The 144,179-nt window shown below is 41.1% G+C and overlaps 2 protein-coding genes and 1 pseudogene across 7 annotated transcripts; all 3 read left to right on the top strand.

Moving 5' to 3' along the window:
* Positions 1-12,377: 12,377 nt before the first annotated feature.
* On the top strand, positions 12,378-42,874 carry TMEM41B (transmembrane protein 41B). 3 transcript variants are annotated; one of them, XR_013959045.1, is made up of 8 exons: positions 12,378-12,773; positions 28,592-28,709; positions 31,230-31,358; positions 35,822-35,915; positions 36,580-36,684; positions 39,280-39,418; positions 41,257-41,486; positions 42,044-42,874. XR_013959045.1 is itself a non-coding variant. In XM_080641981.1 (7 exons), exons 1-7 carry the CDS (start codon positions 12,653-12,655, stop codon positions 41,424-41,426), a joined length of 876 nt encoding a protein of 291 aa, XP_080498107.1. In that variant the 5' UTR covers positions 12,378-12,652; the 3' UTR covers positions 41,427-42,874. The 3 variants fall into 3 exon arrangements, 1 of the variants encoding a protein (XP_080498107.1); XR_013959046.1 differs by having other exon boundaries at positions 41,257-41,941; XM_080641981.1 differs by having other exon boundaries at positions 41,257-42,874.
* Positions 42,875-43,594: 720 nt separating this feature from the next.
* On the top strand, positions 43,595-44,520 carry LOC308234366 (GTP-binding nuclear protein Ran-like; annotated as a pseudogene). Its single transcript has one exon. The product of its transcript is annotated as a GTP-binding nuclear protein Ran-like (transcript).
* A 15,066-nt stretch (positions 44,521-59,586) lies between these two features.
* DENND5A (DENN domain containing 5A) lies at positions 59,587-143,355 on the top strand. 3 transcript variants are annotated; one of them, XM_080687132.1, is made up of 23 exons: positions 59,587-59,830; positions 86,086-86,157; positions 87,315-87,424; positions 88,650-89,307; positions 94,224-94,411; positions 101,584-101,901; positions 104,573-104,788; positions 105,962-106,196; positions 109,765-109,915; positions 114,822-114,915; positions 118,210-118,341; positions 121,907-122,059; positions 131,000-131,084; positions 132,558-132,642; positions 133,108-133,236; positions 135,219-135,340; positions 136,959-137,104; positions 137,886-138,004; positions 138,366-138,547; positions 139,105-139,187; positions 139,684-139,807; positions 140,402-140,570; positions 142,350-143,355. In XM_080687132.1, exons 1-23 carry the CDS (start codon positions 59,722-59,724, stop codon positions 142,531-142,533), a joined length of 3,864 nt encoding a protein of 1,287 aa, XP_080543258.1. In that variant the 5' UTR covers positions 59,587-59,721; the 3' UTR covers positions 142,534-143,355. The 3 variants fall into 3 exon arrangements, with proteins under 3 accessions (XP_080543258.1, XP_080543260.1, XP_080543259.1); XM_080687134.1 differs by having other exon boundaries at positions 140,402-140,536; positions 142,350-143,341; XM_080687133.1 differs by lacking the exon at positions 86,086-86,157.
* Positions 143,356-144,179: the final 824 nt, after the last annotated feature.

Genomic DNA, 144,179 nt, shown 5'->3' with positions numbered 1-144,179 from the left:
ATTGAGTGATTTCTTTTCCGTTGCTTGCTTTTGAAATCATAGAAAAAAAAAATCTAGACTTAAGATATTTTAAAAGAAAAAATTGTCTTTTCTTGGCAATTCTTGAAGAGCTTTTTTTTTTTTTTACCCCCCCCCCCCCCCACTCCCCGGGAACTCTGGAGAGCTTCTTTAAAAAATATATATATATCGATTTCAGAGAAGAAGGGAGAGAAAGAAATATTAACTGGAGATCACAACCCAGGCATGTGCGTGACCAGGAATCGAACCATGACCTCCTGGTTTATAGGTTGCTGCTCCACCACTGAACTATGCTGGCCAGGCCTTGAGGAGTTTCTTTAGAAAGAGAGACATAGAAGCATCCAACAGACCGTTGAGCAGGGGCAGGAAGAGTGGGGGTGGGGGGGTGTAAGAGATCAACCAAAGGACTTCTATGCCTGTATATAAGCATAACCAAAGGACACAGACATTAGGGGGATGGGGACATGTGCTGGGGGGGGGGGTGGTGGAGTGGGTGGGGAGAGGTCAATGGGGGAAAAAGGAGACATATTTAATACTTTCAACAATAAAGAATTTAAAAATAAATAAATAAAAGGCAAGATATAACTAAAAAAAAAAAGAAAGAAAAGAAAACCTTTCTTGGAAACCATTCTGGGTTTAGAAGCTTTTACAATCAGAAATTCTGAGCTCTTTCAATTGCCTATAACAGAAACTCAACTCAGACAATCTTAGGTGAAAAAGAAAAAGCTATTGTTTCACTCCTCTAAAGCCTGACAACGGTGGACTTGGCTTCAGGGATACAAATCCATCAGGAACTGTGATTGGATTTGAGAAATTCTATCATGTTCATGCTGCTGCTTAAATGGAGGAGCTGCATGCTCAGAACTTATGGAGTGCCCCTGTTTGGCCATATGCATGTCAAAGCATTAAAAGCTAGTCTTCCAAGACAGAGGATACCAAAACAGTGCCCAGAGAAACATAGATGAGAGAAGATTAGGGGACTATCAGGATCACGATTCCTAATGGTTTTCCAGATCCTGTTTCCTTTCCCTTTGTATCCTGGCTACCTGTGAGGTATTTAAATGAGATGATGAAGGTAGAGGCCACAGGATGGGATTAGTGCCTTTCAAAGAAAAGGAAGAGATACCAGAACTCTCTTTCTATTATAGGAGGACATAGCAAGAAGGTAGCTATCTGCAAGCCAGGAAGAGATTTCTCACCAGGAACTGAATCAGCAGGCATCTTGATCTTGAACTTCCCAGCCTCCCAAATTATAAGAAACAAATATCTGTTACTGAAGCCATGTAGTCTGTGGGTATTTTGTTACAGCAACCAGAGCTAAGACAATGACTGAGATAATTAAGAAAATTAGTGATAACCTTTGCTGTGTACTTTTCACAAGATATAAGGAAAACATCTCCCCTATACTGAAACTTCTCACTCAAAGGTCACCGATTTCTAATAGCCAAACCCAGTGACTTTTACTCAGTTTTCATTTGTTTTTACCATGGTTATTGACCTTGCCTTCTTGAATCTCTGTGATCCCCCCTCCATGGGTTATCCTTTTATACTTCTCTTGACAGTTCTTTTTCAGTATCCTTCTCCATTTGCCCTACACAGGTGACCTCTAATATTCTGTTCTTGGCCATCTCCTCATCTTCCTCTACGCTCTTTGCTGAATAAGTCTATCTGCTACCACAATTTTCTTTCTCGCACATAGGCTGATGACTTCCTTATTTATTATTCATAGCCATAAAGTTTGCTGAGCTTTAGGTCCTACTTTATACTCTCCTGATATTTAACCCCCTAGATAGTCTGCAAACACTGCAAAATGTCCCAAACTGAATTTTTCCTAATCGTCTCAAATTTTCTAACCTCAACCACCAATACCTCCCACATTAAACCTCTCTTGCAAGCCATACTCTCTGTAGTCGTTACCCACTCTCTAGCCTTCCTTTCCTAATCGTCTCCTGCGTCCTAGGCTCCTTTCTGGTACATTAGCCTTGCCCACATTCCTACATTAGCCTTGCTCCCATTCTTTTTTTATAAATCCTGCCTTATCCCAATATTCACCCTCCTTCCAGCCTTGCCAAATAGTTTCCCCCCGGCAATGTTCAAGGTGCTGGGATACTGTAATCCCCAAGGCAAACATGATGCTTAGGTCTTATCTAGTGAGACAGACAATAATAAAATAAATAATATAATTTCAGATGATGTGATGTGAGAAAAATAAGACTAAGTAAGTGTCATGAAACGGAGGATGGGAGGAGGGCAATATTCAATAGGATAGTCAGGAAGGACTGGCCTTTGGCTGAAACCTGAATGATGAGGAAGCAGCCACTCAAAGATTTGGGTAAAGAGGTTCTCAAACCAAGAGGCTAGCAGGTACAAGGGCCCAAGGACTTATTTGGCAACGTTTAATGCTTTGGACACTGATAATATAGTCCTCTCTTCATGGCCCCCACCTTCACTAAGAGAACCCAGCAGTAAGTACAGTGCAAGATTGAAAGATTTTGCTTAACTTCTGGAAGATAAAGGACCTGGTATGGAAATAAGCAGAAGTCAAGAAGAAAATAAAAGTGAATTGGAACCTAAAAGTGTACCAGGCCTACTAAGAAGTTTTTCTATCATAAAAGTGAATTCTAGGAAAGTTGATTTAGTTTTGTTGACTCAATAAAGTTATTAACTAGCAAGGATTCCACCCTGAGTCATATTTCTATGCTTAGTGCATTACTTTATTTATAACTAAATGCTTTCTGAAGTAAAATTGGAAACAACCAATTTGCTCTCTGAATTTATGCTTCTCAGTGCAGATCCTGTAGTAGACTTTCTTACATTTGTGGTGAACTGCTTTTAACCATGCATCTAGGCAATAAAAATAGTTTTCATGTGATTATGTCTTTGGAAGTCTGGCACAAAATGTTATTTCACTTAGTGAGTGTGGTGTGACAGCTGTAAATTGCCACATTCCAGCTTAATGCTTCAATATTGTATTTTCAGTGTGACTGAATTACTGCCTTTTCTGGCTTTAACTACCTTTTCCACAGAAAAGCTGGCACTCAGGCAAATCTCCTGTGACATCGTCACAAAGAGATGCTGACAGATCTCTGTCTCTCAGAGGTTCTAACTTGGCAGAGTTCCATCCAGACATGCTGGGCACGAACATGGGTATTTGTGGCCTATGGGAGGGTCCCCTCATTCTATCTTGCAAGCAGCAAAGAGGCATAGAGAGCCCCTTGGGATGGGAATTCTGCCTTGGCCAGCAGGCTATGTATGGTGGGAAGGCATTGGGCCAGTTTAATAGGGCAGGGAGTTCTTATGCAAGGAAGCCAGATGTCGTGTAGCAGGCTGGAGAATCAAATTTCTCCCCTCATTATATGGTTGGGTCATTGAGGAAGTGCTGCATAAATAATTGGCAGTGTTCAGGCACTCTGTGTGATACTTGTGATATATAGATGAATGCCTAACTCAAGGAACTTACCCTAACTTCTTTGGGAAATAACTGCTAACCATTTTTTTTTTTTTTTAGCCCTCCTACCCCCAACCCTGAGACTTTTAACAACTAATTCATTGAATTTTCAACTAGTTTTTATCAAGTATTTCTATGCCAGGCACTGTGGGTTGCTTAAGATATACAGAAATAAACAAGACAGAAAATTGTTTTAGGATTAATATTGTACACATAAAAATGTTATAATGGTTATTTTGGGGGAGTAGAATTCGATGCAGATATGGGAACACTCAATTCATACCCTTTTTATCTTTACTGTTTGAATACTTTGTAACAATTTTTTGGCAGTATTGTTTTTTTGTAACTCAACAAGAACCTTCTGAGCAATTGTTTGTGTCAGGCTGTCTTCTGAGCTTTGAGAAAACGGCAGTGAATGGAGCAGGAAAAGCCCCCTGTCCTCATGGAGCTTCCATTCCTATTGAGGAGGCAACACAGAATCCAAACAAATATTCCACACAATATAATGATGATTGATGACATATTCTATGGCGGAAAAAATAAAAAAAATAGAAGTGTTCATTTAAAAAAGTTAGGATATTCTGATTTGTCCAGATAATCTTGACTCTGTAGAGACCAGGGTTCTTCACTGGCCTGGGCAAAGAGCAGCACAGAGAGAAATGGGCCAGAGGGCCAAGCCTCAAAGCTTTGAACTATTTGGATTCTTGTCCAGCACTCTTTCTATCCAGCACAAATGAAAAGGCAGTCTGAGCCGCCTGTGTTCTTTTGGCACGAGAGTGATGTCAATCCAGAGAGTGACCTGGCTCGTTGCTTTTGACCAGAGCCCAGGCCTTTCCCCTCTTAGTGTGTGGGTACAGAATTCACTGCTTGTCAGTATTTGAAGGTGCTGACCCTGCCTATCCCACATACATAGCCAGCTTCTTCTTTCCAGCTTCACCAGCTGGTTTCCAGGGACCTGATCACACTGGCTTCCGCCAGCCTTTGTCTGACAGTTGCCTGAACACTGGGACTTAAAAATTAGTTCTGAAATGCCTGAGTCCAGTCATCACATTCCAATCTATTTTTAGAACGACATCCTCCTTCTTTGGCTCCCTGAGAACCTGTTCTTCTTTTTCTGTTTTCTTTCTCTCTCTCTCTCTCTCTCTCTCTCTCTCTCTCTCTCTCCCCCTCTCTACTTCCTTCCTTCTTTCCTTCCTTCCTTCCTTCCTCAATATATTTTTATTGATTTCAGAGAGGAAGGGAGAGGGAGAGAGAGATAGAAACATCAATGATGAGAGAGAATCATTGATCAGCTGCCTCCTGCACGCCCCCCATTGGGGATCAAGCCCGCAACCCGGGCATGTGCCCTTGACTGGAATCAAACCCAGGACCCTTCAGTCGTCAGGCTGATGCTCTATCCACTGAGCCAAACCTGTTAGGACTTCTTTTCTGTTTCTAAAGTGTTTCCATTCTTAGTTCAGGCATTGGTCTCACCTGGGAACGCAAAACTTGTATATACACGAATATGACAAATATTAAAAATTCTTTTTGGGCCTAGCCAGTGTAGCTCAGTGGTTGAGCATGGACCTGTGAAACAAGAGGTCACAATTCGGTTCCTGGTCAGGGCACATGCCAGGTTTTGGGCTTGATCCCTAGCAGAGGGCATGCAGGAGGCAGCCAATCGATGTTGATGTTTCCCTCTCATCAATGTTTCTATCTCTTCCTCTCCTTTCCTCTCTCTAAAATCAATAAAAACATATCTTTTTAAAAAATATTTTTTGTTGTTGTTTTATTAATCCTCACCCGATGATATTTTTTCATTGATTTTTAGAGAGTGGAAGGGAGAAAGGGAGGGAGGAAGAGAGAAAGAGACAGAAAGAGAAACATTGATGTGAGAGAGACATACCGATTGGTTACCTGCCAAACACACCTGGATCTGGGCTGGGGATTGAATCTGCAACCCAGATACGTGCCCTTGCCTGGGAGTCAAACCCAAGATCCTTCAGTTCCAGGCTGATGCTCTAACCATCGGCCAGGGCTGGTTTTTATTCCAATCAGGAAGGTAACACAAGCTTATCGCAGGAACATTAGAAAGTGCAGCACAAATAATTTACATTTTAATATATTATTTTCCTTTTCATCTCTTCTCATGTTCACAAGTTTGTTGTTACTGGTTAAACATATTACTCATGCACAGAAGACAAAATTCAAAAAGTAAAATCTCATTGTTCCCCTGCCATCTAGTTCCTCTCCCTGAAGCAAATTGTTCATAGTATTCTCTTATGCTTCTTTTTTAAAAAAAATATATTTTATTGATATTTTACAGAGTGGAAGGGAGAGGGATAGAGAGCTAGAAACATCGATGAGAGAGAAACATCAATCAGCTGCCTCCTGCACACCTCCCACTGGGGATGTGCCCGCAACCAAGGTACATGCCCTTGACCGGAATCGAACCTGGGACCCTTCAGTCCTCAGGCCGGTTTCGGCTCTTATGCTTCTTTTTATTTCTATAAAATCTATAGTAATGTCCTACTTTCTTTTCTGATTTTAGTAATTTGATTTTTCTCACTTTATATCTTAGTCAATCTAACCAAAAATTTGTCAATTTTGTTGATTATTATAATGAACTGGTTTCTTGTTTTGTTGATTTTCTCTATATTTTTCTATTCTCTATTGGGTTTGTCTCTACTCTATTATTCTCTCCCTATTGCTAGCTATGTGTTTAGTTTGCTCTTCTTTTTATAGTTCCTTAAGGTGTAAAGTTAGGTTATTGATTTACTTTGTAATGACACATGTTCTAATCTTCCTCAAACACATGTAAGATCTGCCCCCCACCCCCAAAGAACTTCATCTCTCACATGTTCTGATCTTTCTCAATCACCCAATCTCACCTTTGAAATCTAAGACCCCATTCCTTCCCTTTCTTTTGTCCAAAATAACATATACCCCATTTTACCTCACTGTCTTGAAATATTCATGCATGTGTGAATTCCCATGCAGATGTATTAAAATTTTTATTTTCTCCTGTTAATCTGTCTCTGTTAATTTGATTATTGTCCACTTGGTACTTAGGTGCTTCCATATCTTGGCTAGAAGAATTTAGAAGGTGGGAGAAAAAGCATGATTTTTTTTTAGCCTCCACACTTAAAAAAACACACGTTATTTCACCCTGACCAGGTAGCTCAGTTGGTTAGAGCATCATCCTGAAAGTCCAAGGTTTCAGATCTGATCCCTGGTCAGGGCATATACAAGAATCAACCAAATAGCCTGGCTGGAGTGGCTCAGTGGTTGAGCGTTGACCTATGAATCAGGAGTTCATGGTTCAATTCCTGGTCAGGGCACATGCCCAGGTTGTGGGCCCCCTCCCCAGTAAGGGATGTGCAGGAGGCAGCTGATTAACGATTCTCTCTCATCGTTGATGTTTCTATTTCTCTCCCTCTCCTTTCTGAAATCAACAAAAATATATTTAAAAAAACAAAACAAAACATTCTCTCTAGGAGTGGAAGAAGAATCTGACTTTAAAAAATTGTTAAAAAAATTTTCCTGTAACATTTGTTGAATAATATTTTTCTTTTCTGATTTAAAATGCAACATTTTTGCCCTGGCCAGTGTGGCTCAGTTGGTTGGAAGTTGTCCCGTGCTGGTTGGAGGTTGCTGGTTCGATTCCTGGTCAGGGCACATGCCTTGGGTTGTGGGCTTGATTTCCTTAAGGGGGTGTGCAGAAGGCAGCCAATCCATGTTTAGGTCTCACATCAATGTTTCTTTCTTCTTCTCTCTCCCTCTCCTTTACTCTCTTCCTAAAAATCAATTTTTAAAATCTTTTAAAGAAATGGAATTGCCTTATGACCCAGCGATACTTCAGGGTATACATTAATTGAAAACACTAATTGGAAAGAATATATGCACCCCTATGTTTATTTATAATAGCCAAGATAAGGCAGCAACCTAAGTGCCAAGTGGACAATAGACAAGTGGATAAAAAAGTGGCGGTACATATATTCAAAGGAATATTACTCAGCCATAAAAAAGAATGAAATCATACCTTTGCAATGGTATGAATAAACCTAGAGCAAGCATATCAAACTCAAAGGCCAACACAGGCCAAATAAACAAGGTTTAAATTTATGTGGGCCGCAAAAAAAACAAAAGCTTTAATTTTTCATAGAAATGTAGGTTTATTTTGAAAAGCATGGTATAAAAAAAAAAGAACAAGAGCAATGATAAAATTAATGTTTTCTTCCTGACAGTTGGCATCTCTTCTGTGCTGCTATCTTTCCTACTTTGGGGGAAATCTTGTTTGCAGTGATTACTTTCAAAACTGACCCAAGGTGAATGTCAGTAGCTCTGGATCTGACAGGAGACTTATTTCCTTTCATAATCCTATCTAATAAAATAGTAATATGCAAATTAACCACCACTCCGCTACACCAACAATCCATGCCCACCAGCTAATCAGGGGAGAGTATGCAAATTAACCCAACCAAGATGGCTGCGGCCATGGAGCAAGTAGGAGGCTTGGGTTTCCTCGGCAATGGAGGAAGCCAAGCTTTCCACACACCCTGGCGGGCCCAGCCTCCACTCAAAGCTACAAAGTTTCAATTATAGACGATAAATAAATCCCAGATCCCAGGGCCTCCGCTTGGGTCTCTGGGGGGCGTGGCCAGCCTGCAAACTACCACAGGCCCCTCGCCCAGGCCACCCCACAGCCCAAGGGAACCCCCACCATGATCCAGGACACCCTTCAGGGCAAACCAGCCGGCTTCCACCTGTGTACCAGGGCTCTACCCTATCTAATAAAAGAGTAATATGCAAATTGACTCCAACACACAAGATGGCTGCCCCCATGTGGTCAAAGATCCTGCCCCCATGTGGACACAAGATGGCCACCACAAGATGGCCAGCAGGGGAGGGCAGTTGGGAGGAACCAGGCCTGCAAAGGAGGGCAGTTGTGGGCGATCAGGCCAGTAGGGGAGGGCAGTTGGGAGGGACCAGGCCTGCAAGGGAGGGCAGTTGGGGGTGATCAAGCCTGCAGGGGAGGGCAGTTGGGGGGGACCAGGCCTGCAGAGGAGGGAAGTTGGGGGCAACCGGGCCTGCAGGGAAGGGCAGTTGGGGGGGACCCAGGCCTGCAGGGCAGAGCAATTGGGGGGGGGGAACCAGGCCTGCAGAGGAGGGCAGTTGGGGGGGACCAGGCCTGCAGGGGAGGGCAGTTAGGGGCAATCAGGCTGGCAGGGGAGCAGTTAGGCATTAATCAGGCTGTCAGGGGAGTGGTTAGGGGGTGATCAGGCTGGCAAGCATAAGTGGTTAGGGGCAATCAGGAAGGCAGGCAGGTGAGCAGTTGGGAGCCAACAGTCCTGGATTGTGAGAGGGATGTCCAACTGCCCATTTAGGCCCGATCCCACCGGCAGTTGGACATCCCTCGAGTGGTCCCAGATTGGAGAGGGTGCAGGCTGGGCTGAGGTACACACCCCCCCTTCGTGTACAAATTTTGTGCACCAGGCCTCTAGTTGTAAATAACTGCTCACACCGTTATATTGGCAGGGCCACAAAAATATTCGTTGTGGGCCGCATGTGGCCCGTGTTTGACATGCTTGACCTAGAGGATATTATGCTAAGTGAAATAAGTCAGACAGAGAAAGGCAAATACTATATGATTTCACTTAAATGTGAAATCTAAAGAACAATATAAATGAACAAACAAAATGGAAACAGACTAGGAGTATAGAGAACAGACTGATGGTTGCCAGAGAGGAGCGTGTATGGGGGACTGGTGTAAAAGTGAAGAATTACGAAGTACAAATTAGGCCCAAACCGGTTTGGCTCAGTGGATAGAGCACTGGCCCTTGGACTGAAGGGTTCTGAGTTTGATTCCGGTCAAGGGCACATACGTTGGTTGCATTGGCCCTGGTTGGGGTGCATGCAGGAGGCAACCAATTAATGTGTCTCTCTCACATCAATGTTTCTCTCTATTTCTCTGTCTCTCCCTCTCCCTTCTGCTCTCTCTAAAAATCAATGGGAAAAATATCCTCAGGTGAGGATTAACAACAACAAAAAAGAAAGTACAAATTAGTAGTTACAAAATAGTCATAGGGATATAAAGTACAGTATAGGGAATATAACCAATAATATTGTAATAATTATATATAGTACCTGGTGAGTACTGGAAATATCAGGGGGAATACTTTGTAAAGTATGTAATTGTCTAACCATTATCTGTACATCTGAAACTAATACAAAATAATATTGAATGTAAACTGTCATTGAAAAGTAAAATAAACAAACAAACAAATAAATTAGCTCTGAGAAGGCACTCAGAAAAAAAGTTCTTCAGTGGCTTTGGATGTTGGAGGGCTTAGTTCAAACTTCTAGCACTTTGTCATAAGGTCCTTGGTTTTATCTCTTTCATCTCATTTATTTCCATTCTTCTCCTTACTTGCAGCTTTTTCAAAAATAAGCAGTAGCTTGCTTTCTTTCACTCCCTCCCTCCTTCCCTTTCCTTCCTTCCTTCCTCCCTCTCTCTCCTCCTCCCTCCCTCCTTTCCTCCCTTCCTTCCTTCCTTTTGTTAATTCCCACTCAATTCTGCCCAGGCTGGGAAGCTCAGTTAGTTAGAACATAATCTCACCAAGATTGCAGGTTCCATCCCTTGTCAGGGCTCACATAAGAATCAACTGCCTGCCCTGACCGGTTTGGCTCAGTGGATGGAGCGTCGGCCTACAGACTGAAGGGTCCCAGGTTTGATTCCGGTCAAGGGCATGTACCTTGGTTGTGGGCACATCCTCAGTACAGGGTGTGCAGGAGGCAGCTGATCGATGTTTCTAACTCTCTATCCCTCTCCCTTCCTCTCTGTAAAAAATCAATAAAATATATTAAAAAAAAAAAAAAAAAGAAAGAATCAACCGCCCTGGCCTGTTTGGCTCAGTGGATAGAATGTCGGCCTGTGGACTGAAGGGTTCCAGGTTCGATTCCGGTCAAGGGCACATGCCTGGGTTGCGGGCTCAATCTCCAGTAGGGGGAGTGCAGGAGGCAGCCGATCAATGGTTCTCTCTCATCATTGATGTTTTTATCTCTCTCTTCCTCTCTGAAGTCAATAAAGATATATTTTTAAAAATCAACCAATGAATGCATAAGTAAGTGGAATAACAAATTGATGTTTCTCTTTCTCTCCCTCTCTCTTTCTTTCTAAAATCAATTTTTAAAAAAGATCTTGAAAAAAAATTTCCACTCATCCTGTAAATCAATTTAAAAATAATTCTTGCTAGACCTTCACTGCAGCCCCATTCTAATTTAAACATGCCTCTTTCTGTTATTGCAATCCATGCACCTATTAGTGTTATCACACTGTATAAATGAGATTGTTCATCCGTTTTTGGCTATTTAGTTTTTTCTCCTGGGAATTGATGATTTATATTTTGTCCACTTTTCTGTCGAGTTGTGATTTTCTTATTGATTTGTAGAAATTCCTATTTATGTGACCAATATTTTTTCTCAGTCTAGTCTTAGTTTTAGAGTTTGTAGAGTGTTGGGTTTTTTTTGGTGTTTTTCTCATACTTAATTTTTTGTGTGTAGTAAAGTATATCTAGAAGACCTCTACACTGGTATAAATTTACTTGCTTAAATATGTCTCCTAATATTTTTGTTTTTTATAATTAGCTCTTGGAGTTTTTTGGATAAGCATTTTTGAGATTATTAGTTTCTTCATCAATATCATTTTCTATGGCTGAAAATTTATTCAACAAATTTATCAAATGCCCACTTAGCTGTTGGGGAATACAAGATGAAAAAAAGACAAGGCCACTACCTTAATAAAGCCTACATCCTAGAGGTGCAGGCAAACAATAAACAAGCATACAACTAATCCAAGTAATTATTGCTTTTAAAAACAACTATGAAGGAAATAAAATGGATATCTACCTCTTAGAGTGGTCACTGAAGGCCTTAATGTTAGTGGGCAGAGGATGTGCCCATAAAACAGTTCCATTAAATGGATTTCCCATAATTTACATAACACTTGAATTTATTTTTATTTTAGAAGAGAGGAAGGAAGAGAGAGTTTGAAACATCAATTTGTTGTTCCACTCATCCATGCATTCATTAGTTGATTTTTGTATGTGCCCTGACTGGGCATGGAACTCGCACAATTGGCGTATCTGGACGATGCTCTAACCAACTGAACACCCGGCTAGGGCCTGAACCATTTTTCTTTACTGTTGTGTTTTTAGATTGCCTTCACATTTACCATTATACTAATAAATAATTAGAAACAACTCTGTATATTTCCAAGGAATAGTTTCCTATAAATGTAATTACTGGATAGGAACAGTACTTTTATACACACTGTCAAATTGCTTTCAAGAAGGAATTCCAATACACTCTTCAGTGAGTAAACCGAATACTGCAGGGAAAGGTAGGAATGGAAAAAGTAACTTAAAAAATGGCACGTTTGGGCTCAGCAAAAGGAAAAGCTAAATGTAATGAAGTAGACCTGGGTTTACAAGCGAGGGGCGGCAGGATGATGACAAAGGACAGCACTCCCTTGGGAACAGGAAAACTCGGATTCTAAACCCATTTCTGCCACCCAGTGACCTTCACAGGTTATAGCTCCTCCCTCAGCCTTAGTTTTCTGAAACTCGGTAGAATCGCCCCAGGTTTTATGTTCTCCAACATCTTCATACCAAGCATTCTCTCTAGCCCCTCCGAATTCCAGACAATAGCATTGGAATAGGTGGAGATGGGAGTGGGCTGAACCAGCCCCCCACTGCAAACCACAAACTAGTCATTCGCGGGCACTTCCGGCGGCCGGGACAAAGGGTTTGAAGCCGCATGAACTGCACTTCCGGATAACTAAAGCTGCGCACTGGAAGTCTGGTTCCGCGAGTCACTCCGGGTGACTCCGGTGCCGCCACTGCGCATGCTCCCCCCAGTCACGAGGCGGGGCGGGGCGGGGCGGTGAATGGGGAGGGCCGGGACCCTGACTGGTCTCGCGGTCACTGGGCGGGCGCGCAAGCGCCGCGGGGCGGAGCCTAGTGCGAGTGGGCGCTGCAGGTCTCCTCGGAGCGTCACTGTGCCGGCCGACTGAGGTCGACTCAGGTTAGGTGGTCGCCCCGGAACTGGCTGTGGCTGTGGTCCTGGGTGTTACAAGAACCTGACGCGGAGTTGTTGTTAAGGAGGCACGGCATCACCCCCCTCCCTCCACCTTGGCTGCAATAAGCCATGGCGAAAGGCAGAATTGCCGAAAGATCGCAAACGGGGTCACTCCAGTCGACCCCGGCGGGGGACCGGGCTGCGGGGGCGAAGGGTTCCACAGCGCCGGGCAGCAGAGACCACTTGAAGGGTGAGTGGATCCAGGGACCAGAGCTGGGCCTGGATCAGAGGCTGGAGGGTGCCGGTAGGGGCTCCGGCGGGGAAAGGACCCCAGCTGGGTTCCGGGGATTTGCTGGGGGTATGTGGCCTGTTATCTCCCAGTCGAGAGAAGGCAGAATGGGGGACCTGGGTTTGGGCCGCTGCCCGGCACAAGGCGGGACACCTAGTAGGTGAGCCGTAAATAGTGTTTTAGTTAAACTCGGTTAAAAGAAGGAACGGCACTGGCTTGTTGACGCTAGGGAGATTGTAAGGTTGATAATACTGAAGCTAGACAGCTGTAAGGAACTTCGGCATTCGTTGCTTTATTTTTGTAGATGAGGACACGGAGGCCCTGAGTGGCTGTATGACTTGCACAAAGTGACAAAGCCAGATTAGTAATGTAGTCGTTAAGAGCAAGGATTTACCTACGTCCAGGTGTGACTTCCAGGTGGCAGGAACACTTGGGTTTGAGTCCCTGCTTTACTACTTAACTTATGACTTTGGACTTGTTATCTTTCAAAGCTTAGTGTCTAAACTGTACAGTGGGGATGATGATAAAATTAATAGTATCTCTTTAGATTGGTACGTGGATTAAACGAAGTAATTCATCTAAAGGATTTAGTGTAATACTTGGCTTGTATGAAGTAAGGGCTAAATGTTAGCGATTACTGTTGTAGCTATAAGAGCTCTCTCAAGCTTTCCCCCCCCTCCCCCCACTACACCATTCTGGCATTTCTTGAGGCTTTAAATGTTATTTTAAGAAAAAGAAAAAAAAAACATACCTAGAAATTAAATATTTTGATTCCACCTTGGCATAAGGTTTTTCATTGCTTTTTGGCAACTAACACGATCAAGTTCTTTAGATGCTTTTAAAGCCCATTACCTTGAAGAGATCCTATCAAATGGCCATTATGTTGTCTGCAGCTTACTCACACTATTGTGTTCCACAACCGGTGATGGGTAAGAAGAGGGACTGTAAGAGTGTCTACCAACACTGTAACTATAGTCAATAATAAAATATTGAACACTTAAGGTTTATAAATATGAAGATAATATGTTTAACATTCAGCTGAAATACTTTTTGAATCAAATTTAAAATGTATTAAATGAAAAGAGTGTCTAGCAGAAAATGATATTTTATTTTCGAATAATTTAAAATGTCTCCAGTGTACTTTGGCTTTTTAAGCTCTATGCATAGACAGTAGAGCCAAATAACTTTAGTAAATCAAAAATGAATTGCTCTCAATGTATAAATCCACTCAAGTGAAATAAATGTTATTTTGAAGATGCTGCTAGCGAGAGTGACAATAATCCAGGGTTTTCCTGAAAAGTGTTTTCCAGGTAGGGCATCCCAAAAGATTGTCATTAGCTTTGTGATAGCAGTCAGTTGACTTACTCCTTTTTTTAAAAAACCTAATTCTGTTCAGAAAATAAAACCTTGAAATCTCCAAAGTGCTTTTAAATTGTTTACCTTATTTTATCATTTGAACAACACAGTTATTTTTTATGATGCTGTCAAATGACTTATGTAGACTACACATCTATAGGAAGAAAGAGGGAAGAGAAGTGAAAGCATGCCTTCATGGACTAGTTGGGTTTGGATAAATAGGTTTTGGATAAGAGAAGGGAATGGGATTGAAGGTAAATGTGAACCCTTTATGTGTGTCAATAAAGAGAGTAACTTATCAGGGGTGAATAATTTTTGTAATTAGTAGGAAATAAAGTTGGCCATGGCATGTTCAAAATTATGTAATAATATGAAGGACTTTAAAGGGCTAGGCAAACCCAGCCGGCGTGGGTCAGTGGTTTAGCCATCGACCTATGAACCGGAAAATCACGGTTCGATTCTCTCTTATCGATGTTTCTTTCTCTCACTCTCCCTTTCTAACAATCAATAAAAACATATTTTAAAAAAATGATTCCTAGTTTTTTCTTTTTCTTGTCTTCCTTTGTCTCTATTTGTCTGTCTCTAGTTAGTGTTAGGGATTCTCTGGACCTTTCGTGGGTAGGAAATTTAACATAAGAGGTTTTGATTTACTTGCTGGTGGTAATCAGCTTGTGATTTGATGTCATTCGAAATACTTCGCCACCGATTTTTCAGGTTATAAAAAAGGAATTTTTGTTCACTGCAGATGGTAACTTGACATTCAAAAAAGAAAAGGTTTTAGAGAACAGATAAAATTGTTAGTAACTCTTAATTGAAAAATATATACTAATGACACTAAATAAATTTGCATTTTTATTAATTGACATATCTACCTAACTTTGACAAATAGTTGTCATTGTGGGTATGTTTGCAGTATTTCACATAGTATATGCAGTGTTTGGTACATTTGGTGTGTGCCTTGCTATGACTCTGGTCTCTAATCTAACATCTGAGCCTTACAGACTAAGGACTACTGGTAAGACTTGAGGAAGGCAATGACACTGAAGTCTAATTATTGCTTGATGAAGAAGGGTGAGAAACAGGCGGTAGAACCACTTAAAAACTCTTGACCTAATCTGTGTGCAAGGGTGCTTGGAACATGGTATTTTCTTTTCTTTTGTGTTATTTGCCCTCGATGATCTGTTTACTAACAAGTCATAGAAGTTCCCCATTTTTACTTAAGAGAATTCCTAAAATTGTGTTTTTTCCACATGTGAATTATTACCCTTTTGAACAGTGTAAAATCAATTTGATAGTAAAGATGAGCCATTAAAAAAAAAAAAAAAGAAAATAGAGTGCTTTACAGGTAGTAGGGGATATTTTCTTTGAATTTCTTTTTTGTTATATAGATTTTATATATATATATTTACTGATTTCAGAGAGGAAGGGAAAGGGAGAGAGATGGAAACATCAATGATGAGAAAGAATTATTGATTGGCTGCCCCACACTGGGGATTGAGCCCGCAATCCAGGCATGTCCAGAATCAAACCCAGGACCCTTCAGTCCGCAGGTCAGCACTCTATCCACTGAGCCAAATCAGCTAGGGCCAGTTATATATATTTTGTGTGTACCAGATCATGATATAAAATACATTGCTTATTGTGGAATGCAGGCAAAAATGTTTGAGAAACACTGTCTTGAAGTTGGTTTTATTGCTTTTAGAAGATAATATTGCTAGAACTTGGACAATAAATCCTTCTGAGATGCTTATTCTAGAACCTGCCATGCTAATTGGTTTCAACAAATACTCTTTTGAGGATCTGCTATGAGCAAGGTACTAGCTAAGAGGAAAAAGAAAGCTTTGGTTGCTGATATCTGGGAACTAAAGTTAGATTAAAATTGGCAACTGGACATTAACCAATGTATTATTAGCCTGATTTGTTGATGCCAGTCTCAATCCAAATATTACGTATCAGGATTCTTTTGCTTATAATTAATATAAAACACAATTTAAACCCTTGCTAAAAGGAAGTTTATTGGTTCATAGAACTAAAAAGTTGAGAGATTAAGTGGGATTCACTGGCTTCCGTCTATACCCAGTGGCTCAATGGTAACATCAGGATTAGATTTCTTTCATGTCGTGGTCTGCTTACTTGATGTCAGCTTTACTTTAATGTTGATTCCTCTTGAAGGTAGCTAAATGCTATCTTGTTAATTTTGAGAATCATTTTCTTAACATTACCAGTAAAAGTCTGGTTATTCACTTTGATTAGACTGTCAATCAAATGCACTGTTATCAGAAGGTAAGAATAACCTGATTGGGTCAGCCTGTTCCTACACCTAGAAAAAAGAATAGGAATGAAGAAAGTGAACTTGTAACATTGATTTTGGGTTAGAGTACATATAAGGAAAGGATAAGGATTCCAATCAAAGGTGCTGCTTCAGATGATACACTATCAAGTCCAGGCTGTGTTTTCATGAAAGGAATAGAAGTGAGGAATCCAACAGAAGGTAGAAAATGGAGTGAGTAAGCTCAAGAAAGAATACAAGCAATCAAAGAATGACATATTGGAGTTTAAAATGTCTGTGGTAGAGCAGTCTTAGGTGATATGAGAACTTAGTGTACCCCTGGAAGTGGTTGGCTAAAGTTGAATAAAAATGAAGGTCTAAAAATTTTGAGGCTGGGTGGATCATACAAATGGATGATGAATCCTTTAGGATTATGAAGAAGTTTGCTATAAGCTTGGTCTCAGTCTTCAGTGAATGGGGGGAAGTGTCTGAAAGGCACATCTAACCAGATGATAGTGAGTGAGGGTGTGTGGGTTGAATGGTAGCAGAGTTGTAGGGCATAAGCCCTAAGAGAATGAGCTTTTATGCAAAATAGGTAGTGCTGTTTTTTCTGCTACTTACAAACATACTTTCTGTGATTTTTAATGGTTATTTTTTTTGGTAATTTATAGTTATTTTAACTGTTTAAATTTATGCTTGATGATATTACCACTTTTATTAATAATTTAAAAATTTGAAAGTCCTTGAAATAAAATTTACTTCTAACAGTACTACAGTAGATTCTTGTGACCTTAAAAACTTGTTAGAGTCCCTGTAAAGTTATGTTCTCAGGAGAGATGTATCTTTGCTTCTTTCATGATGGGATCAAGTAGGTCTAACAGAAACAGAATATTGAGAACAAGTGGACTAGATGACCATTAAGAGTCATTCCTAAGATCTTAGAGACATAGGAAGATTTTGATTTTCAAAAGCTTTTGATATGTAAGTAATAAGAGAAATAGGAAGTTAGTACAGGGGCATTAAGGTTAAATTAGGCTTTTTCAGGATGTATATATACATATTAGAAGTAGAGAAAAGGTACTTGTAAGAGGGAAGAATTAAAGATACTGAGTGAATGGGGAAATAATTCTGAGAGCAAAATCTGAAAGGAAGTATGCTGGCATTTAATGCAAAGGTAAGGGGAACGGGACAAGGGAAGATAATTTTGTGAGGAGATCTTGAGTTAGAGATTGGGAGCTCACTAAAGTGTGGAGGCAGTGTCATTGGTTGGTAGTAGTGGAAGGTAAAATTAAACACTTGAAGAGATTTGAAATAGCCCTCTTGGAGAGTGCTGTAAAAGAATTATTGTTTCCCAGTGATAATTGAAGATAGAAAGACATGTGAACTTGTTCTAGGCCAAGGGAGCACAGTGATCTGACTTTTTCTAACTGTACCTTTGGCCTGGGAGGGGGTTAGAAAGCAGATAATGGGATGATTCTGATTGGGAATTGGTATGATGGAAGAGTTAGAGGTTAAATGAATGTACAAAGTACTGGTGTGGGTAGCTCTAAATGCTTAATGACACATGTGTCTAATGCAAGAAGAAGGCACATTATAAATATAGGGTGTCCCCAAAAAATGTATACATACTTTAATAGCTGATAACTCACTCAATTTTCACAGTTTAACTGATTTTAAATAATGGGTGAAGCCAGACTAAACTTTGAACAAAGAAAATTTATCCTAACTTGCCACTAGACTTTTTTTTAATGGGGATACATAAAAGATAAAGTTTACGGTATAAAATCAGTAACAGTCGACGAATTAAGAGCACACAAATACTGAATGAAATTATTCTTGATGTTTGCGATTCCATTGCTTCGAGTTATCAGCAGTGCCTGGACAAGAACGGGCATTGATTTAAAAAAAAAAAAAAAAAAAAAAAGACATTGATTTTAAAATTTTATTCATTTGAAAACACGCATTGATAAAAAAAATTATTCACGTCTGTAGAATCTTTTAAAATTTGAAAATGAACTGTGTATTAATAAACACTGACTTTATAATCATTCAAAGTGCATATACATTTTGGGGGGACACCCTGTATATATGCTACACATTTAGGTGTAGAGTTATCCTTAGAACTAAATGAGTTACATGCTAGTATCTGGGCTTATTAGGATTATACTCAAGAAGGATTTTTGAATCATAATAGCCAGCTTTCTCTATTAACCAGTTTGTGTGAAAGAGGGCTTCAGAATGGAATGTCACTTAGTTTTATTGCATTCTTATCAGTGTTTGTGTGTGTATTACTGTTGAACACAATGTTTACAAAAGTTTGCCTAATTTTAGAAAGTGAAGAAAATGAACTTGGAGGTTAATTTGTTCAAGTGTCTATATATTTTATCATCCAACTGTAAGACAGGTAGCAATCAGAGATGTATACTCAAAGAACTCTCAGGGTAGTTAGTGTTCTGTAGTCCAGTTAAATGTTGTCTGACACCTTTCTCCCCTCTAACCCTTTACTTAGGACTGGTGAGTTCATAATGGGAAGAAAAATATTACAGTTTAATTTTAGGACTAGCATGTTAAATGTCTTATTTAATTAAAAAAATATGTTTTTATTGATTTCAGAGCGGAAGGAGAGGGAGAGAGAGAGAGAGACATCAGTGATGAGAGAGAATCATTGCTTGGCTGCCTCCTGCACACCCCCTACTGGGGATGGAGCCAGCAACCTGGGCATGTGTCTTGACTGGGAATCAAATCAGTGACTCTTGGTTCCTGGGTCAACACTCAACCGCTGAGCCACACCCGGTTGGGCTAATTTTTAATTTAAAGAGAACTGTGTTACCTGTTGAAGTCTTCAAAATATGTTTAGACATGGCTGGGTGGCTCAGTTGGTTGGAATGTTTGGCCCATATACCAAAAGGTTGCAGGTTCCATACCCAGTCAGGGCACATACCTAGGTTGCGGGTTCTATCCCTGGTCAAGGTGCATACGGGAGGCAACTGATCAATGAAGGCTGTATATTCTTTTTTTTTTTTTAAATACATTTTTATTGATTTCAGAGAAGAAGGGAGAGAGAGATAGAAACATCAGTGATGAGAATCATTGATCGGCTGCCTCCTGCACGCCCCCTACTGGGGATCGAGCCCGCAACCCAGGCATGTGCCCTTTACCAGAATTGAACCCGGGACGTTCAGTCCGCAGGCCAACAGTCTATCCACTGATCCAAACAGGCTAGGGCAAGGCTGTATATTCTTTTCTCATCTTTGAGTCTTCAACTAAATTTCCACCTGTTCTTTGAATCTTGCTTCCATCACTCTAGCACAGTAATCTTGCTTTTCTATAAACTTCAAAGTCCCTTTTAACATTCCTTGGAGGTCTAGCTAAGAGCAGCATCAGATTCTTAAGAGTTGAGCAAAATATTTGGTACATAATTGATGTTCAGCAGATAGTACTAAGCAACTGTACATTTGAGTGCACACCTTGCGTAGTAGAAACCCTAAGAGAAGTTCCAAGAAAGGGGAGAAAATCAACCATTTATTCTTAGAAGTTATTCTGTGTACACAAATATCTACAGGATGAAAAAACAAAAAATCAAGTTATTGGTGGTTTTGAAGAGTTTAAAAGATACCCTTAATATTAAATTATTTGTATCAATATTTTTTGTACTCTGGACCTGATTCTAGCAAGGAAGTAAGTGGTAAGTAAGGACAAATTAATTCCAGATAGATTTAAAAGTAGCAGACCTTGAAGAAGTAATAGGCCTCCAGAAAAATCATACAGACTATACACTTACATTAACCTGGTATTTGTTGTTGTTGTTATTGTTTTTAGTGAGAGAAGAAGGGAGGAAGGGAGAGAAAGAAACATCAGTGTGAGGGAGAATGATGGATTAGTTGTCTCCTACCCACCCCAACCGGGTATTGAACCTGCAACCTAGATATGTGCCCTGATCTGGAATCGAACCTGCAACCTTTTTGGTGTAGGGGACAATGTTCCACCAACTGAGCCACCTGGCCAGGGCAATGTGTCTTTGCTTTGATGTCAACCTATCGAAAACTATGTCAAAATACTCAATATTTATATACTAGAGGCCTGGTGCACGGATTCGTGCACTGATGGGGGGCATGGCCTGCGGGGATCGGCCCGCTGTGGGAGCACCACTCATCCTGGTCAGCTGAGCAGCTGTGGACCCGCCCTCTGAGCGGCTGTGGGCCCGCCCTCTGAGCGGCTGTGGACCCACCCTCTGGAGCGGCTGTGGATCCGCCCTCTGTGCAGCTGCTCCCGCTGTGGGAGCACTGCTCATCCCGGTCGGTGGAATGGCCCTTCCACTGTGGGAGTGCACTGACCACCAGGGGGCAGCTCCTGCGTTGAGCGTCTGCCCCCTGGTGGTCAGTGTGCATCATAGCAATTGGTCAACCAGTTGTTCTGGTCATTCCGCCGTTCGGTCGCTGGGCTTTTATATATATAGATTAGAGGCCCGGTGCATGAAATTCGTGCATGGGAGGGGGGTGTCCCTCAGCCCAGCCTGCACCCTCTCCAATCTGGGACCCCTCAAGGGATGTCCACCAGGATCGGGCCTAAACGGGCAGTTGGACATCCCTCTCACAATCCAGGACTGCTGGCTCCCAACCCCTCGCCTGCCTGCCTGCTTGCCCATAACCGCTCTGCCTGCCAGCCTGATCACCCCCTAACCACCTCCCTGCTAGCCTGATTGATGCCTAACTGCTCCCCTGCTGGCCCAATTGCCCCTAATTGCCCTCCCCTGCCAGCCTGGTCACCCCTAACTGTTCTCCCCTGCAGGCCTGGTCGCCCCCAGCTGCCCTCCCCTGCTGGCCTGGTCGCCCCAAACTGCCCTCCCTTGCCAGCCTGATCACCCCTAACTGCCCTCCCCTGCAGGCCTGGTTGCCCCCAACTGCCCTCCTCTGCAGGCCTTGTCCCTCCCAACTGCCCTTCCCTGCAGGCCTGGTGCTCCCCAACTGCCCTCCCCTGCAGGCCTTATCCCTCCCAATTGCCTTCCCCTGCAGGCCTGGTCCTCCTAACTGCCCTCCCTCGCCAGCCTGATCACCCCTAACTGCCCTCCCCTGCAGGCCTGGTTCCCCCCCCCCAACTGCCCTCCCTGCAGGCCTGGGTTCCCCCCAACTGTCCTCCCCTGAAGGCCTGGTCCCTCCCAACTGCTCTCCCCTGCTGGCCTGATTGCCCACAACTGCCCTCCCCTGCCAGCCATCTTGTGGCGGCCATCTTGTGTGTTGGAGTGATGGTCAATTTGCATATTATCTCTTTATTATATAGGATTATCCTTATTCCTTTTCTAGTAGAATACATCTTTATTTAATAAAGTAGGAAAATAATCATTTTAGCCTTGTGAGAACAGTTTGTGTTTAAATAGGGATTTTTGGTTGAATTGGCTTTAGTGTGCACTGGATATTTTTGTAACTTTTGGATGATTCTTTTTTTTCAGGGTGAGTAGATATGATTTATTAAGAATCTTCAAGATATGCATTGAATTAGATATCAGAATTTGGGCAAAAATGTAGTGAGCAATTTGGCATTTGTTGTCATAAAATTCTACAAAGATCTTTTCATACTAATATTTGACCCACCTCAGATGTTTACAGTCTCTGTTTAATTCTCTGTTCTGCAAAAGAGCATGTATACAAATACGTAAATAGGTTAATGAATTAGAGCAAGCATGTCAAACTCAAAGGCTAACATGGGCCAAATAAACAAGGTTTAAGTTTATGTGGGTCGCAAAAAAAAAACTTCAATTTTCATAGAAACAGGTTTATTTCATAAGAGACATGCTGAATACAAAGGGCTGAAATAAATGAGTAATCATTAACGTAAAATAATAGAATATTTTAATAAAAATATTTTTTCTTGAACATTAACTTACCAAACACTGAATAACTGCACATATTAATAAGTGTAATGCAAATAAGTCTATTTTTTGTTGTTGTCCAAAAGCGAAATATTTCCTGTTGCGCACAACGAACAAAGTCAGTACAAGACTAATGACGTGGCAACCTGCTGCTAAAATATTCACTGCTTGTATTAGTAGATAGAAGTGGTGCGCCTGTGTGTAAGGCGCGTAAGGGAAATGAATGCAACACGATTATAGTAATCAGTCATTAGCGAAAGTCGTAGTTCATTATTAATAACTAGAGGCCCGGTACATGAAAATTCATGCACTGGAGGGGGGGTACCTCAGCCCACCTGCCCCCTCTCACAGTCCGGGAGCCCTCAGAGGCGGGAGGCGACCCGGCGATCAGGGGAAGGCGATGCCCCATCACACCTCTGCTGCTGCCGCCACTGCTGGCAGTGCAAGCCTCAGCCGGCCCTGGTTACCTGAGCCTCAGGTGGTCCTGGGCGGCTGAGCAGCCACCATTCGAGGCTTGCCTGCGCCTCAGGCCAGCCCTGGGCAAATGGCCACTGGCATCTGAGGCTTGCCTGCACCTCAGGCCAGCCCTGGGCAGCTGGGGGGCTGAGGGGACTAGAGGACTCCGGAGGCAGGCGTGTGGAGGTTAATGCATTAACCTTGCTGCACGCCTGCCACCCCAGCGGGGCTGAGGGGACTGGGCGCCGCCATCTTGTGCCTGTGGGCGCCACCATCTTTGAGGGCGAGGCAGTCAGTTAGCATATTCCCTCCTTATTGGCTGTGGGTGCCTCAATCTTTGAGGGTGGGACAGTCAATTAGCATATTCCCTCCTTATTGGTTGTGGGCGTCTCCATCTTTGCAACAGCATGAGGGTAAATTAGCATATTCCCTCTTTATTAGATAGAATTATGTATAACAGGATATTGTAAAAATTAAGCTGTGAAATTTTTATTAAAACATTTCTTACACACCGTTATATTGGCTGGGCCGCAAAAATATTCATTGTTGCCGAAACCTGTTTGGCTCAATGGATAGAGCATCGGCCTGTGGACTGAAGGGTCCCAGGTTCGATTCCGGTCAGGGGCATCCCCAGGCATGTCCCCAGTGGGGGGTGTGAAGGAGGCAGCTGATCGATGTTTCTCTCTCATCGATGTTTCTAGCTCTCTATCCCTCTCCCTTCCTCTCTGTAAAAAATCAATAAAATATATTTAAAAATGAAAAAAATATTCATTGTAGGCCACATGCGGCCTGCGGGCCATACATTTGACATGCTTGAACTAGAGTATTAAGAGGCAGCCATGCCGAAACCGGTTTGGCTCAGTGGATAGAACGTCGGCCTGTGGACTGAAAGGTCCCGGGTTCGATTCCGGTCAGGGGCATGTACCTTGGTTGCGGGCACATCCCCAGTGGGAGGTGTGCAGGAGGCAGCTGATCGATGTTTCTCTCTCATCGATGTTTCTAGCTCTCTATCTCTCTCCCTTCCTCTCTGTGAAATATCAATAAAATATATTTAAAAAAAAAAAAAGAGGCAGCCATGCCGTTGCCCTGACTGGTTGGCTCAGTTGATAGTTCTCCTGTACACCAAAAGATTGCAGTTTCAGTTCCCAGTCAGGGCACATACCTAGGTTGTGGATTTGATCCCCGGTTGGGGTGTGTGCAGGAGGCAACCGATGGAAATTTCTCTCTAACATTAATGTTTTTTTCTCTCTCTCTCTCTCTCTCCCTCCCTCCTGCCCCTCACTCTTCTCCTCCTCTTTTCCTCTCACCTCTCTCCCTCTCTTCCTCCCTCCCTCTCTTCCTCCCTCTCTCTAAAATCAATAAACACACATACACACACACACACACAAAAGCATATCCTCTGGTGAGGATTTTTTTTTAAAAAGGCAGGTATGCTTGGTTTCTTTTTCATTGAAGGTGTCTTTTGTATTATTTTATGGTCCCACTAGTGGCCCAGTGCACAGATTCGTGCACATTGAAAGGAAATTAATTAGAAGAAATATTTAATATTGCTATTCGCTCTTTCTCTATAAAAGAAGTGTCAGCCCAATTCACGATTGACAATGACAGATCGAAACACGTGTACGATTGGCACCATTGAGAGCTTTATATGTACCACACATGTGCAAGTCAACTTAGCCTTTTATCAATAACTAGAGGCCTGATGCACAAAATTTGTGCAAGGGGCTCAGCCCTCACAGCCTTGGCGGCTTGCCTTCGCCGCGGCTTTGTCCGGAAGGATGTTTGGCTGTTCGGTCTAATTAGCATATTATGTTTTTATTATAATTGCTAATTATACCAGACGTCCTTCCAGATGACCTTCCGGACGAAGCGAGGGAAGCCTGGGTCCCAGGTGCCAGAGGAAAGCCGGTGCCAGCAGCCGGGGAAAGGAAGGCCTACTCTTGCACGAATTTCATGCACCGGGCCTCTAGTATATATAGAATAAACTTGCTTAATTAGACCTGCTTTCTGATGTAGCTAAACTTTTTCCAGCCCAGTGAAGCACCCCAACTTCTCTTTCAGGTAATTGTGAGCAACACAACAGTAAATATCAACATGAAGCAGATTATTATTGTAGATCACACAAGGAAAACAAAGGGTAAAATATTTAACTGCAGCAGTGTTTGACTATATTCTGCACAGTGAGAAACCTGAAGTCATTTTCAAAGTCCACCATTTCTTCTTTCCAGTCGGGTCAAGTTTCTAAACTTTCTAAATCTCTGTTTTCCAGCTAATGAAAAGAAAATAGGTTTCCACCAAGTCTCCTATCTACCTACTCAAGGACTTCTGTGAGGATCAAATGAGATGAGGCATGGGAAAATACTTCACAGACATTTGGTTTAAGTGTGAAATTTTGCACCTGGCTATAAAGCAAGTCATGTTCCTGGGCTGAAGAAACTCCAAGGAGGCTAGTCATCGCTAGGGAGAGGAAGCCAGGCGTTGCTACGTGATGTCATTAGCCGGGCGGACACTTAGAATATTAGCCTTTTATATGTATAGAATTTTTTTCCTGCAGTGCATTTTAGAAGTATGATATGAGCAGATAAATTTCTATTTGTGTCTTGGTTTTTGAAGTAAAATTCTTTTTGTGATTAAGATGAAACATAACAAAGTTAAAATGGTGGGTGCTAGTTGAGAAGTTAGACTGATTTGTGATATGTATACATTATAGAAAATTGAAAAAATATTTTTTAACCTTAGTGTTCACATACTAGAACTCTCAATAAACCTTATATTGTCTTTTAGAAAACCTACTTTAATGAAAAGGTAAGAATAATTTACATTTAGTATATTAATGCATTAACCTAAGCAATTGGTGTTTCAGCAGAGATTATGAATTAACTGTAAATTGATAGTAAAATGCCTTGGAGATATACTTAACATTATTTGGTTGCTTAGTATTTTTTTTTTAAATATATTTTATTGATTTTTTACAGAGAGGAAGGGAGAGGGATAGAGTTGGAAACATCGATGAGAGAGAACATCGATCAGCTGCCTCCTGCACACTCCTCCTACTGTGAGCCAAACCAGTTAGGGCAGTATTTTTTTTTTTTTTTAATAGTGTAACCTCCTTTGGGCCTCTATTCACTTACCTTTAAAATAGGTAGGGTGAATCAGATTGTTGCTTCTGTGCATGCAGATCTCCTGGGTATCTTATTAAAATACAGATTCTGATTTAGTAGGTCTGGGGTTTTGGCCTGAGAATCTGCAATTTCAACATGCTCATTGATGAAGCTGATTCTTGTAGTTCACAGAACATGCTTTGAGTAGGAAGGGGCTTGATGGTTTCTATTGCTTTATGTTCAACATAGAATTTAGCAAAACCTTGCTAATTCAGTTGTAACATAAAACTCATAATGAGACAGAAGTTAACATGAAAATTAAAGCTTTTGGGTTGAAAAGGAACGGTAATCATTTAAACCAGCACAAATAAAAAGGGAAGTTGGCCCTAGTTGGTTTGGCTCAGTGGATAGAGCGTTGGCCTGTGAACCAAAGGGTCCCAGGTTCGATTCTGGTCAAGGCATGTATATTGGTTGCAGGCTCCTCCCTGGCCTGAGCCCTGGTCAGAGCAGGAGGCAACCAATCGATGTGTTTCTCTCACATCGATATCTCTCTCTCTCTTTCCCTCTCTCTTTCACTCTCTAAAAAGCAATAGAAAAATATTCTCGGGTGAGGATGTAAGTAAGTAAGTAAGTAAGTAAGTAAATAAATAAATAAATAAATAAATAAATAAGGAAGTTGTTCTAAGAATATAAGAGACAATCTCACTGGTATCGATGAGCAAGAAATAATCTAGCCAGGCTTCAAGTGAAGTGGAAAGTTAAAAATCCAGTAGCTGATCTACATCTCCCATTTTTGCTCTTTGGATTTCTGTTCCAATCTCCCCTTTTATGTTTTCTGGTACATGTCTTTGGCTTGCCATGTTATTGACTGTGGCCTATATTGTTTGACTTTTCAGCCTCAAGACCTTGACAGCAGTATCAATTTTTCCTAGTTTAGATGCTTAGGAATGAATTGTTTCTACCTGGATCAGGTATCCAACCTTGAGTGAGTTAGCCTTCTATGTTTGGGATTACATGGTAAGAATAGGGCCAATGAGATTAGCCTCTTTGGAGAGGGGGGATGGACATGGGAAAGGTGCTAGTTGCCAGAGAAGGGGAGTCTTACTAGAGCAGGCAATGACAGTTGCCTGATACACCTTTGTAAATGTTCATGAAGAATGATTTGCTAAATTGAATAGAGTAAAAGCATACTTCATAAAAGCATGAATAAGAGTTATATAGACAGTGGTTGGGTGGGGTATAGTGGTAGATTCATTCTCAGAGAACCGAAACTAATAAATCCTAATTATAGTATACATATATTTTTTAAATCTCATGAGTGTTATCAGTGTATACCTGGGATAATGTATCTGCCTCTTCACCAGTGAGTACTATTAAGGTGTACTATTGACTGCTTCCAGGGAAAAAGAGCCTGCTAATTCTTCTGCTTACTGTTTCCTGGATCTCATTTCATACTTCTATCTTGCATAAAATTTTAAAGGCAACATTAAGATTAACTTGTGAGGGAATGCAAACTAATTGTCCCATTCTTGGAATCGCAGACGGAGCCACCCAGATACATTTGATGTTCAACTATATTCTGAAGCCCTTGGTGTAAAGAGAAACATTAACCAGTTGCATTAGCACAGCGATTTTCATTTGGTGTGCCATGGCAGTGCTGCAAGAATTTTTAAAATATGCAATACCTGACTATTTAGTCAGGGACACTGACCTATTTTCCCTTAGATTGTTAAATTAAAAAATGACAACAGTCAACATAATAGCTGTCCGGTGTGAATGAGTCAAAATTACACTTATTTTTTTTGTCAGTGCCACAGAATTTTAGTAATTCATTGATGTGTGCCTAGAGATTAAAAAAGTTGAAAATCACTGCATTAGCAAAATCTCTAGGTTTTTATGACAGTTGAAGTAATTGCCAGAGTACCTCATTTTTCCTAAGAGGCTACTATTCTGTCTATGCTGTCACCTCCCAATATCTATATATGTAAAAGGCTAACATGCAAAGTGTCCCCTCTGGTGTTCGCCTGGGAGACCAGGAGTTCACTTGCTCGCTGACCATGTGCTGACCACCAGGGGGCGTCGCAGATGAAGGAAGGCCCTGGCAGGCAGCCAGAAGGCCCTGATCGGCCCTGTTCGCCGGCCAGGCCTGGGAACCCTACCCATTCATGAATTTTGTGCAACGGGCCTCTCGTAGATAATAAAATTGAAAGTCAGTGATAGCACTTAGAGCAATACCCATTTTCCCCCTTTGGTTTATCAACAAACCAATGCTACAAATTCTGGTGTGTTTTTTTGTTTGTTTGTTTTTTCATGCTTCTAAAATGGATATAGGCCAGACCTAGCGGGAGTGGCTCAGTTGGTTGGTCATCGTCCCTTGCACCAAAAGATTGCCAATCCGATTCCTGGCCAGGGCACATGCCCGTGTTGTGGGCTGACAATTGATGTTTCTCTCTATCCCTCCCTCCACCTTCCTATCTCTAAAATCAATAAAAACATATTTTTAAAATAAATAAATAAAAATAAAATAGAATGGATATAGGCAGAAAAGTACTATGCCTGGTTAATAAATGTCAAATATAACTATACCTAAAATTTAATGTTACAGTGTTTTGGGCAAAAGTGTGAATAGATTTTTGGGAGGAAAGCCTTTAAGGAAATTATTTGCTGGCTTGGAATACTGTCTTCCTTTATATTTATTGTAATTATAACATCTTTTTTTTATTTGTTTCAGAAAAAGCCTGTGCAGAAGCTGGGTCGGCAAGAATGTCACTTCTTATATTGGTGTCCATTTTCTTATCTGCGGCTTTTGTTATGTTTTTGGTATATAAAAATTTTCCTCAGCTTAGTGAGTAAGTATACTGAAAGAAACTAAAAATATCTAGACATCTGTAGATTAAAAGTTAAACTAATTTTAAACAATAGAACTGTCATGGTGATTGTATATCAGCTCTCATGGCTTGTAGCAAGTTCATATTGATATTGACACTGTTATTTAAATACTTCTTGCCCTGGCTGGTATGAGTTGGTTGAGCGTTGTCCCATGTACCAAAAGGTTGCCCGTTCGATTCTCGGTCAGGGCACATGCCCTGGTTGTGGGCTTGATCTTTAGTAGGGGGCATGTAGGAAGCAGTGGATGGATATTTCTCTCTCATTGATGTTTCTCTCTCTAAAATCAATAAAAACATATTTTAAAAAAATTACTTCTGCCCTAGCTAGTTTGGCTCAATGGATAGAGCGTTGGCCTGCAGACTGAAGGGTTCTAGGTTCGATTCCGGCCAAGGGCACATGCCTGGGTTGCGGGCTCGATCCCCAGTAGGGGGCGTACAGGAGGCAGCCAATCAATGATTCTCTCTCATCATTGATGTTTCTATCTCTCCCTTCCTCTCTAAAAAAAAAAAAAAAAAAAAAAATCAATAAAATATATTCTTTTAAAAAAATTACTTTTTTCAAAATATACCTCTTGATTTTCCATGAAAGGTTTTTCTAGCACTGCTCCTCTAATTAAGGCCTAATGTTTTTAATGATCTTGTATATATATGTATGTGCTTACCTCCTTCTCCTCTTCTCCCTTCACTTGCATACATATATACATATGAAATTAAATTAAAGTTTTGTGAAACAAGTGGTGGTTTCTGATATTTTCTAAACTATTTGGTTTATTGCATTTTACTTTTTAATGATAGTAGTGATCAAGTAAATTTATTTTACAGTCTACTAATATAATAGATATTGACCTGTATTTTGAAAAATAGTGATGATCTTCTCTGCTTTCCCCTTTTTATCCATCCCTGTTTTCTCCCTTCTTACTTTTCTTTATAACCAATTTTTGTCTTCTGTTCACTCGTTTCCTCATCCATTACTTCTGTGTCTCCTAGCACTTTTTCTTTTCCCTGTTTTATGGAAATAATATGGTCTCAGTATGTACTTTCACAGTGAAATGGACCTTGCAAAAGACTACTGAAATGTAGTTAGACTTCAACCAGGGCCAGCCTGGTGTGGTAAAAGGTAACTGAAATGTGATTTCAAAGTTACCAGGATCCTCTAAATTCCTTTCACTAACAATTACTTATGTTTGAAAATTTATAGTGAAACATATATATTTTAATACTTTGATTTCTTGAAATGCCTTTGGGAAGATAGCGTGTATTATGTTAATAGTATGATTGAATTTTAGATTCTTTCCGGTTTTGATCAGAGAGTAGGAAATAGAGAACTGATTGAAAGAGGGAAATAATGTAGAGAATAGATTAAGGTTGTCTTTGTTTTCACTCTGCTTTAAGAATAACATCACATGTATATAATAATGTGTTATTATAAACCTGTTGTTCTGCTTATTTCTATGTTTCTGTTATATGTGTGTATAAGCATACATGTGGCAGTTGTTAAATTTATAGTGAGAAAACCCATTTTAGTTTACCTGCTATTTTTCCTTTTTTGTTTTTATTGATTTCAGAGAGAGGAAGGGAGAGGTAGAGAGGGATAGAAACATCAATGATGAGAGAGAATCATTGACCGGATGTTTCCTGCACACCCCCTACTGGGGATGAGCCTGCAACCTGGTCATGTGCCCTGACCGGGAATCAAACTGAACCGTGACCGCTGGTTCATGGGTCGACGCTCAACCACTGGGCCATATCAGCCGGGCATTTACCTGCTATTTTTTAGGACTTCAGCAGTATTCTGTCATTGTTCTGCAAGGTCAGTTACATTTTATCATGTAAACAAATGGGCACAATATACATTAAATGCAAAAGTGATTATTTGAGGTCAGTTCCAAACAAGAAACCAAACATAAAGTAAAATTAATAGAAAGGGGGAAAATGTTAAAGTTTTTTGAAACTTATTTTCTAATTATAGTTGACATACAATGTTATGTTAGTTTCAGGTGTATAGCATAGAAAATGTTTTAAGTTTTCTGAATTCTGAGCTGAAATATTCCAGAAAAGATATAAATTATAAAATTTAATTAAATGTTTACTTAATTTCAGTTGTAATTGATTATTGACTTTAGCTTATCATGAGGATTACCCAAAATGATGTTAAATGTGTTTTAAATATTGCTAACATCAGTGGTTCATTTCTTAATTCAAAATTTATACCAAAGTTGGAACAAATGCTTTAAAAAACCCATTTAGTTTGTGTCACCTTGAACTTTCATATATAGAGTACATGTCTCATATTAATTATATTAAAGCATTAAAAAATGTATGGGCTTTCAAAGTTAAAATTTATGAATTTATGCTTAATATATTATAGATCAAGGCATCATTTTGGATAAAACTTCATGTTTTGAAGTTGACTGACTGTAATGTTAATTATCTTGGCAAATTTCTCCTTTAAAATTTTTCACTTTAATTTTATTTTTTCAGAGAAGAAAGAGTGAATATGAAGGTTCCCAGAGATATGGATGATGCCAAGGCTCTAGGGAAAGTTTTATCCAAATATAAGGACACCTTTTATGTACAAGTACTTGTAGCTTATTTTGCTACATATATTTTGTATCCTTTTAACTGAAAAATGTTTTCTAGTTTTGTTCAAGAGAACGGTTTTTTAAAAGATCTGCTGCTCAGTTATACATAACTATTCTTCCTTCAAAAATTATTAATGGGACTACATCAAAATAAAAAGCTTCTACATAGCAAAAGAAACCATCAGAATGCAATATAACAATATTAAATAGATTATTTAATCTATTAATATTATTAATTATTAATAATAATGCCATATAACAATATTAAATAGATTATTGAAAAATTAAAATGCAAAAATTTCTCACTTTAATCCTATCTCTTCAACTCTTATTATTTTTGGATATTATGTTTTATTGTATTCTGCTTATTTCACTTACTATAAACATTTTTCTTACCTCTGTATTATTTGAGATAATTATTTTATATGATTACTTTATTTGTTGTCTTAATTTAATTTAAATAATAATTTTGAATTAGTAGTCACCATACCATAATTTTAAAACATTCTTAGATGTTATGTTATGAATCATTTTGTGTGTGATATTTTTTCTTCCATTTAATGGTTTTCTTTGTCAAAAAAAATTCTAAAAGGATAATTATTCAGAGGATATGGATTTTTAAAATAGTACTTAGTATTTATTTCTTTGTTTTATAGAAATATATGTTGTATTTTTAACTGGTCAGGAAAATAACTTTATTCTTTCTAAATATTTTCAAGTTGCTTATGCTACTGGTGATTAATCTTCTTTTTATTAAATCTTTATTGTTGAAAGTATTACATATATCCCCTTTTCCCCCCTCATGAACCCCTTATAGCCCACCCTGCCCCCTCCCCCAGGCCTTCAACACCTTATTGTCTGTGTCCATGGGTTATGCATATATGCATACAAGTTCTTTGGTTGATCTCTTCCCACCCACCTACCCTTCCCCACCTTCCCTCTGAGATTCTGCAATTTGTTCTATGCTTCTGTGTCTCTGGATCTTTTTTGTTCATCAGTTTATTTTGTTCATTAGATTCCACATATGAGTGAGATCGTGTGATACTTGTCTTTCTCTGACTGGCTTATTTTGCTAAGCATAATACTCTCCAGCATGTCATCCATGCTGTCTCAAAGGGTAAGAGATCCTTCTTTTTTTACTGCTGCATGAAATGGTGTAGATGTACCACAGCTTTCTTATCCATGCATCTACTGAGGGGCACTTGGGCTGTTTCCAAATCTTAGCTATTGTGAATGGTGCTGCTATGACATAGGGGTGCATATATTCTTTCTGATTGGTGTTTCGGGTTTCTTAGGATAAATTCCTAGAAAGTGTCTATTTGGATCCTTTGCTTATTTTTAAATTGGATTGTTTATCTAACTTTTGTTGAGTTGTATGAGTTCCTTATATATTTTGGATATTAACCCTTTATCAGATGTGTCATTGCTAAATATGTTCTCCCATACGGTGGGCTCCCTTTTCATTTTGTTGATGGTTTCTTTTGCTATGTAGAAGCTTTTTATTTTGATGTAGTCCCATTTGTTTATTTTCTCCTTAATTTCCTTTGCTCTCGGAGATGCACCCATAAACATACTGCAATGAGTGAGGTCTGAGATTTTGCTGCCTATGGTTTCTTCTAGGATTTTATGGTTTCATGGCTTACATTTACATCTTTTATCCATTTTGAGTTTATTCTTGTCTATGGTGTAAATTGGTGGTCTAGTTTCTTTTTTTGCATGTATCTGTCCAATTTTCCCAACACCATTTATTGAAGAGATTGTCTTGAGTCTGTTGTATGTTCTTGCCTCCTTTGTCAAATATTAATTGAGCGTAATGGCTTGGGTCGATTTCTGGGGTCACTGTTCTGTTCCATTGATCTATATACCTGTTCTTGTGCCAGTACCAGGCTCTTTTGATTACAGTGGCGTTGTAGTATAACTTGATATCTTTTATTGTGATTCCTCCAACTTTGTTCTTCTTTCTCAAGATTGCTGCAGCTATTTGGGGTCTTTTTTGGTTCCATATAAATTTTTGGAGTATTTGTTCTAGATCTGTGAAATATGCTGTTGGTATTTTAATAGGGATTGCATTGAATCTATAGATTGCTTTGGGTAGTATGGACATTTTAATGATGTTAATTCTACCAATCCATGAACACTATATATTCTTCCACTTGTTTATATCTTCCTCTATCTTTTTTTTCAATATCCTATAGTTTTCGAGTACAAGTCTTTTACCTCCTTGGTTAAGTTTATTCCTAAGTATCTTAATATTTTGTTGTAGCAGTAAATGGGATTGTTTGTTTAGTTTCTCTTTCTGAGAATTCATTATTGGTGTATAAAATTGCCACTGATTTCTGAATGTTAATTTTGTATCCTGCTACATTGCCGAGTCCCTTTATTAAATCTAGTAGTTTTTTGATGGAGTCTTTAGGATTTGCTATGTACAATATCATGTCATTTGCGAATAATAATATATGTTAGATATTATATTATACATATAAAATATATAATGTCTAAGTAACAAATACATCTACAAAAGCTTTTGCTGCTAAGGCAAACATTGCTTACTTACTGTGCTTTGTGTAGGCCCTTTGTCATTATCTTCCCTATTTATCAGTGTAAGAGAAAAGAAATATCAGTCTAAACAGAGCTAGAAAGTTAAGCTCAAATCAGATTCCCATGCAGAGAGAATAGCTTTATTAATACTACAAAGTAAAGGACAGGGACATATTAAACCACTCTAAGAGATACAATAGGCAAAACTTAAAAAGCGGTTAATTCTACAAATGACTGGTTTCTTCAACAAATACATTGTAAGAAGGAAAAATGGAAGCTATATTTAAGTGATATAGTAAGCAATATCATGTTTCGAGCATTTTTTTATTTTGATTTAATCAAACTAGCTATAAAAGAAAAAAAATTCTGAGGCCTTTGAGAAATTTGAATGCAGACTAAATAGATAATCAGGATAGTAAGGAATTATAGTAAGAAATCTCTTGAAGTCGATGGCAACGGTATTATAGTTAAGTTAAAAAGAAAAGGAATCCTTATCCTTTTAAAGTATTAAAGTGGTTGCACATGAATTGATATGTCTGGGATTTTCTTCAAAATAATCCAGTGTAAGGGAAAAAGACAAAATAAGATTGGTTGAGTGTTAATTGTTGAATCTGTGCATAGGTATATAGGACATCATCATACTAATTTCTCTACTTTCATATGTTGGAAACTTTTCCATCAGGTTCTAAAGAACCCTGTAATAAATAAATTAATAAAATTTATTTTTAATGAAGGCATCCAGTAGATAGAAAATTTGAGACTATGTTTCATTAGCAAGATTGAATCAGAGATAGAGAATTCAGAGTTATCAACATAAATGGCCTTAACTTGAAACCATGCAAATTGCTGAATTTATCAAAGGAAAGGGAGAGAAGAGTATGGCCAACAGAAAGGTAGAAAACTCTTAAGAGTTGAGGGTGAGAAGAAGAAAAAAGCTAGAGATGGAATGATCTGTAATGTAGAAGAAAAGTACTTTTTTTAAAAAAATGAGAAAGGATGCTTAATCCTATGCAGGAATTGCTAAAAAAATGACTTGAGAAAAGTCATTAATTTTGGCCAGTAGGAAGTTTCAATAGAGTGGTGGATGGGTTAAGCCAGGTTGTAAGGGAAGAGGAGAGAATGTCTTGCAAGGAAGAAAGATGAGAGGCAGTAGTTGGTTGGTCAAAGAAAGCCTAGATTTTCTTTATAGGCATCTGAGTGGTTTTAAACAGGACAGCTCCTGTGGAAGAACAAGAGGTTTAAGAAACAAATGAGGAGGGAGAAGATTTAAATGAGAACATGAGTAAAGTGGAAACTAGAGAAAGAAGGAGAAGGAGACTATGGATGAAGACAGAAATTTTCAAGTTAGGAAGGAGAGATGTTGAGGGAGTTCACTCAGTCTGACTGACCTTGTAAGTAATAATGTTAGGGCTTAAAAAGGGGTCCAAGCCAAAACTGGCAACTAAAGGAAAAAACAAAATTGTTTTTAAAATAGGATTTGTGACTTTTATTATATTTTGTAACCCTTATTTTTTTTCTAGATTAATGAATTTAGGCAAACGTGTATAAGTTAAATTACAAATAAGGAATTATTATACCTTATATGTATCCACAGAAATCAGGTTTCCTGAAAATATTTGGGAGTAAGTGCATTGCATTAGAGAAGCATATTTAAAAGATTACTGGAGACCTCTTTTGTTCTTTTTTGTTTCCCTCCTCTTTTTTTTGTTTGTTTTTTGCCATTGCCTGATTCCTGGCTTGTATTAGTGAACTTGGAGATAAAGGCATTACAACTGAGAAGTCATATTTTTTAAATTTTTGGATATAATTTTACTTTATTTTTAATACTGAAATATGAATGTAATCTTATTAACATGATTACTTATGTATTGATTTTTTTTTTCAAAAATGTTGGATATGTCTTTTAAAAAATCTACTTAATTATGTTTTAATCCTTAACTTAAAAGTTAACAGCTTGCAAACATTTGCTATTCCAGGTTCTATATTTCTCAGTATACTCTCAGGGTTTCTTTATCCCTTTCCACTGGCCTTATTTCTTGTTTGTTTGGTAAGTATATTAAATCAAATTGGAAGACTATAAAAAACAGTTTTAAATAGAATGAAGAGAGCAGTAGTAGGATGGCATTACTTGTCTCACTTACTTATGTAAGCATAAACTCATTAGTTTTAAAAGGAATTTAAGGTTAATCTGTTAAGTCCCTCCATAAGGAGGTGTTATATAAATTAGGTTAGATTAAGTTAGTTAGGTTCTTTTTTTCCTGGAACAGAGTTATCGTAGACTTGATTGCATTTATAGGCTCTTTTTTAACCTTTTCTTCTTCTATTGTATTTTGTAATTCAAATAGTCCAAGAGTATTGATTGGCACAATGAGTTAAGTCCCAGAGCTGGGGATGGTGTTTTCAAGCAAAGCAATTGAAAGAAAAAAATTGGCTCTTGAAGTTTTATTCTTAGGCTAAAGGGTAACATTAACTATTTCGATATAGTCACTAAATTTAATCATAAGTGTCAATTAGTTTTAGCTGATCTTATTTTAGTTATAATTTGGTCTAAGAAAGGACTAGATCAAATGGGTTCTTGCTCTCTGCACAAGAGATGACATTCAGAGTATCCTTCCCAGCCCCAAAAGAAGTAAACTAGTTCAGCCTTTTCTTAGGTGAATATATCCATGTGAATAACTACAAAATGCTTATGGCTTCTTATTGTTTTCTAGTGTTCTGGACTTGGTGCCTCATTCTGCTATATGCTCTCGTATTTAGTTGGGAGACCAGTTGTATACAAATATCTAACAGAGAAAGCAGTAAAATGGTCACAGCAGGTAAACATGTGTCTTTAAATTATTTAATGTAATTCTTTGGCTAATTGGGAGGTCAATATATAGTCTTTACATAAATTAACTCAGACTCAAGGCTTTAATAAAAATGATCTTTTGGCCAAAATAAAATCAAGTGGTAAGCAAAAGATAAATGTTAATAATTTCAAAAACAAAGTTTTTGCACCCATAACAATAATGTTAATTCTTCATTTCTAGTATGTTCAATTAGAACAGAGAAGTCAAAATGTCAATGTAAAGGCAACCACATATTTAGATGCTTCACCTGTTTTGTGTTGATGTAGTTATGCTGTCAGTGAAAAACTTGTAATGAAAAACTCCTTTAATGCATTTCACCTGTGAGAACAACTGTTATCTTTTTATATATATACTAGAGGCCCGGTGCACAGATTCGTGCCCCGGGTGTGTTCCCTTGGCCTAGCCTGTGCCCTCTCACAATCCGGGATCTGTTGGGGGATGTCGGACTGCTGGTTTCAGCCTGATCCCCGCAGGCCAGGCCAAGGAACCCCACTTGTGCAAGAATCTGTGCACCGGGCCTCTAATATGCATATAAGATCTTTGGTTAATCTCTTCCCGCCCTCCCTCCTCTCCTCTTCCCTCTGAGAGTCATCAGTCTGTTCTATGTTTCCATGCCTGTGCATTGAGCATCTGCCCCTGGTGGCCAGTGTGCATCATAGCTACCAGTCAAACAGTCAAGCGGTCGAACAGTTGCTTAGGCTTTTATATATATAGATATACTTAATTGACTTCAGAGAGGAAGCAAGAGGGAGAGAGAGAAAGAAATACCAATATTGAGAGAGAGTCATTGATCGACTGCCTCCTGCATGCCCCTCACGGGATTAAGCCTGCAACCCAGGCATGCGCCCTGACAACTGTGACCTCCAGGTTCATAGGTCAGTGCTCATCCACTGAGCTGCACTGGTCTGGCACAACTGTTATCTTTAGTCAGGGTCTCTGCAAAGACTAGCAATATAATATAAGCAATACTATACAGAAAAATATAACATAGTATTGCTAAGAAAATTCTATTTTTATAAAGAAGCAAAAGAGTCACCTAACTCTCAGAGGAATTTTGTAGATTATCTTTGCCTTATCCCTTTGTTTTACTGATTAGCATATTAACAGAAATAAGCATTTGACCTGGAATCAAACATTTATTTACTTGTAAAGTAAGGTGCAGAATCTTAGATCTCTAGACTTTTAGTCTAGTGCTCTTCTCACTTTACCACATATGTACTGAATATTAAAATTAATTTACATGTAGTCCTAGCTGGGTTGGCTCAGTTGGTTAGAACATCATACCGATATACACCAAAGTTGTGGGTTTGATCCCCCATTAGGGCACATTTAAGAAGCAACCAATGAAGCCCCTAGTCAGTTTGGCACAGGGTATAGAGTGTCAGCCTGCAGATTGAAGGGTCCTGGATTTGATTCCAGTCAAGGGCACATGCTTGGGTTGCAGGCTTGATCCCCAGTAGGGGGCGTGTAGGAGGCAGCTGATCAGTGATTCTCATTGATGTTTCTGTCTCTCTCCCTCTCTCCTCTGAAATCAATAAAGATATATTAAAAAAGAAAAGAAGCAACCAATGAGTGCATAAATAAGTAGAACAACAAATCGATATCTCTCTCGCTCTCAAAATAAATAAAATAAATAAATAAAATTATTTTACATATATTTTTGGAATACCTGTTTATTTTCCATAAGTAAGCTTGTTATTCAAAGGAAGTATTAACTAATGTAATCATTGCTTATATTTAATTGGTTAAATATTTCCATATACTTAAATCGCATTTATTTTTAAAATATTTTTATTGATTTCAGAGAGGAAGGAGAGGGAGATAGAGATAGAAACATCAATGATGAGAGGGAATCATCGATTGGCTGCCTCTTGCATGCCCCCCACTGGGGATCGAGCCCACAACCCGAGCATGTGCCCCTGACTGGAATTGCCTGATTCCTGGCTTGTATTAGTGAACTTGGAGATAAAGGCATTACAACTGAGAAGTCATATTTTTTAAATTGAACCCAGGACCCTCCAGTCTGCAGGCCAACGCTCTATCCACTGAGCCAAACCAGCCAGGGCTTTAATCTCATTTATTAATAATGAGTTTGTTCATGTGATATATGCTATAATAACATAAAATAAAGATCTGAAATTTTTAAAAATTGGAGGCTGGGTATGCTGATGTGTTATACTAGCCCTTTACATTATAAGGAGTTAAAGGCATTGAAAAGTTGATTACTTGGTGTGTTTCTTGTATCTAGTCATAAGTTTAATTTTGCCATTTTGGGTTTAAAATGTCATTGTTGGGCCATCATTATCTAGGTTGGCATAGAACCATCTTTATTAACATTAAGCTTTAAGCACATTTAAGAAACCTCTCATCCCAAGTTAATTTAGCTCTGGTAGTGAGCATTTGATAAGTAGTTCATTGTCATTTTCAGGCTCCCTTTTGATTATTGCTCTTGGATAAACTCTGAACTATCAAGGATGAGAATTTGAAATAAGGTATTTTATATTAAGCACATGTTTTCTAGATTGACTTTATCTTGATCCCCATTTTTTTCTTTCTTGACAGGTTGAACGTCATAGAGAACATCTCATTAACTACATTATATTTTTGAGAATAACACCATTTCTGCCTAATTGGTTTATTAATATTACATCTCCTGTGATAAATGTGCCATTGAAAGTTTTTTTTATTGGCACTTTTCTAGGTAAGGTCTCTGGTTCACTCTGTGTTAGAACTCATTGTGTACATATCTAGCAGTGTCCAGCTGGGCTGGATTTCATGCTCTTTGCAGACATGCCAGGACAGTGGCACAGTGCTCAGAAATGTTTGTTGGATTATCTTAAGTATTTTTGTGTTGCTTCTTTTGAAGAGGAGCATTTTCTATTGGATATTTTTTTAATCATGCAGGATTAAGGAAGATTTTTAAACTCCATTTTCTCCTTCAGTGGAGAGAAAAAAATCAAAGTGCCTTTTTAAAATAATTTTCTCCTTTGTCCTCTAATCAGGCACTGAAATATTGAACTTTCAGTAAAGAATTGATCCTATTTTTTTTATTGAAATCAATATTTATTATGGGCATTACCAATAGTATGTGGGAAGCAAGGATTAACAAATGTATTGCTTTCAAGGAGCTGCACTTAATTTTGAAATTCATCAGTGGACATAAAGATTCATTTGTATATTTTATGAATTCTGATGGTTCTTTAGGAAGAGTATTCTGCTTTTCTTTCAAATTTAAGTTGAATTGTTTCGCTACCAACAAAAGGAGCAGATTTCTCATGGAATGAGTATCCATTTAAGTTAATACTTGTGAGAATAGATCTTTTTGAAAAGAATAATCAAAATCAATTTTTATTGCTACTTCAAAAATTTATTGTCAAACTTAAAAAAATATCATAGGGTTAATTAGGGATTTTGTAAATTAATGTTAACATTTATGGAATCAAAAGAGAATTTTTGTCTATATCTCCTTATTTTACAGATTAAATACCTAGAGATTTAGCTAATTTCAGCTTTCACTGAATTAATTTTTTTGGTTCTGCTTTTTTATTTATTATATTTTTTATTTTCTTAATTGAATTTTAGAGAGAGAGAAAAGGAGAGGGAGGGAGAGAGAGAGAAACATCAATGTGAGAAAGAAACATGAATCGGTTGCCTCCTGTATGGCCCCTACTGGGTATTGAGCCCACAACCCAGGCACGTGCCCTGATCTAAAATTGAACCAGCAACCTATCAATGCATGGGATGACCAGCTGAGCCACACTGGCCAGGGCAATCGGTTCTGGTTTTTCATGAAATATGATCATTTTGTGTATGCTCTTGTATAAATTCTTTTTACTTGTATTTTGAGTCTCATTTCATTTCTGAGTATTCTGCCATTTTATTTTTATTTTAGTTGTATTCTGTCAAGGGTGAATGACAGTTTACTCAGTCTTATTTTTTTTTTATTATATTTTATTGATATTTTACAGAGAGGAAGGGAGAGGGATAGAGAGCTAGAAACATCGATGAGAGAGAAACATCCATCAGCTGCCTCCTGCACACCTCCCACTGGGGATGTGCCCGCAACCAAGGTACATGCCCTTGACCGGAATCGAACCCGGGACCCTTCAGTCTGCAGGCCGACGCTCTATCCACTGAGCCAAACCGGTTTCGGCAACTCAGTCTTATTTTTGAATATTTAGATTATTTCTAGATTTTTATTATTATAATGCTTTGATGAACATCCTTGAGATTAGACCTTTGCTCATATTTATTATTTAGAAAGTTAAAATTGCTGGATCAGAGCACATTCTTTTTTTAAGTTTGTTCATAAATGTAGAATTTTTTCTGGAAATTTTTCTTGGGTTCATAAATTTATTTTCTTAAAAAATGATTATGAAAATTTTAATCCTTTATATGGAAATAAGGGACTGCAAATTAAAAATTTCCAAAATGGAGATTGCTATATTCTTAAAAGATAATTTATATATGCAGAAAATTGTAATGTTAAAAGACAAACAGTTGATGGTTTTTATTTGTTTTGTTTGTTTGTTTTTATAGGTGTTGCACCTCCCTCTTTTATAGCCATTAAGGCAGGAACAACACTGTACCAGCTTACAACAGCAGGGGAAGCTGTTTCCTGGAACTCAGTATTTGTCCTAATGATTTTGGCTCTTCTTTCTATACTGCCAGCCATCTTCCAAAAAAAACTAAAGCAGAAATTTGAGTGAAAAATCATCTGGGTTTTAGTTTTCCTATCATCATCACCATTATCATCTCAGGACTGGCAGGTTTATGTTTTCAAATCACTTCTTCAGTAATTGAAACAAGGAATTTGTAAAATAAAATTCCCTATTAAACAGTTAAAATAATGCATTTAAGTGGCAAAGGAGAGTAGAAAGAATTGAAATTGATATACCATGAAAAGTGCTATCAGTAGTTATAATAGCATCTTCTAAATTACCTTATTCTAAGAGTAGCTATAACTAATTAAAAACAGCATTGGTAGGAAATTTTTGACCGAATTGGTTAATTTAATTTATTCATGAACTGGCTATAAATACTTATTCTTGGCTTGATATTTTAATATTTTTCTTATCCCTTACTAATAAAGTAGATATACAAAAGCAAAAATTTTACATTTTTAAAAATAGTATTGTAATTCTGGCTAATGTCAACCTTCTTTCAGAGCATAAACTTAAAGCCAGTATTTAAAAGAGATTTACATCTTCCTCTTACCTTTGAGGTAATGGATTTGTTTAGAAGTTGAATCTTAGTGTACTACTGAATTGGGAAAGGATATCAAGTTATATCTATTTAGTGAATTTTGTTTTTTTTTCTGTTCCAGATTATCATGGATTCATTTGAAATGTAAAATTCTGACCAGTATATTTTCATCTTTTTCTAGCTTTCACAATATTTCCATTGTGCATATACAAAATGGTGATTACATGATAATTGTATCATATTGGTGTTGGTAATTTATATTCAGATAATATTTTGTTACACAGTTCCCTCTTACTATCTCAAAAGGGGATCAAAAAAGTAAACATTTAACATGCAGTTTTTAGATGTTATATTAATTATATTACTTTATATTTTGAAACAGTGACAGCATAACACTTACGTGGTTAAATATAGTTTATTTGTTCCAATGACTATAAAATTTACCTAATTTATTTATTAATCTGGTCATTAAATTCTGTATTATGTAATTATCCTTTTTTATGCATGATATACTTATAAGAATGCCTTGTTTCATTTCTATTAATGCCTTTTTTGTTTGGGGCTACTTTTGGTTAATGCAGTTTCCCAATTTAGTGTTTGTACTTTTTATAACTCAAAGTGTAATTAACTTATCACATGGTAACTACTATATTTAAATGAAACAGCTTTTTGCTGCTTGCTTAATGGTAATACACTTGATTCTAGGACATAACTGATCTAAAGTAAAGTACTCTGTCAGTTTTACCTTCAGTTAAGACTGTCATGTTGAAAAGTACTTTAACTGTGGGAGAAATCCTTGTATGTTTTTATTGTGAGAGGTATGATCATCCTCAAAGCCTGTTTCTACTACATAATGTGGACTGATTTATTATTTTTTCTATCACAGTATTAACAAATGGATTTATTGTAAATACAAAGAAAATATATTGATTAATATACTATTCTTATGTCACCTGGCCTTTGTGTGAAATTATTTATTGTTAAATCTAGCAAGGTTTTCTTCCTTTCTTATTGACCAGAGACTGAGTGATAAGCTTTTGTTATTTTTACATGTAATTTTAAAACATAATATTTTGAACAAAGGTCATTAAATATTACTGTATAAAATGTAATTGAATAAATTTTTATCAGACTTTTTAGAAGAGGTCTCACTATTTACTCCGTTGTGTATATATTGTACTTACTCTATTCTCAGAGTATTTTCCCTGTCCTTATCATTGATTCTTTCCCTTTGCTGATGTTTTTTTTCTGTTAGAAAACTGTAACTGTCACTCAAAGTGGGGTATTTTTTCTCTCAAGAGAATAGCCAACCTTCCTAGATTCATCATCATTGACTGCCAAGAAAGAATCCTGTAGCAGGCTATACTCTAAATGCAGTTGGTGCCCATATTCACAGATTCACATACTTGGCCTGATGCCAGATATAGATTTAAGTTTCAGCCACATTTTGAAGACAGTTATATATAATAACCACAGAGATTAAGTATGTGTAGTGAGGAGGCCTACAAGCTAACTATGAAATTGATATACTAAGTGAGAACTGTACCCCTCTTAATTAATAGCCCCTCTCTGGAATTCTATTACCTTGAGTATAATATTTTTAAGACACCTAATAAATGCAAACTAAAATGTAATAAAAATAAATTATACAGTAAAGATTAAATGTAGTATTTGGTATTTTTTTCATGCTTAGTATTTGTATTAAAACACCTTTCATCAGATAAAAATATATTCTCTTGAAATTCTGATGTGCATTTTCAAGAACAAAGAAAAATTTAAAAGCCTTAAATTTTGCTCTCAGTCAGATGGCCCGGGAGACGATTCTGACTGATATCACGATGGCTGCCCAAGGAGAACCCCAAGTTCAGTTCAAACTTGTATTGGTTGGTGACGATGGGACTGAGAAAACAACCTTCGTGAAACGTCACCTGATGGGTGAATTTGAGAAGTATGTAGCCACCCTGTGCAAGGGGGTGCACCCCCTCATGTTCCACACCAACCGAGGGCCCATCAAGTTCAATGTATGGGACACTTCCGGGCAGGAGTTCGGGGGCTGCGAGACGGCTACTACATCCAAGCCCAGTGTGCCATTATAATGTTTGATGTAACTTCAAGAGTTACTTACAAGAATGTGCCAAACTGGCATAGAGATCTGGTGCGTGTGTGTGAGAACATCCCCATCGTCTTGTGTGGCAACAAAGTGGACATCAAGGACAGCAAAGTGAAGGCAAAATCAATTGTCTTCCACCAAAAAAAGAACCTTCAGTACTACGACATTTCTGCCCAAAGTAACTACAACTTTGAAAAGCCCACCCTCTGGCTTGCTAGAAAATTAATTGAAGACCCTAACTTGGAGTTCATGGCCATGCCTGCTCTTGCCCCTACAGAGGTTGTGATGGGCCCAGCGCTGGCAGCACAGTATGAGCATGATCTAGAGGTTGCTCAGACCACCGCGCTCCCAGACGAGGATGACAACCTGTGAGGGAAGCTGGAGCCCAGCGTCGGGCGACTGTCCTGTGATGTCAGTGGTGCCACGTGTTTGCCACTTTATTATGTAGTTAATCGGAATCTGTGCTTGATCCTTGGGATGCTGAAAGGTGAACGGACTTCGGAGTGAATGTGGCAGTTAAAAATAACATCATTTTTTGGACCTGCATATTTAGCTGTTTTGGAATGCAGGTGTTTCCTTATTGAGTTTCAACTATAAGAAAGCTGCAGTTGCATTACAATACTCAGTGGTGAAACCTTGTTTGTTACTGTCATTCCCATTCCTTTTCGTTTAGAATCAGAATAAAGTTGTATTTAAAATTAAAAAAAAAACAAATTTTTTTATAGTTGACTTTAAAAAAATAGTTTATTTGTTTATTTTTAAAATATATTTTTATTGATTTCAGAGAGGAAGGGAGAGGGAGAGAGAGATAGAAACCTCAATGATGAGAGAGAGCCATTGATCGACTTCCTCCTACATGTGCCTTTAACTGGAATCGAACCTGGGACCCTTCAGTCTGCAGGCCAATGCTCTATCCACTGAGCCAAACCGGCTAGGGCTATAGTTGACTTTTGAGAACCTTAGAGAAATTTAATGTTCTCTTTGGCTTTTAGAAAATGGGCAGAATAAATACAAAGGGCTGAAGCTTTTCTGGTGTGTAAATGATAATTCATTGATTGTCAATTAGATATGTAAAAGGTGCTAATGCAGTAAAGAAAAGACATTTCATTTATGAACACTGACTATATATATATATATATATATATATATATATATATAGCCTATATAATAAAAGGCTAATATGCAAATTTTCCCCTTGGGTGTTCAACCGCTCGTTATGACGTGCTAACTACCAGGGGGTGGCAAGGAATGAAGGCAGGCCCCGACCGGCCCTGATTGCCGACCCGGTCTAGAGACCCTACCCATGGCAAATTTTTGTGCACCAGGCCTCTAGTATGTATATCCTTTCTAATAAAGAGGGAATATGCAAATTGACCATCACACCATCACAAAGATGGTGGCACCCATAGTCACAAGATGGTGCCCAGTCCCCTCAGCCCCACTGGAGTCCCCCAGTCCTTTCAGCCCCACTGGGGGGGGGTGTGTGGCAGGTGCATGATGTGGCCTGACCTGCCCTCAGCCACCCAGGGCGGGCCTGAGGTGCTGGCAAGCCTCGGGTGGAGGCTGCCCAGCTGATGCCCGAGGTGCAGGCAAGCCTTAGATGGCGGCTGCCCAAGGCCAGCTGAGGCTTGCGCTACCGGCAGTGGCAGCAGCAGAGGAGTGATGGGGGCATTGCCTTCCCCTGATTGCCAGGTCACCCCTGAGGGCTCCTGGACTGTGAGAGGTCGCAGGCCAGGCTGAGGGATTCCCCCTCCAGTGCATGAATTTTCATGCACCAGGCCTCTAGTATATATATAATGTATAACTAGAGCCAGATCTTATATTTAGAAAATACATCAAAAATAGAGTTTATACTCAGACTATTGGGATAGTTAAACATCAGAAAAATGTATCAGTGTCATTTACCACATTAAGAGGAGAAAATATTATCTTGATACAGGAAAACTTTTTTATAAAGTTTAATACCCATATATAACAAAAATTGCAGCAAGTCAGTAATAAGAATAATTTATTTTGATACATTGTTTACCAAAACACTACATTAAATGTTATTTTTAATGGAAAACTTTAGATGCACTCTCTTTAAGATGGGGAAGTAAATAAAGAATCCCATTATCATTGCTGCAATTGGATATGGTACTGAAGGCTTTGGCCAAATGCTTTAAGGAAAGAGAAGTATTAGGTGTAAAGATTGGGAGGGAAAGATAAAACTTTTATTTGAGTTTATATAATCAATTTTATTAAATTTAATTTTTTAAAGCACCTAACAGAATAAACAAATTTAAACTAAAATGAGCCCAGCTGGTGTAGCTCCGTTGGTTGAGCATCCTCCCATGCACCAAGTGATTGCTGGTTCAATTCCAGTCAGGGCACATGCCCGGGTTGCGGCTGGATCCCCAGTAGGGGAGGAGCAGGAGGCAGCAGATTGATGTTTCTCTTTCATCGATGTTTCTAGCTATCTCTCCCTCCCCCTCCTGAAATCTATAAAAACATATTAAAAGAAAAAAAACACCTAAAGTGAGGCATTGGTAGGATTGCTGGGCCCAACAAATGTGGCAGCAGTTAATAGGACCTACCATCTTTTTTTTTTTTTAATATATATTTTATTGATTTTTTACAGAGAGGAAGGGAGAGGGATAGAGAGCTAGAAACATCGATGGGAGAAAAACATCGATCAGCTGCCTCTTGCACACCTCCTACTGAGGATGTGCCCACAACCAAGGTACATGCCCTTGACCGGAATTGAACCTGGGACCTTTCAGTCCGCAGGCCAACACTCTATCCACTGAGCCAAACCGGTCAGGACTAGGATCTACCATCTTAAAATATAATTTTACACCACAAGATGGCCCCCTCATGAGAAATTTTTGGACAGCTGCTAAAGGATGAAAAGTTCTCAATATTGTTAGATTTACTTACTCTTCTACCTCTCTTACCTAACCATTAGCTCTTTGAAGTCAAGCCCTATGCTGATGGGAGGGAAGGTTGATGAAGTCCCTACTGACACCCTGTATTGCTTGAAGAAAGGAGCACTGAAGAAATTAGAAGTCCCCAGGAGGTGGGAGGCAGGTAGTGAGAGCATGGATGAGGTGCAGAGGGATGAGAGGGGTGCTCAGACGAGCAACTTCAGGGAGGAGAAGTTGGACAAAAGGCTGGGTCCGAGCAGATTAGAGCTCAAAGTTTTCAACTTCCTGCACTGAAAAAGAAGTGCTCTTGATAAAGCTCTGAACGTGAAGTCTGAAATCTGAGTTGGAAGAGTCATGACCTGGGTCATTGTCAAAGAAACGATTTCAGGCTTGTTTGTTTCAAGTCAAGAAAGGGTTTAAGGTGTTCTCCCTCCAGGAAGCACACCTGAGCCTGTCCCCTTCCGTGCTTTTCCCCCAAGGGCATTACCTTTACTTTTCTCTCTCCTCTAAGTTCCAAGGGCCCCTTCTTTTTGTCTCTGTAACTTGTTCCCTGAGCTCACGTCTTCCGTCCAAGGGCTTCTTTTTATTTATTTATTTATTTATTTATTTATTTATTGCCTTTGTAACTTTCTAAATAAACTTCCTCTTATTAAAAAAAAGGGGGGTTGTAAAATGAAAAAGAATCCCAAGTCAAATTTATAGAAAAGATTCCTTTATTAAATTTTGGTCGAGAATATGTTTGTATATTTTCAGAAAACAACTCTAAGACCATGTGGATTCCTGCAACAGAGAGGAATTGACAGGACTGCTCCAGCCATGAAGACAGAAGAGAAACAGTCCAGAGATGGAAGACGCTGACGACGCCTTGCCATACTAACAGTCAGTAGCTGTGCATCGCTGCAGGTTGCCCAGGACCAAACCAGACAGGGTTGGACCTGCATTACCACCATTTGTCCACCATCCAGAACTGAAATATCATTGCTGACATGTACACATAAGGAACTGTTTGACATTGAAACGGGGACTCAAAAGAACTGTTGGCCCAGAAAGAAACACTACAGACTGATTCATTTGCATCTCAGCATAACCATTATTGCTTGTCTCATTTTTGGTTCTTATAAGTGTATTTCTAGTATCACATGATCTCACTCATCTAGGGGAAATATGAACAACATAAACTGATGAATAAAAACAGACCCGGAGACAGGGAAGCATCGATCAGACTGTCAAACCTCAGAGGGAAGGTAGGGGAGGGTGGGGGTAAGGGGGAGAGATCAACCAAAGGACTTGTATGCATGCATATAAGCCTAACCAGTGGTCATGGACAACAGGGGGGTGGGGGCATGCGTGGGGAGGGGTTTGGGATGGAAATGGTGGGATGAGGACAAATATGTGATACCTTAATCAAAGAAATTAATAAAAAAGGGGGGGTTGAATAAATATATACTTACAAGTGATGCGTTTTTAAAATAAATATATTTTTATTGATTTCAGAGAGGAGGGGAGAGGGAAAGAGAGAGAGAAATATCAATGATGAGAGAGAATCATTGATTGGCTGCCTCCACGCCTCACACTGGGGCATGTGCCCTGACCAAGATCAAACTGTGACCTCCCAGTTCATAGGATGACGCTGAACCACTGAGCCATGCTGGCCAGATATGTGTCATTTTTTTTTTAATTGACCAGATTTTTTAGCTTAGTTTCATCATTATTAAGAATACTAGAAGCCTGGTACACAAAATTTGTGCACGGTGTGTGTATGGGGGGGTGGTCCCCTCAGCCCAGCCTGCACCCTCTCCAAATCCAGGACCCCTTGGGGGATGTCCAACTGCTGGTTTAGGCCTGATCCCCAGGATTGGGCCTAAACCAGCAGTCAGACATCCCTCTCACAATCCTGGACCACTGGCTCCTAATCGCTCACCTGCCTGCCGGCCTGGTCGCCTCTAACTGTCCCTGCCTGCCGGCCGGGTCACCCCTCACTGCCTCTGCATGCTGGCCTGATTGCCTCTAACTGCCCCCCTGCCAGCCTGGTTGCCCCCAACAGCCCCCTCCTTGCTGGCCTGGTCTCTCCTAACTGCCCCCCCCCTGCCGGCCTGGTCACCGCTTACTGCCCCCCCCCCCCGCTGGCCTGGTTGCCCCTCACTGCCCCCCTGCCAGCCTAATAGCCCCCATCCCCCCCTCTGCCAGCCTAGTCACCCCTAACTGCCCCCCCCCCGACATCCTGGTTGCTCCCAACTGCCCCCGCCCCCGCTGGCCTAGTCGCCCCTCACTTCCCTCCCTGCCGGCCTGGTTGCCCCCAACTGCATCCCCCCCACCAGCCTGGTCGCCTCTTACTGGCCCCCCTGCTAGCCTGGTCGCCCCCAACTGCCCCCACTGCTGGCCTGGTCACCCCTCACACACACACACACACCCCTCCCCCACTGGCCTAGTTGCCCCACATAGCCTGCTGTTCAGTCATTTGGTCGTCCCTCACTAACCCCCCTGCTAGCTGGGTCGTAGGCAGCTATCTTGTGAGGGCATGAGGGTTAATTTGCATATTACCTCTTTATTATATAGGATTATGGTAGAAGTACATTCCATTAGAACGTGTGACATTTTGGAGTTAGTTTCAAGCAACTGTATTCTAGATATTTTAAGCAGAAAAAAGAACTTCACATATGGAATGTTATTTTTTTTAATACATTTTTATTGAGAGAGAGACAGACAGACAGACAGACAGACAGACATATGCCCTGACTGGAATCAAACTGGCAACCTCTCAGTTCAAGTGGTTCATGGGATGACAGCCACAAGGCTGGAGATGGACCATTGGGATCTCTACAACTCTCCCTGCCCACAAACACTGACAAAAGATGTTTCTCCTTTTCATTCAAATTTCTTGTAAGTGCATCTAATTTGTGGGGCCTATTTAGCATGCAGAACTCCAGGGTTTTTTTTAGAGTTCATAGCTTTCCAGCCTCTGCAATAAAAAAAGGAATAATCATGGCCAGCTGCATAATTTGCAAAATAAAAATACAGCCTTTGTTCAAAAAGCAGGGAAAAAATGCCGTTAAAGGAAAACTAAAATATAAAGATTTTTCCTTTCCTCCAGGGTCTTCTTGACTTGTCGTGGTGTCTTTATTTTCTATTTAATATTGTTCTAAGAAAAAAGAATTTAAAATGTAAATTACTGGCTTGAATTTTCCATTTGTATTTATATGGTGCAGTGCTGATTTAAAATGCAAATGTAAGAGCACTTAACTGTCTGTGGAGTTGCCACCGGTGAGATGATGAGACCTGGGTTCTTGCCTTCTTGAAGGAAAGATTTCAATCAAGAGACAAAGTGCAGCAAAGCAAGCAAGAGTTTATTGGCCGCAGCAAAACACACTGAGGCCAGTGAAACAAAGAAGGGCTTGGCACAGAAGAAGCAACGGGAGAACCTGGGCTGGGCTGCTTTGATTCACTGGAAAGTCGGAGAAAAGAGGGCCTTGGAGACAGGTTCAGGGAGTCAGGCCAGGACAAGCTGCAGCTGCCCATAACTCCCTGGTTGCAAGGTCTCTTGGGGTCTTTTAGAGGGAAGAAGAGGGGAAGGGAATGGCGCAGGTATGCTCACCTCGGGTATTTCTCCGGCAGGTGGGAATCTTAGGGGAGGTCTCAGGGGAGGGTTTCAATAGAACGTTCATCAGCTTTCCAGGTGTGCTCTTTCAGGGTCATGGTCGCCAATGATTGGTCAGTGCCAGGGCAGGCACTGGTGACCTTCTGTACCTGGCCCATCGTATTTGCTATGCTCATGTCTGTCTAACTGCCTATAACAGAATCACTGAAGTTACACGTTTCTACTTTGAAACTCAAACACGCATATGAATTTCATCCTTAAATGAATAGTGGAAATGCTGCAAAAAGTAACTCGGCTGTTTTTCGTTTACTTCTACCAACATTTTCTACCTTTGACTTACAGATGAGTAAGGCAGGACTGAAAGGAAAGGAACTAGGTGTTGCTTTTCCCTCTATGTCATCATTTCTAGCAAGTGATTGGTTACTATAAGGAAGTCACATAAATAAGAATGAGAGAGGATTCCTTGGTCATTTGCATTTCTTAGAATGCCATTGCCTTTCTTCTTAGTGGGAAGCAAGTTCTGATTTGAATGGAGAGCATACCCTGTCAGGATAGTCAGCAGCCCTGCTTATGCAGTTATAGACATAAAATTTTTGCCTTGTTCTGGCTTTGAAGCTCGCTGAACTAGCAGGCATCACAGGTCCACAGGAATTCTGTGCTCCTGTAGTACTGCAAACACCGTATGGGAATGAGGCGCAAGGAACAGCAGATGTGCATATTGCTCATACAGCATCTGCTCGTGTGCATGCTCCTTTGCCTCATCAGATTTCACTTACAAAACACAAATTCAAAGATAAAATTATTAAGAATTTTAAGCTTGCCGAAACCGGTTTGGCTCAGTGGATAGAGCGTCGGCCTGCGGACTGAAGGGTCCCGGTTTCGATTCCGGTCAAGGGCATGTACCTTGGTTGCGGGCACGTCCCCAGTGGGAGGTGTGCAGGAGGCAGCTGATCGATGTCTCTCTCTCATCGATGTTTCTAGCTCTCTGTCCCTCTCCCTTCCTCTCTGTAAAATATCAATAAAATATATTAAAAAAAAAATTTTAGGCCTGACCGGTGTGGCTCAGTTGTTGAGCGTTGACCCATGAACCAGGAAGTCACAGTTTGATTCCTGGTCAAGGCACATGGCTGGATTGCGGGCTTGATCCCCAGAAGGGGATGTGCACAAGGCAGCCGGTCAGTGATTCTCTCATCATTGGTGTATCTGTCTCTCTATTCCTCTCACTTCCTCTCTCTGGAATCAATTTTAAAAGAAGAGGGGGAGGGGGAAGAATTTTAAGACAGCAACAGCAGAGCATTAAGCCAAGTGTGTGGCCCTTCTGAATATTAAGCCCCGTGCCTAGGTGGAACACCCAGGAAACTAGCCCTTAGCATAATAGATGGAGGTAGAAATGGAGTTGACTGCCAATTACTATGTCCAGAATAGACACTTGTGAACAGATGAGTGAGGCTGGAAGGTGAGGTGAGAAGAAGGAAGCAGGGGGGCAGGAAGAAACCGTGAGTGTGTGTGTGTGTATGAAACAGAGAGAGAGGGAGAGGGTGCACACAGCTGGTGTTAACTTCCTAATTCTGTGAGGCCCAGTTATACTTCTGTGTCTTGCACCCTGTTAGGCAATGCAGAGAAAATACAGCTCCACTGTTAGCTCATATTGTGGTTTTGGGTGAACTATGTCCCCCTTTCTTAAGATACTTTACTGCCATCTGTTGGAAAACTGTCATAATAACTATGTAAATTAATAATGACTACAATAAGTGATGTGTCTGGGACAATGATCAATTTGTATAAATGTGAGTGGCAGCCCATCTGTTACCCTCAGGGTCCCCTGGGGGCCAGAGGCACAAATGATAACTCACAAGCTGAGCTTAGCAAAGTTAGTGGGCAACAGACAGGAGCTGAGATGGCAGGCCACGGGGTGACCTGGCCACACCTCTGAATCCCAGCCTCAGAGCCATTTAGTTGAGAATCAAAACCAGTAGTTCTTGGCTTTATGTTGTCCTGCTCTTGGCAGCCATGAAGATTGTTGTGGTGGGGGCTTATGGCCAGCTCTAACATCTGACAAAGCCTAGTGGGTGGGCCTGATGTTTTTATCCAGGAGAAGCCTACTAGTATATAGGCTAAAAATTAAAGTTGTGTCGTTTTTTTTTGTTTTTTGCTTTTGTCTGGAGTTACATTAATTCTTTGCAGTTCACAAATCTTGTGCTAATTAAATGGTCTGAACATCAAATTAATGTATCTTTTATGAATAAAAAATAGGTAAACTGGCCCTGGTCAGGTAGCTCAGTTGGTTAGAGCAGTGGTTGGCAAACTGCGGCTCGCGAGCCACATGCGGCTCTTTGGCCCCTTGAGTGTGGCTCTTCCACAAAATACCACGTGCAGGCGCGCACGTAAAGTGCGATTGAAACTTCGTGGCCCATGCGCAGAAGTTGGTTTTCGGCTCTCAAAAGAAATTTCAATTGTTGTACTGTTGATATTTGGCTCTGTTGACTAATGAGTTTGCTGACCACTGGGTTAGAGCATCATCCAGATATGCCAAGGTTTCGGGTTCAATCCCTGGTCAGGACACATACAAAAAGCAACCAATGAATGAACGCATAAATAAGTAGAACAACAAATCAATGTTTCTCTCTCTCTCAAAAAAAGTGGGAAAACAATTTGTTTCAGAGGTTTCTTTCTAATTAAAGGGTCCTTGGGGATTGAAAACAATAAAAGAACTCTCAAAGATGCCACTATTGGAAACCCTACTCATGACCAGAACCTTCTGTGTAGACGTGGGTAAGCCCAAGATGGGAACGTGAGGGACCTGCCTGAGGTCACATCATTTGAGTAAACTGCAGAGCTAGGATTCTACTCAGGTTTCCTGGTTCCCAAGCCGGGCTTCTTCTCAGTCACCACGAGTTGGCATCCACTTCTTTCTTCTTCCTCCTCCTCTTCTTCCTAAAATGTCATGAACCTTTATTCAGACTGAGAGAAAAAACCTAAACCATTTCATGAACATTTCCCAAAATTAATAAGTTATTAGTAATTCTTTTTTTAAAATATATTTTATTGATTTTTTACAGAGAGGAAGGGAGAGGGATAGAGAGTTAGAAACATTGATGGGAGAGAAACATCGATCAGCTGCGGCCTGCACACCTCCTACTGGGGATGTGCCCGCAACCAAGGTACATGCCCTTGACCGGAATCGAACCCTGGGACCCCTCAGTCCACAGGCCGACGCTCTATCCACTGAGCCAAACCAGTCAGGGCAGTAATTCTTTTGCAGCCTCTACACTTTCTAGTGACCCAATAACATCTCTTTTTTTGTCACAGAGTATATTAAACATGGCTCTTAAAAGTAGAGCAGCCAAAACCGGTTTGGCTCAGTGGATAGAGCGTCGGCCTGCGGACTGAAAGGTCCCAGGTTCGATTCCGGTCAAGGGCATGTAACTTGGTTGCGGGCACATCCCCAGTAGGAGGTGTGCAGGAGGCAGCTGATCGATGTTTCTCTCTCATCGATGTTTCTGACTATCTATCCCTCTTCCTTCCTCTCTGTAAAAAAATCAATAAAATATATTTAAAAAAAAAAAAGCAGAGCAACTTCTTATGTATGAATAAAGACAAAGTGTTTCCCAATACAATCTAGGACATAATGCTCTGAACTTTAGAAATTCAGTTTATTTTTATTATAGTTAATTCTTAATGTGTTGTTAAAAGTCTTATTGTGCTGCCGAAACCGGTTTGGCTCAGTGGATAGAGCGTCGGCCTGCGGACTGAAGGGTCCCGGGTTCGATTCCGGTCAAGGGCAGGTACCTTGGTTGCGGGCACATCCCCAGTGGGAGGTGTGCAGGAGGCAGCTGATTGATGTTTCTCTCTCATCGATGTTTCTAGCTCTCTATCCCTCTCCCTTCCTCTCTGTAAAATATCAATAAAAATATATTTTAAAAAAAAGTCTTATTGTGCTGTTTTAATTTTTTTCAAATTTATTATAAATTTAATCATTCCAATAATTAAATACTGATTTTTCTGTCATAATTCTTGTATGTCTTTTCTATGTCATTCTAAAGGCAGATTGATAATAATTTAGAATATTTATAGTATGACTGTATGTTTTTGTTTACAGTCAGCTGGAAAAGAACTAAAATATTCAATGATTAATTATTTTTATCTTTTCCTACTTTTAAAAAATTAAGGTACCATTTACATATAGTAAAATTCACTCTTTTTTAGTGCATGATTCTGTGAGTTTTGACAAACATAAACAATTGTGTAACCACCACCACAATCAAGATATATAACAATTCCTTCACCGCCCCCCCCCCAAAAAAAAAATCTTTAAGAGCTCAGCCACAGTTAAATATGTCTTCCTTTTGGAATCTGGTCCAAGGGCTTTTCACTCCTCCTTTCTGGACCATCTGGCCTTTCCCAGGAAGCTCTTGGCCCTCAAGTTGATGGGAACAGTGAACCCACTGTGTTCACATTCTAAGGGAGAGGGCTGGATGCAATATATATAAGGCCATACACCTAGACTCTCAAAAGGCTCTAGCCTAGGGTGGTAGAGGGGAAGAGGGAACAGAGGGGTCCACCAGTGAGTCACTCCTGGGTTTGTCAAGAGCCCTAGATACCCCTCTGCTTATCTGCTCTAGCCATCCTGCCCCTCTCAACCTCCTCAGATGCACACACACTACACATGCAATTATTTACACCTGCAAATACACAAACGTACATCTAAAATATATAAGCACATATACACTGAGTGGCCAGATTATTATGATCTCTGAACGCATAATAATCTGGCCACTTAGTGTGTATCCTATATAATAAAAGGCTAATATGCAAATTGTCCCCTTGACCAGGAGTTCGACCAGCAGGCAGGCCAGCCAACCGCCCATGTCCCCTCCCACTGGCCAGGCTGGCCGGACCCCACCCATACACAAATTCATGCACTGGGCCTCTAATATATATATATATATATATATATGTATATATATACATATATATATATATATACACACACACACACACATATACACACACATACACACACACACACACACACACACACACACACTGAGTGGCCAGATTATTACGCATTCAGAGATCATAATAATCTGGCCACTCAGTGTATATACTTGATCACCCCCATACACAAATGCTCACTCACATATAAAGAAGTTCCAACAGACATGTACATAGATATACACATGCATGTGCTCATGACCTGTTTTGGGGAAAGTTACACCACTTGTGGACATTATCTGCAATTTGTTCCTCCTGTTGCTCAACTTTATACTTCCCCATGCCACAGAACATCAGATGCTGCTTGATGTGGAGTCTTCTTTGGGGCTTCTTGTTGTAATGGGTAATGGTGGCTGAAGGGTGATGATTTTTTAACTGATTTAGGCAGCTTGGGTCATTGAAGAGACATGAAGAGTTCAATGCTGGTTATGAGCAAGGTGTTGGGAGCTGGTGGGACAGCAGAACAAGAAAAAGCAAAGCATGTGTGACTCCTTTTGTAGAGGTGGATCACTGTGCAGAGAGAGCTGGCTGACAGAGATGGCTGTGGGTGTGTCACTCTATAGCTAGTTGTATTTGTGTTTCTAGTTTTAAGAAAGCCTGTATTGTAAAGTTTAAGTTTTTCTGTATGATCAGTGCGGTTCATTTGAGTGTGCACATGGCAAACTCTTCATTGAGCATTGGTGAGGAGCTCACATAGCTAATAAGAGTGGGCGTAGGGATTTAAACACTAAATCTTAAGAGCATCCAACTTTGTTCCCCTCCCTCCCCCACCCTCGACTCTGGAAGAAGCAATCATTCTGCCAAACATATTTCCTACTGGGAAGGAGATCGCTTTACAGTTGAGTATTTTGGGCCTCTGAGCATTTACATTTTCCAGGGCAAATTAATACAGTCAGACTTTTGTTTCTAATTTGTGTTTTGCAAGTTGAGTTGAGAGGTCTCCCAGCATCTGATCACCCAAGACACATTGGATGAAAAGTATGGACTTTCAATCTGAGGACATTTAAGCCTTTCCCAAGCCTCTTCTGAGATCATTTGAAGATGTGGGTCAGATTTTGTCTCTCCTCGGCTTAAATTCCTTTAATTTACCACCCCCCTGACTTGCACATTTTACATAGCAAATTCCTTAGCTTGTCCTCCTCTGTCCCTCTCCTCTTTCCCTGCTTTCATCCCCTTTGAATTCTTCATCTCCCATGAAATGAATTACTTCCTGTTGCTTGAATGTAATATTTTATTTTAAAACATATTTTTATTGATCAGAGAGGAAGAGAGAGAAACATCAATAATGAAAAGAATCATTGATCAGCTGCCTCCTGGATTGAGCCCACAACCCGGGCATGTGCCCTGACAGGGAATCGAACTGTGACCTCCTGGTTCATAGGTCGATGCTCAACCACTCAGCACACTGGTCGGGCTAAATGTAATATTTTAATCTGTCACTCCCTGTTGTTGTACATGCTTACTGAAGCATCTTCTTTTCCTCCCCTTTTTACCTCAGACATTCCTTTTGATCCTTTGGACCTCAAATCAGATTATACCTCCTTCTACAAGCCTTCCTGCCCATCTCCCAATCTGGAGAGATGTCCTTCTTTTGTGCAATGTAACTATTTAGCGCTCTGAACCTCTTCTACTGTCTCAGTGTCCTCAGAATACTAGATAGGGTGGGGCATCACCCTAAATGGGTGTATAGAGCAGACTTTTTTGGACACCTTTGAAAATCCAATATGGATTCACTGTCGGTCATGATAGTTTGTCAAGTGCAAGTCAAGACTGATGTAAAGGGGTGTAACTGGATGCCCTTAGGAGTGGCCCCCAACACCCAAAACCACCAAGTCTGGACACTTGGATAAGGACTCCATCTGGACAAGGATATAAGTGGGACTCCCATCCCTGGAGGACTTTAAGAACTCAGAGCTCCTACTACTTAATGCTTGAAGTTGGCTGTATCATGAGTCACACTCTGATCCCTGCTAGACTTCCACTCCACTGGACTCTTGCCGCCACAGTAGCTGCCTGACTTGAGACAAAGGCCGTCTCTCCACCTGCAGAGGCCAACAGTGACTGGGACTTCCTGTTGGACACTGGCTCTGCTCCCATATATCTCATAAGCTCCCCACTCTTTTTTTTTTTAAATAAATATATTTTATTGATATTCTACAGAGAGGAAGGGAGAGGGACAGAGAGCCAGAAACATCGATGAGAGAGAAACATCGATCAGCTGCCCCCTGCACACCCCCCACTGGGGATGTGCCCGCAACCAAGGCACATGCCCCTGACCGGAACCGAACCCAGGACCCTTCAGTCCGCAGGCCAACGCTCCATCCACTGAGCCAAACCGGTTTCGGCAGCTCCCCACTCTTGCATAACCTGCATGTGACTCTATTGTGTATTGGGGAGATCTCCCCTAATAAACCTGGCGTTGTGGAAAGATAAAAAAGGAGCACGAGTGACTCCTTTTCGGGGAATGCTCCCTTGCTCCTGACCATGGGCTTTGTGAAGCTACCTTCTCCTTCCCACGTTTCTCCCACATGTTTAGGCAGGTTCCATACAGGGAGAGGCCCGTGCTATGGTTCCAAGAGACGTAGGCTGTGACCTGCAGGCCATCCTCTCTAAGGGAACCGATGCTTGAGATAAGTCCCCAGGAGAGAGCACAGGGACAGGCCTTGGGGAAGCTAACTGCCTTCCAGGGCCCTTCGTAGCAGCCTGCCAGAGCAAATCGTGAGCATACCTCTTGCAGGAATAGTAATAATTTACAATACATATGGACTATTTATAATACAGGGACGATTCTGACCATTTTACCTGTATGCACATTTATCTTATGTAATAGTCACAAAAACCATGACTGCTCAAGGTTGAATAGTAAATGACAACGTCAGCGTTCAAATCTGAGCTGTCTTGTTTCTAGAGCCCATGTTAGCAACCCTCGACTATATTACCTCCCTGGCTTCTGATCTCCAGTTTCCTGCCTACCTCCTGTGGGAAACCAAATCACAGGGTCCCAAGACAAGGAAGGACTTCCTCACCCACCCGCACTCCCACTTCTCTCAGGAGGGCCGGCTCAGGGATGGTCTGAGAATTCTCAGAAGCAGATGAGGAGCGCCCAAGTGGCAGGGGCCTCTGGAGGCTCAAGGGGAGAAAAGGTACACATGGTTCGTGGGAAAAGGCCTGGCTGGGGTGGGGGGGTGAGAGGGCTGGAAGCTGACTAGGAACCCAGGATTCTAGTCCAGACTTTGTCTCTCAGACGATATAACCTTAGAATAAGTTCTTACTTCTCTCTGGGTTTCCCAGTTTATAGGACGGGCTGATCCACCTCCGCCGAAAGAGGGGGCATCCTCAGCTGTACCGGGCAAAGGGCCGGGCATGGACGCCAGGGAGCGGGCGCAGGGAGAAGGCTCTAGGTCCAGGGTCTCGGCCGAGAGCCTAGAGATGGGATGAGGTGGGCTTCCGAACTCAGCCCTGCTACCTTATCCCTGTGACAGGGCCAGGGGTAAGCAGATCTCCGGATCTGGAGCGTCCAGTTTGCGGCGAAGGGGGAGTCGGGCTGGAGCAGGGGATGAGGGGCTCTGAACCCTGAGGGGTCCCGAGGGCCTCTCCGCCCCTTGCTATAGTAAGAGGAGGTGGGAGCGGAGCCTGGGCTTGGGCCTGGGTCCCCGCTCTGCGGGACGCGCCCACTCATCCCGCACCTTTTCAAGCTTCTCAAAGGAGTTACAGCCCCGAGGGAGTGGAGGTTGCCGGCGACACGGTACTGGCCGACCGCGTTGCGGCGACGGCGGTGGAAACTGCAGCCCGCGGGGTCCGAAGAGCATCACGTCATCCTCTCCGCCTGGAGCCCGCCCCTCCCCGACGGCGCCTGCGCAGCGCGCGGGAGGGGTCCGCTGGGCGGGCTCTGGGGCTCCGCCGAGCTCTCCGCCCTCCTCTTGGCTCGCTCGGTCCGCGGCGTTCTCGGTCGGCGGTAGCGGCGGAGGCGCGGCGGGGAAGGCATTCAGGATGCGGCGCGGGGCGGCCCGGTGCCCCCCTGCCCCGTCACGGCAGCCTCAGCGGCCGCGGGGACCGGGCCAGGGCCGGGGGCGGCGGCCCGAGCCGCGGTAGCGGCGGCGGCGGCGGCGGGAGGGGCGGCCTGAGGCCGGGCAGGCGCTCGGGTGCGGGGGCTTCGCGCTCCGCACGGCCTGGCCTGGCTCGGCCCCGGCGCCATGAGCGGCGGCGGCGGCGGAGGGGGCTCGGCGCCCAGTCGCTTCGCCGACTACTTTGTCATCTGCGGGCTGGACACCGAGACCGGGCTGGAGCCGGACGAGCTGTCGGGTGAGTGCGCCCGCTGAGCCCTGGGCCGCTTCCCCGCGTCCGCTGCGGCCGGGACCCTCTCCCCCCGCCACCCCCCCTGGGGACCCCCGCTCGCCCCTGCTTTGTCCCGGGAGCCGGGCGAGGATCGGTTGGAAGGACCCTGGGCAGGCGCCGGCGAAGGGGAGTCGGGCTGGAGGAGGGGATGAGGGGCTCTGAACCCTGAGGGGGTCCCGACGGCCTCTCCGCCCCTAGCGTTGGGCACCGTCGCCCGTGACCAGGCAGAGGGCAGGGTGTGTGTTCTCAATCTGGTGAAGGTTGAGTGACTTAGTACAAAATAAATGGAAGCCCGGACACCCGTTAGGGAGGCAAGAAGGCATCGGTGAGAAAGTACTAGTAAGTTCCACCCAGACTTAAAAAAAAAAAAAAAAAGAAAAACTTTTTGAGTTTATCGGGCCTCGTCCCAGGAAGCCTGTGGTAACAGTTCCTCAAAACTGTTCTAACCCAGCCTTGGGCCGGGTCCCTGGGTGGATAGGATGTAATAAAGTACACGTGAGCCACACCAAGAGGAGTGAGAACTCTCTTATTTCCAGAAAGGGCTTGTACCCTGGGCCATGCATTCTTTTATGGAAAGTAATTTATGTCCTATATGAGGCCAGCGTCATTTGTGAATACAAGGGCAGCAACCTCGTTGGAGAGCCTGGGTTGCATAGTGATGCTTCTGAAGTCATCTTTCAAAGGGGAAGTGGTGGGGAAGCGAAGGGCCAGTGTCCCGTCAGGTTGGACTTCAGTTGGTGTCAGAATGGTAAAATCCCCATGAATTCCACTGCACCCCTCATTGGAGCCTTTGGATTACAACAGTTGTGAAAAGTTTTTGTCTGGAGTGTCCAGTTTGCAGGTGTCATGTAGATACTCTTTCTAGTCTTCGGTCATGATGTATGCACTGTAAAGTTTCTCTCCTGAAAGTTATTACCTTGTTGACTAAATTTACTTGGCTTCAGAGAAGATACACAGGTCTGTCTTTGTCGCCAGAAAAATTCCAGTGTTATGAAAAAAAAAAATTAGGTGCATACTTCAAATGATGAAAATGGACTGTCTTCTTAAAAACATGATAAATTGATGACCTTTAAAAGGTCAGAACAAATATACTGTTTTCTTAAAATTAATAGCAAGTGGAGAAAAAAAACAACCATGAAGCAGTAATACAGTTAATAGTAGGCCATTTGTTGGGGAAGCTTTATCGTTTCAAGTTCACTTTTTTTGTCTTCAAAACTCATAGTGCAGAAGTTAATTTTTCCTGTTTCGTATTTATTATATTTATGACTTTGTGGTGCAGTTGTTGGAATTCGGTTCATGTAATGGGAGCTGGAAGGGACCTCAAAGGGGAAAATGAAGCTTAGGAAGGACTGCAGGGCCAATGTCCTGTTAGTTAATTGCCTGACTTTTGGTCCAGTGCTCCTCTCCTGACACTAAACTACATCTCATTGCCTGGTTGGGTCTTTAGAAAACAGTAACATGTTGAGAAAGACTAAAAATAACATAGTTCTCCCCAGTAAAAGAAACTTTAAGGTGGTGGAATAAACCAGTGTTATATGGTGTGCTTTTGAGTGTCCATTAAATTGTATAGACATGTGAAAAAGGTAAAGGAAATAATAAATTATATGAACTGTCTCTGTGATTATCTCCAAGTTAGATAATTCATCAATGAAAAAGAGAATGTAAATAAAAAGCATCTTACCAAGTACATCCTCAAAAATGTGAATTCTCTTTAAGTAAATATCTGTTAATTTTCTGGCTTTTCAGTGAGCTAAAATTATATTCCTGTGAAAGCTTATTGGGAGGGTAAAAAAAGGGGGATGAGTTGTATAAAATGTGTAAAGAAGAGTATTTTTTCTGTTTTAAAATATGGTTGCAGTAGTGGAATGTCAAGATCATTTATTAAGTAGGTGGCCTTTGTTAGAATAGGCACTGATTGAAGAATTTCTTTTCTTCATTTCATTTCTGGTGGGTTGGGGGGGGGGGGACATTGAAATCTGGACTACCCAGGGGGGGATCTTTGAACAAAACAAAACAGAATACAAATAACTCTATGCAAGTCAGTCTTGAGACCTACAGGGTGCATTTTCTCTGCTGAGCCTGCCTTATAGCTCCCAAATCGGTGATGTCATAGTAAGTAAATGACAGGAAATTGTGAACTGCATTCAGGTGCTCTAGGGAGTTACTGAGGAGTAAGTCTATGATTTTTCCAGCAAATTAAGTTATATGTGTCAGATAGCCACTATATTTCTTTCCTTTTAAATATAAATATATTTTTATTGATTTCAGAGAGGAAGGGAGAGGGAGAGAGAGATAGAAACATCAATAATGAGAGAGAATCATTGATCCGCAGCCTCCTGCACGCCCCCCATTGGGGATTGAGCCCGCAACCTGGGCATGTGCCCTTGACCGGAATCAAACCCCGGGACCCTTCAGTCCCCAGGCCGACCCTTTATCCACTAAGCCAAACTGGCTAGGGCAGCCAATATATTCTTAAAAAGTGAATCCAGAAAAAGCAAATCAAAGATGCTCAGTGTTTCTTCTGGTTTTGTGGAGGATTAAGATTCATTGTCTGGTTGCAAGCATACAGTTTGCTATGTTGAATATAGACCCAGATCATTGGTTTTTGTAGTAGATGCTCCCTGTCACCTCCTGCTCTTTCTTGCATACTTAAGCATTTAGGCAAGCTATGTAGTTTATTTGTTGTGCAAGGAACTGAGGAAGGTGTGAAAATGATTTTGTTTTCTTTTCTGGTTAATTGAAGAAGTTCTTTGGGTTGGAAGGATAGGAAGGTACTCTACGAATGAAGCACAAGAATAGTCAATTTTAGGAGATTGTATTTGCTTTTTAGCTTTTTGAGCTTGTCAGGTAGATAAGCAAATCTGGAAGAATTGCTTTTGATTTACATTTTCCATTATTGTTGGCCCATCCTAAGTGGGGAGGCAGGTGGTGGTAGAGTCCAGTACCTCTTTCTACCCCTTTGATGGCTGCGTTTCCTGGACATCTGTATTTTCCCTTTTTCTTCTGGTCACCACCAGGTGACTACAGGAGAAGACTTACCATGAGGTGGGATTCCTTTTTATTTCCTTATCTCTGCCTGAACCTTCAAATTCTAGAATGTTTATGACCTATTTTTTATCTTGGATTAAGTTCCTCTGAACTGACCTGCACCCAGCATTGCGATGTAGCTTAGGTTGGGTCATGCATCCACTACTCCAGTTTTCCCAGGTTCTGAGTACAGGGCCTTGCCAAGAATTGAAGAGAAGGGGTTGGAGACAGATAGATGGGAGAGTAGCCATTGTCCTGTATGAGTCTACTTAGAACACTAAGGATACGCTAAAATTGTCTCTTTATGTCCTCTTTAGAAGAGAGAAAAAATGCTCACTGTTCAGAAAAGCCAGCGGACTGGATCATACTCCTCCTTAACCATATTGCCTAATGAAGTTAGAATGTCAGAATTGTGGAATATCAAACATTCAGTACTCTTGGAGATTATATAGCCTTCTGATTTTACGAATTAGGAGACTGAGGCCCTGAGAAAGTTAAAGAATATTTGTCTCCCTTGCCATTCCTACTTTCTGCTACTTGAAAGATGCTCTCTTTGCATGTTTTGCATTAATCTGAAGAATAGGGGAAACAAGTAAAATATTTGTCTGGTAGGGGCAGGAGCAGACATTATGGCAGTTTTTTCTAATGCAGGTTTCTGTTTCATGTTAAAGAATACTGTGTGTGATTGTCCTGAGGCATATCTTTTTGTATTTTTTAGCTTTTCCTAATGTAATTTCACACCAAACATTGTCGTGAAAGTACAAAGAACTTCAGTACATCCTTTTTCCAGATTCACTGATTGTTAACATTTTGCTCTATTTGCTTTATCACTTATGTCTAATATATATAAACAACTTTATTGAGATATAATTAACATACTTTATAATTTACTTACTTAAAATGTACAGTTCAGTGGTTTTTAGTATTTTTCCAGAGTTGTGCAATCATCACTACAATCAATTTTTGAATATATTCACTGTCTCTAAAACCCATACCCATAGATTTGCCTGTTCTGGATATTTCATAAAAATGCATGATTTTAAGGTTCATTAATGTTACTAGAGTCCCGATTCACAAATTTGTGCAAGGGGCTCGGCCCTTGCAGCCGTGGCTTTGTCCAGAAGGTTGTCTGGAAGGTGTTAGGCTGTCCGGTCTGATTAGCATATTACGCTTTTATTATTATAGATAGCATGTAGCATGTATTTATTTTTGTGGCTGAATAATATTTCATTGTGTGACTATATCACATTTTATTTACCCATCAGTTGATGGACATTTGGGTTGTTTATACTTTTTTATTATAATGAATAATGTTGCTGTGAATATTTGTGTACCTGCTTTTGTGTGGAAATATGTTTTCATTTCTCTTGGAGTGGATTGCTAACTCTGTGCTTAATCTTTTGAGAAGTTACCAGACTGTTTTTCAAAATAGTTGCATCAGTTTACATCCCCACTAACAGCATATAAAGGTTCCACTTTTTCCACATCCTTATCAACGCTTTTGAATATACTAGTAGATATCCTAGTGGGTATGAAGTGGTGTCTCGTGTGTGTGTGTGTGTGTGTGTGTGTGTGTGTGTGTGTGTGTTTTCCAAATTATAAGAGAAAGTTTATTTAGAAAGTTAGGTAGTAGAAGTGAGCCTGCTGGGCTGCGTAGGCTCAGGACACAAGTTACAGAGGCTGAAGAAGGGCCCTTGGAACGTAGAGAGAAAGGCAAAGGTAACCCGGGAGGGTGGGGGGAAAAGAGAGGGGAAAAGGAAAGGCTTCATTGTGGTTTTGATTTGCATAACCTTGATGGGTAAGGATTACTTACTTAAAAGAAAGAAAAAAAAAGGCTGTTTTTTCCCAGAGATGAGTATCTATAAAAAGTTTGATGAGCCAGTTTCAAACCGGGAGTCAGTATGAGCTAAACTTAATTTTTATTTTCCTCTACCAGTCTGGTCAGTTCTGTGCACATCCTATCATAGTCACATCTCTGCTCTAAGGCGACTCTTTTCTAGGTGAAGTGAAACTCAAATCCTGATAGCTTACCTTGGGCATATGTGACACTTTCAGAGATAAAGGTTGCTGGGGGGCAAAGGAAAGGGGGGTGGCAGGGAAGAATTCCTAAGTTAGGTGGTGTGTTTCCTTTTATAAAGTAGAGCAAGTAAGAAGTCAAGAGAAGAGACCAACATACAGAAACAATTACAGAGCAGCCCAAGGCATTTATTTTAAATTTAGTTGGAGTGACTGGGTATTCTTAAACATAAGAGAACCCCACTTCACACTCCCTCAGGAAGGGAGGATCACATTGAAGGATTACATTTTACTTGAATGACACCGGTCCTCCCTTCTTAGGAGGAAATCCTCAGTCAGTGTTTGATGGTTAAACCAAATTCTTTTAGACTCTGCTCAGCCCTTCCTTCCTTCCTAGATTAAAAATAAAATTTTCTTTGCCTAAGGCTTCCTTTGGCAACACCCATTTCCAGTGCTATAACCTTTTATAAGCTTGTTTTTTGGCTAACTCTAAAGGTGTATTTGGATTTGGCTGGGCTCCTCAATTCCTGTTGCCATGCCTGGGTTTGAATTACTATCAAGCGGTTTTAGAGATCTCGCAGGAACCCAGGTACACATGAGGGTATCTATACTTGATCTGTTTTAGGTTCCTATTGGATAGGTCATAGGATCCAGTGGAAGAGAAAGCCTTGCCTTTTAGAAGTTGATCACTTCTTTTATATATATTATTGATTTCAGGTAGGAAGGGAGAGGGAGAGAGAGAAACATCAGTGATGAGAGAGAATCATCAATTGGCTGCCTACTGAGGATGGAGCCTGCAACCCGGGCATGTGCCCTGACTGGGAATCCAATGGTGACACTCAACCACTGAGCCACACCAGCAGGGCTAGAAAGCTGCTCACTTCTTAAGAAATGCAGTGATTATATACATGTTATCATTGCCAGATTTTTAGATTTACTTTTCAAAAGTTATCAAGTGAAGCAGATATTGGTCAAATGTCTGTTTTCCAAATGTTCTGTGATGGCTGATTTTAGTTTAGAGTGTATAGAACCCGGGACTGGATATGAGTGTCATGGTGGAAAATGAGATCAAGTACCTGCTCTCAAGCTGTTTAGAGTATGTTTCCAAAGGGATCTGGTGTAAAACTTCAGGAAGTAAGATGGGAAGAGTTATAGTTTAGACCATCAAGTTTCTCAATTATTATAATTAGGATATTTGCTTGATTGTCATTCATGGGATCTGTCATAATGTCCTATTAAAGAGAGCCAGGTTAGTAAATTTTTTTGTTCATTAGTTAGGGCAAAATTTTAGTAGGCCATTTGTGATCTATTGTATGGGCTGAACTAACTGGGTTAGTCTAAAATATTTTCCTGGAGTGCTGAGACCTAAGCAGGGAGAAGTTATGTGGAAGTTCCTTCATTCTTTTGTGAGTGTGGGAGTCCCTGATTTCTAAACCATTTTCAGTTGGCAAAATATAATAAGAGGGTGCGTTTGTTTATATTGGTCACAGAATCAAAAAATGTCAGAGCTAGAAATCCGATAGTCCAGCCACCACTTTTGACAGCTGGTAATGATTAATAGTTATAAATGACAATATAGTTTTGCAGTATACTTTTAAACAGTTGGATTTTTTTCAGCCCTACTTAAAATACAAATTTTTGTTCAGCGTCACCCAGCAAGTTAGAAAGAACTGTTAGAATCCAGGTCTTCTATCTGCTGTCTCACCATTGATGAGATTATTTTAAATTATAGATTTGGGAAAACCAAAGCAGTGGCTTAATTATTGAATAGCAGAGTTGTGGCATGGCCTCTTTAATTCAGTCTCCAGCCTACATTTCAGTAGAGGAGCTCTGTCAGGAGAGGAGTCAGTCAGGTCACTCATTTTCTGAATAGTAGTTAAGGCTGGACATTATTTTATGTATATTTTTTCCTGTTTCCCCACTCTTTATCAGTTCTGGAAATGTTTTTCTTAGAACAAATAGTTACTAGGGCTTTGTTTCTCCGAAGCTCCCTTTTTGTGTGTGACTGTTTCAGGATGTTTTATGCTTTTTGTTTGAGGTCTGTTTTCTTTGAAAAAAAAAAAAAAAAGGTTTGCATTTGCTAACCTCAGAAATTCCTCAGTGTAGCCTGCAGTTTGCATCTTTTGTGGTTGTAGTTTGGGGGCTGGCCGTGACTTCTGGTTTACCAATTTTTTATAATGAAAGGATATGGGAAGCAACTTCCAGGATTTTAAAAGGCAGGAAGAGAGGAGGAAATGATTTAGAAATAATAATTATAAACCACGATTTACAGGCCTACCTCAGAGATACTGTGGGTTTGTTTCCAAAGCACCACAATAAAGTAAGTCATTTTCTGCTGGTAGAAGATCTTGCCTTCAATTTGAAAAACAACATCAGTGAAGTACAATAAAGTGAAGTACAGTAAAATGAGGTATGCCTGTATAAATGAGTAAACCCAATTTAGAAAAAACATGCATTTTTGTTATAATGCATTAGAATTACTTTCCAGGAATGTCAAAGGATTTGGTTCTCAGTTGTGTCATCTCTGATGTCCTTTTCTTTCTTTGTTTTTGTAGTTGTAAAATAATGGCCCTGTAACAATGTGTTAGTCTTGTTATAAATTTAGGGATTAAAGATAGTGCTTTACATAGTAGTTGCTTGATAAAATTTGTTGTATTAATTATGAAAAAATAGAGATTGCCTATTAAGATTTTCAAAGAATTGTATATTACCCCCTCTTTTTTATATAAGGTATAATACTTAACTTTTTAGAATAAATAAGCCAACTTTCCACAGCTTTTCAAAGTACTAAGTGAAGAATGTAGGGGTCTGTAGAAGAGAGGAATGGCCAAGATTGTTTTTTCATACTCAAAAAGCTGAGGGCCAGAGTCAGATTTATAGGTAAAATGGTGTGATGGGAAAGGCATTTTGTGCTGCACTCTGATTATTTTATAATTTTTAATTTATACAGGTAAATTTTATAGTAGTTCAGATGAACCTGTACATTTTTTGTTTTTTAATGAATCTTGTTTTAGTTTATTTAAGCATTTCTAAAACTCAGGATCATAATCTCTTATTGAGAATAATAAGACAAATACTTAGAAGTATTATCTGCCAAACTGATATTCATCAGTTTTGCTTAACTTTGAGGTTTTGTCTGTTCCAATAATTTTTAATCCCCCTTTTTTTGCTAAGTAATTACCTAATCTTCTCCTGCCCCCATTTTCTCACCTCATCTGTCTGAAACACATTATTCCCCCTGCATTTCTATTGTGTGGAAGGTGATATTTAAGCATTTGTTAGTTTTATCTTCTAGTGGAATGTTTAGTGTTTTAGTCAGCTGATCCAGCTCTGTTGGCTGCTTAGCTCAGTTGATTATGAGTGTGGTCCATTTAATGAGGCCAAGGTCATTGAGTCCATCTCCATATGGACCAGTTAACTTCGTTCTACCCACTTTTGTGCTAGCCTCAACTCTGACCATCCTATTTGCAAGTACACTCTGGGGCGTAGGGGACAGGGACATAGGCAAGAAAGTGATGCTAGAGTAGCGCTTTATTCCTGTTAGTTATAGACTAGAGGCCTGGTGCATGAATTTGTGCACCAATGAGGTCCCTTGGCCTGGCCTGCAGAATTGGGCCGAAACTGGCTTTCCGACATCCCCTGAGGGGTCCTGGATTGCGAGAGGGTGCAGGCCATGCCGAGGGACCCCACCAGTGCACATTCGGGGCTGGGGAGGGACACAGGAGGTTGGCCAGCCCGGGAGGGACCTTGGGAGGGCTCCAGCGCATGTCTGGCCTGTCTCGCTCAGTGCGGATCAGCTGGACCCAGCAGCAACCTAACCTACTGGTCGGAGCATCTGCCCCCTGGTGGTCAGTGCACGTCATAGTGAGCAGTTGAGCGGCCTTAGCATATCATTAGCTTATTATGCTTTGATTGGTTGAACTGATCAGACACTTACCATATTAAGCTTTTATTATATAGGACTAGTAGCCCAGCGTGTGATATTGCATGCAGTAGGCTGCCTGCTGCTTCAGCGGGAGCCGGCAGGAGCTGCAACGCTCCACTTCCGCGGGAGCTGGGAGAGAGCCTCTCCACTTCCGCGGGAGCCAGGAGGGAGCTGCGCCGCTTCCATGGGAGGCGGGAGCGAGCCGCAGGCACCTGCGGGACCCGGGAGCGAGCTGCGCCGCTTCCGCAGGAGGCGGGAGGGAGGAGCTGCCGCTGGGGCTGGGACCTAGAGCTGCTCCATGCATCGCCTGGTGACTGGTTGCACACGCAGCCCCACCCCTCGCCACGCGCAGCCCCGCCCAGCCTGTTGAATGGTCGTTACTGTGACACAGTAATGGACAATTTGCATATTACCTCTTTATATATATATATATATATGTATATATATATATATATATATATATATATATATATATGGATGATAATTACATTACTAGACATGTATTGTTTATTAAATACACTTCAATGCCAGGTCCCAGATGACATTATTCTCGTTCTATAGATTAGAAAACTGAAGTGCAGAGAATTTAAGTAATATGATCTAGATCAGTGGTTGCCAACCTTTTGGTCCCCATGGACCACCGGTTGGTGATGGCTGACCAAGATCATATAGCAAGAATGGGAAGCCTGTTTTCTCTGTCTCAAAACCTCTACCACATACTTTCTGTTATTGAAAGACCAGCTTAATGATGGCACATTGTTTGCATAGATGTATGAGATATAGTTGATGTCCTTGAAGAACTCATAATCTTCTGAGGAGTCATACATGTAAACCAATAACTGCAGAAAAGAATCAGTTTATTTTATTTATTTATTTTTTAAAAAAATATATTTTATTGATTTTTCAAAGAATGGAAGGGAGAGGGATAGAGAGCCAGAAACATCGATGAGAGAGAAACATTGATCGGCTGCCTCCTGCACACCCCCCACCGGGGATGTGCCTGAAACCAAGGTACATGCCCTTGACCGGAATCGAACCTGGACCCCCCAGTCCGCAGGCCGATGCTCTATCCACTGAGCCAAACCGGTCAGGGCAAGAATCAGTTTATTAAGAGAGGAGCAGCTCAGCCAGTGTTCCTCAGTGGTTAAATGTTGACCCATGAACCAAGAGGTCACCAGTTCAATTCCCTGGTCAGGACATATGTCCAGGTTGTGGGCTTGATCCCCAGTAGGGAGTATGCAGGAGGCAGCTGATTGATATTTCTCCCTCATCGATGTTTCTATCTCTCTGACCCTCTCCCTTTCTCTCTCTCTCTCTCAAAAAAAAAAAAAAAAATCAATTAAAAATATATTAAAAAGAAAAAAAGAGAGGCAGAGATAATGGTTTATGAGAGGGAAAGAGTTCTGTTCTTTAGCTTTTTAGTTTGTCTTTTTTTTAAAAAAATAGATTTTTATTGATTTCAGAGAGGAAGGAAGAGGGAGAGAGAGAGAGAAACACCCATGATGAGAGAGAATCATGGATCAGCTGCCTCGTGCAAGTCCCCCACTGGGGATCGAGCCCACTACCCAGGCATGTGCCGTTGACTGGAATCGAACCTGGGACTTTTCAGTTCGCAGGCTGACACTCTGTCCACTGAGCCAAACCAGCTAGGGCTAGTTTATGTCTTACAGAATTTACTATGAAGTGCTTAGTTCTGGATGTGATCCTGAACAAAAACAATACTCTGATTATTTATTGATTAATTCAATGCTCATTTAATATGTGTAAAAATACCTATGGGACTATACATAAATTATAGAATTTGAGGGTTGGGCCATGTAAGAAATGGTATTTTTCTCTCTCTAAAAATAAAACTGAGTCATAAACTACATATTTCTTATAGGGAACTTAGAAATTATAGAAAGATCCTGGCCAGTGTTGTTCAGTGGTTGAGTGTCGATCCATGCACCAAGGGGTCACGGTTTGATTCCCAGTTGGGGCACGTGCTGGGGCTGTGGGCTTGATCCCTAGTAGGGGGCGTGCAGGAGGCAGCCAATTGATGTTTCTCTCATCTATGTTTCAATCTCTCTCTCCCTCTCTCTAAAGTCAATAAAAACATATTTTAGAAATTATAGAAAGGTACAGAAATACTAGTAAGTCACTCAAAATTCTATCCAGATTTAAGCCGTTAGCATTTGATGTCTTTATGTAGTACTTTACAGTTTAAAAACATTTTTATTGCAGTATACCTTAAATACAAATCATAAGTATATAGCTTGACATGTTTGTAACCATCACCCAGATTAATTCTTTTTATTTTTTATCATATGTGGGTTTATGTGTGTATACTTTTACATGTGAGTCTGTCAGTGATATGCATTGAAAATATATTCTTGTAACCTTTGTGTATTCTCATTCTCTATGGTGACTTACTTTTGAGGAACAAAAGTTTTTAGTTATAATATTGTCCAGTTTTTCAGTCTTTTCTCTTTATGGTTAGTGTATTTTGTTTTCTCTTAAAGGCTTTATTGTTTCACCTTTCACATTTAGACCTGCAATCCCAGAGCTAACTTTTAAACACTATGCTATAGCACTACTTTGGACTGCTTGAAAAAAAGCTCCCCCACCTTCTTTTGTGTGTGAGAGCTATTTTCAGCACTCTACAGAGTGAAAGAGAAACATTTCCATTGCTCTCACAGCTGGGCCTGAAGTACAACAAGGCTTTTGATATGACCAATACGGTGCTTTTAGTGCACATTTATTAAAACAAATGCTAGTCTTTCTGCTTTGATTTAGTATCAATTGGTAAAATTTTAGTGATTAGGAAACTCTGTACAAAAATAATTTATTACTATAAAAAGTCTTAAGGTTAAAGAAAAATTTCTTCTGTTATTGAGGGTATCTTGACAGGAGGCTCCCAGATTCTTAAATCTGTGAGCTCTGGGGAAGAAGAGGCTGTTGGGGGCAGGGGTCCCCTCTTATAAGGTGTGGTTTGAAATTTGGATTTATGGACATGTCAGTGTTCTGGGTACAGCCATATTTGCTGCTCTGGGCTCTACTTTGGTATGCATTCTGTGAAGCAGATAGATGTTGTCACTTTCATGCAGCAGAGGCTTCCTTCTTGGGAAGCATTTGGGAATTTCCAGGGCATTTCTGTGTCTTGTTTTCCTGGTTATAGATTTAGAGGAGACTCTTGCATGTATGGCTGTTCTTTTGTGAGGAAAAGATCTACTATTTGTTGAGTACCTTTTGTGCTCCATACAGTTATGTCCCATATGGTTTACATATGTTAACTTGCAGAGTCCTCTCTATAGGCTTATGAAATAGGTATTATCCCCATGTTACAGATGAGGAAACTGAGATTCATAGAAGAGACACCTTGAGCAGGTTACTTAAAATTCAACAAGACATGGAACTAGTATTTGAATCTAGATTTGCCTGTGTTTAAAGTCCTCTCTTCCATTATAGTGTATATACCACAGGATATATTGTAGTACCTTCCTGGCTTAATCTGGATGAGAGGCCCTTCAGGTTTGTGAGGCCTGTCTCACCTGAAAGAGATACAAGTTTACTCAGATGTGTTCATGAATTCTAGAAGAGGTTAGCTTTGAAAGATAAATTTTTATGTCTCTATAGCACTTAGCATAGAGCTGTGTACATAGTAGGACTTCAGTTGAGTATGGAATAATGTAGTAATGTAGCAGAATGGCTGAGTGTGGGGTAGGCAAGTTCTCAATCCCATGGTGACTGGGTGGAGAAAACATCACTGTGACAGCATATACTAGTATTTGAGGTTTTGGATGAATTGTTTTGATTAAGTCTTGCACATTTAATAAATACTTGTAGATTGGTATGGTGATGAATTGTGGGGATATTTTCACCTTTAGGGATAATTTAAATTTTTGGCTTGGCACATTTTCTTCTCCTTCTCTATAGTAGCAAGATACGTTCATTTTCAGAATTCTTTAGCCTCATTTTGTAATAGATTGGCTAGTTTTTTTTTTTAAATATATTTTTATTGATTTTTTACAGAGAGGAAGAGAGAGGGATAGAAAGTTAGAAACATCGATGAGAGAGAGACATCGATCAGCTGCCTCCTGCACACCTCCTACTGGGGATGTGCCCGCAACCCAGGTACATGCCCTTGACCGGAATTGAACCTGGGACCCTTCAGTCCGCAGGCCGACGCTCTATCCACTGAGCCAAACCGGTTAGGGCACTAGTTTGGTTTTTGCTGCTGTGGTAAGACCCGTTATAATTAGCCCTGTCTGGTTTGGCTCAGTGAATAGAGCGTCAGCCTGCGGACTGAAGGGTCCTGGGCTCGATTCCAGTCAAGGGCACATGCTCGGGTTGCGGGTTCAATCCCCAATAGGGGGTATGCAGGAGGCAGCCGATCAATGATTCTCTTTCATCATTGATGTTTCTATATCTCTCACCCTCACCCTTCCTCTCTGAAATCAATAATAATAATAATAATAATAAAGAACTGTTATAATTAGTATCTTTGCTTTTTCTAATAGTTTTATGGGTTTGTTTTGAAGAACCTAAAAAGAAAATAAAAAAGCAGAAGAAACTTTTATTTTGCTAAATATTTCTTCAAGAAGGGTATTTTATGCTGGGTGATACTCTAAATGTGGAATCCCAAATAACCAAATTTTTCAAATACCTCCAAGATTGAAATGGCCCAGGAGCTCCTCTCCCCCCCCCCCCCAATTGTAGGAAAATTGTCTATAAATTGGAAAGGATAGAATTGAATTAGTTAAGAGGACACTCAACTCTGAGATCATTAAGCATTTATCAGGATTTGTACAGGGGCATTTAATTCCTTTGAATGAATTATTGTCTCCTGACTCAGACAAATTACAGCCCAGAGTTCTGAAAGAATTTTGGGATGAGATCATTTGCTCTTTGTCAATAACATTTAAGGACTCATGGAATTACCACAAAAAAAAACATATTTCAAACTGAGACTGTAAGAGCTTTACATATTCTTTTTTTTTTAATCTTTTTTTAAAATATATGTTTTATTGATTTTTACAGAGAGGAAGGGAGAGGGATAGAGAGTTAGAAACATCGATGAGAGAGAAACATTGATCAGCTGCCTCCTGCACACCTCCTACTGGGGATGTGCCTGCAACCAAGGTACATGCCCTTGACCGGAATCGAGCCTGAGACCCTTCAGTTCGCAGGCTGACACTATCCACTAAGCCAAACCAGTTAGGGCTTTACGTATTCCTAGTCAAAATCTAGAATGGCTTAAATATCTGTTATGAAGGTTTAGAACAGGAAACTGTAATTATGAAGAGCCAACATGGGCCCACTAAAAGTATGTTAGGTCAGACTAACCACATTTTCTTTATTAAGGGAGTTCACTGGTAGAAGAGGGGAATACTGTCAGCTATCATTTTTGAATTCAGGCATGTTTTGATGGGAATTATTAGGATATACTTGGGGATAAGAGAGAAATTTGAATGGTTTGATGAAGCAGGTGCTGCAAAAGTAGAAGTATAGAAAGGAGATGTGATTTAATAGCAACACTAAAATGTAAGGATTACCCTGGCAGGTGTTGCTAAGTGGTTAGAGCATTGGCCTGTACACCAAAGGTCTTGGGTTTGATTCCTGGTCAAGGGCACATACCTGGGTTGCAGGTTCGATCCCCAGCCCTGTCAGGGTGTGTGCAGGAGGCAGCCAATTGATGTGCCTCTCACATCAATGTCTTGTCTGTCTCTCTTCTCCCAACCCCTTTCCCTTCCACTCTCTCTAAAAATCAATGGAAAAATATCCTTGATGAGGATTAACCCCCCCAAAAGACAATAAAATGTAAGGCTTTTATAATTACAAGTTTGATTTATGGCAAAAGTGTGATTTAGTTGACAAAAAGTTGTGATTTTTAGCTTGCATTAATATATATTGTTTTTTTTTTTAATATATTTTATTGATTTTTTACAGAGAGGAAGGGAGAAGGATAGAGAGTTAGAAACATCGATGAGAGAGAAACATCGATCAGCTGCCTCCTGCACACCCCCCACTGAGGATGTGCCCGCAACCAAGGTACATGCCCTTGACCGGAATCGAACCTGGGACCCCTCAGTCCACAGGCTGACGCTCTATCCACTGAGCCAAACCAGTCAGGCGATTAATATATATTGTTTAAAAAGAGTACATAGTCCTGTTTTAAATTATGCTAGTTAGACCACACCTAGATAGAATACTAATTTCAGTACTAGGAGTCAGGGTGGTGAGGGATCTGAAAACCATGTCATATGAATTAAGTTCAATGGAGCAGATTTGTTTTATGACTAGTAAATGACTCTGACAATAGCTTCCACAGAAGAGACCCAGAAGAACTTGGAGAAGGAGAAATGGCAACATTGTTGGAATACCGTAGATTTTGATAGCACTCACTTGAATAATTGTAGATTTGCTAACAGGCACAGAAATGTATGAAGTTCATTCTAGGGAGAGAATAGCATCTGCAAAAGAATGAAGGCATGAAAAAGCATGCCATATTTGAGGAAATACAAGTGAGTTAAAACAGATAATGTATAAAGATGGAGAAAAAGGGTTTGGGGGGTGAGAACGGGGAAGTTAGCATGTGCCTTATATGAAGGTGGAGTAGCTGGACACCAGGAGGATAAAAATCTATAATAATAAAAGGTTAATATGCTAATTAGACCGGACAGCCAAACGACCTTCTGAACGTCATTCCGGACGTCCTTCTGGACAAAGCCGTGGCGGCGTGGGCCAAGGCAGAGGCAGTTAGGGGCTATCAGGCAGGCAGGCAGGCAGAGGAATTAGGGGCGATGAAGCAGGCAGGTGAGTGGTTAGGGGCGATGAGGCAGGCAGGCGAGCGGTTAGGGGCTATCAGGCAGGCAGGCAGAGCGGTTAGGGACCATCAGGCAGGCAGGCAGAAGTGGTTAAGGGTGATCAGGCAGGCAGGTGAGTGGTTTGGGGCGATCAGGCAGGCAGGCAGAGTGGTTAGGAGTGATCAGGCAGGTAGGCAGAGTGGTTAGGGGCAATGAGGCAGGCAGGTGAGTGGTTAGGGGTGATGAGGCAGGCAGGCACAGTAGTTAGGGGCGATCAGGCAGGCGAGCAGTTAGGAGCCAGTGGTCCCGGATTGCGAGAAGATGTCCAACTGCCGGTTTAGGCCCGATACCTTTGGGGATTGGGCCTAAACTGGCAGTCAGACATCCCCTGAGGGGTCCCGGATTGCAAGAGGGTGCAGGCCGGGCTGAACGACAGCCCTCCCCTCCCCCGCACGAATTTCGTGTACCGGGTCTCTAGTGATTTATATAAATCTTGATTGTAGTAGGCCTAAAATTCCAGGCTTTTTCCGCTTGCTTTCAAGAGCTCTTTCTCCTTTCCTTTCTTCAGGTATATATTTTATTTTTCATCTGAATATTTTTATTTGATAAATTTAACATGTTAAACTTTGTAAATTTAAGGTATACAGCATGTTACTTTGATACATTTATATATTATGATTGCCATTGAAGCAATTTTTGTCACATTACATCTTTGTACAATGTTATTATCTATGTTCATTATACTACTAGAGGCCCGGTCCACGAAATTTGTGCATGGGGGCGGGTGTCCCTCAGCCCAACCTGCACCCTCTCCAATCTGGGACCCCTCGAGGGATGTCTGACTGCCCATTTAGGTCCGATCCTATCGGGCCTAAACGGGCAGCCGGACATCCCTTTCACAATCCAGGACTGCTGGCTCCAAACTGCTCGCCTGCCTGCCTTCCTGATTGCCCCTAACCGCTTCTGCCTCCCAGCCTGATCACCCCCTAACCACTACCCTGCCAGCCTGATTGCCCCTAACTGCCCTCCTCTGCAGGCCTGGTCACCCCTAACTGCCCTCCCCTGCAGGCCTGATCCCCCACAACTTCCCTCCCTTGCAGGCCTGGTCCCTCCCAACTGCCCTCCCCTGCTGGCCATCTTGTGGCGGCCATCTTGTGTCCTCATGGGGGCAGCCATCTTGTGTGTTGGAGTGATGGTCAATTTGCATATTACCCTTTTATTAGATAGGATGCATTAGATCTCTATGACTTATTTACTACTTGTACAAGTTTGTACCCTTGAACACCACCAATCTTGTCTCCTTCCTCCCTCTCCCCCCAGTCACCTGGTAACCATCTTTTTTTTTTTTTTTTTTTAATGGTCTGACTTTTTTAGGTTCCACAGATAAGTGATAACTTATAGTACTTGTCTTTCTGTGTCTGACTTACCTTGCTTAGCATAATGTGCTTATCATGGTCCATCCATATTATTGCAAATGGCAGGATATCCTCCTTACTCACGGCTGATTAATATTGCATTGTGTGTTCATACCACGTTTTTTTTTATCCATTCATCTGTCGATGCCATTTTGATTGTTTTCATATTTTGGCTATTGTGAATAATCTGCAATTAAACATTGGTGTGCATATATTCCTTGAAATCCTGTTTCCTTTGGGTATATACCCAGAAGTGGAATTGCTGGATTGTATGGTAGATATATTTTTAATTTTTTAAAAATATATTTTTATTGAATTTCAGAGAGGAAGGGAGATGGAGAGAGAGATAGAAATATCAAGGATGAGATAATACCATTGATTGGCTGTCTCCTGCACATTCCCCACTGGGGATCAAGCCTGCAACCTGGGCTTGTGCTCTGAGTGGAAATTGAACCGTGACTTCTTGGTTCATTGGTTGACACTCAACCTCTGAGCCACGCCGGTCAGGCTATTTTTAATTTTTTGAGGAACCTCCATACTGTTTTCCATAGTGGTTGGACTAATTTATATTCCCACCAACAGTGTTCCCTTTTCACCACATCTCCACCAACACTTAGATGTTAGCTTGACAGATGTGTGCCCTGCAGGGTATTCAGATGGGCTGAAAGGGAGGCAGTATCTATACTTGATGTCTTGCTACCAAAGTTCTGTCCTAGCTGTGGTTTGGAGCAGTCCTGTCTGGATAGGTTCTCAAACCTCAGTCTCTTGTTAAAATAGTACATTTTAGGATTAGGTACATGAGCTGGACTAGGTTGGTGCCTGAAAGATTTCAAGCAGAAGGCAAATTATCAATAAAAGCAATGGCTGTATATACAAATCTAAACTTATCTCACAGAGAAAATATGTTGAGAAAGTGAACAAATCTGCCTCGAGGGGAAAACATGGCAGTAACAGATGGTTTCTATTCCTCTTCCATTGCAAAGCCTGGTGAGCAGCTTTCCTGCGTTAGTGCCTTAAAGAGGCCTTGTGGCCTGTTCAAGATAAGGGCAGCTCATTGCCTGCATTCTGGGTTTTTGTGAATGTCTGACTCCTGAGCACCACGGTCGGCTGGTGATGTGGGGCCAAGGTACAGGCTGTTTCTTCAAGGAGTAGTTTCCTTCTTCACTTTATGCTGCAGGAGCTGTAAATATACTTCAGTTTCATATGTAGAAGAAGTGAAGGAGAGTCATGAATAGAGTGTAGTGTTAGACAGTTTTCTGTAGCTACCAAAACTCTGCTAGCCTTGTTGTGTTTTTAAAAGATGTCTCTATTTTAAAAGTGCTGATAATAATGAAGTAGTCACCCGAAAGTAACAGCAAGATTAATTCTCATTTAGTTAGAAATTGGCCTTCCCTTCTCTTATTACGTGTGCTCCACCGATCAGATGACAGGAAATAATCTCTGATTTGTACAGGGGCTCAGAAATTATCTGGAGGACAAAGAGAATTGAAATGCTGGGGCAACAAATGAGTTGAACACAAAACACAAGTTGGTTCTTCAGCATGCACTAGAAATAGAAGTGTGACTTGATAGTACTACTATTCTGATGGACAGTCTGTTTCAGGAGTGTTTGTAACAGGAAAGATACAGTGACATCTTTTAGTGCAGAAAGTAAACTGATTATAGCATGAGTGGCACTGAATTGGCGACTGATGTCACCAACAGGATCAATTCTAGGATATCCCAGAATGCCAGTATGCAAAGGATAGCATAATAATCTGGCTATATCCACTCCCAAGAAAAAGAATTTCATCACTCTTACTCTAGGTAATGTGAATGACTATAGGATTGGTGTTGATGTGGTGAGGTAGGGCAGTTCATGTAACATTTTCAGGCCTGAAGAGAGGGATAGTTCAGTTGCCTTCAACGAGTTTTGTCCAGAGTATAGCTTTGAATGCTTGAAACCTCTGCTTTAAAACGTTGACGGATTGTTAAAAACATTATTTTTTATTTAATTAATAATTTGCTTTTAAAAATTAAACTTTTAATATTCATATGCAGTTGTAAGAAACAATACAGAGATTCCCCTATATCTTTTATCCAGTTTCCATCAATGGTAACGTTTTGCAAAACTATATATTATCACTACCAGGATATTGACAATGATACCATCAAGATACAGAATGGTTCCATTACCACAAGAATTTCTGGGGTTGCCCTTTTATAGCCCCTCATCTCTGACCTCTGGCAACCAAGAGTTCTTTATTTTTATAATTAGGTCATTTCACAAATGTTATATAAATGAAATCAGACAGTATATAATCTATTGGGATGGGCTTTTCTCACTCTTGTGGTGCAGGTTTGCAGGTGATGAATTCTCTTAGTTTTGCTTTACTTAAAAATGTTTTTATTTTGTCTTCATTTAAAAAAAATTCTCACGTGAGGACATGCTTTTATTGATTTTAGAGAAGGGGAAGGAAGGGGGTGGGGGGAGGGGAGAGAGGGGGAGAGAGAGAGGGAGGGAGGGAGGGAGGGAGGGAGGGAGGGAGGGAGGGGGATGAGAGTGAAACATGATAGGTTGCCTCCCATTTCGGATCAAACCTGCATGCTGGGTCTGCCCTGACCAGGAATTGAACGACTTTTAGGGACTACAAGACCACGCTCCAGCCAACTGAGCTACACTGGCCAGGGCTTGTCTTCATTTTTTAAGGTTTTTTATTTCTATTAATAGAATTCTGGGTTGATAGGATTTTCTGCCTCCCCCCCTACCTTTTATTACTTGTAAGGTGTTAGTCCACGTTTTCTAACCTTCATTGTTTCTGATGAGAAGGCAGTGGTAATTTCAATTATTTTTTTCTCCTTAAAGTAATGTATTCTTTTTTTCTGGCTCCTTTCAAGATTCTTTTTCTTTAAATCTTTTTCTTTTCTCCCTCTTCCCCCTTTCTCCCCAAAATCTGACTATGATGTACCTATGTATGTTTTGTTGTTTGTTTGTTTTGTATTTGTCCTGCTTGGGATCCATTGAGCTTCTTGCATCTATAAATTTAGTTCTGAAAAGGAAAAAAAACAGCTTTTTCCTTTTTAGGTAGGAAAAAACCCATTTCTTCTATACTGTGTTTCTTGCCTATGTATTTCCTTTACTACTTATGAAGAACACTTCACAAAAAGAAAAGAAAAAAAAAAAAAGAATATTTCACTCTGACCCTTTTGGTCACCAACAAGCAATTCTCTGATCAGTAGTAGCTGGGTGCCCTATAGTCCTGACACTGTCAACCTGGAGATAGCATCAGATCCCACTGGTTAAGGACTCAGTCTCACAAGACTGCCTCCATTCAAACAGCAATCTCAAATACCAGGTTATCACCTGTGCTTCTGACCATTGAGCTTCCAAAGACAGCCCCGCCTGGGGTTTGATTAATTTGCTAGAGTGGCTCACAGAACTCAGGGAAACACTTGTGTTTATCAGTTTATTAAAGGATGTGATAAAGGATACAGATGAACAGCCAGATGAAGAGACACATAGGGTCAGGTCTGAAAGGTCCTGAGTGCAGGAGCTTCTGTCCCTGTGGAGTTTGGGTATGTTTGGATGTGTTTGCCTGCCTGGAAGCTCTCTGAACTTAATAGTGTTGGGATTTTATGGAACCTTCATGTAGGCATAATCAATTATTAACTCCTTTTCTATTCTCTCTTACCTCTATGGAGGATGAGGGAGGGGTGGGGCTGAAAATTCCAAGCTTCTAATCAGCTTTTGGACTAGCCCCCCTCCAGGAGCCATGTAGGGGCTTACACAGAGTCACCTCAATAGAATAAAAGATGCTCCTAGTGCTCTTATCACTTAGGAATTTACAAGGGTTTTAGAAGCCTTATGTCAGGGACGAGGTTAAAGACTAATATTAGAATAAGAGATGCTGTTAGTGTTTTTATCACTTAGAAATCACAAGGGTTTCAGGAGCTCTGTGTTAGGAACTGGGGCAGATATCTGTCTATTTCAATTATTTCACAATATCTTTTACCAAATTTGGGAACATTTTGTGTGTGTTTTTTTTCCACTACTTCTAAAAATATTGTTTTCTATCTCATTTGCTCTCCTTTCCTTCTGGGGCTCCAATTATATGTATGTTAAACTTGTTAACCCACAGTTTTCTCAGGTCCTCTTTGCTGGGGTCCCCCCTTGTTTTTTCCTCTCTGTTTTTCAGATTGGATAATTTTTGTGAATTTATTTTTAAGTTCACTAACTCTTCTGCATCTTTAATCTGCTGTTAAGCCCATCCGCTGAGTTACTGTCTGTTTCTCTGTTGAGATCTATTTTTTCATTATTTGATCTAGCTCTTTTGAAATCCTGTGTGCTAATTTCCAATATTTGGGTCAACTCAGGGTTGGTTTCTGTTGATTGACTCTTCAAGAGAATGTTGTTTTCCTGTTTCTTTATATGCTGAGCAGTTTGTGACTGTGTTCTTGATATTGAGATACCTATGTTGTAGAGACTCTGGATTCTGTTAACTTCCAACAAAGAGCATTGAATTTTGGTTGTTTTGTTAAACTCTATTCCCCTATAGTAAGCAGCAGCTTAAATCTCTGTTCAGTTTTGTTTTTTTTTAGCCCTAACTTGGTTGCTTGGGGTTTGCTCATCCAGAGACTTGGACAGAGTTTATACGTGGTTTGGGGCACCTCTTTTCTGGCTTTCTCTGGAATTTCCCTCCCTCACTTGCCAGCTGCAGTGGTTGCCTTATAGTTTGTATTCAGGTTCTTCAAGCTAGTAAGACTGTGGGCTTTTGTCTGAATTTTAGCCACCTCTCATGCTATAGACTGAGACCTCCCTGGCCAAAAGCCCTAACAAGGGAAACCAGTGTTGTTACCTTCTTCCAAGTGTTGATCCTCCTTCCCACTTCAGAATCGGTATGCTTTTTCTTCTTCAGTACTTTTGGATAGTTGTTTCTTTAAAAAATATTTTGTCCAGAGTTCATATATATGTGCAAGAGAGTTGGTCTCATAGGAACTACTTTGCCATAACTAGAAGCAAAACCTTCATCATACTAGATAAAAATTATTCTATTGACAAAGTCAATTATTATTATTTTTTGTTCACCTAGAAAGTAGTTATTTAGTAGTACATATGTTCTGTTTTAGACTTTATGAAAACCTGCCCATTTAGGTTAATCTGTAAGTGATCAAAATGTTTCCTGCCCAAATTAGAAGAAACACTTGGAGTTGTGGTTTCTAACCTTTTTGGGTCATGGGACTCTGAGACTGATGAAAATTGTGTTCTCTCCCCAGAAAAAAGCACATATTAAATATTAATATAAATGTATTTATATTTAAACAAAATTTATATTTATACAAAATTTTATAAATCTTCAGAGATTTTACGGTTTGAAGCTTTTCAGCATAAGCATCCCTCATTTAGGGTTATTCAAATCAAACGAGTACCAACAGCCTAATAGCAATACAGATGTCAGTTTGTTTCTGGCTTGGTCAAAGCAGAACAAGTAAACAAAGAACCTATTAGAAAGTCTTTGTAAGGCATGCAAGCTTAAAAAAAAATCTGCAATGATTTATCTGAACTGTACTTTCCTGGTGGCAGATTCACAAAGATAGACAGACACCTAGTTGACTAATTTTTATCTAGCTGTTAGAAATGGGCCTTAGTTTCGATATCCAGACCTACCAATATTTGTATACTCTGTATGTGTTGGGCAAATAATCGTTTATTATTTCTAGGACAATAGTACAGTTGTGATTTTGACGTCATATTCTTAATATTGTTTAACTCTTTTCAAAATATATTTTTATTCAATTTTAGATAGGAAGGGAGAGGGAGAGAGAGAAACACATCAATTGACTGCCTCCAGCACGCCCCCTACTAGGGATCGAGCCCACCACCCCGGGAATCGAATCTGGGACCTCTTGGTCCATGGTATGACACTCAATCCACTGAGTCACACCAGGCTGGCTTGTTTAATTTTTCAAAGGTTTAAATAATTGAGGATTAGCTTGTGATATGCATACAGGTTTCAGGAGGTAGGGCTAATGTTGGTGTTCCTGAGGCATTAAGTCTCTAGTGCTTATTCTCAAAACTCAGTCCTCCCTCAGTAAAATGATGAAAAATTAAATTGTTTTTTTTTTTTTTAATAAAAAAAAGATCTTAGTTTTGTGAATCTCTTTTGTCTATTACTTTTCTCACACTCTTTATAAGGTAGCGGTAATAAACATGATTTGTTCTCAGGGGCTTCATAACTCTTCTTTGTACACCTTCCCTTTCCCTCGCAGTGAAATGCTATGCTCCTGTTATAGGCCCAATCTAGTACACAGGAGATTTTTGTTTAAGGTTGGCACTCTCTGTGGTGCCTCCACTCAGAACCTGACTCTTTATCTTTAAGACTTCTTTATTCAGCTTGTTTGAAGAAGGCAGCAGGAGGTGGAGAGGTGATGGTGAGGACAGAGGATCTAAAGACCACTTCTCCCTGTAATTCATAGCTTCCCCTTTCTCTTTGTCTACGCTCCAGTTCAGTTCATCATGTCCACCTCTGGCTTCATTTTTTTTTTTTTTAATTCTCTCCTTAAGTAATCCCCTATTCCTCATTTCAGTGTTCATTATGTCTTAGGAGGCACCTCATTGCCATCTTAGGAAAATATCTTTTTCTAAAGGCTTTCATATAGGGCAGTGGTAACTGCCTTGGTTCCTATATACAGCATGTCCTCAAATTACGTAGTTTCATTCGATATCATTTCATTATAACATTGATGAAAAAATAATTGATTTTGGGCTGGGGCTCTGTCTGTGTGGAGTTGGCACATTCTCCCCATACCTGCATGGGTTTTCTCTGGATACTATGGTGTCCTCTCACATTCCAAAGATGTTCATGTCAGGTGCATTGGCTTGCGTACATTGTCTCCGTCTGAGTGAGTATGGGTGTTAGTGCTCCCAGCAATGGAATGGCATCCTGTCCAAGGTTGGGTAATGCTTTGCTCTGTCAGATGGCAACCTGCAACCCTGAACAGGAATAAGTGGGTTGGGAAATAATGATCTTACTTGTTTGTATTAATCTTTCATACATATACACATATATACATATATATATGCACACATATATACATATATACAATATATTTCACATTTCATTGTTTAATATTAGAAGTGTTTTGGGTCTTTATTTAGAAGTTTAGAGATGTTTTTGTGACCAGAAATATGCAAAAGGAGCTTAATTTTAGTTTATATCAATTATCCTATTGTAAAATTAGTTTCATTATACGTCTTTTTGCTTAAAGTTGCAGTTTCCAAGAACCTATTGATGACGTTAAGTGAGGACTTACTGTAGTTTCATTTATTTTATGGTTTTTGCTGAGGGGATTTTCTAGTCTAATAAGGAAGAAATGAGCAAACTGACAATTAAAAGTGAAGAAGCTTAGCAGGAAGAAATCCTTATCTTCTCTCAGAACTGAATACAGTTTAAAAATACATTCTGAGAATCTCAGACTGTAGACAAGATCATTATGTCGTCTGCTTGCTGTTTAATTACTTTGTACTGTAAGTGCAGACTTGGAATGGTGGGCTCTTTGCAGGTGTCACTGAAAGCTCCGAGACAAGCTCTACAGTGTTGTAGGGCTTTATTGCTACTGCCTGTACCAGCTGCCTGCTGTTGATTTTGCCAGTGTTCTTTAGTGAAGATTACCAAATGTAATTTAAGAAATGAAACTTGTTGGAAAAGAGTTTCAGAAAAATCAGTTTGGAAGAAGGGATCAGGAAATGGGAGGAATTGAAATTATGGTACTCGCTTTACTAACAGAAAGTTGAAAAATTGTCAGAAGTTGAAAATTATGAATAAGTGGGCTTACAATGATGATGAACAAAACCTGAGAGAATGGAAGTGAAGGTTTTTGTTTTAAAAGCAGTAACATTATTAGTTTCTGGAATAGGTGCCTTAGAATTATTACAAAATATTCTTTAAAAAATGTTTTTAGAGAGAAGAAGGGAGAGGGAGGGAGAGAAAGAGAGACAGAGAGACAAGGGAAGAGAGAAGAGGAGAGAAGAGGAGAGAAGAGAGAGAAACATCCATCAGTTGCCTCCCACACACACCTTGACTAGGTATTGAACCTGAAACCCTTTTGGTGGGTGGGATGACACTCAACCAACTGAGCCACACTGGCCAGGGCCAGATATACTTTTAAAGATTTTTTTTCAACGTCTCTGGGATGATTTAGAGTGAAGGACTGTCTGACTTTAGGTCACCCCAATTCAGTATTTGTGAAGAATGCATCTTTCTTAGTAATCACCAGCCCCTTTGGGTTTCAAACCAACTTATGAAAACTTTAGTTGGAACACAGTTTATTATATCAACTAGAGCATGGGAACTGGATCCTGTACAAGTTTGTCTGAATAGTTAGACCAAATAAACTGAAGATTTGGGCCCCCCTGATAATAACCTCCCTGTGAAATGGTTATTGGTGTATGTTCTTTTCCCTACATATATTTGATAGTAAGGTCCTTAAGGATAGTTGCTCATCTGGATCATCTTTATCCCCCACAGTACTTAAGGCCCTTGTATAGCATAAGTAAATAGATATAGAATTCAATTGCTCAATAAACAGATATAGAATTCAATTGAATTATCCTTGATCATATTTCCTACATATTTGTCTATAACTCCTAATAAATTTATTTGTTTGACATATTTAGGCACATTTAATTTGTTCCCTACTCCATAACCCCTAAGGAAAAGCAATATTTGGGGTAGCACGCTTTGGATAAATCACTAGTGCCTTTTAGTACTTTGATACTGGTAGAGCTCTTCATCCCATTATACTATATTGTAATGTTTTTCAAATTGAATTGTAATCATTAGTAGGTCAGCAATTAGCATATTTAGTTTTAATGATATAGAGCAGAAATTATGAGAGGTAGTGACATAGTAAGGGTAAGTATTATTTTGTGAAATTTTTGTTTTAGGTAAATTTAGATATACATCGCGTGTGTTTATTGCTTCATGATGAAAAATTTATTTCATACTGGAGTCATGGTCAAAAAGTTTGAATCACACTATTTTATTGTAATACTCTGTTATTTCATTTGTCATATAGCATTATGCCAGTACATACAGGCTTCTAAAGCCAGGGACGGTGCCAGCCCTTTCATTTCCAGTACAACTGAAGGTAAAAACAAAACAAAATTGAGACTACCCAAAGCTTTCTGGTGCCTCTTACATATGTCTCTCTGGTGGCATTTTGTACCCTTTGACCTTCTAACTTTCTTGTGCCTATTTGACTAGTAGATTTTTCACATCTGTATCTCTCTAGGTCAGTGGTTCTCAACCTTTTAATGCCGCGGCCCTTTAATACAGTTCCTCATGTTGTGGTGACCTCCAACCATAGAATTATTTTCGTTGCTACTTTATAACTGTAATTTTGCTACTGTTATGATTCGTCATGAAAATATCTGTGTTTTCCGATGGTCTTAGGCTCTACAGCAGCGGTTCTCAACCTGTTGCGACCCACAGGTTGAGAACCGCTAGCAGGTTAGCCTAAGACCATCGGAAAACACAGATATTTACATTACGATTCATAACAGTAGCAAAATTACAGTTATAAAGTAGCAACGAAAATAATTCTATGGTTGGGGGTCACCACAACATGAGGAACTGTATTAAAGGGTCGTGGCATTAAAAGGTTGAGAACCACTGCTCTAGGTGGTGGGTTCTTTGATTCTTCCTCTTTTCACTTAATGCTCTGTTTCAATATGCTGTAATGTTTTTAGGAGGAAGATGGGGGAAACAAAGGAGAATTTCAGAAATTTTGAATGATTTTGAATTGATAAAATAGCTTTTTAGATTTACCTTGAAGTTTACTTTCTTGCTATTCTTGAATCTTTAAGTTCCTTTGTATTTTTTAAGAGATCATAGAATTGCATATTTCATTCTGAACTTAAAACCATTTATGCTTCAATGCTGTTATTAGTTGACTATAAGCAAACTAAATATGGCATTCAGAAAAAGATGGATATAATCCTTTATCATTCCTTGTGCTTTCTCCCCTCTCTCCCAAGAAAATTAACTGTTGGGTTTGTAGTAATTATTTTCATTTTAATGAAAAGCAATGATAGCTAGTGGTGTCCAATATTAACCATGCTAAACTTTCAGCACCTATACTTACCTAATAACTTTAATACCTTTCCTATTCTTAGATGGCTGGCATTTCTGTACTTGCTTTGCCTTTATTTCTATACATTGCTGGACTACCAAGCTCAGACATTCATAACCCTGTGATTGCAAGGGACTTTGTGGAGATGATTTACTTCTTTCTTTTTCTTATAGGAGAAAATTTTGAGCAGACACCATTAAGACGAACATTCAAATCTAAGGTCCTTGCACGATATCCTGAGAATGTAGAATGGAATCCCTTTGACCAAGATGCAGTGGGAATGGTTAGTATTTGTTAACTACAAATATGAGAATTTACAAGAGTAAATTTTAAAAAGGGATTGTATATATATTGCTCATGATTCTGCATTTTGATCAGTATATCAGATATTCAGAATACATATATCAAAATACTAAAAGTCACAGTGTGTTTCTGTTGTGTCAGACAAATATATAGTAATGGGTCAGCAAACTTTTTTTGTGTGTGGTACTAAACTATTGGTTGCTTATAGCATTGAGATTACATAAGAGTGAGGTTTAAAAGCAATCTCAATCTGTGTTATACATGTCTAAGTTATATGTCAGAAATGACTGTTTTTGTTTCATCATAATTTTAAATAGGACATGTATAAAAACACTGCTGTTACTTTTAACAGTTTTGGAGGGCCTCGAGTTTTTTAATGCCGAGTCCAATGCTTATTTTATGTTATATTCTAAAAACACCTAGGCTTTGGGCAGTCAGGGTCAAGGCTAATGGATATAACATAATGTAGGTCCTTGTGTTTGTTAATCCAGGCTGCTGGTAGTTCGTTTGTATAGCCAGGTTTGTGTAAAATGAAAATAGGGACTTATTGATTCAGGTCAATTTGATTAGCTTTCCAAGTTTCTTTATATAATCCATCTGAGTTAAAGTGAAAAAAGTACATCTTTATCCTGATTATGTCATCATCTCCTTGCTTTGTATGAAATGAGCACCCTTTTTTTCTATAAATAGAAAGAAGGTTTTATTGATGACAAAATTCTGTGAGCTGATAGAGTCTAAAACTTTATTTTATTTTTAGATACAAAGTTGTATCTATCTGATTTTTAGATGTATTTCTAGCATCATCTCTCAATACGTGCTATCATGCTGCTTTCTTTTTCCTCCTTTTCTTTGTGCATTTTTTCCTGTCCCTCAAATACCCTTCTTTTCCTTGTCTACCTGATGAATTCTAATATAACCTCGTCTATGAAGCCTTTTCTGATGTTCCTAGACTGAGTTGTCTGTTCTTTCTTCCCCTAGCACTTTGTATATACTTCCCTATAGCCCTGATAGCTGCATTATCATTTTATTTACTTGTGTATCTTACTTAGAATGGGAGACCTTTAGGACAGATATTTAACTCTGTTGATCTTGATATCCCAAACACCAGGAAGTGGGTGCTCTATAAGTAAAGAAATAGTGGTGGGTGTTCTGAAAAGAGGGTCAGCATTGGGTATTCTCATCACTTGTTTCCTTGTCTTTTGCAGCTATGCATGCCCAAAGGGCTAGCATTCAAGACCCAGGCTGATCCCAGAGAGCCACAGTTCCATGCCTTTATTATCACAAGGGAGGATGGCTCTCGGACATTTGGGTTTGCCCTCACATTTTATGAGGAGGTGACTAGCAAGCAGATCTGCAGTGCTATGCAGACGCTCTACCACATGCATAATGCTGAGTATGATGTCATACATGCTCACCCTGCTGATGGTCGAGACCACAGTGACATGGAGGATGGTGAAGGCACTCCTGGGACCAAGCTGCAGCGCTTCAACTCCTACGACATTAGCCGGGACACGTTGTATGTCTCTAAGTGCATCTGCCTCATCACGCCCATGTCCTTCATGAAAGCATGTCGGAGTGTTCTGGAACAACTTCACCAGGCAGTCACTTCACCTCAGCCCCCTCCACTGCCCCTTGAGAGCTACATATACAACGTACTCTACGAGGTGCCACTCCCACCTCCCGGCCGGTCCTTGAAGTTTTCTGGGGTCTATGGGCCAATAATCTGCCAGAGACCAAGTACCAATGAGCTTCCCCTATTCGACTTTCCTGTCAAAGAGGTCTTTGAACTGCTTGGGGTGGAGAATGTGTTTCAGCTTTTTACTTGTGCTCTTCTGGAGTTTCAGATTCTGCTCTACTCACAGCGTAAGTCAGTGTTTACTAGAGCTCTCTTCTTGCATAGGGCCTCCCTTTCCATGTCAGATACAGTGGGGCTGACTGTAAAGGTCAAGGGTTGTTAGAATTTGAGCAAAACTCATATCTTTTTCAGGTATGTGGTGGATGGCAAACCAGTGGACCATGAGAGGGATAACAGTTCTTTTTGTTGTTGTTAATCCTCACCCGAGGATATTTTTTAGAGAGTGGAATGGAGGGAGGGCAGGAGAGAGAGAAAGAGAGAGAGGCAGGGAGAAAGAGAAACATGGATGTGAGAGAGAGACATTGATTGGTTGCCTCCCGCTCTGGCCCTGACTAGGGACAGGGAGCGAATCCGCAACCCAGGTATGTGCCCTTGACAGGGAATTGAAGCCATGACCCTTTGGTGTGTGGGCTGATGCTCTACCACTGAACAGCAGTGGTCAGGGTGCCAGATACCTTTTTTTTTTTTAATTGAAATTCTTTATTGTTTAAAGTATTACATATGTCTCCTCCTCCCCCCCACCCCCCAGTTGACCTCTCCCTGGCCACTCCCATCCCCCAGCAGATAGGGTTTTTAAAAAATGGAGCAAGAACTTAAAAACATTGCAAAAGAACCAGAATGGAAGCTACCTGTAGATTGTTGCAGTTTTCCCTAGTTTGCACTTTATTGCTTCATGATACTCCTAATTCACTTATTTTTATTTTTAAAAAAATATATTTTATTGATTTTTTACAGAGAGGAAGGGAGAGGGATAGAGAGTTAGAAACATCGATGAGAGAGAAACATCGATCAGCTGCCTCCTGCACACCCCCTACTGGGGATGTGCCTGCAACCAAGGTATATGCCCTTGACCAGAATCAAACCTGGGACCCTTCAGTCCGCAGGCCGACGCTCTATCCACTGAGCCAAACCAGTTAGGGCCTCATTCACTTATAGTATTTTAGCGACTTTGCATTACTGAATCTTTTTATTTATTTATTTTTTTAAATTTAATAAATCTTTATTGTTCAGATTATTACACTTGTTCCTCTTTTTTCCCCCATAGCTCCCCTCCACCCGGTTCCCACCCCACCCTCTGCTCTTACCACCCCCCCACTGTCCTCATCCATAGGTGTACGATTTTTGTCCAGCCTCTTCCTGCACCCCCCACACCCCTTTCCCCGAGAATTGTCAGTCCACTCCCTTTCTATGCCCCTGATTCTATTATATTCACCAGTTTATTCTGTTCATCAGATTTTTTTATTCACTTGATTTTTATTCACTTGTTGATAGATATATATTTGTTCATAATTTTTATCTTTACCTTTTTCTTCTTCTCTTCTTAAAGAATACCTTTCAGCATTTCATATAATACTGGTTTGGTGGTGATGAACTCCTTTAGCTTTTTCTTATCTGTGAAGCTCTTTATCTGACCTTCAATTCTGAACGATAGCTTTGCTGGGTAGAGTAATCTTGGTTGTAGGTTCTTGCTATTCATCACTTTGAATATTTCTTGCCACTCCCATCTGGCCTGCATAGTTTCTGTTGAGAAATCAGCTGACAATCGTATGGGTGCTCTCTTGTAGGTAAATGTTTTTTTCTGCTGCTTTTAATATTCTCTCTTTGTCTTTTGCTCTTAGCATTTTAATTATGATGTGTCTTGGTGTGGTCCTCTTTGGATTCCTTTTGTTTGGGGTTTTGTGCGCTTCCTGGACTTGTAAGTCTATTTCTTTCACCAGGTGGGGGAAGTTTTCGGTCATTATTTCTTCAAATAGGTTTTCAGTATCTTGCTCTCTCTCTTCTTCTGGCACCCCCATAATTCAGATGTTGGTACGCTTGAAGTTGTCCCAGAGGCTCCTTACACTATCTTCTATTTTTGGATTATTTTTGCTTTTTGCTTTTCCGGTTGGGTGTTTTTTGCTTCTTCGTATTTCAAATCTTTGACTTGATTCTTGTGATCCTCTAGTCTGCTGTTGGATCTCTGTATATTATTTTTTATTTCAGTCAGTATATGCTTAATTTCTAGTTGGTCCTTTTTCATATCCTCGAGGGTTTCACTAAATTTATCAGCCTTTTCTAGAAAATACTTGAAAAACCTTATAACCGTGGTTTTGAACTCTATATCCAGTAGTTTGCTTCCCTCCATTTCTGTCATTTGTGACCTGTTCTTTGTCTTCGCATTTTGGCTGCTTCCTTGCGTTGATAGAGTGGCTTTGTGTGGTAGGTGTCCTCTAGGGCCCAATGGCTCAGCCTCTCCAGTTACCTGAGGTGGACACTCTTGGTGCACTCCTTTGTGGGCTGTGTGCACAGTCTTGTTGTAGGTAAGCCTTGATTGTTGTTGGTATCACTGGGAGGGATTGACCTCCAGGCCAGTTGGCTTGAGGATCAGCTGTGTCTACGATGGGAGAACTTCTATGCTGGAGACACCCTTATGAGGAAGACTTGCTTCATTGGGGCTTTGGTGCTCACTGAGTCTGCCCCCTGAGTGTGTCCTTTATGGATCTGAGGAGTTGTAATCTGGATGGTCCTACTTTGACCCCTGGATACACTGGCTCTTGGATCTCAGAGGAGGTGCTAATTTAGCTTCTGCCTGAGGCCACCCAGCAGGAGCTACAGAGAGATCTGTAGATTCCTCTTCTTTGTTTGGGTTTTGGAGGTGCCCAGATGAGGCCCAGCTGTGAAGCAGTGCAAGCTGCTGTGGGGCCTTGGGCCTTCTTTTGGATGTTCTGGGTCTCACTGACTTAGCTGCAGTTTGATAGGTAAGTTTAGATTTCAAAGGACCAGGCCATTCATATGCAAAAGCCTCTACGAACAGCTTGGATTGGGTGGAGTCTCAGGGTGGAGCAAACAGCAATGGCTTCCCATCAGCCCTGTCCTAAGAGGCCCCTGGGTCTCATTGTCCCTTGGTAATCGCTGCAGGCACCTCTGAGAGAAAGCTGCCCTCGAGTTCCGCCCGATGCCAGACAGTCCAGTTTCTCCCCATATGAGTCTGGGTCCCCAGAGTCTCGCCCGGACTGGAGTTCAGAGCAGTAGGGAGCTTGTGTCTCCCTCCGGATTGAAAAAGCCAGCCGTGTACTCAGTTGCCAGCCCTCTCCGCACATGCGCCTCAGTACCTCTGCACTTTACTTCTGCAGCTCCTCTGAGTCTCAGTGTGCTTTTCTTTTCCTTTCTAGTTGTAGAATTTTCACTTAGCCAGCCTTCCTGTGGTTCTGGATGATGTCCGTTTTGTCTTTTAGTTGTAGTTTTGAAGTGGTTGTGCGAGGCGGCAAGTTCAAGTGTTTACCTATGCTGCCATCTTGGTTTCTCCTTATTTAGCATTTCAAAAATTATTGTTTTAAAAAACAAATAATATTTGGACAAACAATGCAGAGAAAGTTGTAAGTTTTCCTCTTTTTGATCTAGAGTTCTACTCCTGTGATCTCTTAATTATTTTAATGCCCTCCTCCCAAATATTTTTAAACAATGCACTATTTTTATGTAAATGTTGAGTACACACATGTTAATTTTAAAATTAAATTTATTGGGGTGACATTGGCTAATAGGGTCAGATAGGTTTCAAGTGTACATTACTATGATACATAATCTGCGTATTGCATTGTGTACCCACCACCCATAGTCAAATCATCTCCCTTGATGCACTTTTCTGTAGTGTAATAAAAATGTTAGAGACTATGGCCCTGGCCGGTATGTTCAGTGGTTAGAGCGTTGGCCTGTGAACTGTAGGGTCGTGGGTTTGATCCCTAGCCTGACTGGGGTGTATGCAGGAGGCAACCAATCAATGTGTCTTTCTCACATTGATGTTTCTCTCTCTCCCCCTTCCTCCCTTCCTTTCTCTCTCAATGGAAAAAATATTCTTGGGTGAGGATTAACAACAACAAAACGTTACAAACGATGAAGTTTTAGTCAATAATTGCTATTTATTTGCATTACTAGTTAAAAAAATAACAAAATGATTTCCAGGTCTTGCTCTTCTTTCCTTGGCCATGAGCAGGGTGATAACTTTCAGAGCATTCGTAAGAAGAGATAGGATTCTTTGTTAAACTTCTACCTAGTTGATACATACCAGTTTCTGTTCCTACTCAGTCTTCCTCATTTTCTGGAAAGCTTCTTGTTACTTATAACTTCTTTATGAACCAAGCTGTGATTTTAAATGGTGGGGTGGGTTTTCAGTATATGAAACCACTAACCCTTATGAAAGCTCATTTGAAGCCAGCCATTCCTGAAGGATGATTTTAAAATGTATGTTTCTGTGTTGTCCCTTTTTGCCTGAAAAAGGGACATACTATTTGTGAGTAGTAATTTTTTTAGTTTCAATTTTAACTGGTCCATTTTATTGGCTTTGCCAGTGTATTCATTATTCATTAAAAAATAATAAAACAGGTCTAGAAATTGCATTCTGAAGAAGAGCTAAGCTTTGAGCACAAGCCTTCCCCTCCACTCTTTCACCTAAAACAAGAGTTTTGTGTCATCAAAGTCAAGTCTTGTGGGTCTTTCAAGTTCTAGGGAAGTGTTAAAATAACTCATTTGTGCTGTTCTCATTCAGGAAAGGTTGTAGCTTCTTATAGAATTAAGACATATCTGAGTGGTAAAGAGCCTGTTTGGGCTTCCATGCTGAATAAACGGAGACCCAAACTACTGTTCTTTTCATTTCACTTCCACTTAAGAGAATCTACTTAACATTCTGGTTTAGCAAGGTGCTATTTATGATTTCTATAATGTTTTCACATTAAATTTTATTATAAGCAGGGACCTGTATGTAGGAGGGTATAGTTCAACTTTTGATCTGTTAAGGTCTCTGACACCCATTAGGGAATCACATGCATACCCTTGCTGAAGTTTATTCTGGTCCTTTGTAAATGTGAAATTGTAGTTTTAACTTACTATTGGATAAGCAAGTGCCTCGTTTTTGACTGTTTGGTTTGTGTGTGTTTTTGTTTTGGCCTAGATTACCAGAGACTGATGACTGTGGCGGAGACAATTACAGCTCTAATGTTTCCTTTCCAGTGGCAGCATGTCTATGTCCCTATTCTCCCGGCTTCTCTCCTACATTTCCTAGATGCTCCTGTTCCATACCTGATGGGCTTGCATTCCAATGGCCTGGATGACCGGTCAAAGCTGGAGCTGCCTCAAGAGGTGAGAGAAATGTGGAGCTTGAGTGCTGATGCCCCTGACCTAATCTAGGATTGGGAGAGAAGGGCTTTGGGATATACCCACTGTTTATTTTATTTTGGGGAACATTAATAACTTTCCAGGAAATAAGTAAAAAACAATGAACATTTAGCTCAGTTTATATCATTACAGAAACACTGGTCATTTTTTATCACATGACATATCTCTGTTTATACAGTTGTGAACTGCCTTTTTCATACAGGTTTTCAAACACAGTACTTCACACACTTTTAAAGATATTTATTAGAAACTCTTTTTATTATATAAGACTTTAAACATATACAGAAGAGTAGCATAAGGAATCCATATGTTCTCAGTGCCCAGAGCTTCAATAGTTATACATTATATTTTACTTCTATACCTTCTGCCCCCTTTATTTTAAGAAAATTCACAAAATAGAATTTTATATCTACTCTAGTAATCAGCTGTATATTAATAAATCAGTGGGTTTTTACAGGCCACCGTTGACCTATAAAAGTTGCCTTGATCATTGTGATTCATGTGGTACAGAGTCAGATTCATAAACTTCCCTTGTCCAGTACAGGAAGGCTTTGAGAGAATGCGTCTCTTGCTGTGAGGGTGGCCTGCTCTTCTTTCCTATTTTAAAAACCAAAAGAATTGATTAAAAATATGTATTTATATGTTTATTTCCTAGTTCATTCTAAATAGATTTAAAGCATGCTTTTAAATAACATTGTTTTACTTTTTATTTTCCTACAATTACCAATAAAGCTGGGGTTTACCTTTTTAGGTCATTTTGTGACTGTTATGAAACTAGCTGGGAAAACGGCTTTCCTTTTCTGGCTTTTTTTTTAATATGCTTTTATTGATTTTTAGAGAGAGAGGTAGGGAGAGGGATAGAGAGATAGAAACATCAATGAGAGAAAAACATCAACATCGATTGGCTGCCTCTTCCCCCGTACTGGGGATCAACCCAAACATGTGCCCTGACTGGGAATCTAAAGGGTGACCTCTTAGTTCCTGGGTCGACACTCAACCGATGAGCCACATCGGCCGGGCCCTACTCTGATTTTCCTAGACGTTAGAAAGGTCTGGGAAGAAGACGTTGGAACATGACATTCTCTCCATCAGAATTTTTTTGGGGAGAAAATTTTTGGGGTGTAACTGAAGAATATGAGTAAGGGGACCTCCTGTGTCTGAGCAGCATTCAGGTTATTAGGCATCTCTGGACAGCATGCTTGATGAAATAGCTGATTTAGATCACATTTATAATATTTAAATTATAGTCAAATACATCTCTGTACTCTTTTTTTTTTTCTCCTTTGGTTTTAGAATTAAAATGTCTTCTTGTAGCTTTTTTTATTTCTACCTTTTTTGCTCCTTTGATTCTGTAGAGCTTTGTGCTATTTTGGATGGGACAAGATTAATAAAGGAAGAAAATATCTAAATGATGGGGAAAACTATTGAATTGGAGTATGGGTTTTTATATGTATTTGTCTACTCTACTGATAAATATAGGGTGTTCCAAAAAATGTATATACACACTTTGAATAATTATAAAGGCAGTGTTTATTTAAAATACATTTCATTTTCAAAATTGAGCTATCAGCTGTGAAAATGTGTATACATTTTTTAGGGACACTGTATACATAGAGAGTAGATACCAAAGATTAGAGAACAGGGATTTTTTGGTTGTTTGTTCTAAACAAATGCATATTTAATATTGACATCTCTTCCTAGTAAACCTAATTATAATTTTGTAAAGTCAAAATAAAAATAACAAAAAATGGTTGAAACTGTAAAGCCAAAAAGGCATGCTACATGCATAATCTAATAAATAGGTCACTAGGCAACAAGCCAGATTTGTCAGTTTTATTTTAATCTTTGGCATTAGCTTGCTGTATACTTAGGGCAAATTCTGTTCCCTCTAGGATCTCTCAGCATCATTTTTTGTTTTTAATGGAATGTTTTACTAGTATTTATTTTTTATTTTATTATGTGTTAATCCTTATCTGAGGGTATTTTTCCATTGATTTTTAGAAAGTGTGGAAGGGCGGGGGAGAGACAGAGAGAGAGAAACATTGTTGTGAGAGAGACACATTGCCTGGTTGCCTCCCACACGCACCCTGACCACCGGGCTGGGGATCTAGCCTGCAACCTAAGTACGTGCCCTTGACTGGAATCGAACCTGGGACCCTTCAGTCCATGGGCTAACTCTCTATGCACTAAGCCAAACTGGCTAAGGCTCAGCATCATTTTTTGTGTGTTTCATATATATGTTTGTGTGAAGATGCTGCAAGGACATCAGCAGTTTTCTTAGCAGGCTTGTTTGAGAAACCTGAGAGTTCATGCTGTTCTGGGTATTGGGGCTTTAACTTTTGCAGTTTTTCCCATCATTGCTGCATCCTTTGATTCTCCCTGTGGTCTATTTGGGAAGGAGTGGTGACACTAGGACTATAGAATACCTGTCTGTACTTAATAAGCAATTATAGGATTTCAGGGTCCCACTTCACCCAGGGGGCAGTTTCATAACTGGATATTTTCTACATTGATTTTTAGCATATGACCTCTGGGATATCTGTGTATTACCCATGGGTACACATAATGAATGGAGAGTGATAGTATTGCTGAAAGACAACTTTGGGATGTCTCATAAATGGTAAATCCTATATGATAAAAGCCTAATATGCTAAGTGTCCATCCAGTTGTCTGGTCAGCCGTTCAACCAATCAAAACGTGATATGCTAATGATATGCTAAGGCCACTCAACTGCTCGCTATGACATGCACTGACCACCAGGAGGCAGAAAGTCGACTGCTTGACCAATTGCTATGACATGCACTGACCACCAGGGGGCAGACGCTACGACTGGTAGGTTAGCTTGCTGCTGGGGTCCGGCTGATCAGGACTGAGCGAGAAGGGCCAGACATGCCTTGGAGCCCTCCCGCAGCCCCTCCCCATCTGGCCAACCTCCCATGTCCCTCCCCGGCCCCGATCATGCACAGGTGGGGTCCCTTGGCCTGGCCTCGCCTTCTTGCAATTCAGGACCTTCAAGGGATGTCGGAGAGCCAGTTTTGGCCTGATCCTGCAGGCCAGGCCGAGGGACTCCACTGGTGCATGAGTTCATGCACCAGGCCTCTAGTATATAGTAAAAAATTCTAACAGTGCACAAAAGCATAAAGAATAACGTAAAAATTACTTCAAATTTTACCACCCAGAGATAACTACTTTCAACATTTTGGTTGTCATCCTGTGGTATGTTTATGCTGCTAGAAGGAAGCTTTGAGGCAGTACTAGGAAATTCACCTGGGCCTGTGCAAAAGGGTATTATCAGGGTACTGGGGTAGGACAAGCTTGGTCTGTAAAAGGGACTTTATCACAAGGGTGGGGAATGTCCAGCCCTCAGGCCAAATGATGCCCAAGAAATCATTTGGTCTGGCCCTGCCAAGGCATTAAGGGTGAGTTATTTAAATGTTTGACAAAATACAATAGGCTAATTTTTAAGTTGATAATTTTGGCCTGTGAATGATGTTATAAATATCCAAATGACCCTTGGCAGAAAAAAGGTTCCCCACCCCTGATCTAGAGCGATGTAGAGTGTACATTCTCTGACCCCCCTCTATGTCAGAATTCATCAGTTGCTGTTTCATCTTTGAGCATCAAAAGTCTCAAAAGCCCTTTGTTTCTTTTTACACCAACACGTGATCTCAGCTGGCCCTGAGCAAGTGAGAGTGCTGGGCTCCTTTGTGAGGTAGACTTTGTCCTGTCCTTCTCTTCTGGGTTTCATTGTCTGAGTTCAGGAAGGAGACAATTCATCCACAGCTATGTCAGGAGAAGCACGCAGAAGATATTAGTAAAGAAGGGGGTGCTACTTCTTTCTATCTTGTGCCCTTCTTTCTCTCCTACTTTCCCTCGTCTTTCTCAGGATACTCCTACAGTGTCTTTTCCCAGTATTTTGTGGATTGGGCTTCCCTTCAGTGAATAACATGGAGAGAGACGAGGAGGTCAGGCTGGCTGTGATTTGGTGTTAGGAACTTAGGGCTGGGAAAGGGCATTGTGATCTCCTGCAGGAAGAGATTTTGGGATTTGGGGGATCCATGTGGTCACAACCTCAGAGCAGTTAAGTCTTCACATGGCCTTTCCCAAGAAGGCAGGAGGTTAATTGAGGAAAACTGATCGCTTGGATTTAGTGCCTCTTCCAGAATACTTTTGTCTGCCAGTCTGTTTTGCAGTTCTCCTCGTCTCAGCTGAGGAAAGGGGTTCATGAGGAGTTTGAGGCACACTATTGTTTGTCAGAGCCCTCCCTGTGCTGGCAGGAAATAGCATGAGGCTATTCTATGAGCCTAGCAATTGAATAGCCTCCTTTTTTACTTTGCGTTCTTGTCTTTACCTCCTTTAAGCCAACTCTGCAAAGAATGGCTAGTGGAATCTACTCATAGGCACCTATCTTACTCTAGCCCATTTGTGAAGTGTGCCTGAGTGGCTTCCTCTCCTCTAGCCACCTCTGATCAGGATTGTAACTTCAATAAGTGGATATAGCATTTGGAGCTCATAAAATTCTTTACAGACATTCTATATTTGGCTCACAGCATTGGGAGAAAAGCCAACCAAGCATTGTTGAGCGGATGCAATTATTTTTAGCTACCTCTGTGTTTCCTATTCCACAAACTGCTTTTTTCTTCTAAAGAGGAGAACCCATGGGGTAAATGCATTGTGCCTCTGGTGGGTCACAGTGCTTTCTTATGTTAGCTGTATGGACAGGGCTAAGGAAGCAGGCAAGTGGTCTTCATGCCTAGATAATTTAATTCTGTCTTTACTATCTTTTTAAATTATTTGACCTGAAAGCATTTATAATTTTAAAGTCTTAATGGAATAAACAAAAATAGCCAATTTTTAGATCTTAAACATTATTGGCCCTTTAACTTAGGCAGGGCTTAAAGTTGTTATTTTGTGAGGAACTCTAGAAAGCTAAATTTAAAGTGATTCTTCTCCTAATCTTAGAATCATGGATATAGGAAAGTTCTCTTTTATGGTTATAGATTGGTAGGCAGAATAATTTATACATTGAGCAAATGTTTATTGAATGAATGCATGCACAGACATGTTAAAATATACAGTTTTAATAGATTGAGAGTTTGTGAAATAGTTATATTAAGCTGGACTTATGTTACCCTTCTGCCTTTCTTTTAGAATGCGGGACTTAATAGGTACAGGGATAAACAAAAAGATCAATGGACCATCACTTTGTTATACAATAGAGGTACCATGCCAAAGGAGGGACTGCTTAATAACGGAGCTGGAAAAATTGCTTGTTCAAAGGGGAAAAGAGTAGAAAAGGATCCTTACCTCACACCATAACAAAATAAACTTGAGATGGATTAAGAAGTTAAATGTCAAAAGCAAAACTCTAATTCTGGGAGAAAATATTAATAAATACCTTTCTGACATCTGGGTAGGGACTTCATAAACAGGATACAAAAGCATAAAATAAAAGATTAATAAATTTGATTTTATAAATTAAGAAAAGGACATCTTAAAGTGAAAAGATAACTATGACAAGATACGTGTAACACATATAACCTACAAAGTATTAGCTTCAGCAGATAATAAAGAACTCCTACAAATCAGTAAGAATGATGATAAGTAACCCATTAGAAAAGCGGGTTAAAAACATGAAAGGTATTGCATAAAACATACACTTTTTAAAATTTCACTAGTGATCAGAAGTGTAAATTAAATTCACTCATTTCAGTGGCAAAATTAAGCAAATCTGATGATACCAACATCAGCAGCTTTTATTATGGAATTTCCCCATCTAGTAGTACTGTACATATACACATCTATTTATTGAAGTTTTATATTCTACATTAACAATGTTAATTAATATTTGTTATGTACTATGGGCCTGGCACTGTGCTAAGTCTTTGACATTTATTGTTTTATAATCCTCAAAACAAACCTGTGATATAGGTAATATTCCTATTATATGAATGAGACAGATTTTTAAACAGCAGTGCAGTTCAATGAAGGAAATGTCACCTATCTTGGCTAGAACAGGTTCATGGACATAAGATAAATATAAAATAGTAGGCATTTCTGATTTACAGTTGCAAGACAATTCCAATAGGGACAGGAACTATAAAATATTTCAGTTAAGTCGAACAAGAAATATATAAGACCACTAAGGGGAAGAGTGGATGGTTAAGAGCTTGAGGGTATGACTGAAGTCAGGGTAAGCGGAGTTCAAATCCCAGCTCTACCACTTACCAGCTGTGTGACTTTGGACAAATTTATCTCTCTGTGTCAGTTTTGTCTGTAAAATAAGGATGGATAGATATTGCCAAATTGTTCTTTGCTAGTCTAGATTACCCACCTCACCAGCAGTGTATGAGAGTCTCTATCCAGAAGCAATCTTAAAGCCAGAAGGAAGCACAGAAAGCATCATGAGCAGCCACTAAATCTTGCAAATCAGAAATAGATAATGGTCCCCTCAGGATCATACAGAGAGATAGTGCCAGAGTCAGGTCTGAAACCTAGACTTTCTGACTTATTCCTGGTGTTCTTTTTACTACTGTAAGAATTCATGAATTAAACATTTTATGAGCATTATTTGTGAGACTTTTGTGCTAGAGGCTAAACACTTAGGTTTAGCATAATAATCCTTACCACTCTGATTTTATCTCTTTATTTCCATTTTATAGCTGAGGAAGCAGAATCAGAGAGGTTAAGTAACTTTCTCAAGATCATACACCTAGAAAGTGGCAGGGTAAGATTGAAACCTAGGTCTATTTTTTTCCTGAGCCCCATCTTCTTCTTTAAAAAAGTCCTTATTGAGGATATGTGTTACTGATTTTTAAAGAGAGGGAAAGGAGAGAGGGAGAGGGAGAGAGAAAGAAAGAGAAACATTGATTGGTTGCCTCCCGTACACAGCCCCACCAGAGATTGAACCCACAACTTAGGTATGTGCTCTGACTGGGAATCGAACCCATCACATTTGGTGTATGGGACGATGCTCCAACCAACTGAGTCATATCAGCTAGGGCAAGCCCCATCTTCTTTATACCGTACTTCATATGTGCCCATTTCAGATGTTTTCTCTTTCCTGTTTGTTCATTATCCTTTCTAAAACTTTCTGAATGCTCTGTTCACACTCCTCATCCTTTTTTGACTGCCAGGCTAACCTCTGCTTTGTGGATATTGACAACCACTTCATTGAGCTGCCGGAGGACTTGCCTCAGTTTCCCAACAAATTGGAGTTTGTCCAGGAAGTCTCTGAGATTCTCATGGCATTTGGCATTCCCCCTGAAGGGAACCTTCATTGCAGTGAGAGTGCCTCCAAGCTGAAGAGGCTCCGGGCCTCTGAGCTGGTCTCTGACAAGAGGAATGGGAACGTTGCAGGCTCCCCTTTGCATTCCTATGAGCTCCTCAAGGAGAATGAAACTATCGCTCGGCTGCAAGCCTTGGTAAAGAGGACTGGGGTGAGCCTGGAAAAGGTAAGATGCTGTGTATGAATCTGTGACAGGTTTGGTCTGTGCTATGTACTGTCCTGGTGAAATAAGTTGTGGGGTGAGAAAGCACTCAGTTCAGGAAAAGGCGTATTTGTCAGCAGTGAAAGAATGCTCTGGTATGGGAGACTGGATTCAGCTTTGGAAAACATTATCCTCGTAAATGCTACTGGAATCTAAATCTGGGTTTAAATTTGGGTGCTTTCTCACTTGGGCATCAAGGAGAGTCTGCTCTCATCCTATGTGAACACTGCAGCAGAGCCACTCAGAGGGATGAATGATATTGGTAATCTTTGTGTTCAGACCTCTTTCTCAGCAGCCTAAAGCATACAGAGCAGGTATTTTTAACACTTTTGGTTTTGTTAATCCTCACCTGAGGATATTTTTCAATTGATTTTTTAGAGAGAGTGAAAGGCAGGGGGAGAGACACAGAGAGAGAAACATCGATGTGAGAGAGACACATTGATTAGTCGCCTCCTGCACGCGCCCTAACCAGAGCCAGGGATTGAGCCTGCAATTGAGGTACATGCCCTTGGCTGGAATTGAACCCAGGACCCTTCAGTCTGAGGGCTGATGCTCTGTCCACTGAGCCAAACTGGCAAGGGCTTATCTCTCTCTTGACTCAAGGAACCGAGTAGAGCCTGAGTGCTTTGCCTAACATTGGCCTAGTAAGTGGCTGAGTTGAGGCTAGCAGCCGTGGGCAAACTACGGCCCATGGGCCGGATCCGGCTGTTCTATCCGGTTCTCTTGCTCTCCCCTCCACTCCTTTACTTTGAATTTATATTAGTTCACACAAACACTCCATCCATGCTTTTGTTCCGGCCCTCCGGTCCAGTTTAAGAACCCATTGTGGCCCTCGAGTCAAAAAGTTTGCCCACCCCTGGGCTTAGAGCATAGAACTAGAATCCCCTTGAATTCTAGTCCTATGCTCTTTCCGGGGATGTACTTAACTTTCCCTTTTTTGGCTTTTACACATCTCTTCAACCTCCCCTATTCTCATTGTTAAATTATATTTTTAAATTACATGCAAGCAAAATGAGCCAGTGTAATCATTTTTTTTAAATATATTTTATTGATTTTTTACAGAGAGGAAGGAAGAGTGATAGATAGTCAGAAACATCGATGAGAGAGAAACATCGATCAGCTGCCTCCTGCACACCTCCTACTGGGGATGTGCCCACAACCAAGTCACATGCCCTTGACCGGAATCGAACCCGGGACCCTTCAGTCCGCAGGCTGACGCTCTATCCACTGAGCCAAACCGGTTTTGGCCAGTGTAATCATTTTGTTGGGCTTTTTTTTTTTTTTTTTTTAAGAGAAGGAGGAAGAAAGAGAGAATGAGAGAGAGGAGAGAAACAGAAACATTGATGTGAGAGAGATATATTAATCTGTTGCCTCTTCTATGTGCCCTGACCAGGAATTGAACCTGGGACATTTCAGTGCATGGGACAATGCTCTAACCCAGTGGTCGGCAAACCCATTAGTCAATAGAGCCAAATATCAATAGTACAACGATTGAAATTTCTTTTGAGAGCCAAATTTTTTAAACGTAAATTTCTTCTAACGCCACTTCTTCAAAATAGACTCGGCCAGGCTGTGGTATTTTGTGGAAGAGCCACACTCAAGAGGTCAAAGAGCCACATGTGGCTCGTGAGCTGCAGTTTGCCGACCACTACTCTAACCAACTGAGCCATACAGGCCAGGGTTTGCTGGGCTATTTTTTAGTGAAGTGTGAAACATTTCATTTTCCTGCTTTATTTAGTTAGTTGAGCAGATATTTAAAAAAAAATCATGGCCGCCCTAACTGGTTTGGCTCAGTGGCTAGAGCGTGGACCTGCGGACTCAAGGGTCCCAGGTTTGATTCTAGTCAAGGGCATGTACCTTGGTTGCAGGCACATAACCAGTAGGGAGTGTGCAGAAGGCAGCTGATAGATGTTTTTCTCTCATCGATGTTTCTAACTCTCTATCCCTCTCCCTTCCTCTCTGTAAAAAATCAATACAATGTATTAAAAAAAAATCATGGCCAGTTAGTAGTAACTATGTGTGGTGCCAGTTGGACACTGGAAATATCGGGAATACTTTGTAAAGTGCATGATTGTCTAACCACTATGCTATACACTTGAAACTAATATAAAATAATATTGCATGTTAACTGTAATTGAAAATATTAAAAAAAATCATGGCCAGTTGTAGAGCAGAAATATTGGATATATTAAAAAGGTTAAAGAAAAGCACAGTAAGGAAAAATTCTTAGGGAGAAAGGTAAGGAAAGTGTTATGTGGGAGAAAATCAAAGAGATGTAGGTAGAGCTAGAATCTAACCATGCTGCTTTGCGTTATCATTTTCTTACTGATTTCCAGATTCCCTCCTTCCCCACACCCTTGAGATAAGTTACACCTTTCTCTATTGCTGAATCTCTCTCTGCCCATAATGATCACCTTCACCGGGTTACTGAGTATCTGCAAGTGGAACATCTCATTTATCTCTTCTCCATGTCAGAATTCCTTTCTTTTTTTTCCTCCTCCCATTTTCTCTCCTTTCCATTTATTGCGAAGTAAATGATGTGGGGGGAGGGGAGAGGAACGAACCAGTTGCATTTCTTTGGGATAAAAGGAAAAGCTTGTGTGTTCTCAACTGTCATTTCTCTTTTTTTTAATAGCTGGAAGTGCGTGAAGACCCCAGCAGCAATAAGGATCTGAAAGTTCAGTGTGATGAAGAAGAACTCAGGATTTACCAGCTAAACATTCAGATTCGGGAAGTTTTTGCAAATCGTTTCACTCAGATGTTTGCAGATTATGAGGTGTTTGTCATTCAACCTAGCCAGGATAAGGAGTCCTGGTTTAATAACAGGGAACAGATGCAAAACTTTGATAAAGTGAGTTTAATCTGCTGGGGAGGGAGGTGAGGCATGAAGATTTAACTGATAATGAGTTTTTCTTTCATAATACAGATGACCCTTGAACAATGTGGAGGTTAGGTGTGTCAATCCCCTCTCATAGTCAGAAATTTGTCTATAACTTTTGACTCCTCCAAAACTCCAGATGTCCTTTGGTATCTGTCGGTGCTTGGTTCCAGGACCCCGTGGATACCAAAATTTGCAGATTCTCAAGTCCCATTTTTATTTATTTATTTTTAAATATTTTTATTGATTTCAGAGAGGAAGAGAGAGATAGAAACATCAATGATGAGAGAGAATCATTGATTGGCTGCCTCCTGCATGCCCCACAATTGGGAGGGATCGAACCTGCAGCCCAGGCATGTGCCTTGGCCGGGAATCGAACCATGACCTCCTGGTACATAGGTTGACGCTCAACCACTGAGCTATGCCGGCCGGTTTAAAAATGGTGTAGAAAAAGGCATACTGTCAGCCCACCACATCCATGGATTCCCAACAGTATATATATATTTAAATATATTTCTTTATTGATTTCAGAGAGGAAGCTAGAGGGAGAGAGAGATACAAACATCAATGATAAGAGAGAATCACTGATTGGCTGCCTCCTGCACGTCCTCCACTGGGGATCCAGCCCGCAACCTGGGCATGTGCCTTTGGCTGGAATCAAACCCGGGACTCTTCAGTCCACAGGCCGACACTCTCTCCACTGAGCAAAACTGGCTAGGGCCCAACAGTATTTTTGATCTGCAGTTGTTTAACTCCACAAATGCAAAATCTGGGGATACGGATGGAGGGCCAACTGTATGTTTATTGAAAAATATATGTGTATAAATGGACCTATGCAGTTCAAACCTATGTTCAAGATTAAATGTGGGAAACAAGTTCATGATCCTTCTGATGCTGATAAAATGCAAGGTCTTGCTGCTTTAGAACAGAGTGCTGGTTCTTACTGTCAGGTGATTTACCTTCATTGTTTAAAAAAATGATGAAGAGATTTTGCTGTTGGCTTTTCATAAAGACCTAGGAAGCTTCAGAGAATTATCCCATTGGATCCTTTGGGTGTGTTGCCTTTGCTGGTCAAAGGTGACATACCCTTTTCCCCTTTTCCTCTTCTCTGTTGATTGATGACTGTCTGTTTCCTTGTCCCACCAGGCATCTTTTCTATCAGATCAGCCTGAGCCCTACTTGCCCTTTCTCTCAAGATTTTTGGAGACCCAGATGTTTGCTTCTTTCATTGACAATAAAATTATGTTTCATGATGATGATGATAAAGACCCTGTGCTCCGGGTGTTCGATTCCCGAGTAGATAAGATCAGGCTGTTGAATGTTCGGACGCCTACTCTCCGCACATCCATGTACCAGAAGTGTACCACTGTGGATGAAGCAGGTGAGGCCTCCTTGTTGCTATACTTTCTAGCTTCCTGGATTATGTCACTAATGTGTCCCTGCTCCTAAACATGCCAGCTTCTTTCTGTTTCTGCTTTTGAATAAGTTTTTCCCATAGCCTGAAATGCTCTTTCCTTTCTTTTTTGCCTGGTTAGCTCTTTTCATCCTTTAACACTGTGTCAATTGGGAATGGGTCCTGCTGTAGGTAATAGAGAAGAGAATCTAATTAGCGGTGGGCTAGAAAGATGTGGAGATATTTTTCCCAGATTAGCAAGAAATGCAGAATTGGTGGTTGCTGGTGTTGGTTCAGCTGCTCGACAGTGTAATCAAGAACTGAGGTTCTGTCTTTTTACTCAGCTATCTTTAGTGTATTGACTTATATTCATGCTGTTTGCCTCATGTTTACAAGAGGCTTTTTTTTTTTTAAACACAGCCTTCTCTAGGAATTGAAAAAAATACGTTTTTATTTTATTTTAGAGAGAGAGGAAGGGAGAGAGGGAAAGAAGGGGAGAGAGAGACACACACACACACACAAACACTGAGAGAGACACAGAGAGAGAGAGACAGAGAGAGAGAGAAAGAAACATTGGTCAGCTTCCTCCTGCATGCTCCCTGCCTGCAACCTGGGCATGTGCCCTGACCGGGAATTAAATCTGCATCTTGGTGCATGGGACAGTGCTCAACCAGTTGAGCCACACTGGCTAGAGCTACAAGAGGCTTTTTATGTTCACATTCAGGGCAAGAAGAGGGGAGGCTGCTACCAGCCAAAGCTTTCTGTTGTCTCATAGGCCAGAACCATGTTATGTGACTATAGTTAAGTGCAAGAAAGGCTGTGAAAGGGAGTAGTGAATTGGATGTAATGTTACCCTGAACAGTGTTGGAGTTCTATTAGCAAGAAAGAAGGAGCAAATGAGTTATGAGTAAGCAGTTGATAGTGTTTGCCACAAAAACTTACCTGGTATGTCTGTGAAGCCTTCTCTGATGCCCTCAGGCTGAGTTGGTGGATTCCTCTTCTATCCTGTGGTGCTTTGTTCTTACCTCCCCTCTGTAATCTCTGTTCTTTTGAGCTGTCATTAATAGGGAACAATTTAAGAGCAGAGACTGTATTTACTTATTTCCTTACCCCAACTTCTAGCATTGTGTTTATTACAGATAGATGTTAAAAGTGGTTTGCTAACCCTCCCCGGTTTGGCTCAGGCAGGCGTCCTCAAACTACGGCCCGCGGGCCACATGCGGCCTGCCGAGGACATTTATCCAGCCCGCTGGGTGCCGCTGCCTGTCCTGCTTAGCAGCCGACTCGCCCCGGGCCCGCAGTGCGCATAGGAAATTGTTCATAGTTTTTTTTTTTAAACTATAGTCCAGCCCTCCAACGGTCTGAGGGACAGTGAACTGGCCCCCTGTTTAAAAAGTTTGAGGACTCCTGGGATAGAGCATCAGCCTGCTGACTGAAGGGTCCTGGGTTCGATTCCAGTCAAGGGCACATGCCGGGTTGTGGGCTCGATCCTCAGTAGTGGGCGTGCAGGAGATAGCTGATCAATTATTCTCTCTCATCATTGATGTTTCTATCTCTCCTTCTCCCTCTCCCTTTCTCTCTGAAATCAATAAAAATATATTTTTAAAAAAGTGATTTGCTACATGTATGATTAAAAAGGCCTTTTTGTTCCTAGAAGCCCTAGCTAGATTAGTATAGCTAGAGAATAGTTTCAGTTTGAGGTGCCAGATTAAATAGTATGTTCACTTTCTCATAGGATGTTCAGTGTCCTTGTAGCTATTTTGTATATATTGTTCATTCATTTACTAAATATTACAAATACCTATACATGCTTAACATATGGTAAGTGCTCACAAATATATATGTACTGAATGAATAAACATGTCAAGCATTTTTCTAGGTTTTAAAAATATAGCTTTTTAATTTTATTTTTAATCTTTACCTGAGGACATGTTCATTGATTCTGAGAGAGAGAGAGAGAGAGAGAGAGAGAGAGAGAGATTGGTTGCCTCTGAGACGACGCTCCAACCAACTGAACCACACGGGCTAGGGCGCAATTTTCTAAGTTTTGAAGATATGGTGACAATTTGGACAAAGTCCTGCCTTCATTGAGTACATTCTCTAGCCTTCTGTCTTTACCTTTTAGCTCTCGATTCAGGTCTTTCATTAAGATGACAGCCCTCTTGGTTAAGGCTTTTAGTGGGGTAATTGTGTGGTTTTTAGTTTTAGTTTGTTAATATGGCAATTTATTGATTTTTATTTATTTTTTATTTTTTTTTTAAATATATTTTATTGATTTTTTTACAGAGAGGAAGGAAGAGGGACAGAGAGTCAGAAACATCGATGAGAGAGAAACATCGATCAGCTGCCTCCTGCACACCCCCCACTGGGGATGTGCCCGCAACCAAGTCACGTGCCCTTGACCAGAATCGAACCTGGGACCCTTCAGTCCGCAGGCTGACGCTCTATCCACTGAGCCAAACCGGTTTTGGCAATTTATTGATTTTTAAAGATGTAAACTAACCTTGCATTCTTTAGATAAACCCTTTATGTGATCATGATGTATTGTCTTTTTTGTATATTATTGAATTCAATTTATTGCAATTTTGTTTAGAATTTTTGCATCTATGCTCATGAAGGATATTGGTTCATAGTTTGTTCGTAATATCTTGTCTGATTTGGTGTCACTATAATGTTGGCCTGAAAGAAAAATTAGGAAGTATTCTCTCCTCTTCAGTTTCCCAGAAGAGCTTGTGTAAGTGATATTACTTTTTCTTTAGATGTTTGGCAGAATTCATCAGTGAAGCCCTCTGGGCTTGGAGGTTTTTTGTTGTTGTTGCTGTTTTTTTGTGTGAGAAGATTTTAAACTACAGATTCAGTTTAAAAAATAGGGCTATTCAGATGAACTATTTCTTCTTGAGTGAGCTTTGGCAGTTAGCATCCTTCAAGGAATTTGTCCCTTTCACCTATTGTCAAATTTGTTGGCATTAAGTTTTTTGTAATATGTCCTGTATTAATATCTGTAGAGTCTGTCACTTCTCTCATTACTGGTATTGGTAATTTGTGTTTTTTCCTTTCTATTCTAATCAGTCTGATTAGAAGTTTATTAGTTTTACTGATCTTTTGAAAGAACAGTTTTTGGATTTATTAATTTATCTGTTTATTTCATTGATTTCACTCTGGCCTTTATTTTTTCCTTCCTTGTACTTTGAATTTAATCTGCTAGTCTTTTTTTCTAGTTTTTTAAAGGTGGAAGCCACGGTCATTAATTTGAGACCTTTCTTCTTTTTCTAAGATAGGCATTTAGTGCCATAAATTTCCTTTCAAGTAATAATGACATACTACAAATTCTCATATTTTGTGTTTTTATTTTTATTCAGTTTTTATTTCCCTTTTGATTTCTTTTTCGATGGCTGGGTTGTTTGAAAGTGTGTTATTTAGTTTTAAGATGTCCTTAATGATTATTGTAGTCAGAGGACATATTTTGTATTATTCAAATTGTTTTAAATTTATTGAGTATTATATGGCCCAGAATATGGTATATTTTTTAAAAGTTTGATATTTTTTTCTTATCCAGAGAAAGCAATTGAGCTGCGTCTGGCAAAAATAGACCATACTGCGGTTCACCCCCATTTACTTGACATGAAGATTGGACAAGGAAAGTATGAACCAGGCTTCTTCCCAAAGTTGCAGTCTGATGTGCTTTCCATTGGGCCAGCCAGCAACAAGTGAGTCAACCCCAGGGATTCCCTGATTCAGCTCCCTAACAGTCCAGTATCTTGGCCTGAGCTGGTAGAAGACCCCTGAATTTTATAAAGCAAATATGGAGAAGACCAAAATTATCCATGTTTTTCACTTTTTGAGCAAGATAATGGGTGACAGAGTATCATCAGCTCCTGTCTCCACTGTGCCAATTGGGATAGCTCCACATGCCCAGGACCTGCAAAAAGCCAGATGGGTTAAAATGATCTCATGACTAAATCCCATACAACATGTAGTTGGCATTTTAGCTCCGGTAAGTGGTAGTTGAAATGGAGTCTGAACTGGAAGTAGGTAACTTAGCAGGATTGCTGTCCTTTAGTTGCGCTTGGAGATGAGTATAACAAAGCCCAGACAGAGCCCGAGTATAGTTTTGGATCTGCATGTGAACTTCATGTAGATGTTTGAAGAGAGAGAGGTTTGTGTTCCCTGGGGAGTTACTTTTCTTGCCCACTCACTGATCTTTAAGCTACTCTTCCCCAAGATCTCTGAGCTATCCCTGGTGACTCTTTGGTGGTTTTCTGTGCCAGCATTGGTCCCTAGACATTCCAGTTTTCTTCTGTCAGTTGACCTTTTTTTAAAAAAGAATTTTTGTTGTTGTTAATCCTCACCAGAGGCTATTTTTTCCATTGATCTTTAGAGAGAGTGGAAGGGAGGGAGGTGTAAGAGAGACACATTGATCGGTTGACTCCCACACACGCCCCAACTGGGCTGGGAATTGAACCCACAGCCCTTTAGTGCAAGCATATCAAACTCGCGGCCCAGCCAATATAACGGTATGTAACTTAATTTTTACAATATCCTGTTATACATAACTAGAGGCCCGGTGCACGAAATTCGTGCATGGGGGCGGCGGGGGGGGTGTCCCTCAGCCCAGCCTGCACCCTCTCCAATCTGAGACCCCTCGAGGGATGTCCGAATGTCCGTTTAGGCCCGATCCCACTGGGCAGTCGGACATCCCTCTCACAATCCAGGACTGCTGGCTCCAAACTGCTTGCCTGCCTGCCTTCCTGATTGCCCCTAACCGCTTCTGCCTGCCAGACTGATCACCCCCTAACCACTCCCCTGCCAGCCTGATTGATGCCTAACTGCTCCCCTGCCAGTCTGTTTTCCCCTAACTGCCCTCCCCTGCAGGCCTGGTCGCCCCAACTTCCCTCCTCTGCAGGCCTTGTCGCCCCAACTTCCCTCCTCTGCCGGCTTGGTCACCCCTAACTGCCCTCCCCTGCTGGCCTGATCACCCACAACTGCCCTCCCTTGGAGACTTGGTCCCTCCCAACTGCCCTCCCCTGCTGGCCATCTTGTGGTGGCCATCTTGTGTCCACTGGGGGCAGGATCTTTGACCACATGGGGGCAGCCATCTTGTGTGTTGGAGTGATGGTCAATCTGCATATTACTCTTTTATTAGATAGGATAGAGGCCTGGTGCATGGGTGGGGGCCAGCTGGTTTGCCCTGAAGGGTGTCCTGGATCAGGGTGGGGGTTCCCTTGGGGCGTGGGGTGGCCTGGGCGAGGGGCCTGTGGTGGTTTGCAGGCCAGCCACGCCCCCTGGCAACCCAAGCGGAGGCCCTGGTATCTGGGGTTTATTTATCCTCTACAATTGAAACTTTGTAGCCTGGAGCAGAGCCAAGCCTTCTGCTTGCTCTGTGGCAGCAGCCATTTTTTGGGGGACTTATGTATCTTCTATAATTGAAACTTTGTAGCCTTAAGCGGAGGCCTGGGCTGGCTAGGGCTGCAGAAGCTTGGCTTCCTCCATTGCCGCGGGCAACCCTAGCCTCCTGCTCGTTCCAGCTCCGTGGCTGCCACCATTTCTGTTTGGATTTATGTATCTTCTATCATTGAAACTTTGTAGCCTTGAGTGGAGGCCTAGGCCGGCAAGGGCAGACGGAAAGCTTGGCTTCCTCCATTGCCGGGGAAACCCATGCCTCCCTCATGCTCTCTGTGGCGGTAGCCATCTTGGTTGGGTTTATTTGCATATTCGCTCCTGATTGGTTGGTGGGCGTGGCCGGTGGGCGTGGCTTGTGGGTGTAGCGGAGTGATGGTTAATTTGCATATTACTCTTTTATTATATAGGACTAGAGGCCTGGTGCACGACATTCGTGCACTGGGGGTGGGGAGGGGGTGTCCCTCGCCAAGCCTGTGCCCTTTCACAGTCCGGGAGCTCTCAGGGGATGTCTGACTGCGGCCGTGGAGGTGGGCCACTGCGCTTGCCCCCTAGTGGTCAGTGTGCATCATAGCGGCCGTTGTTCCCTGGTTCGGTCGATTTGCATATTACCCTTTTATTATATAGGATTATTAATAACTAGTGGCCCAGTGCACAGATTCGTGCACATTGTAAGGAAATTAATTAGAATAAATATTTTAATATCACCATTTGCCCTTTCTCTGTAATAGAAGTGTCAGAGATGAAAGAAAATTAGTAAAATGTATATGAAAATATATATTAATTGATTACTAAATAAACAACACCATGCTATAACAACAAAGACATGATATAAAAACAACAAAAACATGATATAAAAACATTGATAAAAACAACAACTGATAAATTGATTAAACTTATTCTAATATCTCCCTGTATACCACATTAAGAGTAAAAACACTTTCAGAGTGCTTGACTAATTTCCTTTGTGATGAAGTATTTACAACTTTAACTTGAATGTCACATGTTCTTCGAACTGGAGAGAAAGCAACATAAAACCGACCATGTGTGAAAACGGGTTTAGGTAGGAATATTTCTACTCTGTCTAGAGTTTGTCCTTGCGATTTATTTATTTATTTATTTTTATTATTGTCTAAAGTTTTACATATGTCTCCTTTTTCCCCAATTGACCCCCCCCCCCAGCCATTCCCACCCTGGGCAAGCCCCCACCAACCCAGTGTCTGTGTCCATTGGTTATGCTAATATGCATGCATACAAGTCCTTTGGTTGCTCTCTAACCTCCTCCGCCCCACCATTTGTCTCTAGATGGATCTATTCTTGTTCATCAAATTATGTTGATCATTATATCCCACATATGACTGAGATCATGTGATATTTATCTTTCTCCGACTGGCTTATTTCGCTTAGCATAATATTCTCCAGTTCCACACATGTTGTTGCAAATGTTAAAAGTTCCTTCTTTTTTATAGCAGCGTAGTATTCCATTGTGTATAGGTACCACAGTTTTTTAATCCACTCATCTGCTAATGGGCACTTAGGCTGTTTCCAAATCTTAGCTATTGTAAATTGTGCTGCTATGAACATAGGGGTGCATATATCCTTTCTGATTGGTGTTTCTGGTTTCTTGGGATATAGTCCTAGGAGTGGGATTACTGGGTCAAATGGGAGTTCCATTTTTAACTTTTTGAGGAAACTCCATACTGTCTTACACAGTGGCTGCACCAGTCTGCATTCCCACCAACAGTGCAGGAGGGTTCCTTTTTCTCCACATCCTCACCAGCACTTGTCGTTTGTTGATGATAACCATTCTAACAGGTGTGAGATGGTACCTCATTGTTGTTTTGATTTCCATCTCTCGGATGATTAGTGACTTTGAGCATGTTTTCATATGTCTCTGGGCCTTTTGTATGTCCTCTTTCTAAAAGTGTCTATTTACATCCTTTGCTCATTTTCTGATTGGATCGTTTATCTTCTTTTGTTAAGTTGTATGAGCTCTCTGTAAATTTTGGAGATTAAGCCCTTCTCAGAAATATCATTGGCAAATATGTTCTCCCATGCAGTGGGCTTTCTTGTTGTTTTGTTGATTGTTTCTTTTGCTGTGCAGAAGCTTTTTATTTTGTTGTAGTCCCATTTGTTTATTTTCTCCTTAGTCTCCATTGCCCTAGGAGCTGTGTCTGTAAAGATATTGCTGTGACATGTCTGCTATTTTGCTGCCTATAGAGTCTTGTAGGATTTTTATGGTTTCCCATCTTACATTCAAATCATTTAGCCATTTTGAGTTTGTTTTTGTGTATGGTATAAGTTGGTGATCTAGTTTCATTTTTTTGCATGTATCTGACCAAATTTCCCAGCACCATTTATTAAAGAGACTGTTTTGACTCCATTGTATGCTCTTGTCTCCTTTGTCAAATGTCCTTGTGATTTATTAATAGTCATCGCAAATGCTGGCATCATGGGAAACTGTCTTTAAATTAAACAACCAAATTCAGATCGACAATGACAGATTGAAACACATGCGTGCGATTGGCGCCAGCCAGAGCTTTATATGTATCGCGCATGCACGAGTCAATGTTTATTTTTAAATTGCCAGTGTGCGTCATATGTACCGGTTGGATGGACGTATGGTCAGTTATTTAGCCTTTTTTATATATAGATGAACTATAACGTTTGCTAATGACTGATTACTATAATTATGTTGCATTCATTTCCCTTATGTGCCTTATGCACAGGTACACCATTTCTCTCCACTAATATTAGCAGCGAATATTTTAGCAGCCGATTGCCACGTCATTAGTCTTGTATGGACTTGTTTGGTGTGCGCAACAGGAAATATTTCGCTTTTGGAGAACAAGAAAAATAGGTTTACTTGCATTATGCTTATTAATTTGTGCAATTATTCAATGTCTGGTAAGTTAATGTTCAAGGAAAAGTATTAATTTTTATTAAAATGTTCTATTTTATGATAACGATTACTCATTTCAGCCCTTTGTATTCAGCATGTCTCTATCGAAATAAACCTGTTTCTATGAAAATTGAAGCTTTTGTTTTTTTGTGGCCCACGTAAACTTAAACTTTGTTTATTTGGCCCATGTTAGCCTTTGAGTTTGACCTGCTTGCTGTAGTATGTGGGCCTGCACTCTAACCACTGAGCCACTGGCCAGGGCTGACCTTACTTTTTACTGGGATATTGTTAATTGCCTGTTTTGATTCTTTTAGATGGACAAAAAGGAATGCCCCTGCCCAGTGGAGGCGGAAAGATAGGCAGAAGCAGCACACAGAACACCTGCGTTTAGACAATGACCAGAGAGAGGTAAGCCACATTTGACTGACAAGGAATGGGCCTATTATCATGCTACATTCTCTTTCTCTTTTCTATTTTTTTAACCTCTGGTCTGATTCAAGTGTCCTAACAGTACAGTGACCACCGAACCAAGAAGGTTATTTGAGGCCAAAAAACGAAGCAGCCAACCCTATATGGAACATCCAGCCTTTGAGCTGTATAAGACCAATGAAATCATTTGGTCTAGCTCTGTCATGGCATTAGAGGTTAATTAAATGTTTGACCAAATACAGCAGGCTAATTTTTAAGTTGATAATTTTGGGTGGCCTGAGAATGATGTTATAAATATCCAAATGGCCCTTGGCAGATAAAAGGTTCCCCACCCCTACTATAGATTATAATGGGATTTGTTGTAGGGAAGTTATAGGGATGGAGTCTAAGCAGAGATTGTCTGTGCAGACTGTTGGGGTCGCCTCTACTCCACATTTAGAGACCTCTCCCCATAAAGAAGGGTTATTAATAGAGTAGTTCCTGATACCTGATACTGGGTCTAGGTTAGGACAAATCCAGGATGTATGATGTTTTACATGTGACAGCTAGCCACTAACCATGTAGGTCCTCTCTCTGAGCCAGGCCCTGTTTGCAGCCGACTCAGGAATGATGGCAGTCTTACAAGAGAGCCTTTCACTGTCCTTTCAGTACTCCCTCATACATCATACTCCCAGGGAAGTGTGACAGAACCTCAGGAGATAAGAGCCTGAGACTTGGGAGAAATCCTTTTAAAATTTGTGAGGCTTCTTTTGTGTGTGTTATGGTAGTGAAGAATTAATGCTGTTAGAATTAGAAGGAAGAAAAGCTGAACTTGGGTTAATGCTGTCAATATCTGAACCTGGGAGAAGGGAGTACTTTCCCCCTATTTTTTGTGTATCATAATTTAAAAGTCAAGATAATCTTGACTTTTTTTTCTTTGAGGAGCAAAGGAGAGGAATGTTATCTTCAGGTGCCTGGGGAGTTAAGGCTTCTTGAATTGACCTCCTGAGTCCTCATTGCTTATAGGCTGAGTTTCTCAGCTCTACTATAACTTGTTCCCAGTAAAGCTTTTAGTTATAAAACTCAAGTTGGAAACCCTGCCTGCCTGCCTCAGTTGCAGAGAAGTTGTGAAAATGGGAATTTAACCTTCAGAAACCTGTTTTAGGAACTTCTCTTTAAGAAAATACCTTGCAAATTATATTATCTATATATATAAAGAGCCAGGGTCCATAATGTCTAAAATGACCGAACGGACAACCGAACACCGGAAGTCAGTTCTGCAGTCAGTGCTGGGTTGCCCGCAGGGGAGGGCAGTTGTGGGCGAGATCAGGCCAGCAGGGGAGGGCCATTGGGAGTGAGATCAGGCCGGCAGGGGAGGGCAGTTAGGGGCAATCAGGTAGGCAGAAGCAGTTAGCGGCGATCAGGCCATCAGGGGAGAGCAGTTAGGGGCGAGATCAGGCTGGCAGGGGAGGGCAATTGGGGGCGATCAGGCAGGCAGGCAGGGGGGTTAGGGGCAATCACGCAGGCAGGCAGAGGCAATTAGGGGCTATCAGGCAGGCAAGCAGGTGAGCGGTTAGGAGCCAGCGGTCCCAGATTGTGAGAGGGATGTCTGACTGCCGGTTTTTAAACCAGCAGTTGGACATCCCCCAAGGGGTCCCCCAATTGGAGAGGGTGCAGGCTGGGCTCAGGGACACCCCCCCCCCCGCCCCCATGCACAAATTTCGTGCACCGGGCCACTAGTATACATATAAAACTCAATAAAGCATATTGTTTTCATATGTGTCTGGCACCTTATTGAATGGGAAAATAACATATTTTGCCTTTGCTATATTTTAATGGAATATATTAAAATCTCAAGGTATGGTTATAAACTGTTAACTGCTGATTTATAGGATACAGTGGTGCTTAGAGTTTTTGCAAGTGTGCTGTAAGGGATGTTGGGTATTGGTGTTATTTTTAAAGTCTCCCCTGGGTTTTCCACCTCACCTCCAGATTACTTCTTTCAGCAGTATTTATTGAGCACATTTTCTTGGTCAAAATCACTGTCGTAAGCACTTTGAAATATAAAGATGACAAGGAGTTAGCCTTGTCCTCAGGGAATACCAGTTTATTAAGGGAGCAAAGTCAGGTACACAAATAACTTTAGTAGAAGAGTCTTGTTAAAGGGTCATATAAGAGACAAGCCAGTGTTTGATCACTGATTAGAGAAAGCAGAGGTCAGTTCTACTTGGGATAATCATCAAACAAAACTTTTTGGTAGAATCAAAATCTGTTTGAAGCCTTGGAGAATGATAGGATTGTTATAGAGACAAAGAAAAATATTTTAAGTAGAGGAAATATAGGACCAAAAGCTTGGTGATTGTTGTGTGATGAAGACTGGCAGAATGTTTGGAGGAAGGAGGTATTAGAAGTAGCTACATAGCTAGCAAGTTAGGAGGCAGGTAGTGGTAGTCTAGGTAGTAATTGAAGCCTAACCTTGGGGATTGGTAGTAAGGGCAGATTGATTGGCCAGACAGAAATGTTCTACTAGAATAAATGTGGGGGAAGAAGGAAGTCTGAGGTAAAAGTGTTGTTGTGACCTGGAATACTGAGAGGATGTCAGTGTGCAGCTCACTGCATTTATATGCATTCTGTGTTAAAACAAACAGCATGTGGAGAATCACCAGCAGTTTGCAGAAAATACAGTTGTTTTGAGCAAGGTTGTTATACTTTATGATGACAACAGTAGTTATCTTTGCTATGGGCAGAAGAGTTAAATTCCTCCCAGCTTAGTAGGTAAAATGATTTTTTTTCAGTAATACTCCGAGATTTGGGATGACAAACTGATCTATACATGCTGCAGCTATGTTTTTTTTGTATCTTTAAAGAAAAGGTAATTACAGTAGTTATGAAGTGCTTTTACATCAGAGAAAACAATTCATATTTTCTCAGGTTTTCCCTTTTATACAGAATTGCATTTGAAAAAAACTCTTTGATTGCTTTTAAAGAAAGAGAGAAAAACACCTATTTGTTGTTCCGCTATTTATGCATGCATTGGTTGATTCTGGTATATGTGCCCTGACTGGGTATTGAACCTGCAACCTTGGGGTATAGGGACAATGCTGTAACCAACTGAACTACCCAGCCAGGGCTACAGACTTACATTTTAAACTTTCTGCCCCAACTTTATCTGAGCCTTGGAAAGAAGCAGTAAGAAAGTGCTGGGTGGTAGTGCCCTCTTCAGGAACTCACCAGTACTGGTCGCCTATCCTTTGTGTGCATGGATAGAGTCTTTGATTTTTCCGTTTGCTGTAGAAGTACATCCAAGAAGCCAGGAATATGGGCAGCACCATCCGCCAGCCCAAACTGTCCAACCTCTCCCCGTCAGTGATTGCCCAAACCAACTGGAAATTTGTTGAGGGCCTGCTGAAGGAATGCCGCAACAAGGTGAGCTGTGGACGCCTCTGTGTGTGTGCTATTTCCCTTGGCAGCCAAGGTAAGATCAAGGCTTGGCTCTGACTGTTCTTTCTTGGTTTTAAAAATATTATTAATATAATGGGATAGTATGAATTTTAAGATCCTCTTAACTTGGAATTAGGCATATTTGTTTTTTTCTTGTCTTAAAAATTTTTTTTTAATTGATTTCAGAGAGGAAGTAAAGGGAGAGAGAGAAAAACATCAACGATGAGAGAGAATCATTGATTGGCTGCCTCTTGCACGCCCCACATTGGGGAGGGAGCCCACAACCCAGACATGTGCCCTGACTGTGAATCGAACCCTAACCTCCTGGTTCATAGGTCGAAGCTCAACCACTGAGCCACACTGGCTAGGTGGCATATTTGTTTTACATAAAATAAACCATTAATCAAGAGCAAGCACAATTTGTTGATAAAATATGTATTCTTTAAAACTGAGAGATATAGTTTTTAATTTTAGACATCTAACATTTTTTGAAATCATTGTAGTTGAATTATCTTTAGCAGATTAGTCTTACACACATGAAAATGTTGCCTCTATTTTAATTTGATAGCAATGATTTCATATGTCTAGACACAAGAATTTATGAATGCCTACTATGTGCCAGGCCTAAGTGTGTTATTCAGTTTAAGCTGTTATGGGGTGTTTTTCTCAATTCTACAAAGATAGTCATTTTAAAAAAAGCTTTATTGAGAACTGATATACAAAAAATTGCACACATTTAATGTATACATATTTGGATATACACATGCACCCGTGATACTATTACTACAATCAAGGTACTAAATATATCGGTTACTTCCCAAAATTTTCTTATTTTCTTTTGTGGTTTTCACTTGTTTGTTTTTTGTGATAAGAACACAATATGATATCTATTCTCTTAACATATTTTAAAATGCACAATACTGTTGTTAATTATAGGTACTATGTTGTATAACAGATCTCCAGAACTTACTCATCTTGCATACTGAAACTTTATATCTATCCAGCAACAATTCCCCTCCCCCCAACTCCTGGTAACCACTATTCTATTTTCTGCTTCTGTGAGTCTGTTTTTTTTAAAAATATATTTTTATTGATTTCAGAGAGGGAGAGGGAGAGAGAGATAGAAACATCAATGTTGAGAATCATTGATAGGCTGCCTCCTGCACGCCCCACACTGGGGATCGAGCCTGTAACCCAGGCATGTGCCCTTGACCGGAATCGAACCTGGGACCCTTCAGTCCGCAGGCCGATGCTCTATCCACTGAGCCAAGCCAGCCAGGGCTGTGGGTCTGACTATTTTAGATACCCCATATAAGTGCAGTATTTGTGCTTTAGTGACTGGCATATTTCACTTAGTATAATGTTCCTCCAGGTTCATTCATGTTGCTGCAAATGTCAGGATATCCTTCCTTTTCTAGGGCTGAATAATATTCCATTGTATATCTATATCACCTCTTGTTTATCCAATCATCTGTTGATGGACACTTGGGCTATTTCCAGATTTTGGCTGTTGTGAATAATGTTGCATGGGATATAGGCATCTCTTTGAGATTCTGATTTTAGTTATTTTGGATATATACTCATGATAAGGATTGCTAGATTAAAAGACAGTCATTCTTAATTTTTAATGTTTTAGTTATGAATGTAATTTCTTACCTAATAAAAATGTAGCCTTTCAACCAAATTGGTATGCCATATTTTTTAGGACAATTCAACTAACTTGGTCTCTACTATATCCTGTTTGTTCATCAGTGAAAAAGGAAAGAGATTTTCCTGCATTTTCAGATTATGACTGGTAGTCATTTATAAGATGAAATCAAATATACTTTCTCTTGCAGAAGAAATTATTATTGTTACAAGTTAAATTGATATATCAGTTCTGATATTTTGAATTCAGGTGTTTAAAAAAAATCTTTTGTCGGTTCACTCTGAGCCATTGATATCTGTGATTTTCCATACAATGTTGTCCTTTTTGCCATCAAGAGGATTGATAATGCTGCCCTTCTTGGAAGAGGGCTTTTCTATTTATTGTCTCTGAAATTTGTTTTCTAAGCCGTTGACATGCATTCTCAGGTTTTGAGATTTATATCCAGTGACAACCTCCTTATGTGCATTGCCTGGTTAGCAGTCAATGACTGTGAAACACATCCCAATTTCAGAGATATTAATATGCAAAAAATGTACATTTTAGAATTGAAGAAATACAGTAATAAGTTGTACAGTGTTCCCTAGCATGTGGAGCAACAGGAACTCTCATATTGTTGGAAGTGTATGTTGGTATGACCACTTTGCAAAGCAGCTTAACATTATCTAGTATTCTTCTAGGTATATTCCCTAGAGAAACCTTTGTAGCATGACCCAGGAGACAATGTGCAGAAAGTATACAGCAGCATTCTTTATAATAGCCCTGAACTGGAAAAAACCCAAATACCAATCAGTAGGAGAATCAGTATGTAAATTATAGTATATTCAAATGATGGAATGTTATACAGTAGTGGAAACGGACAACAACCATAGCCATCAATGTAGATGAATTGCACAAATATAAAGTTGAGTGAAAAAGAAAATCACAAAAGAAAACATATTGGCAAAATTGAACTATGTTATTTAGGAACACAAATATAGGTGAAAATTATTTCCTTGCTTTTCTGTAGTTTTGTGTAAGTCAGGATACTGATCACTTTTAGAGTGGGAAGATGATTAGAGAGGGTATGTAGGGTCTTTCAAAGGTATACATGGACAATACTGTATTTCTTAACCTGGGTGATGATTATTATATAACAATGTGTGTGCGTATACATATATATGTAGCTACACACATATACATATGTATATGAGATATATTTTGCAATAAAAACATTTAAAATAGTAACACTAGAAAGAAATATGCCAAAGTGTTGCTTCTGAAAGGTAGGATTAGTAGTGATTTCCCCCTGCTCTTTAAATTTTTATATGTCACAAATTTATAATATCGTTAAGTCTTACTTAAGAACTTGGACTCAATATTCAGACCGATTTTTAGGTTCAAAGGCCCGATGTGCTTCTTCTTTGCTGTGTGATTTTGGCAAGTTACTTTTTCTTATCAGTAAATTAGGACCTCAATTTCCTTATCATTTGGGAACAATAATACTTATAGAGTTATTTGGAGTCTTAAATGAGATAATGCAATGCTTAACATAGTACCTGGCAACTAGTAATTAAAGCTGAGATTATCATTATACAGTATATGGGTGTGTTTTTTTACAATAAGCACTAGGATTTTATTCAACTCCTTTTATCTCATAAATGTAAAAACTGAATCCAGAGTGATGAAATCACTTGTTCAGGGTCATATAGTAATTGCTATGTTCTTATCTTCTTAACTAAACTTTTAAAGAATGTGTTTCATCATGACCTGACCTATATCTATATGGTGGAGATACTCTATGTATCTGGGTTTCACTTATATTGTCCCTCCCAGCCCAACAGGTGCAGGTGGCCACAACCCTCTCCAGTTGCATGTGACCTTGTTCACTGTGGTTGTCTAATCCTACTGACTGATTCCTTGTAGACCAAGAGAATGCTGGTGGAGAAGATGGGCCGAGAGGCTGTGGAGCTAGGGCACGGGGAGGTCAACATCACAGGGGTGGAAGAGAACACCTTGATTGCCAGCCTTTGTGACCTCTTGGAAAGGATCTGGAGTCATGGACTCCAAGTAAAACAGGTAATGAATGTCAAGCCTCTTTCTGCTGTGCAAACTATCTTCTTGTTTTCACTTACTAGCTTTCCCATACTCTTCCAGCTGGCTAGCTTTGGAGAATGGTACATAGTATGCATGGAGTGAGATTAGAAATAGGTAAACAAACAATTAAATAGGATTTAAACTATTTTGTTTAAAAATCAACTTCATAAATCTGTGTGTTTGTCAGACATTTTAAAAGTGGTGCTTCTGTCCTGCAAATAGAGTTTAAGGCCATACTGACAGATCCTGTTTGGCAGCTGGCCCTAGAGATGGAGCATAGAGAAAGAGGGAACGTGAAGCTCAGAAGTGCCAAACATACCCTAGGAGTCCTTCATTAGCTGTACATTCCCAGAGGATAAAGGTCTGTCATTAACATTTCTTTTACATGTGGATAGTTTAACCATCTAAAGATTTGAGAGAAGTCTATAGGAAGTTGAGTAAGTTTGATTTTTACTGCTTAATACCCAGAGAATGTTCTTATTTCAAAATACTTTAATTTGAAAAGTCAAGATGGACAACTTTTACTTTTATGCATTTTTAAATTTGAAAAAAACTTGAAACATTATCAGAAGCAATTTTATTTTGGACAAATTAGAAACTATATATAAGTATCCAGCAAATATTTATTGAGGGCCTAACAGTGTTCTAGGAACTGTTGTAGGCACTTGAGATAACCTTAGTAAACAAAACAGACCAAGATGCCCTAGCTGGATTGGCTCAGTGGATAGAGCGTCAGCCTGCGGACTGAAGGGTCCTGGGTTCGATTCTGCTCCAGGACCCATACACGAGTTGCAGGCCTGATCCCCAGTAGGGGGTGTGCAGAAGGCAGCCGATCAGTGAATCTCTCTCATCATTGATGTTTCCATCTCAACAAAAACAACAACAGAGCAGCAACAACAAAACAACAGACCAAGATCTCTGCCCTTCTGGAGTTTCCATTCTCATGGTTTGGAGACAGTCTACCGCATCTGTCCTTCAAAACATTTTTTGGGGCACATACTAGTATACCCATATACAGGTGTGTATTAAAAAAAAAATCCAGCAAAACCACAATGAGATACCTTTTCACACCCACTAGGATAACTAAAATAAAAAAAGATAAAGTGTTAGTGAGGATTTGGAGAAATTAGAACCTTCATACATTGCTGGTGGAATGTAAAATGGTATAGCCACTTTGGAAAATGGTCTGGCAGTTCCTCAAAATGTTAACCATAGTGTTGTGACCCAGCAAGTCCATTTCTAGTTATGTATTCAATTGAAATGGGAACATGTCTACATAAAAACATGTATATACTGTTCATAGCAGCATTATTCCAAATAGGCCCAAAGTAGAAAATCCCAAATGTCCATCAGCTGATGAATGCATAAACTAAATATGTGTGGCCTATCCATACAATGGAATATTATTTAATAAAAAGAATAAAATATGGATAAATGACATAACATGGATGAACTGTGAAAACATACTAAATGAAAGAAGCCAGTTACAAAAGACCACATATTGTATGACCCCATTTAGGCAAATCCATAGACAAAAAGATTAGAAGATGCCAGAGGTGGGAGGGAGGGAGGACTGGGGAGTGACTGCTAATGGGTATGGGGTTTCTGTTTGGGGTGATGAAAATGTTCTAAAATTAAGTAGTGGTGATGGTTGCACAACTCTTTGAATATATTAGAAACCAGATTTTTTTGTGTGTGCAGGAAATTATATACTTTATAAGTATGAATTTTATGGTAATATGAATTATATCTTGATAAAGCTGTTTAAAAAATCCAATTGGATTATACTGTACATAATGTTTTATAACTTGCTTTTCTTTACCTCATTATTTTTTCCATGTCCTTAACTAATTTTTAGATGATATTACAGTATTTAAGAGCTCAGACTATAAATCAGATAGACTTGGATTTGATTCCCACTTAATAATTTTGTGAAACTGAGCAAGGTACCTAGCTTTTCTAAGTTTCTGTTTCCTCATATGTATGGTGGAATTTTAGAAGTACCCCCCTCCATAGGATTTTTGTGAGGATTTGATAAGATAATTCATGTAAAGTACTAAGCTCAAAGCCTGGTATCTGGGAGATTCTTTTTTTTTTTTTTTTTTATAAATCTTTATTCAGATTATTACAATTATTTCTCCTTTTTCCCCCCATAGCTCCCCTCCACCCATTTCCCACCCCACCTTCTGCCCTTACCTCCCCCCCACTGTCCTCATCCATAGGTGTATGATTTTTGTCCATTCTCTTCATGAACCCCCCCATACCCCTTTCCCCCTGAGAATTTTCAGTCCACTCCCTTTCTATGCCCCTGATTCTATTATATTCACCAGATTATTCTGTTCCTCAGGTTTTTAATTCACTTGATTTTTAGGTTCGCTTGTTGATAGATATGTATTTGTTGTTCATAATTTTTCTCTTTACTTTTTTCTTCATCCTCTTCTTTAAGAATAGCTTTCAGCATTTCATATAATACTGGTTTGGTGGTGATGAACTCCTTCAGCTTTTTCTTATCTGTGAAGCTCTTTATCTGCCCTTCAATTCTGAATGATAGCTTTGCTGGGTAGAGTAATCTTGGTTGTAGGTTCTTGCTATTCATCACATTGAAAATTTCTTGCCACTCCCGTCTGGCCTGCATAGTTTCTGTTGAGAAGTCAGCTGACAGTCGTATGGGTGCTCCCTTGTAGGTAATTAACTGTTTTTCTCTTGCTGCTTTTAATATTCTCTCTTTGTCTTTTGCTCTTGGCATTTTAATTATGATGTGTCTTGGTGTGGTCCTCTTTGGATTCCTTTTGTTTGGGGTTCTGTGGGCTTCCTGGACTTGTAAGTCTATTTCTTTCACCAGGTGGGGGAAGTTTTCGGTCATTATTTCTTCAAATAGGTTTTCATTATCTTGCTCTCTCTCTTCTTCTGGCACCCCCATAATTCTGATGTTGGTACGCTTGAAGTTGTCCCAGAGTCTTCTTACATTATCTTCAACTTTTTGGATTTTTTTTTTTTGCTTTTTCCTTTTTCAGTTGAGTGTTTTTTGCTTCTTTGTATTTCAATTCTTTGACTTGATTCTTGGGTTCCTCTATTCTGTTTCTGGGTCTCTGTATAATATTTTTTATTTCAGTCAGTGTATGTTTAATTTCTAGTTGGTCCTTTTTCATATCTTCGAGGGTCTCGTTATATTTATCGGCCTTTTCTAGGATATTCTTAAAAAGTCTTATAACCGTGGTTTTGAATTCTATATCCAGTCGTTTGTTTTCCTCCATTTCTTTCGTTTGTGATCTGATTCTTTGACCCCGCATTTTCACTGATTCCCTGAGTTGGTAAGGTATATATTTGTGCTAGGTTTCCAATATGGCCCAGTGGGTCTGCTTCCCCAGTTAACCTGAGGTGGACACTCTTGGTGCACCCCTTTGTGGACTGTGTGTACAGCCTTGTTGTAATTAAGTCTTTATTGTTGTTGGTATCACTGGGAAGAATTGACCTCCGGGCCAGTTGGCTGTAAGGATCAGCTGTGTCTATGCTGGGAGAAGTTCGGTGCTGGAGACAGCCTTATAGGATTAGACTTGCCAAATTGCAATAGCCTCTGTGCTCAGCTTGGATGGGGTGGAGTCTCAGTTTTGGCTTCCTGTCAGCCTTGCCCTTGCGCGCATGTGCGCTTTCAGTCCTCCGCCTTCCCCAGCTCGAGTCTCCGCCTGAGAGTCCAGACTCCCCCCACAAGAGCGTGGGTCCCCAGGGGCTCGCCTGGAACTGGGGTTCGCTGCAGTCAGAACTGGGGCTCAGTGCCGTCAGGAGCCTCTGACTCCCTTTCACTAGGGAAAGCCTGTGGCAACCTCCGCAGCCTTTGTGCACACTGGCACACGCACGCGCGCTTTCAGTCCTCCGCCTTCCCCGGCTCCTGAGTCTCCGCCCGAGAGTTCAGACTCCCCCACAAGAGCGTGGGTCCCCAGGGGCTTGCCTGGAACTGGGGTTCACTGCAGTCAGAACTGGGGCTCAGTGCAGTCAGAATCCTCTGACTCCCTTCCACTAGGGAAAGCCTGTGGCAACTTCCGCAGCCTTTGTGCGCAATGGCACGCGCGCGCGGGCACTTTCAGTCCTCCGCCTTCCCCGGCTCCCGAGTCTCCGCCCGAGAGTCCAGACTCCCCCCGTAAGAGCGTGGGTCCCCAGGGGTTCGCCCGGAACTGGGGTTCAGTGCTGTCAGAACTGGGGTTCAGTGCGGTCGGAAGCTTCCTTCCCCCTTCCGCCAGAGAAAGTCAGCCAGGCTCTCAGCCGCCCTTCCTCTCTGCGCGCACAAAGCCCCTTTGCCGTACCTCCAATTCTCTGTGAGCTTTCCTCTTTCCTTCTAGTTGTAGAATTTTCACTCAGCCAGCTTTCCTGTGGTTCTGGATGGTGTCCGTTCTGTCTTTTAGTTGTAGTTTTGAAATTGTTGTGCGAGGCAGCAGTTTAGGTGTTTACCTATGCCGCCATCTTGGTTTCTCCTGGGAGATTCTTAGTAAATGTTTGTGGTTATTATTTTTCTAAAATCTCAGTTTTAATTAATGTATTATTGTATAGATGTGCCATACTTGAATCAATCCCTTATCATTGGTCATTTAGGTTATTTCTGATTTTTCAGTATTATAAACAACATTGCGATTACAGATTTTTTAAAATGTTAAAGATTGTGTATCATATTCCTACAATTTTTAAGAGTCCTGTTGTGTAAGTAGCAACACTATGAGCTTTGGAGTCAGAAAGATGGATTTGAATCTTAGCTCCACTGGGTGACTTCTAGTGATTTGCAGTTTTTGACTCTAATTTTCCTTGTCCAAAATACAGAATTAATAAAACCTACCTTTCAGGGTTGTTGTGATAATTAGATGTAATAAAAATAAGTACCTGGCACGTGGTGGGTATGTAACATATGACAGCTATTATGCTAGGTTCTACATTAAGGATTTCTGTTTCTTTCCTTCTCTTTATTTTTTAAAAATATGTTTTTACTGATTTTAGAGAGAGGAAGGGAGAGAGAAACATTGATGTGAGTGAAAAACATAGATATGAGAGAGAAGCATCCATCAGTTGCCTCCCATATGCACCCTGACCCATGACCAAACCCGCAACCTGCGTATGTTGCCCAACTGGGAATCGAACTGGCCACCTTTTGGTGTGTGTGACGACGCTCAAGCAACTGAGCACACTGACCAGGGCTCTTTCCTTTTCTTTATAACAAATAAGTAAAATATACATAATCATTCTATCATTTTTCTTAAAGTTTAGCAAACCTGACATTATGGTTAAGTAAGCTCTTTGAGCTTTTTGATAAAACAAGTCCTCAAAACTTTTTAATATTTGCCATAAAAATCTTGAGGCAGTTAAAAAAAAATAACCTTATCATCACATGTTCTAAACCTGTCCTCTGAGACTTGGCACCCATATTCTACAAGAAATCTCACAGCATGGGGATTTCTTTTGGGATTCGTTTGATCCCTCTCTCAGTTTGGATAGACAGAGGCTACTTGTTTGGTGAGAAACCAATACAAAAAAAATGGGGGCTTTTTTGTTCTGGTTCTGTTTTCTGAGTTCTGCTTTTGGATCACTAAAAGTGTCACCGGAGGGAAGTGAGGGCCTGTGCCTATTGGCAGGGCACTTATGCCTCAGGGACACATGTTCACTGGAGAGTGACCCTGACTATCTATGTTGGGCTCCTGCAGCATGCTCCTTAGACCTCCATTTTGGTGGCCTGTGTGTAGAGCACCTTTCTTCCGCTGAGACAGTCTTCAGTTATGTTCCAGTCCAAAGGTTATAACCTGGTTACCTGGTCTCCTCCCTCATGCAGACTGTGCATGATCTTGCACAGATTGTGACCAAATTCACTCTCAGAGAACTACCTTATCTCCACCTTCCTGGGGGCACCTTACTGATCAACTGCCCATTTTATCTACTTATAAAGTAGAGAGAACCAAACGGCAGTTTTTACTGCCAGCTTCCTAAATTTTGTTATTAGCCGTGATGGTCTGCATGGAAGGCTGTCTGCAGCAAATTCTCACCACTCCCTTTCACTTTCAATGACATATTCCAAGGAGATGGGTATCCTACTCTATGATATTTATCTGACAGTAAGAGGTGAGGTTTGATTTTTCATAATAGTTTTATAATTGCTGTCATTTGGGGACTGGTAAGTGAAAAGGGGTTATTTCTCACCCTGTATGCATTGACATTCTTAGAAAATCTGGTACTATCTATGTGTCATGTGGCGACATCCCTGAATGGGTAGTCAGACTGTATTGAACCTTGCAGTCTCCTATCAGTCCCTTTGCAAAAGATGAAAAAGAGTAATTTATGTCTTTTGCACTAGAAAGACCCCAGTGCCCTCTTACTAAGCTTCAGCCCAGCTGCTTCTCACTCACTCTTGCCCTTGCCCTCCCTCCTTGACTAGTATAATCACTGTGAGCCTGGGCATCCTTCTGGCACAGTGGCCTGGTGTTGCTCTTACCTTTGGTTCTTCAGCGGCATGGCATGTGAGGGCTCTCAGGTGACCAGCTATATTTAGTTTGTATCACATCCACACAGTCCTATTAAGGGAGGCTGCCTTCCAAGTCAGCCTAGATGCTAGAAATATAGTGATGAATAAGTCAAAGTCCCTGCCCTTTTAGGAGCTTACTCTAATGGTTTTGATAAATGAATGGATGAATGGATTTCTAGAAGTTGAATTACTATCTCAAAGAGCATGGCTATTTTAAGCTTTTGTATTCTACATATATTCTATTAATATAACAGTAACAGTGTATAGGAGCTGTAAGTCTCATTGATTTTTGCTGAACTATTTTTTTAAAGTTTTGGTATTTCAATGAATAAAAAAATGGCCTTCTCTAGTTTTAACGTTTTTTGTTTTTTGTTTTTTTTAAATCACCATTGAAGTTGTTGGGCTTTGTTTTAAGCTGGTTAAATCTTGTAGGAAATCCAAATATACAGCAAATGTATGTTAACAGCTTGCTGATCCATTGATGAAGGTTTTCTCTCATTCAGATGCTTTATTCCATCTCCCCCCCCTCCACCCAAAGTGATGGATAGAAACAAAATAGGTTATTGATATTCTCAAGGGAAAAATCTTGAGACCTTAAAGTTTCACATTCATCCCAGAGCATAAAATTTTCTTCAGAAGGTATAACTTCCAAAGGTAAATGATCTCTTTCAGAAGCAGTCTGCCTAGCGTCATTATTAAGAGTAGTGGTTAGATGGACTTAAGCTTGAATCCCAACACTCTCCTTACTAGCTGTGTGATCTCTTACAATCTTTCTGATTCCCAATTTGCTCTTTTCTAAAGCAAATGAGGATAGGGGTACCTACCTTATAGGATTTTGGGGAGCATTAAATAAAATGTTGTATTTTAAACATTTAACATATTTCATAGCAAACCTCAAGCAAGCCATGGTAGCTTCTATCATTATATTACTTTCATAAAGTGCAGAACTGAAGTTATTTATAAAATTATTATAATAAATTCTACGACTAAAACAAACATCATGTTACATTTGTATTATATCAACTGTATAGGAACATTTACCATGAATCTGAAATAAAGGTTATATCACATAATGAGAGTCTCTATGTACTGAAGGATGACTGGGAAGAGACAAAGCAGTTGCTGGGGGCCAGCTGGGCTCACTCACTACCTAGGCAAATTGCTCCCTTACATCAGGCTTTCAAGTGCTATTCAGATTTGTGTCTTGTTAAAATGACTAATTATGCCATAGCCCATAGTGTGGCCAAGAGCTGTTGGCGCTTGGAGCCCTGGAAAGGAAAGAAGGGATGAAAGTTGGTTTGGCTCATTGGGTAGAGCGTTGGCCTGGGGACTGAAGAGTCCCAGGTTCAATTCTGGTCAAGGGCATATGACTGGGTTGCAGGCTCAATCCCCAGTAGGGGGCGTGCAGGGAAACAGCCAATCAATGATTCTCTCTCATCATTGATGTTTCTATCTCTATCTCCCTCTCCCTCCCTCTCTGAAATCAATAAAGATATATTTAAAAAAATAAAATAAATAAAATGACTAATTACTACATGACTCAAACACAGGGTGGGACAAAGTAGGTTTGCAGTTGTTCATATGGGAAATAATACAATAATTAACAAATAATAATAGAAGAAGAAACTGTTTTGTGTACTCACAACTGTAAACCTACTTTTGCCCCACCCCATAATTTAAACCGCAAATGCCAAGGTTCTGTTATGCTGACTGCAATATCTCAGCTTTGCAGTAAAGTAACAGCCTACCTTCCTGCAGGCTTCTTCAACTGTACCTTCAGTAGTGAATCCTCATCTTAGTGATGATTTATTCTCCCCAGCCTGCACTAAGGGCAGGAATGTCTGTATTTTAGGAAATTCAGGAGCTATCATAGAATCTTATAGACTGGATATCAGCTCCTCTATGCAGAACTCATGCTCTACCTAAGCTGACCTTCAACTAGCAAACCATTTAGAGGTTATTTGATTTTTGTCTTTCTCATCCACTGGTTCATACACAGCTCTCTTTGACCATGCCCTCCTTCTTCCAGTGGGGACCTTTTCTCTTTTCTGTTCTTTGTTTCTCCAGGATTTTAGTAGCGGGGTATATGTGTGTACATTGCATCTGGTGTACACTGAGATAAGAAATAGTACAGAAAGTCCTCACTTAATGTTGTTGAAAGATTCTGTGACTTTAAGCTAAATGATGTACAATGAAACCAGTTTTACCAAAGGCTAATTTATATAAACAAGAGTTAAGTTTCTCTGACATCTCATCAACTTTACAACAAAATAACATTGAATGAAATGTTATTTGAGGACCTGCTGTACAGGTACTTTTTATCAAAAAGCAGGAATCTATATGTTTAAATTATCTCTGTCTCTGTCCACTGGATGCCTTGGCCTCTGAAATCTAAACTGATAGGTGTTTTCCCCTTGTATTGGTTCCAGGGGAAATCAGCCTTGTGGTCCCATCTGTTACATTATCAGGAAAACCGACAGAGAAAACTCACATCAGGAAGCCTCAGTACCTCAGGTAAGATGGTCTCTGCATCATTGGAGAGAACAGCAGGAGTGATTCAGGTCACTGAAGCCTTTGGTCTGTGATGTTTTCTTTTTTACATATTAAGCCCCTGGGTCCTTTGAACTTTAGAGCATGCCATAGCCATGGAGTTTGCTTTCATTATATACTCTTTTGATCAGTGAAATAGAAGACATATCAGCAAGGTATGTCTCATTAGAATGAGTTTAAGTTTTAAATGAATTTGGGTGGTATTAATGTCTTGTGTTTGGAGCAAGCTGTTTTCAGTCTTTTGTTTTATTTCTCTAAGATGGGCATTGAGAGGATCTATCCTATCAAGTAAGGGAGCCTGTTTGTCAGTGTCCTACCTGAAGGCCTGGTGTGAATGATTCCTTACACTTCCTTTCTGTTTCTAATTTAATGAAAATATCAGAGTTGTCAGGGACCCGAGATCATCTAGTCCAGCCCCTTATTTACAAGAGGAGGAAACTGGGATTGAGAGAGGAATTGAATTTACTAGGGATCACCCAGTGAATTGATAGAAGAGGCCAGATTAGGAGCTGGCCTCTTGTCTCCTGATCTGGTGTTCTTTAGGCTATTCTCCAGTGTCCCTTCCAGGACAGTCCTCCTCCTTCCTCTACTTCTTGGCAACATCGCCCCTTCACACCATCTTTCATTCTTCTCTCTCTGCCCAGCTGTTTGTTCACCTTTCTTGGGTGTTCTTATCCTAATGATAAAGTTAATTTTAAATGGGAGTTAAAAGATAGGCATGAACTCAGTGTCATCTTTGCTCTTGAATTAGTTGACCTCAACTAGCACTGAAAGTGGGGAGAATAGTTGACTGAAAACGAGGTACAAGAGCTCCCTAAGTAGCCTTTTAAGATTTTTTTGGTTCACTTTCTGGATATGAGAGTCTTCTCAGGAAGGCTATTGAAGTTACTGCTAGGGGATAAACTGTAGCCGAAAATTCTCAACAGCTGAGTAATCAGGGTACTAAGTTTTAAACGTTGGGCCAGACGTAAAGATATAAAGGTATTATATATAGAGGTCTGGTTTTCTGCAACATGTGTTTTTTACACATCCTGTTGGCTCTTTTGTAGCCTATTTTGAGACAAGAGCAGGACAAAAGTAGTGCCTCCAAGTGGTGCACTGCCTTCTATGCATTATGATGAGAATGTGCCAGATTAGGAGCCAGAGGATCTGACTTTGCCACTTGGTGACTGGACAAAGCAGCTAACCTCTCTGAATTTCAGTTCCCTCTATGATACCTTCTTTGGTTATCTCATAAGTTAATAAATAATTAGATGCGATAATATGCATACAAGTATTAAATCTGAAACCTAGTGGGTACTTAAAAATGTTATGAAATGATTGATCAAAGTGTTATAAAAATAACTGTTTCCTGTAGAAATGTATGATTTGAGATTAGAAGGGTAGTCAGCTATTTGGATAGTCAGATCTTAGAAATGACCAGTTTCTTTGTTCTAGGAATACTTGTTGATTCAGAACGGAGGAAGTCCGATGCCAGCTCAGTCATGTCTCCCTTGAGAATCTCCCTCATTCAGGATATGAGGTCAGTGTGGGCTCAGACATAATAAGCCACTGAAATCCTGTTTCTATTTGCTGCTTAGGTGTCCACGTTATTTAGCAGTGTCTCAGTGGCCCATGCTTCCACAGCATCTCAGTTAACCAGGAAGCCCTTCTCATTGGTCTTGTGCTTTATGATGTGTTTATAGAGCAGTTGGGTTTCCTGACATTTTTGGAGAATTATATCAGAGTATCTCAACGCCTAAGGGCTCTGGGGTTAACCTGACTTTTTTTGAGAGTTGTACTGTCACCCCTAAGCCCCATCCTTTGCCAGGTGAGCCTATCTGGCAAAGCTACATGGGAGCCCAGGATTCAGAGAATAAGAGAGATGTACTCTCCCAGGGGTGGATAGAGCTGTCTCACTAGGTCTCCCTTGGCTTTACAGGGGAGGTATTGGTAGTGAGTTCATCTTCCACCCACCCTCACTTTCTTTTTCCCGTTTCCCCTTCAGGCACATCCAGAACATTGGGGAAATCAAGACTGACGTGGGAAAGGCCAGAGCATGGGTGCGACTCTCCATGGAAAAAAAGTTACTTTCTAGACACCTGAAGCAGCTTCTCTCAGATCATGAGCTCACCAAGTAAGGCCATTCCACCTGGAGTAGAACAGGTTCTCAGGAATGCTGGGGGGATTGGAAATGCGTGTGGAAAGGGGGAGTAGTCAGTATGTCATCACTGCTGTATTCAGCTAAACTCAAATTGTGTATGAAGGTTTTGAAGCATTTCCACTTCTATTGCAGAAGAATAATTCTGAATTTGTTCTCCCTACCTTCCCAACCGGCATGCCCAAAATGGCTTTCTCAAAGAGTAGTGAGAAGGATGGGGTCCTCATTGGCTACCTTAGAGTTTGGAGGCTCCTCCTCTCCTCTCTGCACTCTGGTGACTTGTATATCACAGGCATTTTTTCAGTCTCTTTCCTGAAGGATTGGAGAATTACAAGAAAACTTCTAAAATATATATACCCTTATCTCTTTTGTTCTCTCCTGGGCCCAGGGCAAGCCCACAGTAACCAAGTCCTTGCTCTTCCTCTCTGGACCTTTACTTCTAGGGCAAGTTGCAGGAACCTATTATTTGTAGGGCAGATTTGTAGACATATTTGGCTTAAATATATATAAATGTATTTTATATTTAAATATATTTTTATTGATTTCAGAGAGGAAGGGAGAGAGAGAGAGAAACATCAGTGATGAGAGAGAATCATTGATTGGCTGCCTCCTGCACACCCCACACTGGGGATTGAACCTGAAACCCAGGTATATGCCCCAACTGGGAATTGAACTGTGACTGTGACCTTCTGGTTCATAAGTCGACGCTCAACCACAGCCATGCTGGCAGGGCCCTTTGCCTTAAATATTTAGGGCCTTCCTTCATTTGACTCGAGCCTAACTTTTCAGGCTCATTGCTAACTGATCACTTTTCTGATCCCTCAACCCTCATCAAACTGGTTTTCACATTCTGTCATCCTCTTCCTACGTGCCTGTTTACATTTGTGCCATCCTTCAGGCCACTCTTGTTCTAGGAACATTGAAGCTTATGGCTCTTTAAATTTCCAGAGAGCCTTGCATTTGGCAACTCATTATGGGCAGTCTTATACTGTGGTCTTTACCTGATTAATTCATCTAGACTGTATTTGAGGGTAGGTGCTTCCCTCTCCAGCACCTGAACATAGTAGGCCTTGTTTGGTGAAGTATCTGTTGAAAGTACCTTATAAACCTGACTAGGTAGAACCTGACAGGTATACTGAATCCCATACCTCTTTGGCCATGATGATTGCAGTCTTGGCAACCAGGATCGTTACATTCTTTTGTGGGGTTTTTTTGTGTGTGTGCATTTCTCTGTGCTGAGGGCCTGTACGTTTGGCTCTCTGTGTCCCCTCTCCTTGGAGAAGGTATCATTGATGAGTAGTTGCAGAAGGCCTGCAATGTCAGGCAAAGAAGTTGGTCTTTGATGAGTAAGCATTGGGGATGCGGGGTGGAGATGGGAGAAAGAAAGGGGGTAGGACATGGTCTGCATAGCTCTCCCTGGTCTGTGACCTAGCTCATTCCCTTCATTGCCCTTTATTGTCTCTGAAGTGTCCCTGGCTTACATTCACATTCAGAGCAGTGTTCTGACCCGTGGATCTCAGGTCAGCTGGGATCTGAGACTTGGACTGGGAATGAGTATTGACCACAGACCTCCTGTCGTTGCTCCTCCAACACCACACACTGGGGTGAAGCCCTAGCAAGATGCCTGTGAGGGCTTGTGTCTTCCCTGAGAAAATTGCATTTGGGCCCTCAGTTAAAGGGATGAGGTCCCATGACCTCTGACACTTTACATTGTAGTAACATCCACCCTTGGACCCAGGGTAGAGTTTGGTTTTTGTTGTTCCTGCTGTATCTTAAGCCACTTTCCCTCTAGCCCTCAGTTAGAGTAACTGGCTTTGTTCCTTTTTCAGGTAGCTCTAAAGAACTTAAGGCTTGACATCTCATTCTTCCCCTAGCTGGCTCCTTCCAGAATTGAGTAATTCTAGCCCCTTTCCTCTCCTCTTGGCTGGGAGACTGATGTATTGCCTCCTCTCCAACAGAAAGTTGTACAAGCGCTATGCCTTCCTACGCTGTGATGACGAGAAGGAGCAGTTCCTCTATCACCTCCTCTCTTTCAATGCCGTCGATTACTTTTGCTTCACCAATGTCTTCACAACTATCTGTGAGTAGCCCTGTGCTCCCCACTAGCCTTCTTAGTTCCTATCTTCATGAGCCTGCCTGAGGCTAACTCACTGTCCCCTTTTTAAGAAAAAAGATGATCACTTGTACTATTGATTTGCCTTTTGCTTCTGTTGGGGGAGAGGTGCAGTGCCCTCCTTGGAGGTTGTTTTTCTCTGAAGCTTCTTATTCCTGCTCTGAACTGAGGAGCTCAGTCTTTTTGGCCATCGTGTTGTCACTGTTGTTCCAGGCACTGCCCTGGGAGTCTCAGGTGATGCAGATGGATTGGATTGGGTGCGGTGGGGAAGTTCACTGCCCTCCAGATACCTGTAAAGAAATTTCCCTTTGGTTTTGGGCTGAGAGAGTCATTCAGTATCACAGAAGGTTTTAGAATTGCCCACAGGGACAAGCAACTCTTCCACAAAGCCATGGAGGTTTGGGTCCAGACCCTAACTCATTGTGTTTCTTTGAGCAGAGTCTGCCCCTCCTGGGGGCCTCAGTCTTCCTATTTGCAGAGTGAGGAAGAGGGTTCAGTATAGTCTAAGGCAGGCCCCTGGAGCCTCATCTTTCTTTGGTGCCAGGATTTTGGGTGGGAGGTAGTCTCTGAATTTGCCCCATGACTAATTGTTTGGCCAGTGACTCAACAGCCTCAGTAGTGTGGTATGGACTCTTTTTTTTTTTTTTTTTACATACCTTTTTAAATTCAAATACCATTCTGATCGCTCATGGTCTAAGAACATTCAAATAATAGACCAAAAAGCAGATGTTGAAGATCGGTCTTCAAACATTAGAGCCAATGATGCCACACTTGCCTATGATCTCGCAGCATAAAATCACATCCACACCTCAGTGGCCACCAACCCACTCAGCAGAGCTTCCTTAACTGTGAGCTGTTTGAAGCTACCATTTTGGATACTAGTGACTATTTTTTTTCAGGCTTTCAGCAAGGGTTAGAGGAATCGGCTCAACCTCGGCACAGTGCCAAAATGTGGCCAAGTAAGGCTTTGAGTTCGTCACAGCAGCATTTACTAACGGGGCCTTGTCCGCGAGGTTGCGGACAAATTGGGCCATGGTTCTAGGATGGAAATTCTGTGGTCTCAAATGGTCAGCTGAATGTCACAGCGTGCACTTTTGTTTCTACGTGATATCCATCTTCCCTCCCAGAGAAGAGGGCTGTAGGCTTCAGTAGAAGCAGCACTGAACTAGAATTTAGGAGACCCGAAGGAAACTAATTCCCTCTCAGTGCCTCAGAAAAGGCAACGGAATACCTGCATGGCCTCTCTTGAGATTGTTACTAGAGTGCAAGAGATGATAGATGGAAGTGCTCTGAAAAGCAATTCAGTACAGTGTTGAGTTGGTGATGTTATTTAAGGAACAGGTTGACTTAGCTCTCAGACTGCATATGGGCTTGGATCTTTGATGTTTGGGGGTAACCCGAGGGGGAGTGAGATTGACGGGAGGGTTGGCTAATATTCTGAGCCAGCCAGAGACTAGCTCCTGGTGACTTGCTGCTCCGGGCTGTGCTGCGGCTGCAATCATACGAGCATGCCTGGAGCAGGCCCTTTCAGGTATGGGAGGGATTCCTGATCCTCCTCCATGCCTTTTTGGCTTCCCCTAAACAGTGATCCCCTACCACATCCTGATTGTACCGAGCAAGAAGCTGGGGGGCTCTATGTTCACCGCCAACCCATGGATTTGCATCTCGGGAGAATTGGGTGAGACACAGATTCTGCAGATTCCCAGGAACGTGTTAGAGATGACCTTTGAGGTACGTGTTGTCCGGGAACCACAACTCTAAGCTCTGTGGAAATCTGAGTTTGTAACAGCTGCTTTTCTGGAGCTTTCTGCAGGGGTTTTTGGAGGCCTTGCTCTATCCGGGGGTCCTCAAACTTTTTAAACGGGGCCAGTTCACTGTCCTTCAGACTGTTGGAAGGCCGGACTATAGTTTAAAAAACAAAACTATGAACAAATTTCTATGCACACTGCGGGCCCGGGACGAGTCGGCTGCTAAGCAGGACAGGCAGCGGCACCCGGCGGGCCGGATAAATGTCCTCGGCGGGCCGCATGTGGCCTGCGGGCCATAGATTGAGGATGCCTGCACAGTGATGCATCAGCACAGCTGACCTATCCTGAGATGATCGGAGCCAAGGGTTGACCCAAGGAGAGGGGAGCCTGCCCTGTCTAAATAGTATCTGGCTGGAAGGCACTTACCATCTGAACTTCCATACCTCCCTGTCCATAGTGTGCTGAGAATCCCCAAGAGTTCTTTCAGCTGCTGGGCCCAAATATTCACAGACACCTCTGGACCTCAGACTGCCATCCCACTCCCAGAGCTGCCTGCTCCCGGGCCCTGTTCTCTCTGTCGGTAGCAGCCATTGGCCCCTCTTGAGATGGTGGTGTACTGCTGGCTTTGGTGACAGGTGGAACCATGAGCTCTGTCCCTGCCAGATTGCAGGCAGCCAGTCAGATGTCAGCCTCCAAGGAGTGTCACTATTTTTTCCTACTTCCTTTTCCTACCTCATCTTCTCTATTTGGCTGTTCTCTCATAGTGCCAGAACCTGGGGAAGCTCACTACTGTGCAGATAGGCCATGACAACTCTGGGCTGTATGCCAAATGGCTGGTGGAGTATGTGATGGTTAGGAATGAGATCACAGGACATACCTACAAGTAAGTGTTCCCTCAGCTATGCTCTAAGATGCAAGGGTACCACCAGGGGCTGTGTTTGATGCTTGGGTATGTGGAGTTCCCAAGGAGGCTGTTCAGGCTGTGATAGGCTGGGGCAACTTCCTGTTTGGCTCTGCCTCATGCATCTGGAAAGAAATAGGAGGAGGGTTTACCAAGGGAAGATGTGTGACATTGCTGTGACAGGTTTCAGGCCACCCATTGCTCCCTGATTGTGCACATGGGATGGATGAGCAGGCCCGTGAGGGATCCTCAGGGATGGCTTTGTTGATGGCTCTTTCTGAGCAGTAAGGGGACGGGCATGGGAGGAGCTGGCAGCTCTGACAGGCCATTGCCTGACCTGTAGGTTCCCCTGTGGCCGATGGCTGGGGAAGGGCATGGACGACGGAAGCCTGGAGCGGGTCCTAGTGGGAGAGCTGCTCACATCCCAGCCCGAGGTGGACGAGAGGCCGTGTCGGACTCCGCCCCTGCAGCAGTCCCCCAGCGTCATCCGCAGGCTTGTTACCATCTCACCCAACAACAAGCCCAGTAAGTGGGAAGAGAGGCTGGGCCCTCATGCTACCCAGCCTGGGAAATGTGGGCAGATCTCTGGGAGCCCTGATATGTTAGCCCAAATCCCAGCCTATGAGCTGCCTCAGGAACCACCTCTATCATCTAACACTCTCCCTCGAGGCCTGGAAGGAGAGGGGAGAGCTTATGGAGGCTGGCCTGGGGCCTCCGTACTATTTGTGTATGATCCTATAGAGGTGAGGGCTCTACTGTCAGGCCTTCTCTTTCCTGGCTCTTGGGCTTCACAGCCAAGTCTTGGCCCTCTTTTGGTTGCCAAATGCTCCAGGGTAAAATGGAAAATAAACTTTACCAGCATCTCTTAGGGACAGAACTCGAAGGTATTGACTTTGCTTTTCCTCCCAAGATTTTAGGAAGAGCTAGCTCATCAAAGTTTGGTGGGTGAGAGCTGCTTTTCCCAAGGTCAGGCTGCCCTACCTCTCCCATGAGCCCTCACAATTTCCTCAGCTTCCTGCTCAGGCAGCTAAGCACTGTTAGCCTCTGAGATTGGTGAGGGGTGTCTGCTTGATTTTTATCAGAGCTGAACACTGGGCAGATCCAGGAGTCCATTGGGGAGGCAGTCAATGGCATCGTGAAGCACTTCCATAAGCCTGAGAAGGAGGTAAGCCTTCCTGTCCTCCAGCCCAGGTTCTTACATTGAGTAAGAGAGAATAATGTTCTTGGCCCATGTGCTTGGACAGCCTAGAGTGTAGAGTGTGTGCCTCAGCTTGAGACTGAGCAGATTTCTTCCTCTGGGGGCCTCTGCTTGGGTTACCCTGTTTTCCTTACACACTAATGGCCCAACAGAGTCCTGGGGCCTCTAGTGAACAGGGTGTATTCATATTTTCTTCAGGATTTGCCTGTCTCCCTGACTAATGGCCACATTGGCTTTGTTCCCCTGGTGGGAACCCACATTCATCATCTGTTCATTTATTCATTCACTCAATAGCTCTTCACTGAGAGCTGTTCTGAGCCAGGCACTGTGCCAGGTGCTGGGGGAACAGACAAGGTCCCTGCCTGTCTTTTGCTGCCCTCCTAGCTGTGGGTTGTGGATTTGGGGATGCAGTGGTGGGAGGGCAGCTTGAGGCCAGCCTGTCACTCTCCCGTTTCCTTACTAGAGAGGCAGTCTGACGCTGTTGCTTTGTGGAGAGTGTGGCCTTGTCTCGGCTCTGGAACAGGCTTTCCAGCATGGATTTAAATCACCCCGTCTCTTCAAAAATGTCTTCATTTGGGATTTCCTGGGTGAGTTGGACTAGGATGTGTGGGTGGGAAAGCATGTAGAGACATGGGGACTCACCAACATAATGTGGGTGCTAACCACTGGGATCTGAGGTACAGAAGCCAAATCAGGTAACTCTCAGATTAGATCTGTTGTTTGCCCTGCCTTTCCCCAAAAGTAATGACAGAAGTTCCCCCCATCTTCACCCTTCACCTCCTGAGAATTGGATGGAGAAGATTCTCTCTAAGCATCTGTTGTATAGTACAGATGCTTAGTCATGAGCCCTCACACTCTTTTCTTGAAGATCTAGAAGGCCAGCCCAAGCCCTGTGTTACACCCACTTAGAGAATTTTTATGCAAGGAGCTTCTCCTTCAGGAGTTTTTTTGAAATCTTCGACTAGAGAAAGTAGCATCTTTATATCAGGGGCAATGTAAATTTTAAAAATAAGGATAAGTAATATAGGTATCATTTTGAAAGGTGATGAGAGACATCAGAACACTCATGTTATTCTCATTAAGTTACTTACATCAACATTGAGAGGCCCATGGCTGGTGGCCTGCAGGACAGTGAGAGACAGGTCGGCTTTATCATCGGCAAGCTTTTCTCCTCTTCACAGAAAAAGCACAAACCTATTATGAGACTTTGGAGCAGAATGAAGTTGTTCCTGAGGAAAATTGGCATACAAGGGCCCGGAATTTCTGTCGATTTGTCACTGCAATCAACAATACTCCCCGGAACATTGGCAAGGATGGCAAGTTCCAGATGCTGGTGTGCTTGGGAGCCAGGTACTACAGCCTCACAGCCCAGAGTACATAGCAGCCATCCTTGGAGGTGGTGCTGGAGTCCTAGTGTGGTGCAGGGGTGGGGAGTGGCTGATGACCAGGCATTATTGGGTAGGTGAGGCCTTAGAGGACTTCCTAGAGTCCTTTAATTTCCTTTATGTACCATGCATATGGGTAGGGATCTGTGGGAGTGGGGGAGAGAGTGTGTGTAGCTGGGGAGGAAGAGCCACATTTAAAAAAAAAAAAAAATTATATATATATATATATATATATATATATATATATATATATATATTGATTTCAGAGAGGAAGGGAGAGGGAGAGAGAGATAGAAATATCAATGTGCGAGAGAATCATTGATCAGTTGGCTGCCTCTTGCACCCACCCCCCTATGGGGGATCAAGCCCACAACCCAGGCATGTGCCCTGACAGGGATCGAACTGTGACCTACTGGTTTATAAGTCAAAGCCCAACCAATGAGCCATACCAGCCAGGCCAAGAGCCACATGTTGATAGAAGGAATAAAACCAGCCCACTGGAGAAATTTAAAAAAGTATATATAGTCATTCCTTCAATAAACATATGAATGTGCCAGGCCTTGTGATGGTGGGAATAGAGATGGTGTGAATATAGCTGAATGAGACATGGCCCCTACCGTGTAGAAGTTTATTTACGCCAATTAAATACAGTACAAGGCAGAAGGTTGTGAGAGCCCAAAAAGGAGGTACACATTTATATTATATGGTATGCTGGAAATACAGAGGAGAAAGATCAGACAGAGAAGGCTTCAGGGAGGAGGCGCTAAGGACCTGGGACAGAGGATCCTTCCTATTAGGGTCGAGTTGTTTAACCAGGGGACTGAAATGATACTAATTTGATATCATGGATGGTGTGCATAAGATTGGGCAAGATCGTTAGGGGCTAGTCCAGTATGTCAGGTGAGAACATGAAGCCCTAATAAACCTAAGCCAATAGTTTGTTCAGGCACAAAAGGGAGGGAGTTCGTGTGGTGGTAAAAAACAGACTCTGGAACCAGATTCATTAGGTTCACATCCCACATTAGCCACTTACTAACCGTGTGATCTTGGAGAAGCTACTTAACCTCTATGCTCCTCAATTTCTTCTTCTATAAAGTGGGGATTATAATAGCACTAATGGCATTATATCATACTAGAGGGCCGATGCACAAAATTCATGCAAGAGTAGGCCTTCGCAGCCCCGGCTTCGTCCGGCAGGTTGTCCGAAGGTCGTCCAGATGGTCGTTCCACTGTTCGGACGTTCAGTCAATTTGCATATTATGCTTTTATTATTATAGATCAGAGGGTTGCAATGACGGTTAAATATCTTATAACAGTGCTTGGTACATGCTAAGCTCTATGTGGATGTTAGCTCTCGGTATTACTCCTGGTGGTGGTAGCTGTGGGGAGGAAGGATTGACTGGCTATTGGTTAGAGACTGGCTGTTGAGATGGATGAAGTGGTGCTGACTGGACTTGGTGTCTGGTTGGTGATGGGGTTATCTAGAGAGGAACAGGCCTGGTGGCAGATGTCAGGGTTGATTTGGGTCAGGTTGGGTTGGTGTCCTGGGGCAGGGCAGCCCTCAGTAGGAGCCTTTTATTGCTGTGTAAGGCCTCTTTCCCAATCCCTATTGGAGGAAAAAAGGGGCTGTGGGGAACTATCCACTTCTCCAGCTTCAGACTTTGTTCAAGGTTTCCCCTTGGCCTTGCACTAACCGTCTCTTTCTTTCCCTTCTGACCCACCTGGACTGATCCTGCCCTGCCAGAGATCACCTCCTACACCACTGGATTGCCCTGTTGGCCGACTGCCCCATCACCGCACACATGTATGAGGATGTGGCGCTGATCAAAGACCACACACTTGTCAATTCCTTGATCCGCGTGCTGCAGACATTGCAGGAGTTCAATATCACGCTAGAGACGTCCCTGGTCAAGGGCATCGACATCTGACCTCTCAGCACCAGCTAGCAACAGGACTGAGAAAGTCTCACCTTGCAGCTCTGACCCGTCTTCCCCAAGGACTTAAGTTGTGCAGGAGACGGAGAGGAGATGTACACTCACTGTAAAAAGAAAACTAGAGGATTTTTGGAATAAATAATCTATTTTAGAGTTTATTTGCTGATTTGCTTTTTACACACTTTCATGTGAAAGAGTGATAGGGAGAGGGAGACGAGGTTGGTGCCGCTTATTTTGAAGCTGGTGCCCTCCCTCGCTGTGGCCGCGTGCTGGGAGCCTGCGGCCTCCCTGGACTGAGGCTGGCACCGCGTGCAGGGCAGTTCTGCTTCCTTGCCCTGCTGCGTCTGTGAGGCCATTCCACATCGTTTTTAACTAATGTTTTCTATATTAACATTATTATGGATATTTGGCTTTCCTGGGCCACACACAGGTGTGCTGAGTGGAAGCCCGAAGCTCCAATCAAAGGGATTTTTAGTAGTGCCTCTTCAAGCACTGACAAGTCAGTCTGCATCTTTTCTTTTTTTGTCAGTATTATTTGGGAAGAAGACATGCTAAGATGTATCATTATGCAGAAAATCACGTTTCCTCTTGGCACGCAGTTGCGCAGAAGTAAACAAGCATGTTTTAACAGGTTTTCCTTTCCCCCCATATTATTTATTTAACCCTCCGTTGTGTGTTTTAAGTCTTTTTTCTTTTTTTAAGGAAAGAAAAAGCTTGTCACAGTCTAACTGGCTATATTATTGTTAAATTTATGTTGTTTTGCAACTTAGAAACCAGCTACAGTTTGGCCCACTTAATAAAACACCTGAAACAAAACTGCATGGTTCCTGATTTTTATGGGGGTTTATGAGCAGTGGGCAGTGGAGGGTGCAGTGTGGTCTGTCTGAGGACCGGGCTGCAGCATTGCTTCTCTCCCCGCTCCCCGCTGGCTAGCTGGCGCAGGGCTGTGGGCTGCCCAGGATGCCCCTGAGGGGTGGTGTCTCCTGGGTTCTTCCTGCTGCAGCACTTGGAGCTTTCACAGCTGTTAACTCACATGGTTATTTGAGAGGGATGCACACAGGGGTTATTTTTCTACTCTACAGAGGAGGAGGCTAGACAGAGGGGCAAAGACCTGGCCAAGGTTGCAAAAATCATCACCTGACTGAGATAGGATGGGCCATTTCTTGAAGGGTAGGGAAGACCAGGTGTGGGAACACAGGACACTTGAGATCCTGTCTGCCCTCAGGAAAAAAGCTCTTTCTTGAGACAGGGGCTTACTTTTCCTGGGATGGCAGGTGTAGCTTTATGAGAGTCGGGGGAACCAGCTCTTCAACCAAGCTGCTTTATGGAGGCATTGATCAGGGAGAACACCTCAAACCAATATCCTCTTATGTTTCCCTGATCTCAGCATGTACTGTTCCCTCTGCCCGAAATGCCTCCCCTCATGCCCACTTCCTGTTCATTGTTCAAGGTGTACTTTAGAAGTCACTCATCATAAAGACTTCCTTAATGCCTGCTGGGCACAGTTAATCATTCCCTCATTGTGCTCCTATAGTTTCTTAGATGTTGGCATTTCCTTCATTTTTCATTGCTGCTTTCATGTTGGGCCCACTTCCTAGCCTGAGCACCTAGAGGGCAGAGAGGGTCTCTTGTTCATTTCA

Source organism: Plecotus auritus (assembly GCF_963455305.1).
Source record: "Plecotus auritus genome assembly, chromosome: 9".
In the NCBI taxonomy this organism is placed as follows: Eukaryota; Metazoa; Chordata; class Mammalia; order Chiroptera; family Vespertilionidae; genus Plecotus; species Plecotus auritus.
The sequence above is the reverse complement of the archived record's forward strand: the minus strand, read 5'-3'. Positions and strand labels throughout refer to the sequence as shown.

Bases quoted from the DNA above. Each gene is read 5' to 3' on its own strand.
- TMEM41B (XM_080641981.1), top strand. From the start codon at position 12,653: ATGGCGAAAGGCAGAATTGCCGAAAGATCGCAAACGGGGTCACTCCAG. The intron at 12,774-28,591 runs GTGAGTGGATCC...TATTTGTTTCAG, and splicing joins CAGCAGAGACCACTTGAAGG to AAAAAGCCTGTGCAGAAGCT. The intron at 36,685-39,279 runs GTAAACATGTGT...CTTTCTTGACAG, and splicing joins CAGTAAAATGGTCACAGCAG to GTTGAACGTCATAGAGAACA.
- DENND5A (XM_080687132.1), top strand. From the start codon at position 59,722: ATGAGCGGCGGCGGCGGCGGAGGGGGCTCGGCGCCCAGTCGCTTCGCC. The intron at 86,158-87,314 runs GTAAAAACAAAA...TTTTTCTTATAG, and splicing joins CATTTCCAGTACAACTGAAG to GAGAAAATTTTGAGCAGACA. The intron at 89,308-94,223 runs GTAAGTCAGTGT...GTTTTGGCCTAG, and splicing joins GATTCTGCTCTACTCACAGC to ATTACCAGAGACTGATGACT.